Below are 121667 nucleotides of genomic sequence, written 5' to 3'. Positions count from 1 at the left end.
GTTGTGCGAAGCGTTTTCACACACGGCGGATTGACTTGTCGAACGAACACGAGATACATTAGACATTCAAAATGTACTCACTGTTTATCATTGCGGACACTTCATTGAGAGCTTCGTAGGATCGGATATTCTCTGCTACCATCTATTCCCTCGTTAGGAACCGCATCGAAATAATATATGTATGAAGTGCATTAATTAAGCGAAAATAATTAACCTTAGTAATAATAATTACTTATTAAAATAATAAAATTACATCAAATTTCCATTCCAAAAACATTCCGCTATGTTCATCCATTGATGGAATGATTGATGTTTGACGATACGAATAGGATTACGATTTTGCACTTGGATGTTGGATTGATGTTTGTAAGTTTGTATGTAAAAAAGGAACGAGTTTGAGCGTGAATAAGAGATAAGGTTGCTAACTGTATGTGAGAATAACAAACCCCGTTTTCAGCTTTCAGCTTTGACTATACATATAGAAATAGATATATATCTATCTGCATAGTCAATGGTTTTCAGTGAAAATTGCAACGCAAATATTTGGCTGAAAATACAAACAAAACTTTCCGTTTAGACTCGGTCCCTTCTCAGGGATCGCGGAGGGGGGGGGTCTAGTGCCTCCACCTCCAGCTCCGGCTCCCAAAATTTTTAAAAAAATACCTCCGGCTCCGGAGATTTTTCATGAGTACCTCCACCTCCACCTCCGGCTCCACTTGAAAAATTTCAAGTACCTCTTGCTCCATCTCCGGCTCCCGGAGCAAGGCCCAAAAAGGGTACTCTCCGGGGGGCTCCTGCCCTCCAGCTCCGCCTACGGAGGTGAAGGAGGGGGGGTTTTGAGCCTTCCCCTCCGGCTATTTGAAAAAAAATACCTCCGGCGGCTCCGGCTCCGGTTTTTTTTTGTAAGTACCTCCGCCTCCACCTCCGGCTCCAGTAAAAAAATTTCAAGTACCTCTTGCTCCGGCTCCTGCTCCCGGAGCAAGGCAAAAAAAGGGTACCCTCCGGGGGCCTCCGGGCCTCCACCTCCGCTCCGCTCCGCGATCCCTGTCCCTTCTTTTGGTGAACAGACTATAGATCCCATAGATAAACCAACTTATATATATTGTAATAGATTGGCAAGTCAAAAAAATTTGAAAAACTTGTTTTTTGTTTTTGAATAGTGGCTGCACTGAGCAGTTAGTTCATACTCTCATCACTGCAGTGAATAGCGTTGCTGTCGTACACACTTTTTCTGTTTCCTTTTTCAATCGAAATCAGTGTTGCAACTTTGCAAGAGTGGAGTAAGAGTAGGAGTAAGGAGTGCAAGGAGTGAGATTTTTTGAGGAGTATATGCTTGGAGTAGGAGCACTCCATGCTGTAGTGTGGAGCCATACTCCTATGCTGGAGTACTCCCACAGTTTCAAAAAGGAGTAGGAGTGGAGTTGGAGTGTTGCCAAATCAAAACTCCTTACTCCTCCTTTTTTCCCCAATTTTGTGACTAATTACATTAAAATATTGCTGTTACTCGCGTGTTTTTAATTCTTTTATTTGTTTATTTTATTATTTTACTGTTTTTCTCATTTGTTATCGCCAATGATACTATTTTATCAATTATTGATATACTTTTACCAACACTGATCGAAATATTTCCTTTAAATGATGGTAATACAAATAGATGTAAGTTCTACATATATTTGTACTACTTCATTATGCTTTAATTTCTCCCATCCTAACTTTTGATATAGAATAATAACAATCATGCAATGGTGAATTTGCATAAAATTGTCATGTTATCAAACAAAACAAAATGATTTCCTTCATTAATCAGCATTTTTGGCAACCAGAGATTACTGTCATTGAAATTTGGAGGAAATATTTTGAAAATAGCGCTACGCGTGATGAGAGTATGAACTAAAACGAGTTTTTTACTCTAATTGGCATCGACCTTTTATTCCCTATCTGGACAGCGATTCCAATCGGAATTCAAGCAAATATCTGATGCAAACCTCCCAATTTGAGTTTGTAAAGAATGCCTCTGCGCATTGCGCGAACTCGTCTCTTACCTTACCCCACTTACCACACGTATGATCCTAATCCATCATGATCGCGTGTGGAAGGAGATAACCACCTTCCACACGCGATTATGATCGTACGCTTGGTAAGTGGGGTAAGGTAAGAGACGAGTTCGCGCAATGCGCAGAGGCATTCTTTACAAACTCAAATTGGGAGGTTTGCATCAAAATGAACCCTTCGAATCGCGGTCCTGGGCGGCTATTACCGAAATATTTTTGCCTCCGCAATCGACGTAATCGAACGCAATGAACGTTACAAGATTGCGTCCTTTGCGTCGATGAAAACCAACCGTGTTGAGCGTAATGTGCGTTATTTGGAAATGACTGAAGGCAGGATGGCTCTGATTGTTTTTTCTCATACGTATGTACGCGTATACGTGCGCGCGCGTGGGGGGGTAGTTTTCGTCCATGTTTCACAACTTGTAAACGGTTAAAAAACGCAAACCGGCAAGCTGCCTCTGTGGCGGCATAGCTATGGTAACGGATTGCTGTGCAAGAGGTCTTGGGTTCGATTCCCGCGTCCGGCACAAATTTTTTCAAAAATTTTTTTCGCGATTTTTATTTTTACGAGTTGAATTTTTATAGAAAATGTAATTAAATTATTTTTTTTTGCTTTCAAACAATGAATAAATTTATTAATATTATTTTTCGAATTGTATGCCGAATTAGGCGAGGCGAAGCCGAGCCGTTTAAAATTTACATTTCATTCGATGAGCATTACTCCCCTTGGTAAGTTCAGACGGAGGCTAGACATTACCGTGTATGAAGCACTGCGGTTGTTTATAAAAAAATTGTACTCACCGAGGCCGAAGGCCGAGGGAAGTAAACGGACATAGTATGAACAACAAAGCGACCCGCGCAACCGAGGCGAAACCGAGGTGAGCGGACACAACGCCCCCCAACACTGAAAACAAGCTTTATGTTAAAGCAGGATCGGCTCTATATTTATGACGTCATTATATCTTTGTTTACATAATGTTTATATGAATACACGCGATTAGCGATCTGTATTGCGTTGAAATGGGTGGTTCGGCAAGCTGCCCTCGTGGCGTACTGCTCGATGCGATGGATTGTAGTGCTGAAGATCGTGGGTTCGATTCCCGGTGAGGCCAAAAATTTTTTTATGATGAATCGATGTTTTTTTGGTTAAGTTTGGTTAAGGTTTGGTGAATTTTTTTTAAATATTATAAAATGCGATTAATGAAACAGAGGGAGGATTGCAGTGGCCTGTCGGCCGGTTTTTTTTTTTTATAAACTGACATTTGTTTCTTTTCTGTTTTCTGTTATTAATTTTCATTTTTCAACTGAATGCTTCACCAAGGAGTGATTATATTAAATGGGGGTCTGGGGGCGAAGCCCCCAGCAATACCTCTGTCCGATATATTGAATAAAATAGCAGAATTGAAGCAAAAATTAATTTAATAAACCTGCAATGTAACATTCACACCGCGGACGAGTGTAAAACGGTGACATCATAACCAGAGCCAATCCTGCCTTCACGTGAAGCTTGAAAACAGCTTTCAAAAGCAATGACAGTGACGTCATCGATGAAAAAAAAACCAGAGCCATCCTGCCTTCAGTCAATGCTGTTATTTTAATATTTGAGTAACAATTATGTTTATAAAAGCCCAATCAACAATTAAAATTTCTTTTTTTTTTCAAGATAACGCCAATAATTTGCAACGTTCATTACGTCGATTGCGGAGATTGCGGAGGCAAAAATATTTCGGTAATAGCCGCCCAGATGAGGAGAATAAGGGCCGAATTCATAGACGTTACTTAAGGGACACTTGGCTAAGTGGTGAATTTTGATGCAATTTTTCTCACGAACGAATAAAAATTTTATATTTTTAAAATGATAAATCAACACTTCGGAGTCCAATCTATCAATTTATTTTTATTCAGAAACAAAATTTCAAAAATTCAATCACGCCTGGAAAAATTGCTTCAAAATTCACCACTTAGCCAAGTGTCCCTTAAGTAACGTCTATGAATATGGCCTTGGGCTTTTCTACAATCCGCGGGTTGCATACTCTCTGCCTGATTCTTATCACTCTCGGAGGCAAAACATTCCTCTGTGCTATTAAAAATACACGGATTTCGAAGTTTTTATGTAGAAAGTCCAACTTTTTCGATTGTTCGCGGATGCTGGTGAACTTGAATGTGGTCTCAAATTAAAGACAGTGAAATTCCCTATCGATTGATGTATAATTTTTATCATTTCGCGTAAAAATAACGGTTTTATGAATACTTTTATCCACCGTTTCTTCGTAATGTCAACTTTGAACTAAAAATACTCGAAATTTCGATCGAACACATAGGTATTTTATTATATCAAAATGTTCGTAGTTTTATTCTCTTTAAAATGGGTGCTCACCCAAAGCTCTACCTTTTACCGTTCAAAAGTTTTCGAAGTTTAAAGTTGCGGAAACAAGCTTCAAGCGGTAAGTATTGAACTTTGAACTAAAAATACTCGAAATTTTGATCGAACACATAGGTATTTTATTATTGCAAAATGTTCGTTATTTTATTCTCTTCAAAATGGTTCTTCACCCAAAGCTCTAGCTTTTACCGTTCAAAAGCTCTCGTAGTTTAATGCTGCGGAAAGTGGTTAGTGATCAACAGTTCAACACTAACGGCCAGTAATGGCGGATGGATTAACATACTGAATTAACCACTTTCCGCAACTTTAAACTACGAGAGCTTTTGAACGGTAAAAGCTAGAGCTTTGGGTGAAGAACCATTTTGAAGAGAATAAAATAACGAACATTTTGCAATAATAAAATACCTATGTGTTCGATCAAAATTTCGAGTATTTTTAGTTCAAAGTTCAATACTTACCGCTTGAAGCTTGTTTCCGCAACTTTAAACTTCGAAAACTTTTGAACGGTAAAAGGTAGAGCTTTGGGTGAGCACCCATTTTAAAGAGAATAAAACTACGAACATTTTGATATAATAAAATACCTATGTGTTCGATCGAAATTTCGAGTATTTTTAGTTCAAAGTTGACATTACGAAGAAACGGTGGATAAAAGTATTCATAAAACCGTTATTTTTACGCGAAATGATAAAAATTATACATCAATCGATAGGGAATTTCACTGTCTTTAATTTGAGACCACATTCAAGTTCACCAGCATCCGCGAACAATCGAAAAAGTTGGACTTTCTACATAAAAACTTCGAAATCCGTGTATTTTTAATAGCACAGAGGAATGTTTTGCCTCCGAGAGTGATAAGAATCAGGCAGAGAGTATGCAACCCGCGGATTGTAGAAAAGCCCAATAGTGTAATATCGATGAAGTGCCCTCCCCCTGATAGATCCCCACCACAAACTTAGAAGTATGAAGAAAATTGATAAGAAAATGAAAAATTGAAAATGAAAAGTAGTTGAAATTGAAAATTAAAATAACGAGATGACGATGAACTGAAAAGAGTACATTGTCCTGAAATGAGTGATTCTGTCTGGATTTCATTGAACGCTGTTTCAGTTTTATCCAAATAATTTATTCTTTTACGAGTAATGCTTTGAAATCTCCCCGGAAAAATGTTGTCAGTTGATGAAATCTTCAAAAGCCGGGGATATAATGTCCCTACGTTTGTGTTGGACGCAGATGGTAAACAAGTCAAGGTATGTACTACGTACATAGTGTTCTACTATATAATTATATGAACGATTACACTTTACTAAAATTTTCAAATGTAGATTGAAACCAGAGAAGATGAAGAGCAACAGTTGAAGTACGAATACATCGTTAGAGATCTAATTTCTGCTGGATATTATAGAGCCATAATCAAGCAGATTTCCCCTTTCGACGTTGTATGTGATGAACGAACTTTACACCTTCGTTTCCTGTATGGTTATTTCATACGTGTTTCGTTATCTTTCAGATCGTAGGAGGAATGACATGGTGCATTGATTCGCCAGAAATTGATATCGAAGCTGATCTATTATTCAAAGATAGTTTAAGTTTAGGACAGAAAATGTCGGTGTCGATTTTAACAAAATTACTTAATAATTATAGGTGTGTTGAGTACTTATATGAATTTTATCATTTTTCAATAGATCGTTGACAGAAAAAGTTGTTGTCGTATTACCGAAAATCAAATGTCCACATTTCATCGAACCGCATCAAATTCAAGGATTAGATTTTATACACATTTACCCAGTTATTGAAGTAAGATTTCAATACACAAGTCTAACCCGATGACCAAGACATTTCATTGAAATTCGATGTGATTTCAGTGGCTTATACAATGGTCCGATGAAAACAGAAAGAAAAAGAAAGACTATCTATTGGCGTATGCTTTGAATCAGTACTACAAAAGGTTCACTCATCCTCAAGGAGAACGTTTAAGAAATCTGAAGCTTAAAACCTTAAGACACATTGACCAAATATCTGTAAATATAAACGTATTCTTGAATATCAGAATAACCCTTTTTTGATTTTTAAATCAGCACATTTTTCATTTCGTAGGAAAAATATAGCCCTCGTCGTGTTGCTAAGCAGTCCAACAAATCCATCCAAGATCTGCTGTCAAAGGTTGAAAGTACTTTATCCGAATATGGATTATCGGCTTCCGGAGAAGTATGTTATTCTTATTATTACAACCTATTCTTTGGAAATATTTTCTCTATTTTTGTATTCGAATGTTGCGATGTACGTAGAACCAAAAGTTCGTGGTTGGAATGAAAGGAACTAAAGCTTTGTCTCAAGTACGTATCGTTCTTCGTTTAATTTGTATCGAGCTTTCAACGCAAGTGCATAAGTGTTGAAGTATGTATGTACGATAATCAAAATTGAAATTTAATTTTGCAGAATCAAATTAAAGAACTGTACCATGGACTGGCGAAAGAAAAATGTAGTGAGGTAGGATAATTGATCACCTTTGTTCCGCGACATGAAATTCATATTTTCGTTACCGGTATATTAAACGGGTTGATTTTTGAATTACAGGAAAAACTGAATTTTGAAAACGTAGAGCAATTCTTTGAAGACTTACAGTTGAAGGTAAAAATTATCTTGATGCATACTAATTGAAAAATACATTTATTGTTTCTATGATAAGGCGTAATAAATTGACGTGTTTTTTTTTTTGTTGATTTCATAGGACACGGAAAAGAAACATAAACGACTTGAAATGAAACGTTTAGAACTTCAACAAGAAAAGGACCGTTTAGAAAAAGATATAAAAGAAGCGATCGTGGAGTCGGAAAGCATCACCAATGCAATTAAAAATAAAAATATATCATTGAGTAATCTGGCTGAGGAAGAAAAAAAGTAATTGTTCTCTGTGTAAATTAAATTACAAAAATTTATACTCAAAATTAAAATATGATTGATTTGTAGAATTGTGCAAGAAATCCAAGAACTAATTCAAGAACACGAAAAATTAAAAGAAACTGAAAAAACTTCCAAAGAATTTTACAAAACTAATTTAAATGCATTAGAATTCGAAATTCAGTGAGTTCAACTTCGTTATATATTTTTACTGAAGAAAGCGAATATTGAATTACATTATCCCTATCATTTCAGAGAATTGGAGAGTAATCATCAAGGAGAAGAAGATGTAGAAGATGTGAAAAACCAAATCGTTCATTTACAAGGAAAGCTTGAAAAGAAGAAACAAGAATTGGGTATAAGGACTCGAGAAGTCTCAGCTAAAGAGAGAAACGTTGACCAGATACCCTCTCGAGCTGAACTGTCGCAATATCAAAAACGATTTTTAGAATTGTATAAGCAAGGTATTTAAATATTTTCAAAATGCTTTAGCTGCACTCTGATATTCCACGAGTTAAATTGAAATATTTTCGTTGCAGTGGCCTTAAAACACACGGAAACCAAACGTTTCGTTATATTGTACAATGCTCTTAACGATAAATTCACTTACATGGAGAGAGAGTTCAACTTACTGAATTCGGTGCATGAAAATTTCCCTACGTACGTTTCAAATTCTACAATCGCTGGATTCCTTATTTTATGGTACTATTTGTTCTAATGCAATATATTTTTATCAGAGCCCTCTCATCGGCTGGAAGTAGAGATGAATTTTTACATCAACTTCAAAACAGGGTTTCTGCCATTCAAGATGTCAAAAAGAAGGTAAGATGTGGCAAAAACCACAAAAAACGAAAATTTTCTAACCACTATTGTGATTATTTATACGTATTTTTCCACTTTCGCAGGCTGTTCAAAAGAGAAATGATAATTTGAGAACGAAAGAGATGTTGAAAAATCGTCTTTTAGATCTCCATGAGCAAAAAAGGGAATACATATCTGCTGTGAAAGAATTATCAGAAGTGTACAAAAGACATAAAAAACTGACCATTCAACTAGAAAAAATGAAAGCGATGAAAGCAAATGAAAATTGAGTTCTCATTTTCTACGTAATTCATCTCGTGGTATGATTTTTTCTTTTTAGGCAAGCATTTATTCATTCCCATATTGCGAGATATCTACATTCCTACGTGATATTTTTTTTACGTGATTTATTTATTTTATTAGTTAATATTTTATATGTAGTTGAATTTAAAGGGTGCTAAGTACCTACATTATTAGTATACTGATGATATCAAAAATAATTTCGAATCAAAATTTTATTGTCTTTCGGGGAAAAGCTAATATTTTTTTTAAGAGAAAGTACTGCTTTAATTAAGAAAGTTTTTATTATTATTATCAGTAACATTTTGTAAAAATTAATAGAAAAACAAAAGAATAACAAATTCATATTTACATAAAATGTAACTAGTTTTAACATTTTTATAAACTCGAATACAAGTATATAAATAAAAAAGGAATGTAAAATCATATTGAAAAGTCCATGTAAAAAAATAGTTGAAATTTAAAAATTATGAAACCCAAGAAAATTATGAATAATGCTTGATTAATTCAGCCTTTTTTTTCATTACTTGCTACGAATTAATTTTTTCCCGAAACCGTCCTATTGCGCTGATATGTTATAATCCATCTACTATTTTGTTTTATTCGTTGCTCATGTCCAGTAAATTTGAAAGAAATACGTAAATTTTTAAATTTTGAATACCACATGACGTGGTAACTACATTTTCTTGTCATTTGGTTTACTGCGAACGTTAATGCGTTTTCCCCCTCTTTTTTTCTCGATACTCGTAACAAATTTTTTTTAAATAACAATAATTTAAAAAAATTATTTCACTAGATATTACAGGAAGTAATCATACAAAATATCATGCATATATTTTTCATGGTAACCAACGAAATTTTTTTCATACGGCTATAGAATAATCCGTATGATCTCCTCTCCTCGCTGATGGCCTTGACCAAAGACTCGATCGAGCACCAAATTTCATTTTTTTAACCGTATCTAAATCACATTCAGCTTCGCTAAGCTCCGATCTGCCATGAAATGAAGTTTCCGCTACCGAAATAGATCGAAATGTTTTATTTGGAACTATCCATTTGCTGAAAAATCGTAACGTTTCGAATTTGGAATTTAATTTAATTCTGGTTGACAGCAGGCTACGTGATTATTTATATAATTTGATATTGTACTTTGGTTTTACTCCACGATGTGATAAGGATTTATGATCAGATCGCGGCGACATGTCGGACGATGTACATGATTGAGCTCCGTGATAGATATAATCTGTAAATTGTTAAAATAGTTTTGTTATTTATTATCTATTTCTACGTTTTGTTAAATTATTCATTATAGTTTGAAAGTTTTACTTTGTTTATTTTTTAAAGTTGAATCCAACTGATTGGAAGACTCTGTTCGACTAGAAGTCGGTTGATCCATATCGGAATCAGACTCATCTGTTTCCAATGCTGTCTCAGCTCTTCGGCTGCTTCTTCTGCGTATTCTTCTTGTTTTACAAATCTATTGATCAAATGAATGTATGTAGTTAGAAATACATATGAACCAGTCACGGAAGGAAGGGTAAACTGTGATGTGAAGAAAATGTGCACTTACAGTTGTTTGAGGCGTTGGAGCTCCTTCCATTAATTCGTGGTCTTGATACATCATGTTATGTAAAAGTGTATTGCTAGCGTCACCCAACTGAAATGTGGCATAAGGTGAAATATCTGATGCTGATTCTGAAAATGACAAATATTTAGGTATTAGTTATGATATAGGCGAACAAAAAAATAATTAGAATGAAATAAGTGAACCTGGTATTTTATCAGGCACTTCCTCTTGTACTTTCTGAAGAGTCGCATAAAATCTTTCTCTTTGAGCGACTAAATTATGATCATTGTCAATAGAATCTTTTCTGATATCTCTGGATTCTGTACCAAAAAAAAGTTACTTTTATTAGTAAATATTTTTAATAAATCAATTAAGTCTGAGTAAATTGCTTACTACTTCTCCAACAAAAGAACACCAGAATCATGCCAACAGTGGTAACAAATGCAATAGTAATTAAAATTGGAATCACGAAGCTGGTACTCATAAAAAAAGGTCTTGAGAGTTCGCCTTTTTTAACAGATTCTGGGGGCGGAATTTCTGTAATAAAAATAAAAAAAAAATAGCCTTTATGTAAATTCTACATTCAAAAAAGTTACATCCTAGTTTCTAGTATGTACATACAATCATGAACAGGATTTTACGACTGATTTTGAGTACCTATTAGAAACCTACCTCCATTTTTAGTTAGAGTGAAAAAGTAAAAATCTCCAGCCGAAGATCCGGCTGTATTATATCCTTCAACTTGAATATGATACTCGGTAGCAGGAAGTAACCCAGGAATAACTGCTTTTCGCTGCGGTTTCATTGAATTTGAAACTGGAAAATGCAACGCTTCATAAATACAAAGTCAATCAAAATAAAAAAGAAAGGTACCTATACGATCATTAGGGAGGAATTTTTTTCTTACCTATAATCCAATCGATATCATTCTGTTGACGATATTTTATTACAAAATATAAAATTGGACAGCCATTATCAGGCCAAACGTGTAAATTCAGCAAAACGAAAGTAGAATTGGGAGAAATAAAAATCGATCTTTGAGGTATGCCTGGTTTTTGACCCTGAGTTCTTACGGTTAAAGTATTACTGGGTTTTGACGAGCCTAATTTGTTAGTCGCTATCATATGTACTTGATATGTACTGCCGCATGTTAATCCCTGTGAAAAATGAAAGTCGTAAAATTGTTCCACGAAAGATCATTTTTTACCTCGAGTTATTTACCCACCTTTAATTCGTGCGAGGTTATTTTTCTCGGCAATGTAATTTGGTTTAAAGTTTCAGTAGCTTTTTTATATTTCATAGTATACGAAGTAATGGGCGAATCTCCATTATCGGTGAGTTTCCAATGGAATAAAATACTATTTGAGGTAGAACTGGATATGTATAGTAATGGAGCACTTGGAGGAACTAAACAGAGATCAAAATAAAATTGTAAGTGGTAATTCATGGCACAGGAACTGAATTCATTAAAATTGCACGAAGACCTACCTTGAACAATGAGTTGATAGGTGATAGAATCTGAGCCCAATTTATTCTGAGCGGAGCAAGTATAATTATTGGTATCAGTTCGCATTAGATTAGAGAGCGAAATTTCGCCATTTTCTTTTAAAATCAAATTTCGAGAATTTTGAACCGGATATTCTCCTTTCAGCCATTGTATTCTTGGAGGCGGGGAACCAAACATCGAACAAGTCATTGTAACCGAGGAATGCCACTGTCTGAGTATTCTTGTTCCAAAAGAAGATATCCTAGCGGGAACTGCGGACACAAAATAAAATCAAATGTAAAAAAAAATTGAGAATCCCTCAACAGAACTGAAATTAAAAACAAAATTGCAGCTCACTTTTTGAACTTGCAGTCTGTGAAACTACAGAAGAACTTTGCCCTTCACCAACTCGAGTCACAGCAGTGATCCAAAATTGATATTCTACTTGTTGTTGGGCGTTTTTCATTTCGTACGTGGTATGACTTCCTGGTAAGTTGAGCTTACGATGATTTATTTCTTCAGTGCCTTCTACAATTCTGTGAAATGGAATCATTTATATAAATGAGTTTCATAAACCAGGATTATTGAAAAATTAAATTATACCTCGTGTACAAATTGTATTTTGTTATTACGCCGTTTGGCTCAGCAGGCGGCAACCATGAAATCAGCAGTGATTGAGAAGTTGTTGGAAAAGCTTTTATATCTTCAGGAGGCCCGGGAGCTGCAATATAAAAATTTTCTTGTTTTAGATGAAGAATTGGAATGTTCTGAGAATTTTTTTCAAGTGCGTCAATTACACGAGATTTTGAGAATTTTTTCGATAGGAAATTTTTTTTTCATTTCTTTTATCTTTTTTCAAAACGTTACACGAATGAAAGGAAAGATTGCAATCGTTAGAATCACAGAATCACACAGGCAAACATTTTTTTATCAAGTTTTAAAAATCGATTTCAATTTTTACAAAGTTTTTTTCTCTAATTTTATTTATTCCAATAATTTTTACTCTTTAAATTTAATGAATAAATACCTAGGTACCTATGTATATTTATTTAATTACCTACTAAAACATTTTTTTTTTTTTTAATGGCTATTAGATACCTATTAGTGACTAATTTAGTGAGTGCCAAAGGGCAAATCTTTCTGGGATCTTAAGACTAAAAATTCAACCAAAAAATTCTAAAAAAAATGTCGACTCAACTCTCAAAAATTGACTCTTGAACATCTTTAAATGTGACCAATTGAATTTATGATTCCCTTACCATCTTCATCTGTGAGACAATAAATCGGTTTACTGTAAACACCATCTCCAACTTTCGTATACGCCAATATTTCGATACTATAATTAGTAAATCTGTGTAAATTAGTGAGAACAATTGTCAACGCAGTAGTTTTGCGAACACCATAATCATCAACGCCTGTAATGTAAATCAAAAGTTGAACTTTTTAGAATCATTTGCTCTCGATTACACAATCGAATGTTAATGCTTGGACCCACCTTGACTCAAAGAATCGTATTGGATTTTATAACCCTGCAAAACACCGTTACATGACTGGAGTGAAGGTGAAAGCCATGTGATTTGTAGTGATTGGGAACTCAAAGCTGTACACAGCACATTTGTAGGAGGCAAACTGGGAACTGAAAATGAGCGCAATATCGATAGGTATTAAATTATTATGATTCGAACTCGCAACTTATACGATATAAAATAATTTTGCAAAGCTCACCATCCTCCAAAGTTTGAGCAGTGACAGGCTCAGAGAAAGGACCTTCGCCAACTTGATTGAAAGCTTGAACGATGACCAAATACCTGGTATATTTCAGTAGATTTTTCAAAAGGATCTCTTCGTAAGTTTCTCCCTCGCTCATAACTTTTGTTGTATTGAAATTCGAAGACTGAGCGCTGCATAGGAAAGAAAATTTCTCAATAAGGAAGAAACATCGTGTGCCATTGACGAATCCAATGAAAACTAACCTTTCCTCTCGAAAACCAACGTTGTATCCTAGAATCTCTCCATTGCGCAAATCGGTTTGAGGAGCAGACCAAGTCACAACTAATTCAGTGGATGAAACCGATTGTATTTGGATATTAAGCGGAGGACCTGATGGTTTTTGAGGTTCGGTTGTAACCACAATTTCCTCACTGGGTTTACTCTGCCCAGCTGTACCCTCAGCTACGACTCGAAATCTGTATTGGGTAGCCGGGCGAAGCTCCTCAATTAAAGTTCCTCTCAGCTGACTGCTCACTTCAGCGAATTGCCAAGAGTCTAAGATGAAAAAAAATCCTATTACTTGGACGAATTATATTATTAGATGCGAACAACGAATTAAAAATTTTACCATCTGATCGTCTGTATTGGACAACATATTTTGATACTTCTCCTTCGTGTCCGGAATGATGTTGCCATTGTATATTAACGGCTTGACTGTTTACCATGACAGCTTTCAAATCTGTTGGACTTTCTGGAGGTTCTATCAGGGGGAAAAAAAGTAGGTAGGTAAGGTATTTATTAATAAGTAGATATCAATATTTTGCTATTAAATTACTTTAAATTAATTAGGTAGGTACGTAAAAATCATTGGATACCTACCTTGAACATGCAAATTCACTAATTGTTGCTCTTTCCCATACAGATTACTAGCCTGACAAAAATATGCTCCAGCATCACTACTTTCCGTTCCTAAAATTTGCATTTCGGCTAAAACACCATCAGTTGTGGAATCTTGTCGGATAGAAATTCTAAAATTCACACGATAAATCCAATTAAATCCAAAAAAAACCTCGAAAATTTTGAAAAACGTTTAGCTTTATGAATAAACTAAACAAATACGTAGGTAGGTAAGTAAGTACGTAAAATTTTAAACATTTTTTTACCTGTAATTATTAGTGGATGAAATTTCGGATTTTCCATGTCGAATCCATTTCACCGTAATAGGCTTATCTCCGTTAACGTTACATTGTAAAGTAGCTGTATCCCCTCTTTTAACAGATACCGTTCTTGAAGGAGCAGCAAAAAAGGGTGAAGCTGGTAAAAAAAAAAGAGAAAGATTCATATAGGCTCCCTTTCGTAATTCAATAAAGATATAGTGCTTATAATAAGCCTCGAACGTAAAAAATATCTCGCCTAAGCTAAACATCTTTTTTCTTTATCGTAATCGAACTTACATCTGACTTTTACTTGAACAACTTTTCCAATCGCATTTCCAATACCATTTGAAGCCTGACATAAATAAAATCCTTCCATATTTTCTTTAACGTTTTGTAACATGAGAGAACCATTGCTCAAAATTCTCATAGTGGAGCTTTCGCGAATTTCACTATAATCACCCGACTTATCACCTGTAACCCAAATTTAATTAGCATTTACTGAGAAAACAAAAAAAACAACAACAAAAAAATAGTTTAATTTATGCTAATACTTATGGCTTTTTTCCATAGCAATGTAGGCGTTGGGACACCATCCGCTTGGCAATCGATTACCGCATGTTTGTTTCTTTCCACATTAACGTCAGTTGGCTCAACAATCCACTTAGGTGGAACTGCACAAAACAAAAATATTTACGTTATTCTTCGCGAAAGTTTTTGCTTTTTCGATTTTACATAATTATAAGTAGGTACCTAACTAACAATAACGTTGACAAATACGCGAAATTTCACAGAATTGTTTTCATACAAGCAATCATGCAAGAATTTTTAAGTATACATACAAAAAATACACGAAAGAAAAAATCGAAATGAAAACAAAAAAACATTGCTCGGTATTATTATTCTTTCAGGCTAAAATTATAATAATTTAAAAAAAAAAGGAACTAATTCTTCCAGAAAACGTTGACTAAGATAATCAGAGAAATAAAGGAAAAATAAAAACAGCATCATGCTTTGAAATACACGTAATAAAAATGCTTTTTATTCATCGAGCAAAATCATAAATAGGTAAGTATAATACCATAAGTACCCATGGCTCAAGTTTTAGAAAAATTGAAAAATGAATGACTACGTAGATACGTAAAAAAAAAAAACAAAAAATAATTGGAAAAATACAATCACATTCGCTAGAGTTTAGAGTTCTAGTTTTGATTATTTTAAAATTTTGTTCATGTTTTATTTTGACAAATCTGACATCCGGTTGTTTCAACTGCAATGATGTTTCAAAGTCTATTATAGGGTTATTTGGATGAGGTCCAAAATTTTCAAAAACTGAGTTAAAGAATTTTTTTTTTAAATTTAAAATTCCATGAATTTCAAAAAAGTTGAGTGGGCTGTTACAGTTGAATACCTAACAAGGAAGGTACCTATCCCAGTTGACAGGGACAGAATTTAAAAACCATGCAAAAGTACATCAACAAAAAATCCGTTTTGGGACCTCACGAGTCCAAATCCATCAATATGGATACCCAAATTTTTGAAAGAGGATAGAGAGGAGTGGAAAAAAACAAAAAAAGTCAAACTAAGAGCCCATCGATAGGAAATCAAAAGTGTAGGTATAACATAGGTATTCGAAAAAAAGCATCGCTAAATAATTTTATTTTCATAAAAGAATCAGGTAGGTAGGTACGTAATTAAAATTTTTAGAATTGAATGATGGAGCAAAATTCCTTTCCAAACATTATGTAGGTATTACATGCATATTACTGTTCTTTTTCGTATTTTTATTTTTCATTAGGGAAATTTTCAGCCCATTATTTTGATGAATTTGTACGAAAATTGGACGAAACGAAAATTCACTCGAGTTTTATTCCACTCATTCAATTATTGTGTTAGAAATACTGCTTTATTCCAATTAAAATCGAAATAATTATCCATTATTCTGTTTCAAACGTATTCAATATACCTAGGTACATACATTAATATACATATGAAATACAATCTACGTTAAAATATATACCCATTTCTACAATAAGCAACTATGTATGTGCTGATGCGTGAAAAATTGAAAGCACGTATACTCGCCACAAAAGAAAATATCACTTTTCATGCACGAACAAAAATACTCATAACTAACTAAGTACTCTTGAAAAATTAAATTCAACTAGTAAAGGTATACCTACGTCAATTTTCATTGACTAGAAATTCTACTTCACAAAAAAAAAAAAAAAAAAAAATGCTTCATCATTCACTCGCATTCAAAATTCTCAAAAAAGCAGTTTCCAACTCTACACAGGGGAGGAAAAAAACATGCAAAGCGTTAGAAATTCGAAATAATTTACAGAATAAATCCCAACTATACCACTTCATGGGAAAATTTAGTAAGTGCCGTAGATAAAACGAAAATAATATAGCCTTCTCATTTGCCGATGTAGGAAAACTACTCAACGTAGCTTTCCATCTACGTATATTGCAAAATAAAATCCGACTCGCGAATTTCTCAAATTACCTAATTTGAAACAACGTGAAAACGAAATCGAAACTTTTTTTTTTAATTCGGAAGAGATATTCATCAGCTTGTTTTTATTTGCATCTTCAATTCCGTGCAATTACTCGTTTAAATGTGTAGCAGGGATACAAATTCACTCGAGAGGCTGATTATTTTGACCTACTACAGAATGATAGGTACCTATATTGTGTAAGAAGTAGGTAAACGAGATGGAAAAAATATAAAAAACATCAGGTTTATCTACGGCACTATTAGATACATCGGGGTGAACAAATCATCGACGAAGTGTGGGCACCATTTCAAGGAGATAAATAATAAAGTCGTAGTGTACGTGAGAAACGAAATAAAAAAAACACAACCAAAAAGTGCAGCAATTACCTTCGTGAAAGAAACGACGGATTCCTTTATTAAGTAGTTTATTCTGCGGGTGTATGTGCCAAAAGCATTGGAAAGATAAACACACTTATTGGGCTCTAAATTGCTCGTGTTTTTAATTTAGAGAGTTACCTTTAACCTGAAGTTTTGAGGAGTACCTCACTTGTGCAGCGGGATTGACCGCTACGCAAGTATATTCACCGGAATGTGACGCCGTTAGGCTAGAAATGCTGAGCAGACTAGAATACGGGTCAAGAGTAGATATGTTGACTCCGTTTTTTGAAGAAACGGCCGAACCGTCTTTAAGCCAACTAATTTCAAGGGGAGGATCTCCTCGACTTATGCCGCACACAACTCTTGTTCTAGAGCCTTCTTGTAAACCATCCGTCGGAAAATAAAAAGGCTCAATACTAGGAGGAACTGGAATACATTAAAATAAAAAAAAAAATTAAATATATTAGTAAGAAAATCGTAAATTAAGTTACCGTTAACCATCAGATGTTGTGTAATTATCTCTTCGGCGACTGGATTTCGAGCTACACAAGAATAATTGCCGCTGTGTTGCGGGGTAACGCTTTCGACAACCAGTAAACTATTGTACTGGTCTACCTGTGTGATGGTGGCCTGATGTTTAGATTTAAAAGGATGGCCATCTTTGCTCCATGCTATAGTTAGCGGCAAGTCTCCTTTAATGACCGAACATGTTAGACTAGCTCTTTCGCCAACATTCAGCACTCTATGTGAGGCAATTGGGTTTAATTTAGGAGGTACTGAAAAGTACAGAAAAAGTACACGTTACGCAGTCGAGATAATATTTTTTCCCTGCCTGTTCAAGTATCACTACCGTAATAGGTACCCCACAAATCATTTTCATTTTATTCTATTACTGAAATCTTAAGGCATTAAAAATTCAGTTCAAAAAATTCGTGACATGAATGAAGTATAGGTACCTACTTTTTGATATTATTTATATTATAACATAACCCATTAACCACCGAATCTTAAACTGAATGAAATGATGAAATACCATTTAAATTCTCACCTATAGCGGATACTTGAAGATCTTTTAAAGTGGCATTCGTTTTATTTATTCTTGTATTTTTTTTTCTACTTGAGAAAAAAGTAATCAATCATCGAAAATTGAACAATACTTGAACTGAAATAGTACCTAAGCTAGGTAGGTACTTTTATACGGGGAAGAAAATGAATTAATATTGTCACATAAATAAATTATTCGTCCAAACACTATCAGATGAAAATTAACTTTCACTCGTCACTTTTTCATTTACTTTTTTCGTTCTCCCTGAAAGATTTTATTTCTTGATCGAATTTCTTCTTTCTACGAAGAAAAATAGCGACGACACTATTTAATTCGATTCAATTTCTTTTACCATTCGAATATAATGTTTTTATGAAATAATGGCAGATATTCCTAATAACTAGGGCAACCCAAAATATGCTCTCATTCAAGGTAAAATATTCAATATATATTCGATTTTTTGAGGTGAAATATTCGACAAAAATATTCGATTACCCCTAAAATATTCGAAAATATTTGAAATCAAATTTGGTATCGTTTCACTCGCCTTTACAAGCACATTACAAAAATGGCTACATCGTTGGGTTTTGTTTCCTAAATCACATGAACTATTCGCAATTTCGCAAAATGGAACAAAATTGTTGAATTAAAATTCTATTTTGATCGTCAAATAAAGAAAAAAAATCTAAGCTTGATTTAAAATTCAATGTTCATCATCATTTCATCAATCATCAATATCATCATCATTAAAAAGAACCATTTTTTTCATCTTCAACATTCTGTGAAAATGACGTTTCCTGTGTTGCGATTCTCAAAATGCAAAAATTTCCAAAATATTCAAAAGTATTCAAAAATATTCGATAAATTGCAAAATATGTGGTAATTTTAGACAAAAATATTCAAATAGCAATCAAATATGCGAAAATATTCATTTTAAGGCAAAATATTCGAAAATATTCGAAATGAAGTAGGTCTTAAATGAAAGGCAATTTTCTGAAACTTAAAATGATTTTGTTACATTTGTAAACGGAGTGCAACAAAAAAAGATTTAAAAAAATATATTGGGTTGCCCTACTAATAACTTTTCAACTGCAGTTTCTCTCTACCTTATGAATGATATAGTGAACCAGCTTACAAAAACGTAAATAAATTTGCAGATTTTGAGGTTTGAAGGGGAAAATAATTCGGCACAGGGAAAGACCATCAGGAATATTGAGTAAATTAGATAATCAGATAGGTGCCTACCGCCAAGTAAAAATGTTAAGAGACAAAAAAAAACCATATAGATGAAGACGAAGTCTGCAGTAGATTAAAGATAGGCAGACCTACTGGTTTTCATCTAAAAGCAAAATTCTAATTTTTCATTGGCGACTTTCTTTTACCACTTCCCATCTTTGTGAGTTTTTTATGTGGCTCACTGAAAGAGTATGTCATCCAAACCTTGGAACCAGATTTTGAGCTACCGAAATCGATTTATGGAAAATTTTCGGAAATGACAGAAATAGCTAATTTGGTAAAAGACATAAATTTTCTACAAAAAGAGTAAATTCAGAGGTAAAAATGTAAAAATCGGTTTATGGGTTGAAATTGGCCCCAAAAATCGATTCCTGCCATTTCTGAGACGATTTGGAGCCTCTAGCAAAAGTTGTCTTCTCTTCAGCAACTCCAAATCGCTTCAGAAGGTATTGTAATCAACTTTAGCTGAAAATTCGAGATGATGAGTTTGAAAGGTATTTTTTAAGTAATTTTAATTTGTTGGAAAAAAATAAAATTTTTCTGGAGGCTCCGGATTGGCTCGAAAATAGTGGCAATCGATTCTTAAGGCTGATTTTAGTCTGTAAACTGAGTTTTAGATTTACAACACTTTATTTACATTTTCTGTATAGAATTAATAGTTTCAATACTTAAGCTACATATTTCTGTCATTTCCAAAAATTTGTCAAAGCTAGAAAAATCTACTTCGGAAGCTCAAAATTTGGTTTTGAAGTCTGAATAAAATGTTGCTTCATTGAGTCATGTTAGAATTTAAAAAAAAAAAAAAAAAACATTTTATTGCACAATGTAGGTACCTACCCATTAACTTTTTTATTTACGAGCGAACTTTTCGACTTGAAACAAACCAGTTTTAAGGAGACCAAGCTGAATTGAAAGAGCGCATTTTAAATCCCTTATAACCAAAATTTCGAACACAAAATTCATTTTGAATTTTTGATTTTCGTCGACTTTATTTTTTTTTTAATTTGAAAAGCTGCTGTTAAATTTACAGCTTTTTCATATTTTAAACTTTTCTCCCCTGAACGAAGCAATTATGATTAAAAAAAAATCATGCTATGTTTTGAGTTCAACTTTTTCCGGGAATTTTAAAATTGCTGTAAAAATACGAAAAATGATCTTCCTTCAGCACGTACAGTTTTGATTGCGGCGTTTATTGAGAACCAGGTTGGGGAATTTTTTGAGGAGGAGGAGAAAGAGGTCAGTTGGAGAGGAGGAAGAATTCAACTTGGATTTTAAATGAGCAGATAATGACGTCGATTAAATTAAAATTAATTTCACATCACACGTTACCCCTTCACCAAGTTGATATATCTACTAATATCACGAACAACATTTTAAAATAATTAGTTAAACAAAGAAAAATGATTTAAACAACACCACCGAATTATTTAACAAAATAAATTTCAAATTTTCTCAAGTTGATTTAATTTAATATTTTCTAGCACGTTTTTTTTTCAATTTGTAAGCCCTCCCAAGTAGCCACAAAATTCAGATTATAACACCACCATTCAAAATCAGATGTTCCCAAACACCCATAAATTATTATTTAAAAAATTCATACCTATGACAAAAATCTCTCCGCTTCTTCTGGCACTTTGACCCTGTTTATTGCGAGCGTTACATGTGTAAGTTCCTGAATCTGTAGCTTTTTGAACAGGTTCGATGTACAGAACTCCATTCATTATTTTCTGTCTTAAATCTATTGGTAATTCACGTCTATCTGAAAATATGATTTTTACAATTTTTGTAAGCATACATTTTGCAAATTGAAAAAAAAAATAGTTTCGATTATCAGGTTAAAAGAAATGCCTAAGTATTTACCTTTTTCCCACGTTATCTGTTCAATTGGGTAACCGGATACTGGACATTTCAGTTGCAAAACTTCACCTGCCACAGCTGTTATTTTTGGAATTGGTCTAATATAAGGTAAACCTGTAAGTACGTGAAAATTTTTTAGTTTTAAGCACCTTCTAAGTATTTCTAATACGTGCTTGTTATTTTTCAAGGCAAAGACATTTCATACATATCATTAAGCGTTGAGAATATGTGTAACGTAATTCTATTCAAATTCGCAATGTTCTTCGTGAAATATATATTTTTTTCAAATTCCTCGGAGAAAAATATCTGAATACCTAATTTTTTCAATAAAAAAATTGAATTCGAAAAATATTCAATCGCTATAGTTACCAATTGAATTCTTGAAATCGAATAATTTTATTCAAAAATATCAACGATGTATAGGTTACGCGCATATTTTATGAATTTCAGACGATAAAATATGTTTCTTGTAGGTAGCTTTTTTGCCATATCCAACAACACCCACCGGTAAAAAAAATTGTATACAATTTTTTAATATGCCTGCCTTGTTGCATTAAAAATACGAGGAATTTGTAAATGATAGTACACATCATTCGAATAGATAATATAAAATGCATTTTGTTACACAAAACGAAGCGCAAGTTGCTTTTAATTTGAAAGTAGAATCATAAATTAAACGTCCAGTTCAGCTACCCCTTACCATATATATTCAGTCTGGCAGAATGCGTCGTTTTTCCAGCTCTATTCTCAGCTATGCATGAATATTCACCTCCATCTTCTGCGGTTACGTGGCTAATGTTTGTATGACTAACCACATCCCCTTGAACGGTACCATACTGACCAATTCGAAATCTGCGGTGTGCAATTACATAAGAAGAATGCAACGCAAATAGGTATAGGTACGTTTATTTGACTGCTTCGTGCAGACAAATGAAATAAATTGACGAAATTAAATTCGAAATTGGTTTGGTATAATAGCGAAAAATAATTATTTCATAATTTATATAATTTTTGGATTCGATTTGAGACGACATAAAGGATCGAGAATCGATAAAAGGTCAAATTGATTAATTATGGAATCAAAATGGGTTAGGTAATAATTAATCATAATAAATAAATATGATCTAATTGTTCTCAAATTGCAACCACAATTATTTCATTTTTTTCAAATTCACCTACTCTGTCTAAAAATAAGGCCGGGGGGGAGACTGTTTTAAATGTCAAAATGAGTTTCTTACCGGTCTGTCACATAAAGTAGGTATCTCGTTTTTCGTACCTGGTCAAACCTAAAGATAAAATACGACAGACCTTTGACGAGACACCCTGTACAATATCTCATAAAACAACATTCACAATAGATTTCCGAAAACATAAAACCTAACCCTATCGTACATTAGCTGGAAAGTATCAAGTATTAAATTTTTCACCTTTCGTTATCTGGTAAACTAAACCCATCCAATGTCCATTTTATATTCGGTGTAGGATTTCCGGTGGCACTGCATTTTAAAGAAATTTCCGGCCCTGGTTGTAAAGTTTGTTCTATAAACGTATACGTGAGCACAGGAGCAGCATCTGAAACGCAAAGAGAAGACGAAAAAACTCCAATAAAACGTCACAGAATAAACTTCTAATTAATTTTTTACGTATTCCGGCACAATACGCCGAAATCCCTAAAGAAAACTCTTCGTTCAAAACACAGCACAGGTAAAAGCGGAAAACCCTTTTTTGATTGCTACGAGTGCCCTGTATTATAGTACGAGGTACACGGTGTAAGCGAAGTTCACCGGTATGCGAAGAGAGGTGATATATATTGAATATAATGGAGGCGACCGACGTCATGGCTCAAATTATCGCGCCCTAGTTAATTACAAAACTGTGGCTACCATCTCCGCTAATTTGTCGGATATAATTCCCGTTCATACCCCCTCGGGAGGGATGTTACGCTCGCTCCTGGACTCCACATTCCCTCCTTCGCCTTTCGTCAACCGTACATAAATCTATTACTGCTTATCATCGTGCTTTAAGTAACAATATCCCGTTAAATGTTCTTTATTTTGAGTAATTACCCGATATTTGTTAAACACACCTCGTGTCACTTCGCGTTCCGTGAATAATGTCTATCGAACATCGCGATTTAGCACTTGATAGCGTATATCTTACGTTACCTACCTACTGTTTCGATAAATATGCACGATTTATGATGCCATTTATTGATTGGCTATTTCTCATTATAATATAGGTACGCGTATACAGAAGGTGTACTGTACTAGAAATGTAGGCAGGTATTCGCTATCGCTAGGTGCATACGGAATTCGTAATTAGTCAAAATGTTATTCCTTTATACGTATAGTAGCCTATGTCATTTTCAGTTACCTACGTTTTGTGTTTGCATTGCCTGATTCATCGATCTGTTCTTTGTCCAAGTTGTTTTGAATTTTGGATGAAATATGTACCAATAAATGGCAAATTAGGTACCTCTACCTATGTCATGTTAGGTCAAAAGCGCATTTTTTTTAAACCAATGAGGCTTCAGGCTTACTCGTATTTTGAGTCGATTCGAACAGAAATGAAGTGGTTGAAGTTTTCCCCATCCACGCTCATGAACAATAAACACTGTAATTTTTGTGCGGAGGGGAAAGGGGAGTGCTTTGAAGGTCAAGAGAAAGCTAAATTGAAAAATACACATAACTTTTCGGATATTGAGATTTATTCGTGCGTGCTTCTTTCTACACGAGATAGGTATAAATAAACCTAATAACAAAAATACATCATTTTACAGAAGTATAGCCCACCAAAGAAGCCCCGCTCAGTTTAAATCAAACAGGACGTTTTGGTGAGTATGTCGATTAAGATGGTACTCTTGACCACCACACTAAGAACCGCTTCGATGCTTCGAAGGGATTTCTTCTCGTACTTACCTAATCATTTACACATGTATGCATCATCAGTGTTAATAAAATTGCATAACTAGTTTGCCGTAAAAACGATATTGAATGTAGGTAATGGTCGACGTCGCCATCTGGTGCCTCATGTAGCCTGTAGAGCGCATTAAATGATAAGGAGCTTGAAAAAGGTACAATAAGTCAGTAACCGGTTTTTTGAGTTGTACATATGATTTCATTAAAATTGATCTGGAGGCGGGGAAAAATGAAATCGAGGAAAATTGTAGAGAATTAAATTTCCAATCGTCAAAATGTCGTTAGTTTTTTTCTAAAATGCTTAGTTTTTGAGGTTTTTCTCAAAAAACTGAAATTGTGGCGATCGTATTCTTAAATTCATCGAAAAACGTTTTTTAAAGTGTATTGAGGTCATTGGTGACCATTTAGAGCACTTCCAGTAAGAATTTTCGCATTATAATTCAATAAAAGTTAAACTTTGGAAACTTGTTTTTTTTTCTTTTTTTTTCAATTTTGCAAATTTGTCAGCTAACTTTTGCCCTTCCCATGGAGACGTGCCTGTTTGTGACCCTAATATTGGTTCAGATAAATTTTAGACTGCAGAATTGGATTTTACGCAAAAAAATTACCCCAGAAAACGAGTCGTTTCGTGTTATTGTGCGATGAAAAAAAAAATACTAAAAATTATTTTTCCATAAAAAGTGCTAGGTATAAGAAACTTTAAATTAAGCTTATTTTTCTCAAAATGAACTTTTCCAATACGTTATTCAAATTTAGATATTAAAATTTAAATATTCATCCAAAGTTAATATTATCTATAGGCCTAATAAATCAATTTTAAAAAACTTAAAAAGGATTATTTCAAATTAAGTAAGGTAAAGTACCAGTTTTGGATCGCCTTTTTAAAAAAATTCTGTAGGGCGTAAATTTCAACATTTTTCAAATTTTATCATCTGTGCTTGTAAAGGGAACCTTCCTCCACAAAATATTTAAAAAAAAATTGTTTCGTTTGAAATTGGAGTCTGGGGAGAGGCAGTTTTCGCAACCCTCTGAAATAACCGCAACCGGACCAGAAAGTCTTATATGTACCTCAAGGGGTTTTTGGTCAATTTAAACGAGATAGCAGTCTAATGATGTACTTAGATGTAGAATCAAGCCCTATTCGTGCCCGAGCAATTTCAAGAGAAATTTTGGTGATTGAGTGCAGAAAGAGTCTAAGTCCCATTTGTTTAGGCAGCAACAGCGCCGGCGCACGTGAATATTTTTTTTTCTAAGCAGTGCTAAAAATTGTGTCTTGGGGTCCTCTTTCAATGACTTTAAGCATGTTTACCAACAATTCTTGATTTTCAAATAAATCAGTTTTTTGTCATTCCTGAAAAATCCGAAAATGGACTTAGCCCCTTTCTGTTCTCACTGATTCAATTATACTCATACATCGATAGAAGGTAGCTTCCATAACAACCTATCACTGGGAAAAATTTCAATGTTTCACTGATAAAAAGTTACAGGGAAAAAATCTAAGACCCAAAAAGTAGGTACCACCAATTGTGGATCAAAAATTCCCGATCCACAAAGGGGCAATTATAAATCAAGGATGCATTTTAATAGCAATTTTTTTGAAATTTTTCCTACTCAAGGTTATATTTGTTCAAACTTACGTTTAGCTTCACCAATTTTTATATTCTTACCTATTGTATTTTATTTGGAATTTGTGAGAGCAGCTAAAAATTCAATGAAAAAAATGAGTACCACTTGCGGATCAAAAATTTTAGGCCAGTTTGCAGATCAAAAATAAATTCACAAAATTCCAATCAAATGCGAATGATTATCATTGCACATCATCAAACGATAAGTTATAGCCTGGGTTTGGTATGCATTGACATAAATTTGGCAAATTATTCATAAATTTGATCATTTTTGGAACAAATGCCTATCAAATTGCTCACTCACATTCTCCACTCATGAATCATTGAAATTTTCAAAGAAGGCACTGCTCACTTCCCATTGAATCACTTCTTCAGAAAAAAATAGCACATTTTATATTTTAAAAAAATTTTTGAAATTACATATCAAAATTTTTCACACAATTATCAATTATTATTTTTTCCACGCCCAAAAAACTTTTTTTTGTTCAACTTGTTGCTTTTGAGCTATACGGATGTCAAAGAAAAAGATATCACTTTGTATTTTCATTTTTCACAATTTGGAAGGCTACAAAATGAAGATCCATAACTGGGTACGGGATACGCAACTGGTACTATACCTTATCTAATTGAAGTTTCAGCGAAATTGAAACTCATCGATATTTATTCAAACCTACTCATTTTCATCAGACGTGAACTGATTATTCTTTTATTGGGAAAAATGTAGGTACCTATAGTAGGTCTAGGTGCTGTATCAATAAAAAGAAGGGAAAAATCAAAGATTTTTAATTTTGCTGAGATTGCAATACATAGCCTAAGAATGTAACGTATTTCGAGTAAAGTCAATTTGGAAAGTTTTTATGACACTCTTTGAAAATCTGGAATATCCAAAATATGACCGGAGGCTCCAGAACAGCTTAAAACCATCTCCAATAAATTCAGTACCTATAACGTTGAAAGTTAAGGTAGGTATAATTTTAATTTCAGCCTCTCACTTTCATTCGGTAAAGTTTGTTGAAATTTCAACTTTCAAAAGTCTGCTGATTCAATCGAAGCCGTTTCCAATCGATTGAGGGTGGAGGGGAGGAGTCGACAATAAGGTATAAATACCTACCGAATTTCAGCTCTCTGAATGAGTTTGGCGAGCTATTTGATTTTTTTCAATTCTTCGCTCGGATTGGATTTTCAAAAATTCACCAAAAATTAAAAACTGTATTTCAGCACCTGGAATTTTGGTCGGTGATGTACCTATTTTTGCATGCTTTTTCAATTCAACATTGTCCGATTCAAAAAAAATTGTCATTTACCTTGTATAAGTAAAATGCTCCAACAAACATCTTTTTAAACAAATCGATGCACCGCGATAAATCATTAGCGCTTGATTTATGTTTCATATAATAAATTAAATTATTGTGTTGGTAGCACCAGCGCCAGCGCCACCTAATCACGTCATTATTTTGTAATGTAAACTTTAAACAGGTACTTAAGGCGAAAATTTATCTACGTTCGAATACGAATTTATTTTTTTCAATTTATGACCACGACGACGGTCACCGTGATTCCCTTCGGATGCGCAGACTGAAGAAATGAATTTTCTGCAATGCTTTAAGTTTTACTATACGCTGGAGAATTGACGCGGTACATTTTAATGACTTCGAAAGATAATGAAAGTTGGAAAGAAAGCCCGTTTTATGGCACACCGGGGGCAATTAACGATCTTATGTTTTTTCTGCAATTGAATTATCTTCTTAGGCATGTCTTTTCTTCGTACAAATATATGTTTATAAAAAGAAATGAGATTGCTTCTTAAAGAAAATTGCTTCTGGTCTTATACTTACTTACATTGAGGAAGTAAAGTAAAGGGTGGTAATGCGGATCGTATCAAATGTTTTAACAAAAATTAACTTCTACGTTAAAAATAACAAATGTGTGTAACGTTTAAACGTTTACTACTCGTTAAGTGTTTTATTCAGGTGTAATTTTTCTCACTGTACTTATAATTTTCCACTCCGCATCTTTCACCGATTTCCGATCTAATGAAATTTTCATTTAAAAAATAACCAAGTAAAAAAGATTTTTCCATCGGTATCCATTTTTTCATCTTAATTTTTAATACTGCACCGAAAGCGTGAGAGATGTGTTCCATTGCTGTATTTTTTTTTTAAGCACTTCAGCATGCAGCCATGCAAGTTGGTATATTTATCCATTTACAGTGTTTTTTTCATACTTCCATTGTTTATACTCGTACGTATAGGTATTTGTACGTTTTTTCGCAGTACTAATGCATTTGCTGGGTTGTATTTTTCTCAGTCTTTGCGTCGAAAAACAAAAGGTCGTCGAACCTTGAAGTTTTCGAAAAAAATGAATCGCAATTCGTGCGATGTGTTTTTAGAGGAGGAAAAAAAATTACTGACGAAGGTTTCAACTTTTGTTCGTTGTAATATTCATAACTCACTCTACTTTTATTACTACTCACGCTAAGCGTTTTCGCGTCGATATAAAGGCTAACACTTTTTCTCATCAGCTGCTAAATGTAATTAACATTACACGCGTATTTCGTAGTAATTAATATAGGAACTGTTCATTAAGGTTAATGTTTTGTCTTCCTTGTTATACCTTTAGCTTGTTCGTATGAAATTTCGCAACATTAGGAAAAAGCCACAGGTGTAATTGCTTGGGATGCATTACACTTAAGTATTATTAAATAGGTACCTCGTTCGAGACAAAAGCTGTTACCGGCGCGAAGACGAGCTACTTTTAAAATTTATACCACGAATAAAGATCCTAGAAAATATTCCACGCCAAAATTTGATCCTTATACAATAAAATACTCGTATCGCTATAGATTTACTCACCGCCTAGTTTGAGTTCGGCGACACTTTGAGCAGTTTCTCCTTCGGCTCTGCGAACCACACATTGATACATGCCTCGATCTTCTCGGGTCACGCTGGTAATTATCAAGGTGTCGCCATTCGGCCTTCCAGGAAATACTCGACCGTTTTTGTACCACGAAAGTAAATGTAATCCGGAACCGTGAAATGAGGGTACGGTACATCGGAATTCTGCCATTCCGCCCATATTTACTGTTTGTACGGATGGCGTTACTTCCACTTGAAGTGGTGTCGTTACGATTAATTGCACTTCAGCGTTCGCATCTCCGCCACTATTGCTGGCTGTGCATTTGTACATGCCCGAGTCGTCGGGAGATGCCGCCTCCACCGCTAATACAGGTCCTAGAACTCTGGTACGAGGACCTGGTAACACGAATACTGCTTCGGAGCCGTGTTGGACGTGGTACCACCTGAAAAATGCACCAAACAAAATGTTATTATAACTATATTATACTTGCTGCCATTTTGAGTAAATTTATCGACTTCAATCTGTATTTAAATGTGGACGGAAAGTTCCACTATTTACAACGCAGTAGGCTATACTCGAATAATCTGAAATATCTAATTTAATTTAGGTACATCGTGATATGGTTAATAAAATTTTTAGAATTTTTCATCTTTTTTGAAACCTTTTGCAAATAGTCGCCCTGAGACTTTTCAGTAGTACTTATTAAAAGGCGCATATCTTTGAGCGAAATCTTCAACTTTCCTTCTTTTAGTTTCAACACGACAATCTACTTTCCTTTATACACCGATCACATTATGAAAATTTTCCCTTTGAGGTACTCACCAGAAAGTTTTCTGATTTTAGGAGTCGACAGCAAATTATAAACCGCTTTTGTTCTCAACTTTTTCAAATTTGAATATTTCATCAAAAATGAACTTTAATATTGACATATAATAAACTATGTAAAACATATTCCATATTTTTCGATGTAAATACAAAGGTAAGTACCGAGCACAGGCTTGGTTATAATAATTTAACTCATTATAGCAATTTATAGCAAGTGGTCGATTTTTTTAGAAATAAAAACCACGAGTTTTCTATCTTAAGAGGAAATCTTTCAATTCACGAGTGTTTTCAAGTTTGGGTTTCTGCAGATAAGGGACATTTTATCGAATTATCCTTGTCAAGTCCTATTGCTGAATTTTGATGACTTGAACGGGACGAGAGAAATTTTGGAGAGAGCACGATCTGAAACCCTCGTAACTAAAATTTCAACTGCCCAAATTGATTTTTGGCAAATTTTTGAAGATCTAAAATTGACAATTTTTTGGTGGTTATTTATGCTCTTTAAAAAAAGTAATTATTCAGCAAAAGCGGTAAAAATTAACCCAAAAAACTATCAACTTCTCTTAATTTAAATTCATTATTTTCAGCTATTCTAAAGCTAACAGCGTAATTTTCAACTTTTGAAAATTTTTTGAATTTCTTCAGAAGGGTGGAAATCAACTTCGGCACCTGAAAATCGAGCTGTGACTCATCTTTTCCAGATCTGTAAAATGAGTTTATAGTATCTGAGTGGATTAATTTTAAAAAAACACAGACACACTCGAATGTGTCCGCCTGGACATTGGTTCAAATGTGAATAAACTCATTAAATAGGCCAAAAATGCACCACAACTTGATTTTTAGCTGTACAAAACTCCAAACTAATTTCAACGTTTTCTAGAAAAATTAAAAAATTCTTGAAAAATCAAAAACTGCCCTGCAGAATGGCTTGAAATCATGAAATTAAGATTTAGGGGGTTGGTTTTACACAACAAATTGCCATCCGTGCCAATTTCAAAAATTTTCTTGGAAACACAAAATTTTTGATTTTTTTTCCTGAAAATTTTCAATTAAAAAAAACACTCTCGAGATGTCTACCCTTGGTCAGAAATCGATTTATAGCTGTTTAAATTATTACAACTCTTTCTGGAGAAATTCAAAAATTCTGGAGAAATCCACTTCGGGAGAGTTGATACTAGTTTTTGAATTAATTTTCATCATTTTTACAAACTAAATACGCAGGTAAACTACGTTTAAAAAAATTTTAATCGTTGAAAATTACCATTTTGGATACTCAAAAAATGCTGAAAAATCAATTTGAATATCTGAAATTTTGGTTATGACGTTTCAGACAATGCTCTTTCAAGAATCGAGGTCCCGTTCAAATCGTAGGCGAACACCTCCCTCTCCTTGATGATGTGGTCTCGACTGGGTTTTATAGCAGATCTGGAGCCTCCATAAAATGTTTGGAAATCACAATTCTCACAAAATATACTTATCGTAAGACCTATAATAAGTTTAAAAAACTGAAATTTGACATGCATCACACTTTTTTGACCCCGAAAATTAATTGGAGGCGATTTCCAGTCATGGAGCCTCCAGCGTATTTTCATATAATATGTAGTTTTCTGAAAAACAGCCCCCCCTCCCATCCAAAACATTATAAATACATCATTGCTTAAAATATTTATCTACCTATCTGAGCTAAAAATTATTGCCAAAAAAAAATGAAGACAATAAATGACTTAATTTACCTATATTCTGGCGTAGGACACCCTTGAGCAATACAAACTAAAACTGCACCTTCATCTTGAGGAACTTGAACCGATGAAGTATGACTTACTATAGCCGGAGGTGCAATGCCACGATTTTCTGAAACGATTACAAACATAACAAATTGTGAAATGAAATCCGGTAACAAAAAAAAACAAAGGGCTTGACCCGAAATGGTCAAGCTGCTGTAACGAAAATCGAATAAAATTTAAAATTAGTCATATCACCGATAAACTTGTGAAGAAAAACTATCAGTAATGAAACGAGAACTTTACACATGTTCGCTGCGAACCCATCAATTAGGGTACCTATCTAGTCAGCTACCTGGATTATTCAACAAATCGAAATTGCGGAAGGTCAAAATAACCTCCGGCAGTAAATATACTGCAAACACGCAGACTAGGTACAGCTGCTACATCAAAGTAGCAATAGCTTTAAATTACCTTCCTCAATTTTTCATTAATTTCCGCGTATTCACAGGTCTGTAATATTTATCTACAGTGATTCGCCACTTTACTCGTTGCAGAAAATATATTCTTCGCTTTGTATCGCATGCTATATATTTAATTTTTATACAAGAAAATAATTAATTTATAGTATAACGATAATAGCGAAAAATTTTCTCTTACTTGAGTTGAGCAACATAAATCTCAATTAATGCTCGCCTATACGATTCTTTTTCCCTATTAAAGGTATCATTAGAGTAGTCATTTAGAACAAAACATCTCTCTTTCTCTATAAAAAAAAAATTGTTGAAAAGTATGTACAAGGAGCAACTGTAGGTACCTATCTTTGCTCATTCACATCTCATTTTTTTCCCAACAAAGAAAAGCTGTTTTTAAAAATTGTCGTTAAATTCGTTAGATAAAAAAAACTTTTCAAGATATTATTGAAAATAAATACTTCTCTTTTAAAGATAAAAAGCGTTATTGAATTTTTTAAAGCAGTTTTAACAATTTTCGAACGAAAACCTTACGTTTTTAAGGCTTATACGAAAAATAACGAAATAAAAAACGAACCTAAAGAATGAAAAACATTTTCCAAACGTACGAGAAAAAGCTTAGTAAACAGTATCGAAGTTACAAATAAGAAGAAATCTAAAAACTCTTTCAAATTTTTCAAAAAACATAACGAACGAGAAACCGAATAGTTGAATTATTGTTCGAGGAAGTTTTTTAACCCGAAAATAAGGGAAAATCCTACAAACTAAGCCGTCTAAGAAAAGCCTGGTAAACAGAATGACTGTCAAAGCATATGTACTTACGAATGTAGCTAGAGCTACATCACCTAAACACGTGCAATTTTCATTTTATTTTTTTAATGATGGAGAGTAAAATGGATATTTCTCACCAATCCTTACTTTCATTCAAATTCTCAGTCAGGCATCTAGGTCCTATATTTTATTTTGTTTTTGTTTTTCCAAGAGCGTACCTATCATAAATATGTACTTGTACAATGCTTCAGGAAAAATTATAGGTAAGTACTAGATACTTTTGGTGAGTAAAAAAGTTCTAAATTTAATTGAAGAAACTGAAGTACGTAGGAAGCTACTTTTTATTAAATACAAAAAGTCGATATTTTGATATAATCGCTATCAAATTTTGCTCCCAACAACGTGACGTTAAGATTCCATTTTGAAAATTTATCATGCTACAAACAATAAGTAGGTAAATGTGTTTTTGATAGAATTTTTTCAAAATTTGCAATAGAATCGTTCGACTATTATGGTCATCATGAAAAGTTGAGCTTTTACTTTGGAAGCTCAAATTTGAGCTTTTCAAACCTTAATGGCTGATTTTGACTTTTTAAATTTATTTTCTTTAAAACTACAAACGGATTTGTTCTAAGTTTATTTTGGTTCGGATTGATCTTCATAATGAAAGTTTGATGACCGATTTTTTTCAATGTTGTTTTTACGGCAAACTGGGTATGCAATTTTATTAACATCAATGTTAAGGAAATGGATACCTACAGATATTTGTAGGGTTTGAAAATATGTACTATGCGAACGACATACACGTGGTTTCTACTTTCTGGGCAACAAACAAAATTCCTAAAAATGTCCAAATTCATAAAAGTATGGCTTGAAAAAGTCTTTATAAAATAGTGAAAAATGTAAAATTTATCCATTTGAGAACCAAACAGTCTTAAAATTTTTTCATTTGTGTACTTTAGTGATAAAAAAAATTTGACAAAAATATTATTCTTTGTACGAGTACTTAATGTTTTTCTCGCACTTGAAATTACCTATTTTCTGATTGAATTTATACGATGTGTTTTTCAAATTATTACAAGTTGAATTTGAAACAATTAGCTTTTAAGTGAAATTACTTAGATTGAGCTCGCAAACTTCTTCCATAAATTAAAATTGGTTTCACTTAACTACGTTGTAAATACATGATACCTACTCTAATTCTCTTACGAGAAGCTATATATTTTGTAAAGTTTTACTCATATTTACCTACCACTTCATACTTGAACCTTTCGGTATCTATTTATTTGATATCTGCCATCTTAACGAGGATAATTTACACTTTAATATCACAATTAATCAAATGCCTACGAACATTCAATCAGCGCGTATTCGTTCATTATTGAATTTCGTTCTCATTCTCTTTCCAAAATAAATTAAATTTTCATCCAACTTTCAGAAAGAAAAAAAACGCGTTAAAATGAAATAGCCTAATCTAAAAAAGAAGGGTATCAAATATCGACAAACTTTTCGATCTGATTTTGAATATTAAAGCGTTACGTTTTTAATTTACTGGGTGAAATTTGTCAAAAATTAATTAGCGTTATAATGAATTCAATTCAATAGCTTTTCCAGCGAAAATCAATACCTACTTCTCATTATGAGGGAAATTTGTACGGAATTTTTTCCGGTATCTATTCAAGCTTATCTGAAATAACGTCGCATGTTTCTTTGAATTTTTATTTTAATTAAATATACTTATATTTTTTATTCACTTACCTAATAATCTCAAGTTCACTCCGGAACTTGATACAACTTCTTTCGTCAGACGATTAATGGTTCTACATCTGTACGTTTGGTATTTATCATTATAATCTACATTGTGTACGAGTAACTCCCCAGTTGGTAATGCGTGAAATTTTCCATCTGAAATAAATATCAATTATATAAAAGCGAGAACACAAATTACTGCGTAACCAAAGCGACGCCAAAAGAGTGTCGGCGTAATTCATAGTGAAAAATCTTTTTGACATTAATTTTTTTAAATATTAAAAGTAGTCTACCGTCACAATGATAGCGTCCATTAACGAAAAAGTAAATCGTCTTGGAAAGTTCGGTAGGCTGCCTATCTCGTCAACTATCCTATCCTTTCCTTAATTACCTACCTATCTAATTTCAAAAAAAGAGAGGAATTTTCAACGGTATAAGCCGAATCAAGGGCTGTAACCTTTTTTTCAAACTGTGTTACTGTGTATCGACATGCATTTCAGGGCGCATAAACGCGGCCACGAGGGCAGCCGATTTAATTAAAAGCTTTTATTATATCGTACTCGACTGCGTTTCATTACAAAGCGAACGTTAAAGTTGGCAAACGAAAACGAATTCTCTATATTGTTCGAAAATGACAAAGATAGCAATACTGTATCAGAGTGAATGTAATTTGCATCTTTATCCCGCTGGGATCGCTATATTCGACACAGATAATGGGTAACAAAAGGCTTTCCGAATATGCCTTGCAACGAGCGTCAGTAAAACGATTTCGAAATCGTTCCAATTATTAACGAAAGGTTTATTTGATCGTTTATAATTTACACGGATTACATTATTGTAATGATGGTGCGAATTATTCGCTTTATTGTTAAATTTTCTCCAACCAACGGAAAATCAATGTTTTTGGTATGTCCAGCCTACGAAACTCCATTTGTACAGGGTGTACGAAAAGATCGAGTGACTTTTTGGCATTTTCTACTTCTCGTGCCTACAAATCGACATTTTTTTCACGTAAAAAAACATCAGGATCTTGTATTGAATACGTTTGATCAAAATTACTGCTTCCAATATCACGACTCATTTTTTAATCTCTAATGTTTTCGTATTTATAACGGATAGGTAGGTAGGTATACAGATGATGATGGTAGGTACTCGATGTTTCTGCACACCCTGTACACAATGCTACACATTCGAGTTGCGGAATAATTTTCATAATTTCAAAGTAGGTACCTACGAGTACAATTGCCTGGTGTTTCAGTTTGTCAAAATTAGATTTAACTCGGTAGGTAGGTACCTACGAATTTAAAACCGTATGTTTTTCGTACTCAAATCCCAAAAGGTTTCAATTTTTTCTTTCACGTTAATTTCGTAAGTAATATTGTTCCGTGATCAAAATATTCGAACGGAGTCTAGCCTACCGCGTTGCAATACGCTCTCAACGTGAAATACAGAGCGGGCTCATCGACCTGGAAATATTTTCTGCACAAGTAACGCAATCCTAGCCATGTTTTAACACTATGGTACTCATTTGTATACTCGTAACAACGAGATTTTCAATATCTACCATCAAAATTTTATCTATACTTACTCTCTAAATTTGAAACAGTCCAATATTTCACTACCTAACAGTAGGATTTGACGACTTTTTGACTTCTTAAAAACAGTAGTTTATGACTGGAGTTTCAGTAAAAATAATTTATTGAACTGACCAGTCAAAGGTGAATTATTTACAGAATTAATCAGTTAAAAATGAATTAAGTACTTACTGTATCGATCAGTCAAAAACTACGGTGGTCAGCAGTAAAAAATTTTAAATAACGTATTTTTCACTATTTATCCCAGTGACGAAATTTTCCTTTCTTGAAACAGTGAAATTTGACTGTTCAGATTTAGAGAGTAGGTGAATATTAATAATTTCGTATTTACAACATAGGTAAGTAGGTAAGTAATTTGAGCGAAATATTGTATGTGTACATATAATTGACCAAAATTATTCTTGCTTAAATATAATTATTTATAATTACCTACGGTAATGGAAAAAAGCCTAATACTTATGAGCTAAATATTTTTTCAGTGATGCTTCTTATAAAAGGAGATGGACAGAAAAAGAGGAATTCAAAATTTAACGGTTATAAAACATCGTCCGAAAAATATAAGTTTGGATAACACGATGAGTATACAAACTAAAAACGAAAAATAAATTTTCAATTTTGTTAAAATTTTTTCATTGAAAAAAAAATCGCATTTGCAATGCTCTTCCCCTTATCCACTAACTTATTCCAAAATGGAGAACTGGAGAAAACACTCAAAGGGTAGAATCAAAGAAATTCGTAAATACTTGAGATATTTAGGTACTAATTCAGCAATCTTGATGTCATACCACACCATATTTTGAAAATTTTCAATTTTTTCAACGACCCCCCCGCCCGAATCAATTTTGATTATTTTAGAGTCCATCTAAATAAGCCTCTGGCAAAAGTTGAATTTATTCCAGCATACTGGGATCGCTCCAGAAAGCGCTGTAATCGATTTCGGTAGCTAAAAATTTAGTTCTGAGGTCTCTCATACCAGAACAGTGGAGATTGATTAAGAATATCAAACTTATGATAAGATTAATTTTCTAGCTTCCGAAGTTGATTAACAGCACTTTCTGAGGAGATCCCAGTAGTTGCGCTGAAAAGAAAACAACTCTAGCTGGAGGTTACAAAAGGAACACAATCGATTTGAGGAGAGTATTCTAACCGAATTTCAGAATTTTATCTCGTGATTTACCTTTTTATGAAAACATACCAGTAGACAGACAATTTCGGCCATTCCCAGGTAATTTCAAAAATTCGCGAAAAATCAACTTTGTAAGCTGAAAATTCGGTTCTGAGTCGGGTGGCGAGATTTTTAAGGACTCAAATTTCAGCTAAATCGGAGATGGTTGACATTTTGGGGGACCAATGGAGGGAGACGCGTACACGGGATTCTTGGAGACTTTTAGTAGATATGTTGTTCAGGACACTGTGAGAAATGTCTATACCAAATTTCAGCTTGTCCCGAAACTTTGCAAGCAAAAATGTTAATTCTCCTGGAATCTCAATACTCTGAGTCCTGAGGAACACAGTGCTCTCAATTTTGACCAAACTTTGAACAAAAATTGAAAATTAAATGGCACACCTATTGATTGTTGCTTACCAATTTTAGGAATGAGAACGCCAAGTTTGAATATGGGCTTATTTTTTCGAATCGATCCCTCTGAACATCTTTTCTCGATACCCTCAAACTTGTTCAAAACAGTTATTTCGATTCTTAAAGGCATGTTTTTTTTTGTTTTTTTTTAAGTAGAATGTCGATTTCAAGATTTAAAAAAACAATTTCCTTATGTTTCTTAATCAAATTTAATTTTTTTTTAAAGAGCATTTTAATTTTCTCTGTCTGCTGATAGGCTATCAAATCGCACCTTGGGAGTAATAAGGTTACATCTCAAAAAAGTGAAATTTTACAGGAGAGTGATTTTCTTTTTTTTAAAAACTTGATTCATTATTTTCATGAACTTATAATTAATTGTGAGGAATGAATAGCACCTCATTTTGAAGAACTGGTATCCTACCTTCATTTAGCATAAGAACCATTTGAAAAATTAAATCTTGAAGAGGAAATATTTCAACGTTTGGAAAACATTTTGAGTTATAACCTTTCATTAAAGTTGATGTGGAGGCTAAAGGAAGCATCCAAAAAAATTTCACGTAAACAAAGTTGTAGAGAATTAAATTTCCAATCGACATAATGTCGTTAGTTTTTTTCTAGGGTACTTAGTTTTTGAGTTTTTCTCAAAAAACTAAAATTTCTTTAAGTATATGTGCAGATTCATTTTACTGAAAAGTGATCAATTTAAAAAAAATTTTCCAATTGATACAAGCCAATAAAAAATACACTTCTTGTGATTATTTCTATCTGACAAACATTCAAAACAATCAAAACTGTTTGTTAGCTTTTTGTATGTACGAAATTTGCTCATAAAAGGTGGAGTTTTTTGAGATGTACCCTTATAACTCCAAACAACTTGCAATGTTGTTGGGATTTTGAGTTAGGCCATTTGCGTTTTTTACAAGATCTAGATAATGTACCCAACTCAAAGTGTTATTTTTGGTTGAGGGAGGTCATACAACCCCCAAAAATGCAAAAATGTCAAAATCAAATTTTTTTGAGATGTAACCTTATTACTCCCGAGGTGCGAAATGAACTTGAAAATGACTTGGCTCTTCTCAAATTACTCTGCATGTCTGCAAAGTGTATCCGTATAGGATGTGATTAAATAAATACTTTAGGTCTCTTCAAATCTCAGAGCCAAGGAACTTATTTAAACCTGCGTAATTTAAGTCGTCGTGCCTTTGAATGTAATACAGAAAACTACAACCGGAACAGTCGGTATAATTTGCTTTTAAAGTTGTCTGCTGTTTTGCATTTAATTTGTTGGCGCTTTGTATCAAAGGAAAGCAACACTGAGTTGAAATTAGGCTTCCCAAATGATATCATCAACGACCTTATACAATCTGATGGCCAATTCGAAGATATGCCAACGCCAAGTAAATGATATGCGTAGATATCTATCTATACAAAACACTAGCAAGAAAAAGATAGGTGAGCAAGAGAATTATTATTTTAAAAAGCTAGCAGAGGAGAAAGCAAATGAAACGGAAAAGAAAATATCTTGCATCAAAACCTATGCAAGTACGTACACCGTAGCATAATGTGCGACAAAAAAAAAACCATCTTAATGTATTCGCATTACTATATTGTCAAAGGGATAGGTTATAGGTATCTCTAACTTGTAGAAATAATCACTTAGCATATTCACTTCTGGCGAAATGAAGCGATCTTATAGCATTAGTTTCTATTTCAGTAATTAAGTTGGCGTAGGTATCACTTTATCAAATTTGTCCCTAGTGTAATAAATAGGTAGGTATCTAGTACCTAGCATAAAATTTCCATATTCATTGTAAACTTTAAATTAGTGTATTTTAGAGGACATATTTCATGGACAATATAATGCAGCGTGTATTTCCGGTATAAAGACGAGAACCAAGTTCAGGTCGGTCTGCTATCATTTTTCAGTACAACCTACTACACCATGTTGGTTTAAGAAATGGATTTTGTGGCAAGGAAACTTTAATCACAAGATACATTTATCATTTCGTATGACTTTAAGTTAAGCTAAGTTATTCGTTCGCCCTTTCTACCTTTATTTATATCCACTTGAACTTTTACTTTTAACGCAGAAGCGTGCCTCATCGTTGATTTGCACGTAATAGTGTTGCGAAACTTTTTAACAATATAGCAAGAAATAAGTAAACATTGGAAGGGCCATCCGAAACAAATTAAAAGATTATTATTTTATGAAGTTGAATCTAAAATTAACTACGGATCCGTTTAATGGCTTTTATAAAATTTACACAGCAGAAAACTGTTGAAAGTTTCAGCAAAGAAAATTTAAGAAGTTTTGATGGCTTGGGAGCAGCTCTATCTTAATAAGGCTGTCAAAGTTGCGCAATTTTTTTCTTTCCGTAATGAGAGTGTGATTTTGTGTCACAGTTTTATGATACCAAAAAAAAAAAAAGACTTTGGTAAATTTCCAGAGAATTTAACAAAAAAATGTTGAAAAATTAAATAAGTCGCTCTATACGTGTACTTAGTATATATAGCTATAGCTTACTATAGGTACTTATGAGCAGTATGTATATATTTTTACTTCCAAATAACAATAATGTACTTCCGTTATATCGAATTACTGAAAATGTTTCCATGGTAACTACACCACCTTCCATGCTCTCAAGCAATCATGTCAACAAGAACCTGTCATCTGTAGTCATTGGAACGATAATGATGTTCATGTCGATTTTCTCAAACACGCTTATTAAAAGAAACTCAACCTATGTGCTACACATAGATAGACAAGAGTGTATACGAACCCATATGAATCAAAATTAATTTTTTAAGAGAAAATTTTCAGCTTTGATATTTTTTTGTAGCCGAGATGAGATATAACTTTTTGAAATTACAATTGGGAAGAAAAAACCATACAATAACCAGCCACGCAGGCCATAATTGTATACAGTTATATTCTAATGAGGAAAATATTTCAAACGATGACTTTAACGTCATACTTTTGGCTGAAATCCAAACGATTCTGGTTTTATTCATTTTGCTTTTTATAGGGAACCTCAACAATAAAAGATAGCGGCAATGTTCTGCCACAGAATTTTAAATTATGAAGTATGAATCGTAAATCAGTGTTGCCTCCGGAAATTTACCTACACTTTTTATTAGGTAACATTAAAATTACCTATACATACTTCTTGAAAGAAATTCTTTCCCTTAGATCTGTAGTTAGAGAAATGAAGCTTCGACAGTTCATGGAATTAATTTGAGAAATTAATTCAATTTTGTGCTTCCACGAGGGCAATAAAATCAAATAACCAATTGCATAACAGGACTCCATGTCTCAAATCGCATTTTCCCGTCAGTTTGATGTTCACAAATAGGTAATAAGAGTTCTAACGTTTTAAACTCTGAAAATTGTTTCTTTTTTTTCAGAAATGAGGAACTTTGGCGTAGCATAATTTACTCCTCCGAAAGTTCGGACCATAAAGGAAGGTTTGATTCTTTCTCACAGAAAATTCAGCGTCGAACGTGATTATTTTTGTTGTAAAGTATTTTCTCCGCGAAATAAATGTCGCGAAAAAGATACCATTTTTCGAAGACCTCCCCCCCCTCCCCTCAGACCACACTCACCCCAGACTCACTGTAGAGGACTTTCAATTATAGAGGATCTGATAATAGATCATTTGAAGGTAGTTTTTTCGGGTACCTGGTGATGCAATTTTATTTGCCACCAATTCTTCCGATTTTTATCACATTTTTTTTTTTTTACAAATTCTCTTTGATGATTTAGTGAGGTGCAAATTTAATTTTAAAAGCTGTGGATTGAATTCCAAGATGAAAGCTCAACTTTTCAGCCCAAATTTCAGTTTTCTAGATAAATTCGTAAAATTTCAATTTTTTCACATTTTTGGCTCAAATTTAATTTTTAAAAATTCAAGAAAAATCAAAAAATGCATTTTACCATCTGCAATTTTGGATGGTGATGTATTACTTATTGTATAGTGTATTGTATACCTACCCATTTATACTCTTTTAATTTAGCTTGCCTCGATCAAAAACATTTTCTACCGATTGGAAATATTTTGTCAATTGGTAGGTATAAAATACCGGAATGCAGGTCAATGTTCCCAAAAAAATAATTTCTTAAAAAATGTAACAGCATTCGTTTTCCCAAGGAAAAAAATTTAAAAGACAACAACCGATGAGAAATTTTCTTGCGAATTTTACATTCTAAAACCCTCCAAAGAAATTCACCAAGATCATGATAATCGCGTAGAAACATCCTCCCAGGTGGTAATATCTCCCGCGATGCATAAAAACAGAGTCGAAATTATTAATGGCTCAAGTTATGTTTTGTGATTGAAAAATTGCGTTCGCTTTAATAAAAACCGTACGACGAATATGTTAATAAATAGAAAGGAAAGTAATAAAACTAAAAAGTGTTTTGAATTGTCTAGCGTTAAACTATAAAGTTATGTCTACAGCAGATGGCGTTAAAATAAAAATAAAAAATAAAAGTTTAAAAGCTGGCAGTAAAGAACTTTTTGCTTGTACATAAACGTTGACTGTGACAAATATGATGGGTAATTTTTTGCAACGACTTGTGTGAAAAGCTTCCTTTTATTACTTATCGGAAGTAATGAGGCAGCAAGAAGCGCATCGGGTACACTGTCATAATTTATAGGTAGTCAACTTTCATTTTACAATACTTTAATTTCACATCATCTGCGAATACTCTCACATCGAGATAAATTTAATTAGCTACAGGTATTGAAATTTAACGACTGCAACGCGACATTTCTATTAAACAAATTCCGACGTTTCTTTTCTCGTCGAAATTATTTCTATACTTTGGATATTAATCGAAGAACTTTTTATACTCGTACCATGAAAAACCCTAAAATTAATCTTTTAAAAAGAATCGTGGTAGCAATAACTGCAGGAAATGATATTCCAATAATAGCGATCCTAATCAGAAAGAAACATTTCTCAAAAAGGATTTCGTATTATTAAACTTATGAGAAATTAAAATCTTCTCGTTATGCTTCGAATAATAAGCCATGTTAACATCGCATCATTTATTAATATTATATCTGCGAAAATAATGTTTTACTTATCATTTATTATAACTTTGAACCGAAAAGCTTAGGTTGCGTTATCTTTCTAGTTTCTACTATATTCAAGTAAGAAAATAATATATTAAATTTACTTACTCTCGAAAAACAGATTTTTATTCAAAAATACGAACTTTTTAGCTGTCATTTTTGGAAAGAAATTCAAAACCAAAAAAAAATCATACGTGCGTGTGGTAAAGTCTTATAAGGTATTGTCTAAAAACGCACACTCGTAAATATGAAGGAATTAGGTAGGTACCACGAAAGTTTTTGGATATACATTTTAAAAGTGAATTCAAGCAGTAGAAAAACATTTTAACAACAGTTTTTGAAACTATAAGCCTTTCAGATAGATTTGACCTACAGCCCATCACCGATGTTCAGTGAATTTCTCACCATAACGTTACTTATTTCGTTGAAAATGTGTTCAAATAACTGCCTATCGACTACCTATTGTAGACCATGTCATTCGTATTCAGTACGCTCCAACAATCTTCAGAAAGTAATGCAGATTATTTGTTCAGTTTTCCAAAGTACAAAATAAGCTTGATGTGTGCCTAATCGTGAAAACTCCTGTTGCTACTCAAGTTAGTTTCTCGATGTAAAACTAAAGACTGTAATTTAGAAACGAATCGATACAATTGGAGTAGGGTTTTCATTTCATGATGTAGGTAATGCTTCGTCGGCAAATCACTACTTTTCGTTTTATCTAAAAGTTGAACAAGAAACGACCAGTAAAATAAGACAAAATTCTCCAATTACTAAAAAAAAAAATAGATTTTCGATCGAGTGAACAAATTAGGACATTACGATCAAGGTCATCGACATCCAAAATGAGGCCGAAGTAAACGTCATTTTTAGCCCAATTACAAACTTTCAATTTATTTTTGACGGAAGTAAAATTTGAAAATTTTATAAGGAATTTTTAAGTTGAATTTTTGTATGATTCATAATCATAATTAATTATCTGCTTCCGGATAATTTATTCTTCAGAATATTTACCCGTGGAAAATGAAATCTGGGGTAAGTCTCCTAAATCGTATCCCTTCTCTCAACCGTATATTGATTGAAGTTTTCTTAAGAAAAAATATTCTCCTTGAAAGCCTCAAGTAAATGCTACCAATTTTTGACTAGGAGGACCTGCAAATTATCTGGATTCATTTTCATTTCATGGGTGTTAATAAAATTGCATAACCACTTAGCCGTAAATACGATATCAAAAAATCTTGCATCAGATCTCCGAATCACATGAAATCAAAAATGTGCCTACTGTTGAATTCTAAAAAAAAAACCAAAAATTAGTGGAATATCGAGTGACATAATTTGATAGAGCTGAATTTGAATATCGACTCATTTTTTTCAATTCAGTCACTCTGAATTTGAGTCCCACTCCAGTGATAACAAAAATTGAAAACAATGTGTCACGCGTCGTGTTTTGAATTTTTTTTGGGAATGTCAAGTTCAAACATTCGTTTCTACGTGTTTCGTAAACCATCTCAATGCTTCCATTCATAAGTTTTATTTAAATTTATTTTTTATACATGAATATTGTAAGTACACAGGCACTTGAAATTATGACCCAGGAACATTGAAATGATTTCATGATTTGAAAAGTTTCCCATGCCCTCCTCTCTCTCTCCCTCTCTGGGGAATATTCAGGTACCTAGGTTAATACATATGTAAATATTTGGGAACCTCATGATTTCCAGAATTTCAGAGATCAAAACTTCATGAAATTCAAAACTGTGAATTTCATCTCAGGAACATCTAACCAAACGCCACGTTAAAAAATTTAATAAACCGACCAATTGGCTAGTTTACCATTTGTACAGGTATTCTTGTCCATTCAAATTCAAGGAACGAAGACTATCTGTAGAGTGTAGGAGTAGGTATAGGTAGCAAGAAAATGTACTTATCAAAAGATTGATAGATAATACGTGCAAATAGGTAACCATATAATTTGATATCTAACGAAACTCCTTCGCCTTGAACAGCCTTGAACGTATTTTTGCTTTGAAGACATCAAAGCTTGAAAAAATTACTTTTCTGAAATTTCCCGTCAAGACGACCGCAACGGTCATTCAACCAATACGTAAAGAAATTCGACTAATAAACCGATACAGAAAAGTAATCTTTTTGAAAGAAAATTCGTAAAGGTGCAAGTAAGTATATTCAATTGCAAATATTTCAACATTTATGAATGATCATTTTGAAGATTAATACAGCATTTTGTGAAAATTGTATATCATAGCAAACTAATAATAAATGAAGATGGTACCTAGGTATGCGGAACCGCGGAATTGAAAAAAAAAACATACTTATCTGGCCTCAATGAATATAAAATAAATCGACAAAAACCAAACATAAAATATTATTTGAAACCAATTTAAGAAAGTAAAAAGTATACGGGTAAAAAGTACCTAAGAAGTTTAACTCGATAGATGAAACCCACAGTGAAAACAAACTTAATGGATACAAAGTTTTACAAATGAAAAAATATCGAAAGTTGTTCACGAGAACCTCGTAAACTAATTTTCGTTCATTCGTTGCGCACTAGACGTCTCCTTACGAATTGCCGGTATTCGCGTACCATACCAAACTGAAATCTAATATTATTGTTCGAATATCAAAGGAACCTTTGACCCATAGAAAATTGTATTGTATTAATGGTTCTATGTAGTTCAACAGCACGTTTGTATTTTTCATGTTATTCGTTTTTTATACACATATTTCTACGTGTACGTTTCGCTATAAAATGAACGAGTTGTTTGAATAATGCTAAAAAAAAAAATGCTAATGTAACGAATATATATTCTGCATATCATTGAATTTTTTCTATGCATATAAGTATATTATGCCTACCACAAACATGGTGAAAAAACCACGTAAACCGAAATTGTTTTAAAATTAGAAGTTTTTTTTTAGAGAGAGAATTTAGATAAAAAGAGGGAGAACAGTTTTGTTTGAAAAAGTGTGGTTTAGTCGATATCATTTTTTACAAAATTTTGAAACCTCTGAAAGACAAAAAAATATATGAGTTTTTATAACCTTTAATCCAATATCCACTTAAAAAATATTGCTCTTAAAAAGGGTATACTTTTTGACAACAGAAAAATAACTAAAACCATACACAGGGCTACTTATGACAATTTTAATTAAAGGAGTAAAACTTTTTTGCACGAGAAAAAGGTTCCGACCCTATAGAAAAAATACAACAATGAGGCAGAAAAAGTCTGAGCATACATTTTAAACATTCTTCACTCTTGAAAAAAAACTAATGACTGTAGTAGATCCCTTTAATTACCAACCTTAATGTCACTGACTTGGAAAGTGCTGAAAAATCTTCCCATTGAATTGAAATTCGTCTTTGTTTCACAGAAGGTAATTTAAAGTAAGTAGAGTACTTTGGGCACAAGATAAAAGGATTATATGTTTATCGCGAATAAAGATTTAAATCGCGGCGAAAAATTGTTTAAATAAAGCGCGAGAAGATCTTATCCCTAAATATGTTCTTTGTAGACCATTCTGTTTGATATTATAAAAATAAATGTTCAAGTAGGTACTTCAACTTATTTATTAGAAAATATTCTATAAAAATATCAACACCTTGAAATCACAATAATCGTACATGGCGAGTTCGATACCTCGTATGTGACCTTTTTTTTTCTTCAAAAATGACATTTTCACATCATTGGATTCCTCTTGCTGAGACAAATCCATGGGAAAAAGTCATATGTATTTTGAACTTATTGCCTCAACATTATACTAGATCTATACAGACACGACAGCCCCCCTCCCTTCTTGACTCTTCAAACTCCTACCACTGAAAACGAGAACGATATCTCGCACTCTGCAATAATTCTGTTACAAATTATAACGCCAAAATTTGACTTTTTATCACCCAATGTCTGTGTTTGAGTGTAAAACTTTCCACGAAACTCGCACACCATAGAGATGTTCGTTTTAACTGAAAGTTTTAACGTTTAAAACGCCACATTAACGATCATAAATGCATAACAAAAACTTTTAAATTATTAGGAACTTTTACAAAACAGAAATAAAACCACTAGAAAAACGCTGTGATAATTTAATGGCATAATTTAGTAAAATTTAGGAAAGAAAAATATCTTTAGTTCGCAAGTGGTGTAATTTATTTGCCGAAAATTACTTTAACACGTATCCATCTTCTCTCGTTTCCAGCTTTCGAAATCAAATTTGAAGTGTAATAAAAATTGATATTTAAAGAAAAAATAAGCATGTGATTCGTGTGCAAATCATTCGAGCTACGATACGAAAAAGTATTTGTATAAAGTTTTCAAATACGTACAACTTTGGTTCATCTAGCCTACATTTCAAATACGTAGTAAAACATTGAGCAGGTAATCATCTTGGAAATGTATTTGTATCACCTCTTTTCAAAATTCCAGTAGGTACACATTAATTCAGGTTCTACAGAGAATATAAAAGTTTTTCATCATTGAAATCCTATGCGTACTTTTTTCACGCTGTGCTGTCAGATATTAATTATTTCTTTTTTAAAGAGAAATATCTGCCCCTTAAGCGTGAAATTTCAATTCACAAAGGAACATTTGTTATTCCCCGTCGCTTTTAATCCTTTCTTTATTAGCGTTTATCCTATGCCATTCCTTTACTTCTCGCGTTACTTTTTTTTGACGTTTTTTAAACGTAGTATTTTCTACGAATACGAAATTTCGACGAAATTTTAAGAATGAATTACGCAAAAATGCTGCTCGTCAAGACGGAAAAGACCATTTTCATTATCGAATATTTCGCTGAATTGTATCAAAAAAAAAAAAAAAATCGAAAATGGATTATACAGGGTGTCCTATTTTTTAAAAGAAAATGGTTACGAAGGTGTCATTGAGATGGAGTTCTAAAAAGTTTCATATCCGTAGCATAAAGGAGTTGGTTCCATGCTCATTGAACCAAAGTTTATGAAAAACGGTTCGCGCAACAAAATTTTGAAGTCGCGCTTCCTCCAATTTCGAGTAAAAATGAAATGTTGTAGAATTACTCAAAATTAACTTTTCAAACTAATAAAAATGCGCTGAAATTTCATAAAAATTTTAATATTTCAACGAAAGATTTTTTGGCAATTTTTGAAGAATTTTGAGCCTAAAATATGGGTCATGAGTGACAGGATTTTTGAAAAATGCCTCAGGTGACCTATCAAAATGGGTTAAAACCACCACATAAAATCAAGAATCTTTGTCAAAACTTTTTCAAAAACATTTTTGATGAATTTTAAGCCAGAAATTAGGACATGATTTTCGGGATTTTTGGAAAAGGTCTCTTGTGATCCATTTTTAAGGGCATTTTTAGATTGCACAGACTGTTGTTATTACCGTCATTTCAATTAGGTGAAGTGTTTCTTTACTTTTAGATAGGTAATACAAACACATTTTGGTGAACAAAATTTCGTTACCTACAGTCAACAAAAAAATGCAAAAAAGATCCTAAAAAAAAAAAAAAATAATAAAAAATAAAATAAAATTCAAAAATCTTTACAATTACCCGTATAGACTTTAAACAAATTCTTTACAGCCTACATTTACTCGTACATAAAAGAATAAAACACCTTGAAAAAATTGGTTTATCAAGTACCTACTTGGCTTTGTTGGAATTTGGGTAAAATTCGACACAATCATTCAATAATGAGATTAACGTGTAAGTAAGTATTAAAACCTCCGCATTGTAAAAAACCCATTCAACCAAACCGAAAAACAATTCACATAAATTGAAGGATTACACAACGTGAAAATCGATTCATTTCGAAAGCTGATCTAACAGTTAAAATCGACCCACAAAAAAACATTAAAAATGATATCTCCCTTCGTTATTATCGCGTTACCCATCATAATTAATTACATAAATATAAAAAAAATTTGAAATTATAATATATGTATTATCAACGTTGCAGATTTTATCTTGGACGGACGCGTTAAGCGGAAAATTAATGAAGCCGAGCTTATGTAGTGCAATGGCAGCTTTTTGTTATAACAAACAAATCATTTGTTAGTATGGAACAGATGTTGGAATTCTTTGCTATAGCGTCGAGCTTTGAAAAGGTATTCGAATAAAATTCCGTCGGACGTGAAAGTATTCCATCAATTTTTGCGAATCATCTCATTTATACGAGCAATACATTTAAAATACCAAGTTTATAATGCTTATTTTAATTCTATCGGGATGTGATACTGCATAAACGCGTGTCATTTACGTAAACGAATACGAAACGAAACCCTTGTACAGGAAAATGCCGCGATTGTCGAGCTTATGCTTTTATTTCATTACCTACATAGTTCGTCTTGTATGAGCAGAATTCCTTGTATGGGTAAATGCATATTATCGAACAAAGCTAAATTATTTCGCTGCAATGATTTTCTACGTACGAGTACGATTCAGTAAGCTATAGGTACAAGATGAATTTCTTTTCAGAGAAAGAAGTCATTGTTCTATATCCAAGTAGGTAAAAGGTACTTCTTTACTGACTAAAATTGTCAATTTACTTGTAAAAATTTTGCCTGAAATGTTGATGAGAATTATTTGAAAACAAAGACAATTCAAGATTTTCTGAAAGGTGCTTCAACAATGTAAGTAGGTAGGTAAGGTACCTATACTGATTTTAATATGTGATGTTGGAAGGAAGGCTAAAAAGGCAGCAATCTTACACTTGTCTTTTGTGTGATATGAACATAATAAACAGTGAAATTGATTTTCCTCTTACTCACCTCCTTGTAGCGATGGATAGATATGAAACGATGGTTCTTGCGACCACGATACCACTTTTACAAAATCTTTTATGAAAATAGGAATTGAACATTGTAAGACGGCAGTGCAACCTCGGGCAGCATTTAAAATATTTGCGATCACTTTGTACGCTTGATTTACCACTGGAACAAAATACAAAAAAATGTATAAGTAAATTATCAAAAATTAAAAAAAAAAAAATTAAGAAGAAGCTCAAATCAATATACATTTGGTTTATGAAACAATTATCGCAATAAACAATCAATTAATAGGAAGGTATTTACAACCGCAAAAATTATCAATCAAAATGGTTCCTTATCGACATAGACGACAGCTTTTTATAAAAATGTTTATTTGCCCTACCTGAAAATTATTTTTTTTTAAAAAAACGGGTAGGTATATCCATCTAATTTTCTTCAAACTCTAATTAAAATTGAAAAACTGGTTTAAAATTTAGAATTTTGTCCTTTTCGCGTAGTCTTTTTCAACAGTTCTCACTCAATGATTTTTTTTCTTTCTCAGACGAAAAATTATGAGGCAAAAAGCTTCCGTTGAAAAAAAACAGCACTGAAAAGTTGATACAAAAGCTCCTAAATTTTTTTTAAAAAGTTTAATTTGGACCGTTTATACTCGTAAATTTTTTGGCTTTTAGCCGAAGTGAAGCCTCTTTACTTTTCAGTGTCTGATTGCGTACACATGAATCCTCAGTATCGACGTGTAATGTGCAACATTTGTTTAATATCATCGTTGTAGGTTCAGTTTGGGAGGCAAAACTCCACCGCGAAGGGGGGGGGGTCAAAATTGAAAATGATTACGATTTTTGAGTTCAGCGCGAAATTTTATACCATTTTGATGGGTCGCATCGATATTATCGAATAGACAATGCATTATTGAATTCTGGGGGTGGGGGAGTGGTAATAAGCCTATTAGCGCACATAAAATCGCGTTGTGACCGTATTTTTTCGCCATTTTTGCGCAGTTGGGCTTCAAATAGCCCCGTTTAACAAACATCCAAGAATCGTTCGGTCCTGAGCCATATCCTGGACATTAGAGCCATTTTATCATCAAAAATGGCCAAAAATGCATAAAAACCCAATTCAAAGTGCCATAGAATGCAGTTGTGCAGGGTTTCACAGAAAAAAATGACATATTCGGCAACGGAAGAAATCCCCCAACACAACCCCGTCGAATTTTTTCGGTCCCGACCATGTCCCCAAATCACCTTTTTAAGGGTCATCCCCCTCCCCCGTTGTGCGGGATAAAAATTTCAAAATTGCACTTTTCTGAATGGGGCAGGTAGTACCTTCATTTTGGCAGCGCATTTTTTTTGGTCCCCGAAAAAAAAAATACAAAATCAACTTCTAGAGCACTTTTTCGTGTATGGATTATAGTCTAATATTTTTATCGTTCATTTGACGAAGCTAAAAATATTTAGAAGTGCCTCTCATAAAAAAACACCTTAAATTAGAGAAAAATCTAAGAATTTTCCAAAAAATAATGAAATTTTAACGATTTAAAAAGATTGTAATTTAACGTTATTTTATACCGTTTCAAAAAGAAAGTTTTAGGTATATAATAATGTACATAGTATACTTTCTCAAAATTGAACGATTTCATGGGATGGGAGGGGGGCACAGGGAATGACCTTTTTGAAAATAAAAACCGCACCTTGTCGAGAACACTTGATAATTATGAATTCGTATCGCTTATACCTATGCATATTTTAAGTAAGTATTCGTTGACATATTTTAACCAAGAAATTAATTTTGTTTAATTTCGAGATCTCTATTAAGTTCAACTTGGTAGCGAAGTTTAATTAAAAACGCAAAAAATTGAATTTAAATTAAGTGCATATTAAAGCAACATCGACAAAGTTGACAAATCCTTAAATAAACTGCGACCAAAGTGAAACTGAATTTGACGAAACGAAACTACACGAGCGTGACTCGTTGAAGGAATATTAAATGAAAATTCATAGATAGCCATCATTTATATCGCATCAAAACATAAAAGCGAAAGAATTTCCTTCCAAGTGAGGTACTTAGGTAAAACAGCCAGTAAACCACAATGAACACCTTTTTTACCATTGTATAAAAAAGTACCTAAGTCGAATCATACGTGCTTTAAAATTATTTTTTTCAAAGTTAGAAATGGTCCGTTACGTTATAGTAATTCGCTTTTCATTGAGTTTAAAAGTTGAACCGCTTTCAAAGTTTCAACTTAAAAAACAGAAAACGTGGTTTGTCTTTGAAGGACACGTAATGATACTTGGGAGCATGGAGAAATTCTTTGTATTTGTGGTAAACCTACCTAAAACTTTTTCAACAACAGAAGACTGCAAAGGGTGCAGGAAAAATATACCACAAGGCAGGTAATGCTGTTCATATTCACTGCACCTACCTATAATTATTAAAATATTATGTGTTCTGTAAAAACCGCCAACTACCTGCCAACATGTTCACAAGTACACGTAGGTGCCTACTTTTAAAAAGTCGTTGCTGAAAATGTTAACGTTTTATTACTTTTTTATTTCGGAGTTCGGGCCAGAGAAGTGAAGTTTAATTTACACGTTAGTGGAAAATTTTCATTCAAATGGAAACATCGCTGGAAAATTAATCAATTCATCTCACCGCTTCAAAATTAATCACTAAAAAAATTTTCAAAAGAAATGATTACCTACCTAATATTGACTACTTGCTGATATCTTAAAAAACAAATGAATAAAGATAGGTACCTATTTCATTACTTTCCATTACTTTGATTTGAAAATTTTTCCATTCGTATATATTTTGCAATAAAATTACCCAGTTCATTAAAATATTTACAGTAGGTAAGCCTCTTCGGTTTTGAAAATTTATTACACTTTGGCCACTCTGTAAATATTTTCTTGAAGAAATCTCATTTGAAACAAAATCAAAAAAAGAGGTAAGATCACGTAGAGTCTCTTTTTCACCAAACTCAACGCTTTGATATAGCAAAAGAAAAAAAAAGGAACCGAGGAAAGCTCTCGCGGCTACGAAGATTTAGTGTAACGTGAAACGCTTCAAGCTGGCGAATATACCCTTGTAACTCGATTATTTCGCACTTTCACGCACTATCAACCAAGCAAAAATTTTATGCGTACCATGGACATGCTACGAATGATGCAAGTTCTCCTTATATCACACAAATCATACACTTCCATTATAACTCGAAAAATTTAAATTATTCGGCTGAAAATGAAAAATTTCTTTTCAAGTCGTGCGTGAGATGAAATTGGTCAAAAATGATGAAACTTCATTGGAAAAAAATCGCCGGTAAAGTACGGTTAAATTCATCTTATGAACCCTCTGGAGAAGTGGTCGTAAATAATTAAATGATAAGATAAAATGGTTACTACACTGGATACGGATTGAAATTTTTTATCTAAATAAACTCGTGTACGTATCTTGAGTGAAGTGGTTTCCTGTTCCTTGGTCAATTTCACGATACACAATGTGTAATCAATAATTCACCCTAACTTCGAGTATTTAACAATGTAAGTACCTACTTCTGCTGCTGCTGAAGTTTTTTCTCCATAGAAAATCTTTTCAGAAATACCTAAGGTAAATTACTGGCAAACAAGACACTAGACAGCTATAAATTTTCTTTCAAACTGAACTGATTATGAAACGTCCAATTTTGAGGAAAATTCGATAAATCTAGAGATTATAGAACGAAAAAAAAATGTACACATGCACCTATTACGTAAATAGACATGTGTATTAAACATTACTATTTAGAAGATGAAAAGGTTTAGTTCCATCGATGTGCTATCAAAATAATGTACCTATACAATTTTTAGATAGGAAGATATGCCAAAGGTCGCCAACTCATTTGGATGCAATGAGATATAGTATGTACATCTAACATTCTTGGCGCAGAACTTTCTCACATGCAAAGACTTTATTATAACCCGTTTCTGCGGGCATCAATGGTGCTTGCTTCAAGAGTATTATTCGTAAATGGTTTCAAGTGAAGAGTACACGAAGGGAACCGAACAAGTCACTTTTTTAAACTTTTGTGTTAGGGCGTTTTAAAGTACATATCAAAATCCTCTAATTTTGTATTGAATTTGAACTTCATAAAAATAATGACTGGAAATATATCAAACAACATCCCACAAATACAACTCGAGGCATAATAGAAAAAAAATGAAGAGATACGCAACTTACAAGTTGAAAAGTCACTCTTTTCGTGAAAAAATCAAGCAAACAACCGAAAAATTAGTGTTTTGCAACAACTTGAATTCGATAAAAATCAATTATCATGATGACATAATGAAAAATTTTCACAATCTAAATACTTATTAATGTTGAAATTTTCTTCCTTTTGTCTCACATTTGGTCTCGGCTCATTTCTCTCCCCTCCTATATTTTTTAATCAAAATCCAAATGGGCTATATTTTTTACGCTTCAATGTGAATTTTACATTTCCGATTGCTTTGAAACAAATTGGAGAAAGTTTCAAAATCCAAACAGTTTTAATCATTGTTTCAATATGAAATTTTAAAATGGCACCTATTAAAATTTTCGGATATTTTTCAAATTTCTATTTATGAAATCGATGTGGAGGAAAATTTGGAAAAATGGTGGGTAATCAGTCAAATAGGTCACTTACAAGCACCAATCGCGTTTTTACACAATAAAGTTAATTTGTACAATTTTTATGGCATTTTTTTTTGAAAATTTAGAATTTTCAAAATACAACTGGAGGGTATCAAGTAAATTTTAGTTTTCCAACTTCAATTGGTAAAATTTTATGGAAATTTCAACTTTCAAGAATCCTCTGGAGGCTTTAGAACAATCGTTTTCAATCGATTTCAGACATCGAAAATAGAATACAAATACATACCAAATTTCAACTTTTTAGATTTTGGTAAAATTGTGATTTTTTAACATTTCTTACCCAAATTTGATTTTTGAAAACTTACTCACCAAAAATCAAGAAATGCACTCTAACACATGAATTTTTGGCTGGTGAAGTATTTTTGTATGCTCTATCGATTCAAATGAGCCCGGTTTGAAAATTTCTCATCCGGTTGTGGTAAGAAATTTCAAGTTCCTGAACTTCATCCCCTTTTTTCTAAACTGTCACCCCCTCCCCTTTGAAATAGCAGTATGTAGTAAAATTGGTGCTTCGCTCAAATCTTTTAAGCCACATTTTTAAATGTTTCAAAAAAAATATGTCCAAAGTACCTATTTCAAAAGAAGAAAAACATTTTTTCGAATTTAATTGAAAAAATTGGAAGATTCTGTTTCTCACTTTTCTAGATACCTACTTGAACAAATAGACGCTCCAATAAGCTCATCAGGCAAAACAATAACTTTTTCCATTCATTTGAAAATTTTGAAACTCAATTCTTTGGGTCCATCAACATTTAACATACTCGTAAGTCGTAACATGCATGGGAAAGATAAGTATAGGTACATATCGTTGATTAAAACTGAGCGTTTCAACACACAAGTCGACTTCAATATTTTGGAAAATCAAAAATTTGTATTCTAATTCCACCAATTTTGTATTTTTAAGTAATTTTATTCCTTCATCTGTACGTCATAGAAATATTTTCATCGTTCATTCTTGGGTCACTCAGTACCTATTCATTTTCAACATCTCCGAGTTCCTTCGCATATTAGGCGATTTATGGAAAAATATTCCGTTCGACTTCATCCTCATTTAGTCATTTCTCTTCTCGATGTAAGGTCGTATCTTCGATTGGCTACACGTTCGTTTTAGCCCAGTACATCGAATATTTTCTGACTTGTAAAAAAAAAATGCCCTCGTTTGATAAATATTTCGCAATTTTGAAAAGGCAAATGGCAAATACGAATTTACCGATGCTTCGAACAACGAAATTCATTCGCGTAAAAAAATGGCGTTACACCTTTTTTACAATACAAAAATTGAGGAAATTTCGTAGGGATAAAGTTTATGTACATTGTAATGGTCACTTACCTCCACGTACTTGAACATCACGACTTATAATAGAGCCGACGCTATTCGTAGCTACACATCGATAAATGGCAGAATGAACATCTTGCCTATATTCTTCAGCCGAAAAAGGCGGAAACACAAGAGTACCATTTCTCAGTACGTTTCTAATCCCAGCAATATCCACAGCTGGTGTACCATCGGTGGTTGTCCACTCTATTTTAGGGCTAGGATGACCATCTGCGGTACAGTCTATCCAACTACCGCTACTATTTGAAAATTCTATTCTAACCGGAGGTTCCATTAAAAACGACGGAGCCCTGGAGTGGTCTTCGTTATATCTAAGCATACATATCGAATGATCTGAAAGCAAACGTGAAAATTCGCCAACTTTAGTTTGAAAAATACAATCGAAGGAATAAAAACACACAGGAAGTACAGCGTATATAAAAAACAATTCTGACACGAGACGTTATATTGGCAAAGCGTCGCGGTTATTTTATGAAGTAATTTTACAGTCTAAAATGTGCACTGTGTATTTCGCTGGAAAATATTTAGCTCAATCTTCGGGGACTTCAAAAGTCGACGAATGCTGTGGTAAAGTTCTCCAAACGTTGCTGTTAAAGTGCGGCACCTTGCGGTGACATAGCAGTAATTTACGGTCCAGTGCCCGATTTAACAACAGTATTGCCGCTGTTCTGGAATAGGGATTTTCCAAATTCTGCCATATATTTTTTAAGCACCGCAATACAGATTTGTAGCAAATACAAGATGATACTCAACTTAAGGTGGTTAGAGAAGTTTTCAAAGCATGTCTTTTTACTTAATACATCCTCACATCTAAATCATTTTTAAGCTTTTGGTGAATTTATTCGCGTAATTTCTTCACGTCTTTATTTTCATTCAATTTCTCAATGAAATACAATCCTTCCAAGTTTATTATACCTATTTGCCGTAGCTATACATATTAGTCAGTTACATCTACGTATATCTAGCTATCTACCTACTTTGTTTACAAAACGTCGTTTTGTATTACCGTAGTAATTAATCCACGTCGTAATAAATGAAATTTAATTTCATAATGGTAACAGACGATTTCTTTATCCCTAGGATAAAATTTTTTAATCTCGACGTAGACTTTATTTCTACACAATTTTATGTAAATCAACCCCCACAGATACCTATAGTTCATATTTTGTTACTTGTAAAGTTGCACGTTTCAAAGAGACGTAATAAAAAATTTCGTTTTTTAATCCGTCGCGTTTTTTGATCTCAACGCGAAACAAGAAAAGAATCTCGCATTCCTACCTTTTTTTCTTGTTTTCTTTCTTCTTTTTTTTTTCGCCAACTACAAAATTCTGTAAAACGTGAAATTCAAGCTGTGTACCCGGTTTCAAATGACGTTGGAAAATATTTTTGTCGCAATGCCTCTTTAATTTGATGAGCAAAAAGATACCTCGAAGAATGTTAAGTATTTACATAAAAACAAAGGTGAAAAGAGCGCGAAAACCTCGGTTCATTGGATTTAATACGTCTAAAAAATATAATTCACGTAAAACACATTTCAGTAGCAGACAATGCTACTTTCCAGTACCCTCATAATAACCGCACATGGTCCAACTGGCAGGAAATTTAATTTGATTCATGGCTGTGTTTTCAGTTAGGTAAGTATACCCAAATTTTGGACATTTTGCACGCCGGAGATATGAGATTAAATTATTTTTCGTCCAACTTATGTGTATAATATAGTTTACATAGTAGTGAAATATTGAACAAATATTACCGCTGAAAAACGCGAATAGAAAAACACGCAGAAGAAATAAAACTACCGTAGTAATATTTCTGGAATATTTTGCAAAATATTGAAAATTGGAAAATATTTCGCTGACGCTCATTTCTCCATTTAGTTTTGAATACGTGCAATTATTTTCAAGCATATATGACATAGAGTGATGAATTGGTATAGTCGATTGTAGCATGTATATTGTATATACATAGAACAGATTTAGTTTTTCAATATATCTGTTACAATTTCACAGTCGCGAGCGTTTGAAGCTCATTTATTTTCGTTTCTCCGAGTACCATCATCGTTATTATACCCATTCGAATTGAAACAACCCCCAATAGTTTGGTTTTCATGTGTTATCGAAGCAATAGCGGTAGGTTGAAGTTCATTGATCAATTTTAAATTCAAATAAAACCAATTAAAACTTCCAATTTTTGATTACATCAAAAATTATCTAGCGAAAATGGCGAATAGATACGTACATTAAATAGGGATGGTAATTAATGAAGATTAGTATCACAGCATCAGTTTCTATCGCTCTAATTTCATGCAAAGCAGCTTTCAAAAAGGCAGGTACCCTTTTTTCAACATTCAAAACCTAATATTTGGATTTTAATAATGGAAATTTTGTCAAGTGTACTTCCTTGTTGCCCTGTACCAATAAAAGGAGAATAAACAACCTTTCCGTATACCTATGTATTACAAGCTGCATAATATATTTTTAATTTACCTCGCTCACTGAACTACCTACCTATTAAATATCAGCTCATTTTCCTCTTCCTTGCCATAGACTACACTCAAACTGACAAAATTGATTTTGCAAATGAAAAAATAGAGGTTTAGTGGAGCACATCATTTTCATAATTTTCGACTGTTTTTCAAAAATGATCAGAGAAAAAAATTTAGAATTTTCGATTTTTTTTTTTACTTATTCTCATCGTCAAAGTAGGTTTTTTTTATCTGTTTTGAAAAAAATAAACTCATCCATCATGGGTAAAAAAATCAAAGATTTTTGATTTTCTGAAATTTAAATTAGAAGGTATACCTACGAATGAGGTAGAAATATTTTCGAGTTTATATCAGTCCAGACATAAATCTTGGCAGGGTAGATGCCCTGGATGGGATTTCAAGGGTTCTCCAAATGGCGCGATTCAATTTCTTTGAATAAAAAGGTTATAAAATATGAAAAAATTGACGAATTTGGTGCAAATTTGGGCTAATATGGTATGAATAGTTGGGCTTCCTTTATGGTACATATTATTCATTTTTTTTGTGAACAATGCATAGGAATTGTTTATTAGCTCTCATCTATTATCTACGAGTTACATTCTAAGTGTACGTATAAGAAAGTTTGTTTAACTTGAAATAAAGACTATGTGGCGTTCATTAAAGCTGATTCTTTACGCCACTAAAGATATGCAATTTTATTAACTTGGCTATCATCCTGAATCCTGATAAACAGCATCAGCTTAAAAATTATTTATTAACGTCGTAAGTAATTTAATACCCGCATCCGAAATCCGTATATCTTTTAAACTCGCGTTGATGGTGTATAAATTTCATACTAAAGCCTGAATTTTGTCACCGCGTTGATGACGTATTACCAGCGGAAGTCAAAACTTATGAATTACATTTTGTCGCCTACGAAATCATACGTATAATACCTTCAAGTTGAACTTTTCAGATATTATTTCTCTATCTTTACTTCACCAACTTTTCTATAAGTTACACGCGTACTCTCGACTATTAGTAAGTAATAATTACACAGGAGGAGTTATTTTATTTTATTTTATTTTTTTCGTAGGATTGTGAGTTGCTTTGCTTTGTTTGGTTCTGAAAGCGGAATTCAAATTACACATATATTACTTTTACGTATGCCTACATCGCTGTTAGGTACTTTTTTTTTGCTACAGACGATTTCTCCGGTTCTATGCGACTAGATTTCGTCATTAATTTTGTAGAAAGTTTGCTTTTACATGTTTCACTGAATAGGAATGTTTTGCTAAGAAGTTGTATTTCTGGTCTAAACTTCATTTTCCTTTAACAAAAACCCGAATACTATAGGCTACGGTTTGATCTCAATGTTGATTTTATGCTCGACGTTGAAATAATATCAGTTACAATTTACGAGTGCCGCTTTTCTTCGTTCGCATATTGGAGGTCTATACAGTATACAGTAATTCAATTATAATCACATTTATTCTATTTTAGCATATCTTTTTAAAAAAAACTCGCTATGCTTTCTCAACCAAATTTCCTGAATATTACAGCGTTCAATAGAGAAAACTTGAAAACATATCAAATGCTTCTTTTTATCAGAAATTTAAAATTGAATTCGAGAAAAATACAAAATGTCCAATTGGAGTTTCCAAAATACGAACCAGAAGTTGCCTGCAAAGAAACTGTCGTTAATCGTTTTCTTCGATTATAGGCTCAAAGGTTCACTGGAAAAGTTCATTATCCACACCTCAGAATCAATTGTGCTGTTGAAGTTGATTTTTCGGTTTTTGAAAGTGATCCAGGTGTTTTGTTTAAGACATTACATATTAACTATTTTTTTTAAAACATAAATTTATGACCCTAGTGACTGTTTAGAAGGCAGGGAAGAATAAAATTGTGGGTTTTCAAATTTGAGGATCATAAAACAGCTGGTAAACACATTTTTAATCTCATTAGAGACGTCAACTGAGGGCACTGGTTCTAGGGAAAGATGACCAGAAGGAGCCGGATCTAAAACCTAAAATCATATTCTCGCTCATATCAAAGCATTGGCCCTAATGAAAGATCACTAGGGTTGGTAGTATAGGTCGAATCTGAAAAAAGTAAAGTAGGCACCAGACACATTTGTGTTCAGTGTCGTTGATAGAAAGTATTCGATATATTTCATGATTTTGGAATTTTTTCCTGTTTTGCCCCAATAAAATCGTGGAGGAGACCACTAATGTGGATACGACAACGATAAAAAGTAGCATATTTTGATCGAAACCCGACTCGGCCAATGTAACAGTGCGGTTTCGTTTTGCCTTCAAATCTCTACTACACGTAAACCATAATTCCAAAGATGTTAATAAAATTGCATAACCAGTTTGCCGTAAATATGCAACTGTATTATATCTATCCGACCCCGTTTTGACCGTTTTACGTTTTTACCCTTCCGAATCATCCAAGTGGCCAAAATTCAAAATTCATGTCTAGACTAATATCAACTCGAAATACATACATACCAATTACAATTTGAGAGAGATTAAAAACCTGTTTTTTTCACTCATTTTTGTCAAAGTCAGGTTTTTATAATTTGGAAAAATATGCACGCAACTCGCAAGTAAAAAAAAAATCGAAGATTTTCAATCTCTGAAATTGCTACTGTGATGTACTTCGAGTTGATATTGGTCTACACACAAATTTCGGTCAGTTGGGTGACCCTGAAGAGGGTTCAAGGATTCCCAAAATCATGCAATTCAAATTTCTTTTGTAAAAATAATTCAACATAGAAAAAATTGACAAATTTGGTCCATTACCTATTTGGGTTTATAGTGTGGTTGGCCGTTTTTAATGATAGATTTCAAGAAAAATTTTCGGTCGAAATTGATCAATTTATGCGGGAAAAATCGTGAAAAAGCAGTTTCATGCATTTTTGAAGATCTTACACCTGGTATAAAAAATTCTGAAAAAATCTTATGTTGTGCATTCAGGTGAGATTGATAAGACTACAATATTTATCTCAAGCATTTATAAAAAAGAACACTGAGAAAAATTAAAACGTATGGGGTGAAATGGATATTGAAAGTATCAAAATAACAAAAAAACAGTGTTTTACTATAGGGGCACCAACTTTAACCAGCTAAACATGAATTCAGCCTTAATTTTTTGAGAAAAATTCTTATGGTGTAAAATCGCTATAAAGTTGATGAGAAATCGTAAATTTGCTGATAGAGGACTAAATATATGGAATCAAATTATTTCAAGTCAATGAGTCAGGGAGGTTGAGAAACTCAATTCAAAACTTTTCAGGAAAAAGACCGAAGTTATTACTACGAGTCAAAAGTAGCAAAAACCCACGTTTTCCTCAAAAATGGCCCAATTTTTGTCTTGGGGGGGGGAGAGGCTAAAAGTTTTTCTAGGTTGTCTCCTACTAAAAGTGAACTTTTCTACAAATTTTCCTCGCAATCCATGAAATCTTTTTTTTTTGTCATTCCACTCTACCGTCATGAATAAAGTAGGAAAACTTAGTTCGTGATCATTTGGACACAACTCAGAGTAAAGAACCTTCCTGTTGAATTGTGCGTAGGTAAGTATTATTCAAAGCTCGAAACATAGCAAGTACCTATAATTCATTAAACAAAACATCGCTGTTGGCGTTTTCTTTGTACACAAATAATCGAAGTTTTTTGTAGAAAAATTTCCAATTTATTGAAACAATAAAAACGAATTTAATGAAACGAAACGTTTTACCTTCGCAGTTCGCTTAAGCAAATGGGTACTGAATAGGTATTGAAAACTGGACCGAATTTCGCAGTATTGTTTTTATAAAACGTTTAGTTCCGATAAGTTCAAAAAGAAAGGGAAAGGTTATAAACATAAAGTGAGAAAAAAAGTATATTCTCGGTGCTTTAATGAGCGAGCGGTAATTCTGGGCGTGGCTTTTATATTTAGTTAGAACTTTGTTCAGACTCCGCAAAAGATGCAGAAAATTTTCTTACGGCGACGACGAAGAGTTCATACCCTCTTAAACCTTTCGATACTCGTTGTCACCGCCGCCACGCTATAACTTCCTGGCGAAAGTTCTGCACTAAGTAATTTAACGTTGATATAATTACTTTTGCGCAATTAACAAAACCAGCTTAGAATCCATTAAAGAGTCGGACTACACCGCACGGAGACGAGAGTGGGAAAAAATGATTATTTATGAAAATGATTATAATAACGGGCAAATGGAAAAGAAAAATTAAAACGAATAATTAATTTCTTTCATTGTGCTAGAGATTTCCATCCACGAAGATTTACCAACGAGAAAAAAAACACACCGAGTATTCGATTTTCAAACCAAATTAAATAAATAAATTTTTTTCAAAAAAAAAAAAAAACGTTATAGGCTACGTGCTGAATGGTAACGAGATTGCCTTGCCATTATAACCCCATTTTAAGATTTCATATTTTATTGCGTGAATATGTTTTTAATTAAAAACTTGAAAAAAAAACTCTATTTGACTTAGGTTTAATTAGATGAATACGAGGTAATAATTTTTCGCGTTTTTCTTTTCATTAATCGTGTATGTTTATGAATGAAGGATTAATAAAACGCCGTGTAGTTGACATGTTCGCACCGGTTACATGACCTGGATTTGAAAACTATACGCCCTGATGGTGGACATTATTTGTGACAATGCTATCGCATTTATCTACCTTTCTCGTATTAGCTATGGAAATTAAATTCGCTGCGATTTGTATTATAACTCTTTAACCCTTCGGGTTTTGTCATGAAATTGACATGTCATAAAAGATGGTATACGTCGGTGAGCGAAAAACTATGCTATATAACTATATGCTACAGTAGAATATACAGTATACAACTCGGTTCTGCGAACGATTAAATTCATATCGCAGGTTTCAAATTACCGTGCTATATTACGTTGTATACAAATATCCTATTTTAGCTTATATACACTAACCTACCATCGCCACATACGTTACAATCAAATTTTGTATAGCCGGCAATTATAATTACCTGCAAACGGTATTACCTACCTTGGGACCTTTTCGATGCCGACTACCGCTTAAGGCTAGGTCTACATACCCATACGAACGGAAAATTATTTTATACACGGTAGGTAGCGGAATTTCACCAAGCGAAAAACTCGCAAAATTTGTTTCCAAACTGAGTTAATATACCTACAATATACATCATACCATACCATTTTTCCAATCATATTAAGTAAACCTTTAATAAGGCGGTGATAAAAACTAAATCAAATTTTCAATTAAAGCCCTTCATTTTCTTAATACAAAAAAAAAGGAATAAATTAAATGATGCTCTAAGCGTTTTGCGTATAATTTTATTGAATGAGGTGAATCCTCGCCTTGCAAACAAGTTTAAATGAAAAAATTATGTTAAAAGGGAAAGTTCAAAATGTTTTAGAACTTTTGTCAGGTAGTTGGTTGTAGATAGCAGCTTTTAAAATGCAGAAAAATTCTTCGATTCGGCTTTTCGCTCCGTTTATTCGCGTTATTTATTCAAATTGAATTAAAATCTTTTTTAAGGAAAGGAGCGAAACACTTATGAAAAAATCAATCACCTTTGCGCGCGATAATAATTTTATTAAAAGATATCGTCGGCGTCGTGTAATTTTTTACTCGCTGGGAAGACGTTTTGAAAATCTTTTCTGTGTTGTTTCGAAGCGTCGGGGTCGTAAAATAAAAAATTGATATTGTTCGAGATGAATACGCTAAAAAACACGAAGGTATTTTTCTTGCGAGGATTTAATAAAATTTGGTGCTGGCAATTTCTGCTTTTGATGGTGCTGTGATAATTAATTTTTAACAGAGCGTAGAAATATGGTTACGTACGGGTTACAAGGAGTTGTTTTTCAAAAGTGTGAGGAATATTTCAAGCTTTACAATTTTGATTATTTATACTGCGCGTCTTCACCTGCACTTTTTCAATATCTTATCAACCAGAAACAAAAATGCAGTCAAACCTGCTCATGACCAACTCACTCTTTTTTAATGAGTTAGGTATATGCTTACGTATCTTTGATGGTGTGGTAAAATATTATTGTCATTAATTCGAAAAAATGTAATTTGGACATTTAAATGGCAAATTTTTATCCAAGTGCATATTTTATCCTCCCTGAAATGATTGAAACATTAAAACCTGAAAATTTTGACTCCATCTCCATTTCTCAAAAAATGAAATATTTGAAAAATAGTCCTTTTAAAAGTTCTGGGTTTGCACAACTTTTTTATACTACCCTGCTGGTTTGATACCAGGATGCGTCATTTGTCAACTTCTTTCGAATTTCAATGGAGCCTGGCAAAAAATCATGGTCAAATGATTTCAATAAGACGCCGGAAAATTTTTTTTGGTCAACGTTTGACCCTAGTCTCTCTCCGGCTCGAATTCAAAGTTTTCAAAATTTAAAAAAATTCAATTTTTTCAATTTTTTCAATTTTTTTTTTTTAGTTCACGCGGTGTCTTGCCATCTTTAGTACTTGTACATGATTGCTATTAGGCCGTTAGAAAAGTTCAAAGTTCATTTTTTACCAAATACAGGAGTTCTCAAAATTTTCATTTTTTCTTTCAGAGTACGTATGATAATTTTGTAATAATCTCCGGGCGATAGTAAAATTAGAATTGAACAACTGACATTTGTATGTGATAGTACACCACACATTAACACGAGTACATTAGGGTACTACAAAATTTTTTAAAACTTTGAGCTCAAGGCGGGGGGGGGGGTAAGGGAGGTCAAATGTTGACCAAAATAAAAAACCACCTTATTTGATACTTTGCGCTTTTTTCTCCATTTTTTAGCCATTAAAATTTTATAAGTAGGTATAATCTCTGTTTTTGGATTTTTTTTTTGGGGGGGGGGGTGTTTATAATTACAAGATTATTACACCCGTATTGGGGGGGGGGTAGATTTGGTTTGTGAGGTTGATGTTTTTTATTAGGGAGATGAATTTTTGTATTTCAGAGGGTTCGTCAGGGATAGTAGGTGGGTTTTCTTTTATCTGTAGAGTGAGTCTATTTTGTTTCAGTTGGGGATAGTTGAAAAGTATGTGTTGAATGGATGTGGGTTTGTTACTGCAAAATTGGCATGGAGGTTTTGGTTCTTTTTGGTATAAGTGGTTATGAGTAGGTAATTTTTGTGTGGCCTATTCTTAGTCTACTGATGAGAATTTCTTCTTTTCTGTTCAAGTGGCCTAGATTTTTCCAGGGGAGGGTGGTTTTCTTATGTTGGAAGAGTTTGTTTGAAGTTTGTTGTGACCAAAAGTTCTGCCAGTTGGTAAATGTGTTACGAGTGATTAGAGATTTAATATCATCAGGAGTGAGAGAGGAAAGAGGGGAGGGGGCAGCGGCTGTTTTTGCTAGTCTATCAACAGTTCCGTTTCCAGTGATACCTATGTGGCTGGGAACATACATTATAAGCTAATTGAGTAATCATAATTTTGGAGGTTAAAAAGAAACTTAGATATGTATGTCTTGGACTATGGGATGGTCAGAAAAAATGTTTTGAATGGATAGTAGTGAACTTAGTGAGTCGCTTTGGATTAATAATTTTTTATTTCCTGATTGAATGGAAATTATATCTACATATTAGGCAATGTTTTATGGCAGTGAGTTCAGCAGTAAAAATTGAGGCACAGTTGTGAATTTTGAAACTGAGAACTTTGTCATCAATTGAGTAAGCATAACCAGTATGAATGTTAGAAATTTTTGAACCATCTGTGAAGTATAAGTTATATTCTGTATAGTTTGATAAAAGTTCTAAGTAATGACTCTTGATTAATAATGGGAAGTGATCATGTTTTGGGTAGTTTTTTAAATAGAATTTCATCTGTATAGGTTTGAGAGACCAAGGGGAATAAGATATTGGTTTATGGATAAGGTTTTCTAGGTCAATTTGTACGTTGTTCATATTTTCGATAAATTCTGGGATTAGACCTGACGTATAAAGGAAATGCTGAGAGCTGTAGACATTGAGTAATTTTTGAAGAGGGTGAGATGGATTATTAGCAACAGTAGTTGAGAATTTGTTTGTCATGAGAATTTTCTTAAAATCAGGAGGAAGCTCTGCAGCTTCACAATAAATTCTATTAATTGGAGAAGAATAGAGAGCACCTATGCAGATGCGCAAGGATGAATTTTTAACAGTTTTGAGAATGTTATTTGATTTTCGGATAAATTTTTCTCGAGTGATGTAAGTAGAATTAAAAGAAACAAATCTGAAAAAATCTTGACATTTTTATTCTCTTTCCTTAAAAATTAATAAATAGGTATGAGAAAAAATTCTCTTTTTCCATTTTCCAATTCAACTTTGAAATTATCCATTTAGGTACTTTTCATTCTTTTGGAAATTTGATTTTTTTCTTTGGCGATACTTATATAGAATTTAAAGAAAACGATTGTCAAAAGTTTTGAATCTCGCCCCTTTCCCGCCACCCCCGTGAAAGATATTGAAGTTTCTCCTCCAAATGAATTCAAAACTGAAATGTTATACTTATTCATGCTCTCTATCTAACCCCCTCCTGTTCTCCCGTCTCAATACATTTGAAACCATTTTGAATCACTTTGGGCAGTTTTGGAGCCTCCCGAAAATCGACGACAATTACCTACAGTTTTCACAAAATTTTAGGAATTGGGCTAGGTGAAATTTGAAGGGTACCTAATACTGTTATTTTGACGTGCTAAGTCGATTGAAAATATTTTCAAATCATTCTGGAACCTCCAACCGTATTTTGGAAATTACAAATTTTCAAAAAAATGCCATAAACATTGCCCAAATCAACTTTAGTACATAGATAATAATGTATAAAAGTAAGAATTTTACGGTTTTTTGAAAATTAAAGTCTGTATTCTTCTGTGGCGTGACCGAAAATGAGCCCTGTGCTAGCGGAATGTCACAAATAGGTATCTAATGGGAATTTCTAGTAGGTGAAGGTAGGTACAAAAACAATGTACCTACTTAATACATATTTCTAATATTCTGAAAAAAGAATTTTTGGAATTGTCGATACCTACTTCATGCAACTACGTTGTACATATTTTATGTTCAAGGAAACTCTCACATCGCATCGCCTCGGTTACAAATGTTAATAAATCCTTCACAAATCCGGACACCTGTCAAGACGTTCAAATGTTTTTCAATAAGCATGATAAAAACGAATCGTGAGTAAGTAAAAAAAGTACCTACTCCCATTTCATAAGTAGGTATGGTACCCACTCAAATTCATATGATACATTTCATATATTTAATTCGAAACAATTTTCCTAACAGACTACAAGTTTCCACATCATGCTTATTCGTAACTACATACGTACCTTAACCTATACCAAATAAAAATATCATCCATATGGGTATAACTAGATAGGTAGGTAGGCTCCAAGAATTTAGGATATCAACACAACGCATAAATACCATTTGACATATTATACTCGTATATAAAGTTTATGAAACGCACATTACAAAAACATTATTTATTTATCTCATTGAAAGAATAGCCATAGTGCCTCGGAAAAGAAAACATTCGCAGTTGGGTTTTCCAGCAGCGAACATATGTCGTATTTTTCAAATATACGTACCTTTTACCTCGGCGAAATTACTTTCCAATAAAAGAAAATCCAGACAAGCTACGCAGTAATAATATTATAAAACGCTATTAGATGTTCTGAGTATCACTGAGCAAAATTTCACGTTATCTAGTGTAGGGAGATTTCCCGAAGGAACCTAGCCAAGCCACAACTTATTTGCTTTTTTTCTTCTAAGACTTTCTATTACGACGGATATCTGAAATTCTAAAGAAACTGATTTGTCCTTACAAAACCCACTAGATGAGCGCTGCTGAGACGTTCTTTTTTCTCTCCTCGCTGTAACACTTTAATAACTACTTTCTTCGAGTTCTCATACACCAAGTCGTTTTGAAAGAAACATATCCTTTTTGCTTTTGTTGCGAAAGATTTTATAATGTCTACGAATACATAAAGTGCTCTTCAAACTATGTGTTTTATTCTTCATTCTATTCAATACGGTACATTATTTTACGTAAGATTTTTAGATACTGTACTATAAGTATGTCTTCGCTAGCAGTGTTTTATTTTTGAAATACGAGCGTATATTACACAGCCAAATTAATATCGATAACCAACGTTAGATTCTCACGAAACAACGCGATAAATATTAGCCACCTTGAAAAATACATAGCAGTTCTTATCGATGTCAGATTCAGTTTCCACTCCATAACTATTCAGTCGAAGCTATTCCGGTGAAAAAAAAGTATAGGTTTAGATACCATACGAACAGCTGGAAAAAGTGTAAGTTGGTATCGATACCTCATAAATAAATAAATACATCAATTTGTGACACCACTTTAACGAAAAAAAAAAAAGAATCTGTATATTTTTCTGGATAAACGTAAACGAAGATGATTTACGCTTATGATTTCAAGTAGAAAATGTGTTGGATCTTTACTACTTTCGAGGGTGTTTTAAAACATCACCGACGTCAGCGTGTACTTTGAAAGATGGTCGATAAAGGTTTACATTGATAAAGAATTGTATGTATCGTAACCAACCGTTTATTGGAAAACGAAAAGGTGACGAATTGTTGATTGATGAAGACGAAATGATTAATGAATGAGACGAATAAACCCTAAGTTGAGTAAATTACATGGCTAAAAGCTCAAATACGAAAGTATTCGAAACGTAGGAAAGAACAGCATTTTATATTGAATCATCATTATTGAAAACATATCAACTGTAGTGATGCATGTATCTCTACCTACCTAGCACCTACCACCTACTATGTAATTTTTACCTATCTATTTCACTGCATTCTATTAATTAATTAGTATGGTATTCATTTCCATCGAAATGGGCTATACCTATCTTTTAAAATAAGAATAATGATAGGTAATTTAGGTAGGTACCTATTCCCAAAATGAAAATAAAAACTTGAGCAAAATGAACAAAAGACTCGTGATAAAATAATTAAAAAACAATAGATAAATAAACATGAGATACCTACCCTCCTATAAATTACATTGGTTTGATGATTCTTTTGTCATTTTATTCGCCCTTATTGTTCTTTACTCGCGTACACACCTATACGGTATTAAGCAATATTCCGCAAAATAGCGACAACGTAATAAAAAATGAGAAGAACATATATGGAAATTTTAATTTCCACATTAACTCTTCACAGCGAACGATTAATTATGTCGCTTTCATTAAATTTTTACGAGGAAGAAAAAAAAGGAACGCATAAAGCACAAGTAGTAGAAAATGCAAGTAAAACGTAAGTACTATAGGTACCTTCTCTATAGGGGGATGTTTTATTTATCATTTAACGTTAACATTCTGAAGAATTCTTTATCAGTAAACGCTGAATTGAGATTTCGAGCATCTGTCGTTTTATAAAAAAAAAGCCTGCGCTTCTTCGTTCTATTATAAAAAAGGCGCTCTTTCTTTTTTTAGCCGAATTTCCTCGGGATATTGATGTCTATGCATGGTGAATTTATGCTGAATACAAATGATGTGCCAGGAGTAAATTCAAGGGGTGGGTAAAGTGTACAAAATATTCATTTTCATGACGACTGAACGTGTATTTATTTTGAAAAATGATTGATTTTTTTATGATGCTAAAAATAGTGAGGTGAAGGTAGATTATCAAGAGATTTGTAGTTTAATTGGGAAGGTAAAATTCAAAAATTATGTTTAAAACTGTGCACTTATAAATAGGTACCGGCTTGCCCCAATTTTTATCAGATTTTGGCATTTTTCGTAAATCTTTGAATTTTTAAAAATTTGTCAACATTTGAAAAATTGAATTAAATTTTTCAAATTTTTGTATGAGGCATATTTTTGAATACCATACTTACCATTTCAATTTTTTCTCTATCATGGGCTAAAAATGTTTTGATAAGTTTGGATAGGTACCTTCTCTAGAAATGAATGGAAATTGAAATTGGAAAAATTAAAGTCCGATATAAATTAGCATAATTCAAGGGCCATTTCAAAATCACAATATCGTCAATAAAAGTTTCCTTCTCGTAAAAAGAAACAGGCATCAATTTAACAATTCGGCTTTTTCAGGCTACACCGAAGGGGTGAAATTTGCGGGTGTTTTTTTCACATTGACTTTTACTCCAAGTACGTCGCTAAAAGAATTTCTGCTATTATTTCAACGATACGATGGGAGTTGGGTGATACTCACCCACTACACAATGGCGGCTCAAAAAACCGAACGATTTGAAAGATATGCAGTTTTTTAAGGAGTTTTTATCGCAGCTCGTACCCACCAAATTACTGTACGACAATTTTTACAAAGAATGGAAAAACACATTAAAGACTTTTATAAAAGTTCCTTTTATAACCGAAAACTGCATTATTTGGTGAAAGTATTCAGAAGGGATGAAGGGCTATTACGAATTGAGTGTTGTTTACTTTACTTATTCGACGTCGCGATTTTTTTATTTGCTTTATAGATTATGACGTCTATGAAACGGCCTCCTCGCAAATAATGGCGATGTCGAGATACTTGTGGACTGCATTTTTTGAAAATTATTCGATGTGTTGAATCGAAACGAGCGTAAATTTCTCATTCGGATACCTTTTACTGCGTTTGATTCGTCATTTTTCAAATTCAAGATTGAAAACACGCTTTGTCATTTCTTAAAATGAAAATATAATTCCACAATAAACAATCTTCGCGAAAATTTTAAGATTTTTTGCGATATTTTATCATAAGCAGATTATCATTGTGTTGGAGAAACGACAGTTTTTCATTAATTATGAAACGCAGTTAGACAGATGAGACGTTTACCTACCTTCGTATTTAATGCATAAAATCTTGATTAATAGGCATAGCCATTTTCTTATTTTTTTTTACACCAGAATTTCACATTAATTTGAGGTGTAGCTTCATTCTGTCAATCTAAAAATCCAAAACTCATATTCTTGCCTAATTTTTTTCAATTTTTTGATATAAAATTATTAAATTTATTTTGAGAGAACGACACAAGGAATACATCTCGGAGTCAGATCTAAATTTTGGGTATTCGAATCAACTGGAAAAACAGCAAAGAGTGTCCAAAAATGAAATCACTTACTAAAGAATACCCACATTTAGCATAAGTATATCTACCTCAAATATTTTGATTTTTAAAATTTTAAATACTTTTTTACGTGAATTCATCTCCATTCGCTTGAAAATTTATCGCCTAAGAGTGAGTGTAATTTTATACAACAAAACTGATCGAAAGCTCAATCTAGCAACTTTCGCAAGTTAGTCCCTTATTATAATCACACTCAACAAAAACTTCACTCCAGACGTTATACCTACTTGCATAAAAAAAATAATAGCGAGCATTTTCCATACTACACAGTACACTTAGAACGTGAAAAAGTTCAATATCACAATAGTCTGGCGCGAGAGTACGTCCTACTGCGTTGTAAGCTCGAAACTGCTGGTGCGTTTTTTAACCATATTATTTTTATTCAAAACCATTACAGGAATCAGTCTAGCATAATTTATATCACGGTCTTCTCGAAACCGTCCATATCTTTGCATCGACCAACTCGAGCTCATTCATTTGGCACTTTAATGTAGATGATATCTAAACCACTTGCCCTTTTTTTTTTTTTTTTTTTTTATGACGAAACCCTATGTTTGAAAATGCATGCCTCGGCATACTACAAGGAGTTCGAAAAATGTCGCGGTACGAACCAAAAGCTTCTATACCTGCTCAGATCTGTCAATTTATTTAGCTACTCGAAAATTTTCCATCTAGAAAACACTCATCTCCAATAATTTGATATTTTGATGTGATTTGAAAGGCGACAACTGGAAAAAATGGGAAAAATTACCCTCAGATTTCTATAACATGGCGATGAAAACCCCTATACCTTGAGTTTTTCGCGTGTTACGTACGAATAATAAATAAAGACTCGCGTCAAAAGTTGCTTTGTTAGGGAAAAAGAAAAATTGGGCAAATGAAAATTCTCAACTGTCATAATGCTTCTTTGTTCTTTTTCCACTTGATAAAAAAAAAAACCTATATCTATCGCTATTCACTAACAAGCCCGAGTAAGTTTGCCCAAATTATTTGTTTTTGTGAAGAATAAAAAGAATACGCTTCTATCTTCGCAACAAATCATTCTCGTTATTGTTTTTATTCGGAAAAGTTGAAAATTAAATTTTTTAAAAAAATACATCGCATCGTAGGTACTTGTATAAACAGTGAATCAGCACGCCAAGTTCAGTCAAAATGGGTAGAAAACATAAAAAGGTTATACGAAAGCCTACCTACATAGACCATTAGAGTTTTTAATCAATTAAGTAATTAAAACGACGAAATGAAATTAATAGCACGAAACCAAACTCAATTTTAAATTTATACCGTTAATTTAAAATTCAAATAAACACAGCTGTGGAGTTTTTACGATTACAGTACACCCGAGTATAAGTTCAGGCCATATTTTAGAAAATCTGAGATGTGAAAAATAACGTAGGGTAGGTCGTGATGTAGCTCGAAGGTCTGAACAATAAAACAAAGAAATTGATTTGACAGAAACAATGGACTGGAAAACAGCGCCATGTTGCCAAGTTAAATACAGAAATAAATTTTACACATAAGTTTTCTAATCTGTATTTTTTTCCCCCAAAAAGTGGAACATGTAGGGTAGATATTACGTATTATCATTTATACAGTAAATTTGCACTTCTATTTATCAATAGTTTCTCATCTTCGAATGATTCTTAGGCTTATTCAATGTATTACGCAATTTTCAAAAGCCATAAGACCCTGTTGAAATAAATATCAAGTGTATATTATTTGTGAATTCTATCGAGCTTCCCCCCATGAATGTCTTCATAGGCCATAAAGTGCAATGCAATAAGGTTTCAAGGTGTTTTGCTACGACGAAGTTTCACAGTTTCAACATTTATATAAGTAGGTAGTTATGATACCTACCTACCCATTCACTTATTTAATTCGGCAATGTGATGGTCGTGCTCCTTTTCAATAATTTTTTTTTCTGTCAAACCATTCAGACTGTTTTGATTATTACGGACATTTGAGTTGAGAATATAAATTTCAGGCGTTTTTATATTTACATAATTTAGACAGGTACTTGTACCTTTTTTTTGTTTTGTCGTTGTTGTTTTTGTTAGGTTTGTTTAGCGTTTCTGACGTTTGGGCATACATCGACGTCAAAAAACCAAGAATTTTGTTTTCAGTGGCGAGAAAAATAATATAGCAACCAAATTCTATTATTTTCCAGCTCAGTGACTAGAAAACTCAACTAAATTTTATCAACTTTCGGAACAATAGGTATTCATATGTAAGTTTCGTGTACCTAATCTTTTCATACCTACTTACATTCGTATAGTAGGAAAAAAGGGAAAATTGGTCATGTTGTTGCAGGTTGTTTCCAAAATTGAGTTCAAGCTATTTTACAAAAAAATGAGATTGTTGTTAACTACAAAAATTTTTGAATGTGTGATAATTTCCTGTTTTACAGATTGAAATCAGCATTTAAAAATTCAAAACATTCATCTACCAGCGTAGGTCTTTTTTTTAAAAAAAACTGAGAATGATCACACTAAATGCACCTGAAGTAATTTCTCCATCTTCATGTTTCAGAGACCTCAAAGCCACGAAGTTGCTCAATGATTGATCTCAACGGCATAAATTCTCGATATTTTGAAGTACATATATCTATAATGAATCAAGTTTTGACTTTCTGAAAATATTTATTGAGGCACTAATATAAAGTCCATTTTATTGAACTCGCGCAAATTTTTCAAAATTTGAACAAGGGGACGATGCATATTTGAGTCTTTTACTTTGGGGTACGATTTGGAAACCCCTAAAAATATACAGCTTCTTCAAACAACGACGTTTTTATGTTCAAAAAATTGCAATTAAATTCAAACACCTACCTATTCCATATTTTCGTTTGAAAATTTTTCCAGATTTTTGGATTATGATTTATCAGAAAAAAGAAAATACATCCCCCACCTGATATTTTATTAAATTCAGGAATAAAGTACCTACTTCAGTATAGGTATTGATAATGACGACAGAACAATTTTTTGAGCTATGAGGGCAAATTTGCCTCATGCACCAATTTCCCGGAGAGCACGAAAAACGAAGGGTTCGAAATGAATAATAAATTACCTTATCCATTAATTGTAAGTGTTTTCTAAATTATGTACCTACTTGTGATTTTAAAAAAACACTTGGCTATTTAATAGAATGTACCATACTAATTTTTGAATTTTATGGAGGGGTTCCGGAGATGTTACACAATTGTTTACCATTATCTACTATATGTACTCAAGTTTAACTCCCCACCTGAAAGCCAATCACAGGAGTACATACGTACAAAATATAAAATGGCATAATAAAACTAAAGATGAAATTATGTCCTGAACTCTATAAAAATTCAGAGAAAATTCAACAAAAAAATTCCATTTAAAAAATATAATAATACCTACATAGCGCACACCTAATAGATTCGAGACTTTTTTCCAAACGTCTTTTAATTTCGGCAAAAAAGAAAAAAAAGAAGTGAAAAAGATTCTATCGACAATATAACGACACTGGAATGCATTACACGAAAAAAAAAGGTCAAAAGAATGCTATAAATTCTGGACCAACATTCCATTAACTTTTCCACCATCGCACAAATAGAAAATCAAAACTCGAAAAAGCATGAAGTCGAGAATCACAACCGCTAATTGATAATTTACAGCTGATATCAACGTAGTTAAGAACATGTTTAACAAGACGTAGAATTTACGCCATTTGACGTGAATGTATCTGTAAATTTCTTTGAAATTTTACGAACACCTAGTATCTGTCGAATTATATGAAGTTTTGTCGGGTGGCGGTATAGAGTTCGTTAGCCGTAGCGTGTTGAAAGCTCTTGATTTCCCTAGAGACTATTCATGTCCTGGGCATATCCTTCAGTTGAAGTACTTCCCATCCTTGATCTCCTCCAGCCATCACTTTTATCTCAATCTTCAAACCCTTTTCCGTCTTTTTTTATCCCGTTGTCTATTCGTTAATGACGCTATTTTCTGTTCCTTTCGGCAGATCGGTTCTATTTTTTATTTCGTCTTTCTTTTCTCCCTTCTCTCGACGTACAACTTTTTCTCGAGTGTCTTATTACCATGCGTATGGTTATGACGACGATGGTGGTGGTAGAAAAATGTGGATTCCACAATGTGGCGTGCACTGGTAGTAGACTTTTACCCAAATATACGCCAAATTGTGGAAACAAAGGAGAGATTTTTTTGTTTTATTTTTGTCGACGAATTTAAAAAAGGGCAATGGTTTTAGATAGCAAAAAAACCAGCGTCTATAAATGAATTTAACTGAAATAATACATTCACATAACATACGAGTATGTATTATGCGTACTTATATCATCATGAATGTTTATTTAATATAATTTAACGTGGTCTCAACTTATTTTTATTAATAATAAACCTGTGCTTGTTTTTTCTTCTTCTATGTTTGAAAAAATCTTTCCATTTGCTCAAGCTTTTATTTCACTTATACAAACCACCATCAACTTATTGCATTCTTTATAATTTTTCAATCAAAAACTTGGTTTAAAAAGCGTAAAATATTTGAAAAACTTTCATAATGGTATTCAAACTCAATAAAATAATAATTATTTAAATAAACAATAGGAAATATTAAAGTGCATCTAAAATGCACATCTCGAGGGACTTTTGTTTCGTTTTTGTTTACAGCGAACATTATTATTACACGGAGATATAATTATTTGCGAAGAAATTACTTTCCGTTTTATTCCATTATCCATTCGCTATTAGGATGGAAAAAGAGATTGAGAAAGAAGATTCCTACAGGACGAGATGGAAAACACAATGAGTAAAATTTCATATTTTTATCAAAAACCATCTTATACATATACTTCCACCGGTTCGTTGTTTTATTTTGAATTGCACTGCATTGGCTCTTTATACTTACACAGTATGTATTCCTACATACGTATAGTGTATTTTTATTGTTTCCGCATTATGAACTTGAATTCAACTTTACGTTATTGACATTTGTTTTTTATCTTCATTGTTGTTGTGTAAGTGTAAGTATATTGAACTCGAGATGATCCCAAGACAAATATAATTCTGATACGAGCAAATGTCGTATGTATTTTTTCACAATATTCGTACTTATTTACTAAGTAGATACCTATGTTTTTGTACCTCTCGGGTTTTCGCAGAACTCTGCAATTACTGAGTATATTTTTATCATTACTCGCCTATTGATTCTGCAAGAAGAAATTCCAGTGCCGTTAATACAAATAAATTTTCATTTCAGAAAAAATTCAGTGCCACTGACAATATTTTTAGAAAGAAAATGCAAACTTCATTTTTGAGCAGAAAATACCTACACACAATCCTGAGTTTTGAAGAAAAACTGGAAACTTCATTTTTTAAGGAAAAATGGGAAAACTCATGAAACAAAAGCTATTAAACTATGCTTTTAAAAAAGTCTCTTGTGAAAAACTTTCAAAAAAAACGAAGAACAAGACAAGGTTGGTTTCAAGTGGGTACGGGAGATGGGGAAAACATGCCCCAGATCAGCTTTTTTTTGAAAAAAAATTTTGATGGTAAAAAAATGGTAAGCATTTTTGCTCTTTTGTTTTACTAAGATGGGGTGGGATTCAATTACCCCCCCCCCCCCCCCCGAAAAATACTAGAACCGGCACTAACTGGTACCTACAAGAGAACGACTTTCTCTCCAAAAATTGTTTGTTGCGAAACAAAATTTCTTCTTGTAATAAACTTTGAAGGAAATTTCTTATTTGAGAAGATTTCTTCATCAAGATACTTGAATTATTTTCGAACATTTTTTCAAAATACATAATAAACTGCTTCAATAATTTTTTTTTTGAGAAAACGAAATTATCATGGGGGGGGGTCTTCTTCATGGAAGAAAACTCATGGAAAACCTCTTGTTTTGTAAACAACGCATTTTTGTCCTCATATAGTCAAAGGTGAGAAGGGGGAGGGAAAGAAAACTTTGTTAGTCATTATGTACGAAAAGTAATTTGATGTCTTTGATTTGGTTTTGTAGGTAAAAGAGTTGATGGAAAAATAGTTTTAAAATTTTCAGAAATGAAAATTTTTAATCCAATGATGAACTTACATCATGAGGGCGAAAAAAATTCTTCTACAAAGACTAAACAGTCAATCTTCACAATAGGAAGAGCTATAGGGCTTTTTTCTTAATGGAAAAAAATTTCTGTTTGTCTTCAAAAATAACCCAGAAATTGACGTTTACAATTTTGAAAATTAAAATTCAAAATTGTTTGCAAACTTCAAGATTGAAAAAAATTTTTAATCATTATACAGTTTTAAATTTTGGAAATGGGCTAGTTTGATAAACAACTTTCCTTTGTTTTGAGTAGAAAGTCGTGTCAGAATTATTCATCTTAGTTAAAATTTGATTCACTGAAAGAACATGTCACCAAGAAAACAGAACCAAATTTTAAGCTGCTAAAATTTATTTTTCGTTTTTTTTTTTGCGGAAATTTTTAAAAATGGCAAAAATATAGCCTATTGGTGTGATTTTCTACAAAAAATAAATAAATAAATAAATAAATAAATAAATAAAGTAAATGCGGTGATAGGCTAAAAATATGAAAATTGACTACCAATAACAACATATTTTGCATCTTAATTTCTGCTTCTTCAAAACAGCCATCGGGCAAAAAATTGCACTCACAATAAGAAAAATCAGCATACCGCCAAGTATGAAGAAAGGAACTAAAAAATGTTTAAAATTAGCAGATTACTGAATTAAAGAGATAAGAAGTTTGATAATAAGTGCCTGCCAAGCTATCTTGTGAAGGTGGGGGGAGGGGGAGAAAAGCTAGTTTGTACCAGTACAACTGAGCGATCAGCGCACGAGATGTAATGTAGCAGATTCTTTCCTTTATGCGACGAAAATACGATTTAATACGGTTTTGGTCAAGATGTGAAAGAAGACATGATTTACTTACCTACCCAATTTCATATATTCTCAAAAATCCAATAATATGAAAATTCGTAGGTACTCACCTGAAACAAAAAAACAAAAATAAAATGACGAATTAGCAGATGATTGTGTTTACAAATTGACTAATACACATAAAAGATTCCCAGAACACAAATTGATTTGAAAAAAATCCAAAGAAAAAAGTTAAACCATCATCAATAAAAGAAAAACTTGGTATACTCTTCGAATATGAGAAAAAAGTAGAGAAAAAAATACAATATTGCGTTTGTTGGAACAACAAAATCGGATTCTTTCTCAGTAAGTATTTTCCACACATACTTAAGTGGTACCAAGCACGCATTTAAGGAAGGGACGCACATCTCTTTGGTCGGTTTGTGAAATAAGCTCTATACTATTTTGTCTATTTTTCGAGTTCGTTTCATTGTTCAATACTCTAGCCGAAGTTTAATCTACAAAAGAAAGATTTTATCGTTACAAACATGGATGTTTACTGAAATTCTTTCAACAACGAAAGACATTATTGTCGAGCTGGGAGAAAAAGTCAAAAACATCATCAAAGCGTTAATTCATCTAAACTTTTAATCTCACGAAATGCGTTCGAAGTAGATTCACCCTTTAACAATCAAATTCATGGTACAGGAGGAAAATACGGTGGATGGAGAAGGCCGTTGATTCAAATGAGGGTAAGTCAATATTTACTCTCGCAAGTAGATGCTTCGAGCAGCGGATATGTCACGTACAACCACTATAGTTCCCCTGAACACGACATTACACCGTCCCAGCGCAAATTCATTTTCTCTCTCATTTTCACGTCGTCGTCGATGGCTGGTCGATCATCTTAAAAATTTTATATACTTTTATACCTTATTTTTGTTCATCACTTGTTACGAAAAACCAACGCCAACGAACGCGGTTATTTACAAAAAGATTTTTATTATTTTCTTTACTCTTAATTGAAGTTTAAAATTTACGCAGTTTTAAATGAAAATATTTAAGAAGTTTATTTTTATGCAGACGCGTCGACGAATTTTTTACATATTTCAAGGAAACTACGAAAAGCTTTTTAGGCGTAGTTTGCCTTGATATAAGAGGACAAAATTATCTTGAAAATTTTTAATGAGTACGCCCAACTTGGTATTATGCTAAAAAGCTTTTACGAATAAAATATCGTTATTTCTCCCCACTCTTTATTTTTTTTTCTTTGCGAATACAACTCATTTGTTGAAATAAAATGCGCAATTTTCAAATAAAATTTTCAATTTAGTATCTTAAATTTTAAACAGACTTCAATTTTCTTTTCACTGTTAAAGAGGCACCTACACTTACGTTAGATATAGCGACATCTCGCAGCTCTTTTTGGTTTTGTAATAATAAAACTCTTTCAACGATGACAAATTTTTATATTAAAGTCATTTTTCTATCTAAGAGTCTTCGTTAAATTAGAAATCTTAAAAGAGAGTAAAAAAGGATATAATTTTTCTTATATAACAATTCCATTAAAGAGAACGTAGTATAATGGAGCACTACAGGAGAAGGAAAAAACTGGTTATATGAGAAAGGTATAGCGCACGGGGTAAAGTAATCGCCAAGTGTGATAGATTTTTTATTTATACACCTTTCTTTGCCTTTGCGTTTGATCGACTTTACCCTAAATTCAATTTTCTGTGTGGATAGACTTTTCATCAACGAGTCGAGCTTTTTGCGACTATAAATTGAGAATTTCGAAGGTCTAGATTTTTACGAGAAATCCTTCAGAAATCATAATAGAAAGTAAATATTACGGGAGCTTTTTTTTATAAAATGAGTCGTGATATAGTATTCTTCATTCGCGAGAATATAGTGTCATGTTAGTTTTGTAAAAGTGAGAATAGATATCTATTCTATACATACATAGAGCGCTCTAAAAGGAAATTTTACTTTTCGACGTTCTATATTTTGCCTCGTTTTCCGACTCTCAAAATCGCAAAAAAAATATTTACGACTTTTTTATTTATTATATTTTTTTCCTCGTGTATCGCGTATTACGACATACGTGGATCATTTATTTCATTTTGGTTTTTTATTGTCCAATTGAGTTCTCATTTTATATGAATAAAAATCAAATAGGCCGACGCAAACCTAAAATATCTTACCTATTAAAATGTTTCGATAAATTATTAGGTACCATATTCGACTCGGTATTCGAGAAGAATTTTCGTCTAAATAGAATTAAAATAAGGAAAGGGAGAAAATGTCATCTGAGTGGTTTTCTAAATATACCAGTGACATGACTACGGAGTCTTTTGCCCCGAATGTGGCTTTCATTCTGCGTATCCCTCGAATATTGATTTTATACAGCGAAAAACAGACCAATTAAAATTTAATCTTGCCACGTTGAATTTTCTGTCAAATCAACCATTTAGGATTTTCTCAACACCGAAAGAGATGGATCCAATTAGGTAGTAAAGGTTTGTCAAAAAATTTCCTTTCAAAATATTTCCCTGTTTTTTTATTAGGTTACCTATTTAGAATTTTCAGAAGGATTTTTGGTAATGAAAGATACGTCGATATTTGACGTGTATTAAAAATCAGAGACAAAAATTGTCGATAGGAATTCTAGAACTGAGATATTTCGTTTAAGCTGAATGCGTGTCAAAAGTACAAGTATCAAGATCATCAATTTTTTAATGACAGGCCAGATAATAATTGTTATTAACAAATTTTTCATCGTAAAATCGCATTAAACTGGAGCCCTACATTATATTTCTCACATAAGAAAGATTATGCTCCCGGGAGGGCAAATAAAGGAGCAGAAAAGAAAACGCACATTTTTTTCAATTTTTTCAAACTGAACATGTTTTTATTTTTAGAAAAAAATAGTCCATTTAAAATCAGGTAAATCTACATCATTTTAAACAATTGTCGAGCTTCATTTTCGGTAAATTTGAGGGTTTCAAATTGCTTCCAACTTACCTATTCTACTTTTTGGACATTTTTGTCCCATTTTAATTATATTACAGATCTTTTTTCTTTCACGTTGATTTTGATATATATTTTCTGTCACTATAAGGTAATTTAGTCAAGATTCAGAGTCACCTGTTCAATTTTTAATATTAAGGAGTAGTGAGTAAGTCTATTTTTAAGGAGCAATTTCTCATTGAATATACTTTGGGGAAGAAGACGATTTTTATCATAATTTTTTTGGCACTTTCATAAGATAGGTACCTATCACAAAAAAATCTCTGAGAATCAATAATTATCAACTAGAGGTGGGTAAAAATAATTAAGAAGATTGAAGTTCCAATGACGACAAAAATCACTTACTACATATCTATACGTACACGTAGGCACGATCAAGTTTCGATTCAACGGAATACGACGTGTTTTCTTCGCGATGGAAAAATAATAAGTCTGACATGAGGGCAGAGGGCAGCTCAGCTCAGCACGTGCTAGCGAATCCAGCCTCTTTGTTCTTTTGTTTTATGCTAATACGTGTTACTTTCAATGCAAAGTTTTTATTAATAAAACTTCTATGTACAGAGGTTATGACACTTATCATGGCGCGACGTGTTCAACAATTCAGTGGCTCGTATTATGGTTCACAGTGCATTATCCCAAATAATATATAAAAGACTGGAAAAGATTGCTGCAGGTCTAATATGTAGTTCAAATATGATTCAAAATTCATACAATTGACTGTAATCAAGCCACCCCCAACATTTGAGTAATTTTCTTCAACATTGTTCAACGTCTAATTCGCAGTTAGAGAAATAGCACATCCGGAGTAATAATGTTACATTTCAAAAAAGCAAATTTTTCGTAATCAACAAAATAAGAAACTTGTGTTTTTTTAACATCTTTCAGCAAAAAAACAAAAAACTTCTTTTTTTAGATATAACATTATTAGTTCGGATGTGCGAAATGTTTTATGTAGGTACGAAGAAATTTTGAAACAAAAATTTAAACAGGTCGTATACCTAGTGATAATGAATGTCTAAAGCGTAGCTAGAGCTTAAACTAATATAGTTCAGTGGCGTCATTAATGTTAGGTACGAACGAAGTACTCTTTACATTAGGAAAATTTTACGCTGACTAACTCCACCATTTTATCGTAAAATTTACCACCAAATTGATATCAAAGTACTTAGCGATCACGCTTTTCACACAATATCAAGTAGTACATGCGACATTAAGGTTTAAAATTTAAATTAATCGAATTATGTATTCAGTAGAGATTGCCGCTTTTCGTAATTAGAACGTAAAACACGCTGGCGTGAAAATCTTTTAATAAGTACAACTACCTACCAAACAAATTCTCTCCTGCAAAATGTACTATGTACGAGTTGGAACATCGAAGAAAAAAACTAATGTAGGTATCTCTAAAGAAGTATTTAAAAAAGTTAGGTACTTTATTCGTAGGGCTTAGATATTTTGTAGACTACTATAAGTATTATAGGTAGGTGCTTGTACTCGTATTTATACAAGCAGTACATTATTGAGAACGGTATTTCGATTCCATAAACTTGATATATCAATGAACTTTCGCATGAACAATTCTATTCGATTTGTTTACATCGCAGATGTGAACGTGTCATAGACAACAATGTAAAATTTTTTTCTTTCAAACATACGAATTGATTTTAGTTCAGCATGCTTTGTGAAGATAAAATACCGGAAAACGTCAAGTGTATTTTACAAAATACTCGCTTACAAATGCTTCTTTTCGTATTACCGGGTGTGATAAACATCAAAATTGCGTCCATGATATCTCCGGTATAAGTCAAACAATTTCAGAGACAGAATAATTTTATCGAGTCAATTTTGGGTATACCCATATTTGTAATTTTATTCTCGTTTATAGTTGTGGGTTATTATTGACTCTGTAATCATAAATTGAACAATGCTATCGAATTTATTGATAGTACTACGTACATAACCTTCAGTGTCTAGAAATCAATTGATGGGTCACTACCAGGACATTTAATACGAATTTGCAAAGAGTTAAATTTCATCTGAGCCCTGTTTATACGCAAGTTTGGATTTCTAGAGTTAATTTGGAGGAAGCTGACGACTGCCCTGAAGATGAAAAACTCAAAAAATGATATCAAAATTGCCTTTTTCAAGAGTGACGAAAGGTCAAACGAGCCTAACAGTGATCTTGGATTTTAACGGCAATGACCTAGGTCAACCCAGAGCTCAGATATTAGGTATCTTTTGAAATTGGTTAATTTCTCTCAAAACAGGTTGGGTAGAGGCTAAATCAAAAAAACCACTATTTTTTCGAAAGTTCCCTCTCTTTGAAGACCCATATCTCCCCTCGAGGGGCAAATCAATAATTTTTCTGAATGACTTTCAACTCGCAATAAACATCTCCACTGAATTCGGTTTAAAACCTCCAGCATTTTTCGTTTTGCGAGCCACGCTGAAGTAGGTATAAGCAAATCTGTAACCAGGAGATCAATTTCTTAACCTGAATATTTTTTCTTGAAAAATCTGCTCAGCATGAAGCACGTAAAAAAATTCCTCGAAGCTAATTTGTTTATTCCGAGTTGGGGCGTTTTTTTCAATACAAAACTCAGCACAAAATGCAGCAAACAAATTTGAATCTTGTAGACAGATCTGTTTACTTTATACTTGAGTCTTTTTTTTTTCATTCTAAAAAAATTGATCGAAAATTTTCAACTTGAAGAGTGATATTCCAAAACTCGCTTTGTCCATTTTCACAACTTTTCAGGAGAGAGGAAAAACAGTTTCCCTTTAAACGGGTAAATTGGCTTTTTAGGCGAGTTTAGCACCTTATTTGGGTTGATTTATGATGTAGGAGTGTAGGTATACATTTCATCCACTAAATACTGCTGAAAAAAATTTCAATAAAAATGGACAAAACGCGTTTTGGAACATTATTTTTTTTTAATTTTTAGTGAATTGGCTATTTAGGTGAGTTTAACACCTCATTTTGGTAGGTTGATGATGTAGGGATGTGAGTTAATACTTCATTTACCAGGTACCACTGAAAACCCAACTTTGATAAAAATGGACAAAGCGAGTTTTGGAATATCACTCTTCACTTGTAAACAGATTTGTTTTCTTCGATTTGAGATGCTTCCCGCCCCCAGAAAATCGGCTCAAAATGACCGTAAACGAATCTGTACAACCAAAAGATAAATCTGATCACTTTATTTATTCATCTTTTAAAATAAAATTTGGCTTAAAATTAGGTTTAAAAATCTGCAATCTTTAGATAGATTTGTATCTACTCTTCAAATGAAATATTTTTCTTTCTCAAAAAATAATAATAATAATATTATATAGGCTATACCTATGCTCAAAATGTAGCCAAACGAATTTTTAACCTGGAGAGAGGTTTGTTTATTTCCATTAATTTTCTATTTTTAAAGAATTTGCTCAAAATGAAGTAAGCAAATCTGTAACCTGAAAACAGATTGGTTTATTTCGAACTGAGTTAAGTATTTTTTTTGTTTTTTAAAATGAAAAATCTGTTCAAAAATCTCTATAACTTGTAAATAGATTTGTTTAATTCCATTTATTTTATTTTGTTATAAAATTTGCTCAAAATGAAGTAGGAAAACCAATCGGTAACTGAGAACACAGATTGGTTCAATTGAGTTAGGTTTTTCTTTCGTTTTTTTTTATTTTTTTTAAATGAAAAATCTGCTCAAAATGAAGTATACTTAAACAAATCTATAACTTGGAGATAGATCTGTTTATTTAATCGATTTGTGTTATTTTTTTTCCATCGCAATATCTGCTCACAGAAGCAAACAAATCTGTAATCTGGAGACAAATCTATTTACTTGAAATTGAGTTTTGGGTAAGTGTAGGTACGTATATGCAAGACTAGTGCACTTTCCTCGCATGCCATTGCGCATTCCTTGGATAATTTTTCTGTTAGAAATTTATAAAAACAAAATCTTGGGAAATTTAAGAAAAATGGGTAATTTAATTGAAAATACTACAATGTATAATAGGTGTTCGATGATGATTGTATTTTTCACAACGTAATCGAAAATTTTCTCATTTAGGAACATTTTTATCTCACAAAACCATCCTTCGAATCGATTCTTCATTAACTTGGACGACTGCGAAGAAAAAACATCGATTTGATTGTTGATTCGAGCATTAACGAGGAGCTATACAATTTGAGAATATTCGCCGAAAAACGACATCGTTCGATGGAAAACTTCGCTATTTAAATTTTCGCATTCACGCCAAAACCGAAAAATTAAAGAAACCGTCATGATTTCCGCGATAACTTTTCACATATCAACGTGTTCGAAAGTTGGAATAGAAATTGCGAGTTCATATAAGTCGTATTTAATTTCTCGTGGACGTCGTACATTCACCTAACGAAATATGTTTCAACAAACAAGAAAAAACTTTTTTCCTTTTCTGGCTCGAGACGAGTGTTGAAGAAAAAAATATTTTATTCATTTTGCGTGAGCTGAGAAATATATTTCTCGGTGCGACTCGTTTATATTTTGAAATTCACCCTTGCATTTCTTCCGCCATTTTCAAAGATAAATTAAATTTATTTGTACGAAAGTTACCTACGATAGTTTTACACAACTAGGCATGTATTCAACTCAAGCAGTTGTAATCTTTGAAAACTACACACAATGAGAATAGCTATATACCGTTCTGTCTAACATTCCATATGTGTTACGAAGAAAAAAATTGCATTTCCTTTCACGTTATACCGGTTAGAATTTTGACTCTCAACACCTAGTAGTATATATTTCGAATAAAAATGAAACCCGGCACAATGAAATTTTACGTTATGTCGAGGTGCTCTTTATCACCAGGGTCTGGATGCTGGAGACTTGGAAAAAAAACTTGAATAGAAATTTTACAGAAGATGTAATTTTGTCTCTATTCATTCTGCTTTGGTTGTGAACAATAAAAGGCGGCCGTCCCTCGTTGAAATATAAAATGTTGAAAGGTACGACATAAAAAGGGGAAACGAATTCGCCCGGCGAAGTTTAATTACAACTCGTTGGCATTACTAGAAATCCGCCGATGTAACGAAATAGCACACTTTTCGTTTTATTTACACTATATATTCACCCGTGCTTCCACAGACTAATTCCTAGCATTTCCTCGTACACTTCAAAAATGTTATTACCTATTTTGTGAGCAATGGTATACGCGCTGTGTACGATTCCCTGTGGAGTGCTCTTCTGTACGCGATTTTATACACTGCTCAGACATCCTTTAAATGCATCTTGTTCATTTTCGTTTTACGACCAAAAACGAAATTTCACGTTTATTAAAATCGAATGAATGCTAAAAGATGATACAATAACATATTTATTCGGGTTTTCAATGAAATTCGGAAATTATACGCTCAAATATAGGCATTTGCTGCTGAGTGTTAGAGTCTACTTCGCTTAGTAGGTACCTTACAGACCTACATATATTTATCCTTCAATTAACTAAACATAAAGTTGAATTTCCCTTAAACATTTCAGTGTTTTAAGAGGCGTGTAAATTATTTTGTCGCGAGTCATTCTCATTTTCCGTCAATTTTGGATAGGTAATCATTTTTATATGTCGTCTTAGTTTCCTTTTATAAGAGTATTTTAAAACTCGTCCCGTTTGAAATACGCCGCAGCGCCGACGCAAAGTTTCCAAAAGTATTCTCAACTGTTAGGTAATCAAAACTTTGCGCAAGAATACCATAATTACTATCGTCACCCTGTCATTTTGCATCATACAAGACGTGTTGTGTTGTCTTGCCATTTAGTGCCTCGCATGTCGCATCTGATAATGTGGGCAACAACCAATGGGTAGATTATGACTTATGAGATTCTAAATTACATTGCTTACGTATGTATTTACCTGTGTTTTGAATTGTCAATTTTTACAATACAAAACAACGTTTTTTGTTAGATTTCATTGCAATTGCACTAAAAACATTATTTTTACACTAAAATTAGATTTTAAAAAATGAACTTTTGCATCGATCACTCAATCAAGTACTGATTTTTTTTCATTTTTTGAATTTAAGGAGCTCAAACAAGAAATTCATTCTTACAAAAATTTCAATTTTTCAAAATGGTCTCAAAAATAACACGAGGAGTACAGCCGTCCAAGAAGGATGAGAAGCCTCTCCTCTCATTGTCAGATTTTGAAACTAGGTACCTACTTGGTGAAAATCGACCATCAGGTCTACAGGAGCTGATGTAAGGAACTTTTTGAGCAAAACAAATTTTTGTTTGTAGGTTCTATTGTATGTAGTAATTAGTGTCACTTTCATCAAGTACGTGGCGTAGCCAGGGTTTTTCCAAGGTAAGATGAGAACAAAAATGATTATTAAGCATAAGAAAGTCAAAATTTCAGATAGTCCATTTTCTAAAAAACTTTCTAAAAAATTCCCATGTTGTACGATAATTCTTTAGAAAATGAAGATGCTTCAAAAAGCAGAAAAACGCACATTTTTGTATGTTCTAAGAACCTTTTTCAACCTCGAAGAGAAAAGGAATTTATTCCTTTATCGCACTTGACTCATGACTGCACCATGGCCTTAAAAAATTTTGGATTAGTTAGAAAAGAGAAAAAAGCATTTAAAAAAACACAAACTAAAATATTTTCCTCAAGAACTAAACCAAACACAATTTTTTTGGAACACGAATGATCTATTTCTATTAGAATCTCTGAATTTTTTCAAACTTTGCCAGATTTAAGTGATCTAGCTGATGACGAAATTTAATTTCTCAACTTGTCACCGACATCAACGTGTACCTAAAAACCCTCCCCCTCCCCTCCAATGGAAATTCAACTTTTTCAATAAAATTGCTTTTTATTTGTATGCATAACCTTTTTTGGCTTCATTTGAACATCATCTTTTTTCATTAATCACACTTATGAGGTGGTCAGCATGTACGTGTTATGTATGTGGGTAATTCTCAAAAAAAGGTAAAAATCGTGTACATGGCAAATTTCTCAAAGGTTTTAGCATGCATTTTTTTATTTTTTTTTTTGGTCCATTCAAGGATCATCCCCCACACATTTCACATGTGGCATTGAGATTTTTAGCCCCTCCTTTCATTGGTGTACATTCGATTTTATACCCCAAATGTCCTTCGACTTGGCTGTCACACACCATGTTTTTGAAAATGAATGTTATAAAGTGTCATGAACTTCATTTTTTGGGGGAAAAATTGACACATACTCATTATCATAGAACACGAAGGTCCATTATTGTGCAAATTGCAATTGGAATTAGTCCATAGGAAGCTCACATTTCACATTTGAAAACTGTCACACACTTTTTGCGCAAATTTTAGAGCAATTTTCAATTATTTTTGGAAGCTTCCCAATCCAACATTTTTTTCTGGCGAGTGGCTGCACTGGTTCACTGTCCTCATAAAAATGTTATCCCGCAATGTTATTTTCAAAACCTACGCAATGGCTCGTTCTGATCGTACTTGTCTCTGAAAATATGATATTTCGCAAAATCGGTGTCCTTGGCTTGCCTTTTTATTTGCCCTGATGAACCCGCCAAAAACGATAATTAAGAAAGGGAAGTTATTCTACATGATTTGAAAATTTTTTTTACGATTTTTATTTTTACAAGTTGAATTTTGACAGAAAATGTAATTTAATCATTTTTTTCTGCTTTTGAACAGAGTAATTAATTTTTATGTGAAATTGTAATTCATTAAATCATTGTTTTTCAGGCTTAAACATGAAAAGATTGCGTAAAAAAATCGCTATTGCAGGTGGGTAGTAATATTTGACATCAGAAACAATAATCTTCAATTTTAGGTATGAAGGTTTTGGGATTATATGAAATTTCAGCTTTTTTCAGAATAAAAACTTTGAAGGCGATTTTCTCAAAAATTGAGTTTTTCAAATTTTTAGTTCTGGATTTTTTTGGAGGTTTTTTTTATAAAAGAATATTTTTTAAGGCGATTTAATAGAATTAAATTCTTATTGAATTCAATGAACTGATCAACTAGCTTTATCATGGGTAATGATATTTCCGGAAAATGGGTTAAGGAGGGGGAGGGGGGGGGGGTCAAGAAACAATTTTTCAAAAATTTAAACAAAAAAACGAAGGACTCCTGATTTTACGTTTGAAAGCTGAATATTTTTTTGGAGGGAAAACCTCTCATAGATCTTCACATGCTGATGCTACGGCATAAACTACGAGAGAAAAATCGGTGCGTGATGAGTGACCAAAAAGAACATTTTTTGCCTCGATATAATTTTCATTTCTGTAGGTACTCAGCAACAAAAAACTGCAAACTGCAGCTAGTAGAACACACTGAACATATCTATCTCAAGATCATTTTATTAAATCGTCAGTAGGTACCTCTAACTTACCCACAACACTTTGAATGGAGAAACCACAGATACCTGCATTATCACTGAAGAGATTAAAAAAGAAAGGACGGAAGAAATAAAAGAAAAAATGCATTCTAATTACCTAACTCCTGAAATGAAACCGTGTTCAAGAGCGGTAGTTAGCATATAGGGTGGATTCGAATGAATAAAACATTTTTCCTGTTAACATGTAGGTACGTATAGCTAATGTAGGTAGATGGCTGGGTAGCTAGGTAGGCACATAGTAGCCAGAAAAGATCAAGGAAAGGAAATTGAGAGAGAAAAAAGTCAACAACCTACACGGCTGCATATGAAATACTGAAACACTCTTACTCTGAAGCACATATAAAAATGTTATTTTACGTAGTTTGGCGAAATTATGTAAAAACAGTGAACTTTTAGAGAAAAAAAAATGTTTCAAAAACGAAACGTGTACAATTACAATATAAATTTATCATATAACGTTCAACTTTCATCAACTACAAAGTTCACCCACCAGTCGCGGTTGAAATAATGGCAAAGCGACATTCGCCAGTTTCACTAAAAACCATAAATACGCTTCCATCTCATTAAAACTAGTATAGTTTCGGAGTTGACTTATAAAATAACCAGCTTTTACATCAATCTATGTGGCTGAAGTATACGATGCCAATTTATATCATAGAGTTTTTCATCAGCATGTTGATTTTGTTCATTTTAAAATAAGGGGTAGGTAAATTTATCGGGCTGTACTGTTATTGAAAATGAAAAAGAACCAATAGGTTTAGAAAGTCGAAATTATTGCATTTAGTTAAGTCGAATCTCGTCAAGACAAAATAGATAGGATTTAGATGGTGTGATTTAAAAAATCGTAGAATTCTTTTTTTTTTACCAAGAAATTGTGTATTTTTTCATCACACATCTTCCAAATCTTATTATTCTTTGAGGAGAGTCTAGAAATTATTTCTATCTCGCGAAATTTGTAAAACGTGTCAATAAAAAAGAATTAGGTAAATTCAGTTCTGCTTCTAAACTTTCTCCTGAGCCACCCCGTACCTGAGAAAACTTCTCTAAAACCTTCCCATCCTTCCTTCCTTTCTGAAGTTTTCCCTATGCCTTTCTTGAAATCAAATTCGAAGAAAAACTATACCTAATTCGTCGATTTGTAAACCAAAATTCAGGACTATAACGCCACCATTGGCGCTAGCAATCAACATTACGAATGACTAATGAAGTTTAAATTTAACACTTGAATTAGGAATTCTTGGTGGCTGAAATGGAAGGGTTTTAGCGTGAATTTGTACGTAAATGGAACTAACAATATGAATAATTAACGAAACCAAATGCTGCTTATAAATGATAAGGATTAGGCATATGTTTAAAGATGTAAATCACTTCCATATAACACATCCTATACCTTAGTGTAAACGTACAGTTTAGTCTACGTTTAAAATTAATGATTAGGTATAAAATTAACGAATGAGTAATATTTTACTAATAAAATACTGCGCTACACGTTAATGTAAAATAAAATTTCGCGAATACCGTCTTTAATTTTAGAAGACACCATCGAGCTTTATCAGGTTAACCGCAAATTACGAGATACTGCGGATGATTTTGAGTGGATGGTGGTATATTTTACTAAAACAACATCCAACACAAATATTATCAAGTTTTATACCGAATTCATCTCGTATAAAAAATTACTGTTGCTTGGAAAAGAGCTCATTTCGGTGAATTTAATTAAATACATTTGCAAATTATCAATACATAGTCTGGTGTTTCGTATCTCTAGTACCTACTAACTACATAAGCATAGCTTTATCGTATTAAAAAGCGTTTTCGAATTAAACGAATTTAGCCGCGTAGAATAAATACCCGAACGATAGGTTTTTTTTCTCGACATAGCATAGTATTAGGTAGGTTAGGTACCTTACCCTAAGTATATCGTAACGAAGAATTCACTTTTGCCGAGGGTATTTAATATTTACCGTGTTAATATCAAACCGTTTAAAATTTCCCGTTTTCATTAAAAATTTCATAAACTAATAAAGAATTTTCTTAGTTTTTTGATTATAAGCAGATAAATATTAATACCGAGGGACTTGGCACCGCGAAAAGTTCAACCCTCCAAAGGTGAATATTTTATGAAATAAATTGGAGCCGCAATTATTTTCTCGACAGAATATTCCGGTGTACCTAATTAGAAGCGAGAAGACAATCTGCATCCCCATTTGTCGAATTAGTTGGCATGAAAATTGAAGCTAGGTTTTGTAAACGAGGCGACACGAACACGTAGTCTCGGCTAAATGTAGAGAACGAGCATCGCGTAAAATGTACCCGCAAGTTTACCTTCGAAAGTAAGTAGGTGTATTTTCACCCTTTGCAGTAGCATTCTCTCTGTCTCATCGTGCTGTAAAGAATGATGAAATCTTAATTACAACAATTTCTCTTAAATCTATTTCGAAGCCGGTAACCCAGATCAAACAAAACCTTCGAAATGAGACACCACTTAAATGAAAATCTAGGACATTTTAGAATAAGTTGTATACGAAAGCATTTCAACACAAACAAATCGTACGGCGCGAATGAATTCATCAGTAAAACTGATCAAAAGAAGTGTAAAAGAATGAAAACAAAAACTAATGACACGAAAGAAAATGGAAAAATTTTTACGATGACCTAGTAACGGAGCAGGATTTTTGTTAAAATGTAATCTCGCAAAGCTTTTGTATTGCGGGAAATTATTTTGAAAAAAAAACTCTAAATTACAAAAATATTGTTTTAGAAATTTTTCACAATGGAGATGGAAAATGAATTGAAAAGTCGTTTTATAAAATAAATAAAAAGTATTTTTTCAATTTAGTTTACTTTTATGTTGAAATATGTAAGAGAGTAAGTATTCGGTCATCTTAAAACAAAATATTATTGTAAAAATACGCATCACAAATAAAATAAAAATTACTCCCAAGTCAGCAGTCATTAAGTACCACTTCACGAGATCACTAACATATGAGTTCATATACATTTGCTTATGCAGTTTAAATTTTAAATTTTCTTAATGTTAATATAGTCAATTTTCTAAAGAGACAAATTTTTTTCAGGGTGAAATTGACACTTTTCACTTCTCTTTGTTTCATTAAAGGTTTTATTATTCATTCAGAAAAATCATATTAATTCTGGCGAAAAAAAAGTGCTTAGAAAGGTACCATAGCTTTTTCCATTTTTGAGCGTAATTTCGGCAGTTTTATAATGCTATAAAATCTTTCCAAACTTCACTCCTCCAGTTTTCCATTTACCTGCTCTTATTTTTCAAAAGTATTCATTTTTATAAGAAAAAATTACTCTTAGAGGAAGTGTTACTTTTAGATCCTAGAGCAAAGCAACATTGACAGCTGCAAGGCACATGATTTTACAGGGAAGCTAAATTTTCAGTCTATTAATTAAAATGCTCTTGAGGGATTTCTTACCTATAAATTTTTATGGTCTAGTTTGTGAAAGAAGATGTACAACAATTTTCAAAAATTCTTATGCTACCATAATTTTTATTGTAAGTTATTTAATTCTCTTTCAAGTACACAGAACCTTGCATTTCAATTTTTCAAGCTGATATCTTTCAAATTTTTCCAAATTTAATGTGCAAGATTTTCTAAATGTTTAAAATGTTATTTTCTGGAGAATTTTCCTAATAGAAGTTCAAATCTCCCTCCTTCCGAAGAGCTCAGTTTGAAAATTTTTAACGCTTGTAAGGCCATTCAATCAACATTTTCCAATTGATTGATGAGAGGAGAGGAAAAATTCTATCACCACTGTAAAGTGGAGGTTTGAAGTTACCTCTGTGAAATTTGTGAAAATTTCAACGAATATTAAATAAGTATAGCCTAATTCTTTTTGCTTATTTTCTGGTTATTTGGCTACAATTTTTTTTATTAAGCTTAATCATCAAAAAAATGTTTTATTTTTAAGAAACTGATTTTCAAAATAAGATTTCAAAATATGTGGAAGACAGGAATAGAAAAGCCTTATTGAGAATTTTTTTTTCAATTTCAAAATATTATTTTGTTATTAATTTGAAGGCACTGAGTTCAAACATTGACTTTCTAATTTGATCGACTGCTTCATATTATTCCCTCCAATGTTGAAAAATTGAAAAATGCATCTGATAGGTATACGTTATTTGTCAGGTTTTTGAAGAGACTTGAGTTCGAATAATCACTTAATTTTTTAATTGATTCCTTCAGTATCCCTTCAGGCCCCTCCTAATAAAAAAAAATTCCTAGAAAATTTTGAAAATGTGATAGATGATATTCGAATTCTTTTTAAGCACCTACTTACCTAGGGAATTCAAGGCTATTGAGTTTGAACTTTCATGAATTTGATCCTTCTTTTTCAATGAGTATTTACTATTTGAATTTCAACCAGAATTTCCAACGCTTACGAAAAATTTATTCAATTTCCCATCCCTCAGATAGACGAGATTCCTAATGTAAAAGACGTATCATGCTACCTAGATCCCCCACAATTCCATATACATACAGGGTATCTAACGGATTATTTTTTGAAAAAATCACTACTTTTTCACTACTTTTTTCACTACCTTTTCTCAACCAAATTTTCAGAATGCCATCCACTCGGCCACCTCCCCCCCCCCACACACAAAAAATTAACAAAGTCAAATTTTTCACATGGAAATTTAAAAAAAAAAAGTTGATACTGGAAGAAAATTTGTAATTTCAATCAAAATTATTGAAAAAAACAACACAAATAAACGAGTTTATTACATTCGTTATAAGACAAGGTGTCAAACAAAATTTCAAAATAAAAAATCAGGACTTTAGCAGGACATTTTTTAAACACTAGAGATTTTATAAAAAAGGAGCCGGCAGGAGGCTAAATTTTAAATTAAGAATTTTTCGCTTTTAGTTTTCCAATGTCTTCAACATCCCACGATTTTTTTCAAGCAAGCCGATGTCGAAAATTTTTGATTTTTTTCACGCTAAAGGTTCGTGCTGATGTAATGAAACTGAGCGAATAAAAAACTTTTTTTTAACAAACCAAATTTTTAATTTTGAGAAGGAGGTAGCCTACATACGTGTAAAAAAACGATGATTTTTAGTGTGACGAATTGGTTAATTATAAAAAGTTTATTACTTTGCTTCAAAATTTTAAAATTCAAATAATTTTTTCTTTGAAAAATTCAAAATTGAAAAAAAAGCAAACGAGCCCGAGCGAAGCGAGGGCAGAAGCTTTCAAAAATGCATGTTTCGAGAAGTGAAAAAAAATTTCTTCGTGCAGGGAGAAGTTTATTTTCCTGATTAAAACTTTGAACTTTTCTTGAATTTGAACAAAAGTTGTCCACGAGGAAAAAGAGTAAACAGCCCGAGCGAAGCGAGGGCAAAAGCTCTCAAAAATGTGTAATTCAAGCTCTAAAAAAGTCGACAAATGAGCTCTTTTCTACGGAATAAATATCGAGAAAAAGGAACGAATTTGAACTTTTTCATTTTTTCACTACCTTTTAAACAAAATTCACTACTTTTTCACTACTTTCACTACCCATTTTAAAAATCACTACTTTTACACTACTTTCACTACTTGCACTACCTGTTAGATACCTTGGACATATAACTTACTCGTACCTACACAGAAAATTAATACGCGTGCATCAACAAAAAAAATACGTGCGTATGCTTAGACTGAAATAAAAATCCAGGGGAAAAGAGAGTAAGATAAATTTTATTCAACTTTTCACCATTTTCTCATTCTCTGCGAGGATTAAGTTGAACATTACGCGTCGATGAATTCGCTATTGCGAAAATTAGATTAAGGAAGGAAAAGGCGCGCCAAGTAAATTGATGTTTAATGGTTTAAGTTTTCTTTGCCTGTTCTTCAGATTTGGGAATAATTGAGAAGCGCCAGTGGTTTCTCCATCCTGCGCTCTCTAGTCTCTATATTTATGTCGAATAAAATTCCATCTTCGAGTAATTCACGCGAGCGTGGTTGCTCGCTAAATAGCGGTTGATCGAGCGTAATAATTTAATTTTCGTATTGAAATGAATTCGCGAGTATCGATAATGATATTCTTTGAAATTTCTCCATCTTCATCATGTAGGTTCCATTGAGATCGAAAAAATATGTCGAAATTTACACCATTTTTATACCCGAATGGTTTTCCTTCCTCAATAAACTACAGACCTACCTACCTAAATACCTATACATGGTTTTTTGTGCAATTTAATTGATTTTTTTGTACGAGATTTCTGGCAGTAAGTAGATAGCCTATTTTTCAATTAATCGATATGAGATTAAACTGAGAATTAATATGTAGTAAACTGGACTACAAAAATATCCAGAGGCATGCTCTTGACCCAAACCCTTCTCTCCCAATACATCGATACCTAGACCTACGAGTAGCGACTAACATATTTATCATTAGGTACCATGGATGGGGTTTTCAAATCAAATAAAGCACATTGCCGCAATTTACTTATAGCATCAATTTTTGCGTACACATAAAAAATATAGTTAATAAAATTTTATTTTCATTTAGAAATACGTCGAATGATGTTTTAATTTATTTTGTATTAATAATGCATGATTTTGTTTCAAAAACTACAATTTGCATATTCGTTTGATTATAATCAAAGAACAAAAGAGCGACCCTTGTTAAAATTAAATTATATCGCTTACGATGCAAAAAGTACTTCATTTACATTTTCGAGCCCAGTTTCCTTTTTTTTGCATTTTTATCAATATTATTCTACTATCTCACATTTCTCTAGACTGGCTTTCCATTCACCAGAAAACAAATCGCTTTACACCCAACAAAAAGTCACACCGTTCGACTTCTTCCGCCGAATTCGTCGAGTCCATAACAAACAAACGAAATATATTTACGGACCACAACACCTAATATCCACAGTTGCGCTGGTAATTCGAAACAATTTTTAGGTACAACGCGAAATTTTTGTATATAATTTCACCCCAGCTCGCAATGATGACAATGAAAAACGTATATTTCAATTTTCTAAATGGTTTTAGTTTTCGCTCCTATTTATAAAATACTTCTTTTTTTTCACTGTTTATAATTTTACTACTATTCTTTTTGATATTTTCACAATCTTCTTAAAACGGGCAAAATATTTCAACGTATAACTAGACCGCGTTAAATACGAAGCGACGAGTTTGTTTTAAACAGCATTTCTTTCTCTTCAACTTACAAAGATGTACCGAGTTAAAAAGGAGCATTTTGAAAAAAAAATCCGTCATATTCCGTATTTTTTTCTGAAACTTTTGCCATTTGTAATCATAACATAGTATGATACATAATATTTGTATATCGCGGTCTCACTTCTGGAATATCTGAGTACGGTTATGAAGAGAATTTTAAAAAGAATAACAGCACAGACGTTATTTGAATAATAGGCTGACGTTTCAATATCATTTTTACGTTTCAAGATTATTTCACATGGAAAACTGCAACCATTTTTTTCCCTGTGTAAGCATCATATACACAAATATGTATTCTTATGCATAGGTAGGTAGCTAGCTACGTGTTTCTTCGGCACTTTTTATCAATTCGTTATAAATTTCCGGGGTAAAGAATTTATATATTCTTATTTAGAATGGTTTTGATGGACAGGAAAAAAAGGGGGATTTAATATTTCAATGATGCAATATATTTTATTTTGTTTAGGCTTTTGTTCATAAATATAGGTGAGTAGGTAATTCGTTTCACGAATTAGCACAGTTTTATTAGCATATCAGTTCGACTTATAGAAATTAAAAGCAATTTCATGAAATGTTTTCGTTGCAGACAACTGAACAAGAAAATTCAGCAAAGATGTCGTCTTTTTTCATTTTTCTTTTATTAAAGGGTTTTCACGCCAATTGGAAAAAAAAAACAGAAAACAGCTTCTTGTTAGAGTTCTACCAGAAAAGTTTCTGGGGAAAATACTCGGATCTGACGATCAAAACATTGATCAATTATTAGATGATCCGAATTGATCAATTTTCTCCAGATAGGTAGACATGATTTCACAGGTGTCTGGTGAGTGGATGTCAAAACTTCAGATTAGGATGTAACCGGGTGCCTACGACTTGAAAAAAACCTTATATGGACAAGTTGCCTATCTTTGAAATTTAAGGGGCAACTGATCTTCGGAAATGATTGAGAAAAACGTATTTTTGACCTTGGGAATGGATAGTACTTTGGAAAATACATACTTAAACAAATTTTGTCCTTATGAATTTTAGCCCAACTTTGAAATTGAAGGGGCTAGAAATATTTTTTTTTTCAATTGAGAAAAACGTATTTTTGACTTTGGGAATGGGTAGGTAGTACGTACTTTAGAAAATGAACAAATTATGTCATTATGAATTTTGCCCTTTGAAATTAAAGAGACCAGAAATACCTATTTGTTTCTTTTAAAATGTTTTTTTTTTTTTTTTTAGATATTTCTGACCCCCTTTAATTTCTAAGTTGAGAAAAAATTCATGACAAAATTTGTTTATTTTCTAAAGTAATACCCATTCCCATGTATAGTTTCAAATTGTTCAAACCTAACTAGCGATTTTTAAAATGTCTAAATTTAAATTTCCAAAACAAAAATGAGTCTTCAAATTGCATAGACAGCTCAATTAAGTAAATTTTTCTGTTGCAATAATTGAGGCACTAGTCTTTGCGCTAAACGTTTTACACATATGGGTGAAAATGGAAATCGCATTCGAAATTATCCTCAAAAGGTTGCGCTTACTTCCAATCATGTAAAAATCCCACCCAAAGAGTAATTAATACTGGCGCTATAATACACCACATTTGGCATTCTATACGAATAATATCATCAGCATTTTTTCCTCCCTGGTGAATTACGATCAAAGACGACAACGATGAGAAACATTAAACTAAATTATAATTAATCGGGGCGAATCTAGTCGACATTTCTCGCGTAATTTTGTAGCAAAAATCATATTTCATGATACTTGGTTACAATAAATTAAAATATCGCGTTTTACCGGCTGCGCGAAATTTTCACATCGCACTCGTCGCAGCGAACTAAAATTTAATGAGAAAAAAATTAAAATTCTCGTCGGACACATTGTTATAATATGTGGGACCGCTTTGAAAAAAAGAAAAAAAATTCCCACCACTTCGTTCGTGAAAAATTAATCAGCAAATGTCAATTCCACAATGCGGTCATTAAATCGTAGTGTCTGAAGTCGTAGCTTTATCACACGTAACGTGAAACCTATATAAAAAATGAACGCGAAATAATTTTTGAGTAAATTCCCAAAGGCACCGAAGGGTACGTTTTATTCAACAATGCCTTAGAAATAATGCAAGATAAAAACGTCGATTCGAAAGGATTCGTTGAAAGTATGCCCAACAGTATTCGCATTGCTTCAAAAATCAAATTTTTATGACAATTTCGAGGTTTTTTCTTTCACTTCATCGAGAAGGTAGCGACTAGGAATGTATGTTTGGTGATTTTTTTGGGGAATGTTTTCTTAAATTTGGTTTCGTAGCTGGGTTGCTGCGAGTATAATTTTCGAGTCTGGGGAATCTAGACGTATTTTTGTGATCTATAGCGAAGATACTCTTTCAAAAAGGTGAGATGAAAAACAAATTAAGTCTTAACAGAGTTCTCAGAATCTCTCATTTATCTTGAATTTATTTTCAACGTTCTCTTCATCACTTCTTTTAGTAAAAAGTTAACAGGTCTGAAATTATTTAACATGATGAACTCAATTTATTCCAATTTAGCTTAACATGTTTTTCATTCGGTTTATGTAGGGTGACTACCAAAAAAAAAGAGCAAAAAAATACCTAAAAGGTAAAAAAAATGCTACAGCTGCCAAACCAATTTACAATTAGGTACGTGGTGGTTTCAGTAGCTACTCACTTAATCAACTGCAAAGTTGAAAAATGCGACCAAATAGCTGGTAGAATGTACATATTATTTAAAACAAAAACGAGGTACAATGAATAGCTCGCTGTAAATAAACATGAAGTCCTTTTCCAACAATATGAGAAAGAACACACCACTTTGAGTACAATTAAGGATGGATAATATTTGAAATTTTTCTTTCAAACAAAACAAACATTCGACAAAATGGTCGGTACGATGAAAGCAAATTTAGGAAACCCTATTTTTTTCAGATAATAACACCGTTTATAAGGCCGTTTACAATAAATTTGCAAATAACCTATTAACCGATATTGGCATACGAACTACATCCGCCCAATATTTCCCTAAAGGGATAAAGCGATACTGAATTATGGCGCTGAACTTTTCAGTCGTAAACATAAAAGTAATATTAAAAGCTGAATTTGTTAGCCCTGTTTCGTACCCTTAAAATATTATTATAACGAGGCCAAAGATTCGAGAGATAAACAAGCGACTCGACTGATAAAATAAAATATGTTTTTGATTAGAAAAGCTCACAACTTATTTTACACGCCAGTAAATTTGAAAATTTAGATTTTCAATTCTCTATGAAGTTTTTGGGGTATTTGGGGTATCATATTTTGAAAATTCTTCCCTACGGGAAAACAATGGACGAACAAAAGATCTATTTAATAAACCACAAAATTGATTCTCTCCGTGTACCTGAATTATACCTACCTATAAGTACCTATAAATAAAATTACCCAAGTCATTGGATTAGATTTTTTTCAAAAGTTCCAGTGATTTGCCTTATTTTTGTTCAAACACAATACCAATTGTAATACTAAGTCTTCAGAATTTAAAAAAAAGTGCAAGTAAAACTGGTGTATTCTATATTATTTCTGTTGAAACTTTGAAAAATTTTAGAAAAATAATGGAAAATTATTGTACCTATTGCTTATTTAGAAACTTACCAACGCCATCAAGGTATTATTGACTATAGTCATCCACATACTCAAAAACTTACGATGGAGTAAAAATCTCAACATTTCACTTTTCTCTTCCTCTAATAAAATAATAGTTGGATAAAGATATACCATTATCTATCACGTTTTTCTCTTATGTACCAATATAATTTAGAATTTCAGTCAATTTAGCACTTTCACACGAGAAAAATAAACATACAAAGCTATCTTACACAATAAAACTATCGAACGCAAGTGCGTATAAAAAGTAAAAACCTGAAGAAAAAAGAAAGTAAAGCCGCGTCTATACAGTTAAGTAAAAGAGATTGCACACTAGGGATTGAACAGGGACTATACTACTTTAAATCTAAAATAACCTGCCAGTGCCGTTAAAAAGCTTCAGATCATTCAGGCACTTCAGAATGATATTTGAAAACGTGACTACGGCGTTGTACACGATAAAAGCTACGTTATAAATAGCGAATCGATCCTGCCAGGACATTAGAAAGCAACTATACCGCACAAAATTTACACAAAGATATGAAAATTTATGCAAATCGTTAATTGAAACAGAGTTACGAGATTGTTATGCTTTATAAAGAAAAAGTGCAAATCGTTCATTATTATGTAAAATTGAAAGAGTCGCTAAGTAAGACAAAGATTTATTAGTAATTTTGTATAAACCTATATACTGCATGCTGAGAAGCTGGGCAATAGAAAAGAAAATCACGTACCGGCTTAGTCCATTGTATAGAGCAAACGATGCAAGCGGTGCGATTTTCGTAAGTAAAGGATTTTCTTAATGCTTTTTTATTCACCCTTTTCTTTAAAAGAGAATTTTCTTTATTCTTTTAGTCAGCAAAGAAATATCGAATTGAATTATGTAATACGTCAGATGATTGAGAACATTTTAGTGAATATTTATTTATACCTATTCAATTTTTTTTAAAAATTATTTCAAAAATGGCACACTCGTGACTAAGGAGTTCAGCCTGCTTAAGAAATTTTTGCTCAAAAAAATAAGCACTCGTAGGTATATGGCTCGCTGATTTTTTATTTTCACTTTGAAATTATTTGGAGCAACTTATGCCAAAATCAGATTCAACGTAGGTACTTGCAATTTTTTTGCGGTTATGCAACTTCGATGAATCAATACTAGGTGAATGTCTCATAAAATTGTCCCTTCAGTTCTCCAGGTCAACAATCTAATCAACACTTTTTGAGTTGCTGCATTACTATCACCAGACAAATTATTTGACACCAGTTATAGAACACTCGGTACAAATTTTTCAAATAATCGATCGTGTTCTCGAAAATTATTTTTCAGAAAACTTCAAGCTCACAATCATTAAAAGAGAGAAGTAAATGAAGAGTGATATTCCAAAACTAGCTTTGTCCATTTTTATCAAAGTTGAGTTTTCAGTGGTACCTGGTAGATGAAGTATTAACTCACATTCCTACATCATCAACCTACCAAAATGAGGTGTTAAACTCACCTAAATAGCCAATTCACTAAAAATTTAAAAAAAAAATAATGTTCCAAAACGCGCTTTGTCCATTTTTATTGAAATTTTTTTCAGCAGTATTCAGTGGATGAAATGTATACCTACACTCCTACATCATAAATCCACCCGAATAAAGTGCTAAACTCGCCTAAAAAGCCAATTTACCCGTTTAAAGGGAAACTGTTTTTCCTCTCTCCTGAAAAGTTGTGAAAATGGACAAAGCGAGTTTTGGAATATCACTCTTCAAATACGAAAAATTATCCGGATATTGCCAACAGAGGCAAAAAATATAAACACACTGTTTTTTAAAAATTTGGGATTTTATATTTTTTTTCCAAATTGATGTGCATTTGACTTATTTTTCGAATTTCAATGAAAATTTTTTTTTTTTAGTATACTTCGGTAGGATATCTAACTACAAAAATATGAATTTTTTGAAAATGTTGATAAAAATAAAAAATTGTACATAAAATAAATATGAAAAATAAAAATTCAAATTTCTAGAGCTCTATTAAGCAATTTTTTTTACAAATTTATCAAAAATAGAGTTTTTTTGAGAATTTGAAAAAAAAAACATTCCAGTAGGTACATATTTTAAGTTGATTGAAAAACACCAAAGCTTGAATCTTTATATGTATACTTGAAGGCTATACATATGTACCTATACACGTTTGCAGATAAGCTCGCTTTAGCTTCCCAGTTGTTTTTTTATATCATTGCTCATTTTTTGGATGAAAATTAAAATGATTTTTTTAAACAAACAAGAGGTTTTCACGAATTAAAAAAAAATGAAAAATTGTGGAAAAAATATAAAATTTTTTAACCGGAAGAGGTAAAGAAGAAGAAGAAGAAGAATGCATGCATTCCTCACACTATGCGGCAATGTGTTTTTTTGAGGTTAAAGGAGGACTCTGTCCTGCAGCACCCCTCTTGGGATTCGTTCAACACCCTGCTTCCGGTGTTCTTTTTGCATAGTCCCACCGCGAAAAATTTTTTTTGCCCTGGAAAAAAGTCAAATGGGGTTGGAAGGTCGAAACCAGTAAAAAGGACTGAAGTGGCACCATCCCATTTTATGCTGGACATTGGGGCTCCCTAGGTCACTTTTAGGGGTGGGCGGGGTCAAAAATCGGGTAAAACAAGGCTAAAAAAGGGGGTTTCCACCTTAATTGGGGCGAGGATGACCTAGGAATCTGAAATTTGGATATGTTGATCGCAATGGCGGTACTCACCAATGGTATGATTTTGGACTCTTTTCATTTATTTGGGGCCAAATTATGCTTCTCCAAAAAAATTACCTTTCTGTTATTTTCAACTTTGACCCTCCTAACTCCAGGGGTCAAATATACCTCGCGAGAAAACCTTATTTCCCAAGTTTGACTTTATTTGATCAATAAGAACAGGTTCCAGGTCATAAAATGTGGAGCTTAAACGTATAAATTTATACCTGTCTGGCCTGCCACAATAGCCATCATTTTTTACAAAAATTTGGCTAAAAACGGGGAAAATTACCTTAGGAAAATCGTATCAGAATCATCTGTTGAAATTTAAGCAGCATTTTCTAAATCAATCAGTGATCACTTACGTTCGGTCCTTGGAATAGCCCAAGCATAAGAGTGTTGCTATTCAATATTCTCCTTCTAATCGTTGGCTCAAGAAAAAATGAAGTCGTCAAGCTGAACTTTCAAAAAATTTACTTACCAAAAAAGAAATACGAATATATTAAATGAGGAGCTGAGAATCAAAACTCACATTTGCCACCATAAACGATTTTGAGAAAAACGCGAAAAACTGAGTTAGTAGTGTTGCCAGTTGAAAAAACTTATAATACCAAAATGAATCATTAGATAGCGCTACTAGAACACGATTCCCTGTGTTGACTGATTTTCACCTAGCTCCCTTCTGCTTTAATATCCAGACAAAGAATGGCAAATGTGAGTTTTGACTCCAAGATTCGCAATCAAATTTTTTTTCACTGTTTTAATTACGACGATAGGGAAAAGTTTGATAACAAGCTGAATTTTGGTACACGGGGGTTTTTTGATACGCTGAACACGAATTTGGGGTGTCCAGGTGAATCCGGTGTACGCTTCCCCCTTTTTTGTGGACCTTAAGCCCCCAAATTTGTTTTTTTGCGTTCAAGTCCGAAAATATGCAATTTTATGCAAGATTTATGTTTTTTGGGTCGCAGAATACGAATTTGACAATATTTTTTTTGTAGGGGTGGGGGATGAGGGGGTTAGGGAGGCGAAAAATTCAAAATTTGACTATAATGTGTGATATGTCGAAATGTATGTTTTTGAGGGTGTAGATCACGAATTTGACAATATTTTTTTTCGTAGGGGTCAATGGTGCGGGCTGAGGGGTGAAAATGGTTAAAAATTCAAGATTTGACTATAATGATGTGTGACATGTCGAAATGTATGTTTTCGTGGTTGTAGATCACGAATTTGACAATATTTTTTTCGTAAGGGTTGATGGTGGGGGATGAAGGGGGTGAAAAATTCAAAATTTGACCATAATGATGTGTGATATGTCGAAATGTATGTTTTTGAGGGTGTAGATCACGAATTTGACAATATTTTTTTCGTAGGGGTGAATTGTGGGGGATGAAGGGGGTGAAAACGGTGAAAAATTCAAAATTTGACCATAATGATGTGTGATATGTCAAAATGTATGTTTTTGAAGGTGTAGAAAAGGTGAAGGGTGGGGGATGGAGAATTTGCTATTGGAGAGCCGTCAAAGTCCCTGGAAGAAAAAATTTGTAACATTTAAACAAAATTCATCATGATTTTTCACTATAATTGACTGTTGTCGTCGCCGGGGCATTCGGGGCCTCGGGGGCAAAAATGGCAAATGACATCTTGAAATACACTATCTGAAATACTAGCCCCTGGGATTTCCCGTGCATCTACGTGCAAAAATTTGTTCTATTCCTATTTATGTAGCAGAATAGGCAAAACACAGAGTTTTAACATAAATTAAACCTCTATAATGACTTTGTAACAAACTGAAATCGAGTAAATTGATGAAAATTACTCACTTTCAGTTGAATTATTCATACTTGGTACATTTCGACATATTACACATCATTATGGTCAAATTTTGAATTTTTCACCGTTTTCACCCCCTTCATCCCCCACAATTAACCCCTACGAAAAAAATATTGTCAAATTCGTGATCTACACCCTCAAAAACATACATTTCGACATATCACACATCATTATGGTCAAATTTTGAATTTTTCACCCCCTTCATCCCCCACCATCAACCCTTACGAAAAAAATATTGTCAAATTCGTGATCTACAACCACGAAAACATACATTTCGACATGTCACACATCATTATAGTCAAATCTTGAATTTTTAACCATTTTCACCCCTCAGCCCGCACCATTGACCCCTACGAAAAAAAATATTGTCAAATTCGTGATCTACCCCTCATAGAAAATCACTACTAGCGACTTAGAAAAATTACTAGCGTTTCTGAAAAAGTTACTAGTGATACCAAAAACGTTACTAGCGCTTGTACTGACGCTACTAGCGTTTGTACTGACACTACTAGCAACCAACTCAACACTACTAGCGACCAGCTCGACGCTACTAGCGACCAGCTCGACGCTACTAGCGACTGTCTCAACATTACTAGTGAATGATTTAACGCTACTAATGACCAAGCCGACACTAGTAACGATTATGGCAGGTACCTATACAATTAGTGAAAAATAAAAATTAAAGAATTCGCAAAAACCATAAAGTTTCCGCTTGGGCCAGATCATTTTCCTTTTTTTTTCTCCGACCAAAATTAGATAGTAGCAAAATTGACTTCTCACATCACAAATAATGCGATTTTTTCACTTGAATTTTTTTTAAAAAGGGTCCTCTGCTGCATTTCAGTCAAACTACCAGAAATCCTCAATCTAAAACTCCCTTTTTTTCACCAAATATCTGGAAATAATCATTTAACATTTCAATTTTTTGCATGAAGAAATTATATCCTGAAAAAAATGAAGAATTGTCAATTGTCAAGAGCTTTTGTCGTGGTTTGCTCAGTTGCTCGGGCCCCATTTATATTTTTAAAATTCGGAGAGGGAGGGGAGGGGAGAGGAACGGAAAAAAGTCCATGATTTTTGCGAATAAAGCCTAAATTCCAGTCGAAAAATGAAAAAAAAATTCTAGGTACCAGCCCCCTCGGAGGGGGAAAGGAGGGGAGAGGAACGGAAAAAAGTCCATTTTTGAGAATAAAGCCTAAATTCCAGTCGAAAAATGAAAAAAAAATTCGCGGTACCAGCCCCCTCGGAGGGGGGAACGAGGGTAAGGGGACGAGGAAGGGTCCATTTTCGCAAAGAAATATCGAATACGAGTGCATGATATCCATTTAATTTTTATCTAGAAATATTAACACATCAAAAACTCAGTTTTAATTTTGTAAAAAATCATCAAACTTGAAATTTTTTAAAGTCCAGAGTGCTACAAAGTGCATATAAATGTTTCAAACACCTCATCTTCCAACTTCCTCAGTGGCCTAGTTGGTTAGGCAGGTGACTAGAGAGTGAGGGATTGCAGGTTCAAACCCCACCCCAGGCATGAAATTTTTTTTGATTTTCAAAATTTTTTTGGGGAGAATTCGTTGTTCTAGGAGGGTCTACGAGTAAATAGCTGCCATTAACATGTTTTTGCCATGATTTTCAGTGCAAAATGCGCAAATTTGCGCGTGTCACTACTAGTGACAAACGTTACTAGTCATTAGTAACGTCTGTCAGTAGTAGTAACGCTACTTGCCGAAAAAGTTACTAGCGTTTTTTTTTTTAGTAATGACGCTAGTAGTGATTTTCTATGAGGGACACCCTCAAAAACATACATTTCGACATATCACACATCATTATAGTCAAATTTTGAATTTCTCGCCTCCCTAACCCCCTCATCCCCCACCCCTACAAAAAAAATATTGTCAAATTCGTATTCTGCGACCCAAAAAACATAAATCTTGCATAAAATTGCATATTTTCGGACTTGAACGCAAAAAAACAAATTTGGGGGCTTAAGGTCCACAAAAAAGGGGGAAGCGTACACCGGATTCACCTGGACACCCCAAATTCGTGTTCAGCGTATCAAAAAACCCCCGTGTACCAAAATTCAGCTTGTTATCAAACTTTTCCCTATGGAATTTTGCAAACAAAACTAAGTTTTCATCAAAACTCACATTTGCCAATGGCAAATGTGAGTTTTGATTCTAACCCTTGGTTTTGAAGGTGAATTTCACACCAAAATGACTTTGATCCAAAAAAACCGAATATGTCACATTATGGAGTGTAAAACGGTATATCCAAATCTGCCATAAAACGGTATTTTTTTTTTTGGCAAATGTGAGTTTTGATTCTCAGCTCCTCAAATATTGAGCAGTTTTTCGCAAAGAAAATAACCCTACCTGGAAAGAGGGAGTAATGTCAGAAAACATATTTTACAATCAAACATCTCTTACGTATAGGAAGGCATTTTCCTTCCCATATTGCTTAAAGCAAAATACAAATCAACACATAGAATAAAATAATGTCCATTAGAAAAATAAAAAACTTGAAATTAATTTTCCAGCCATTAAAAAAATGACCATAATTGTTTTTCGTTTCTTCGCCCAAGTAGTAAGTACACACAGCGTAGAAAAAAAATCGGATTCTAGATCTGGAAAAAGTTACGCAGAGTGTTGTTACTAATCATTACAGGTTAAATTTAGTTAAAAGATTTTCCGAATGATATGTTTGTTGAAAAGTTAGTTGCACTGCGACGACGATAAGTACGCGAAAACAAAGTTTCAAAGAATCTCTAACAAGTAAATTTTTCTCGTGACTTTTCTCGATATAGAAAAAGTTTCCAAGTTTCCAAGAGCAGGTGAGAATTAGAAAATTTTACTCTCACTAGCCGCCCTCAAAGTCGGCATTATTTACATTTCACCCTTTTGTAAAACCAGCCATTTTAACAATGGTGGAAGAATTTCGTTAATGCTGCCAGCGCTACTGCGTGTGAATTTGTATTCGAATTATTTACATAAAAATATATTATTGATAAAATATATGGTCAAAAAATGCGCATCTCTTTGGATACACTCCAATTGACTGTAACTCGTACTTGGCTTTTTGCTGATGCATTGTTATCAAGAATCATTAAATTTGCAACATATACGAGTATTATTTAATTTTGAAACCGCGAATATTTATGTTTTGTTTACTACTTGTGCGCGCTTGTTTATAAATCGTAAGTTATTTTCAACACCGAGAAGGGTAAGTCATCCCCGAAGACGACGACGACGACGACAACGACGACGCCGTTCAACATGAAAAAAAAACGCTGAAAGTTGATTTTTTTAAAAGGATACATAATCATTTTACGCATTCTCGCGTCGCATAAACGATTTCTTGTTTAAAGTTAAAAATGCTAATTCCCACTTCATGAGCATTTTTCGCTCAGTTACACCGCAACAAGACCGCGAGGGGGTTTCTTTTAAACACTATATTTGCGACTTGATATCGCGCTGAAATTTATCGGTTATTATAATTTATGCGTAGCTCTGCGTTATACGACACTTGAAATCATGCTCTATGATTTTTTTATGCCATTTTTACGCCTATTTTGTGGTATTATATAAAACACAGCGTTTTGCAATCAAGAGTCTGCACTCTGCAGCGACTCGATTTGCTGATAAGTCGTTTTTTCCCGCCTTCGAAAACGTCCCCTGTATATTCTTTATCACTTTCAACTGCTCGTATATGGTATATACGATGCAAACTACACGCCAGACATAGTATGATGCGAATGCTTAAAAGCTTTTATATACTATGGTGTATGAATTTTGTCAACTGTACGGTATATATAACGTTCTATAATCTTTTATGGCTGTTCTCTGATGTTATAATTTACGCGAACTAGGGGAAGAAAGATTAACGCGAGGGGATAATAATTAGAAACACGAAACCCTTTAGCTGAAAATAGTGGCAAGAGATGACGGCTGATCATAATTAGAAGACGTGAAATAACCGAGGACACAAGACGATGTTATTTTGATATTAGGTTCTGGGTAGAGTAACTTATTGTTTCATTACTATACGTTATCAACACTAAGCAAACAACAACAATGATGTGTACTCGTATATGGCTGCTAGAGAGATGTGTGATGTGACAATGTGACGAGCAAAACCTTATATTTTGCCATATGCTACAGAAACAGTATTGTATTTTTATCATTACTCGAATTTCTTATTGTGTGTGATATACGTATTATTATATTAATGGATTTTATAGGTTTTTATATATTACGTATTACATAGAACGAGTGTAATGAAGGTACCTATAAAGTATAATGGAGTTGATCTATTTTTTCCCTTCCAAACTCTTTCATCAAACATTAAATTTCAATTTCATCCTTTGAAAAAAAAAAAAAAAAAAGGAAAAAATAAAATAAGTAGGTACTCGAGCAAATAAAATTTTACCTGGAAAATTTGTTAAAGCAGTAGGCATTCATTTACAGTATTTGCGAAGGAGTGATAACCTTTTTAGCATTAACGATACGAGTCTTTCTCTATCACATATTTTACGGTTTGTTTGCTTTCTGACACAAAACTTTGGGTTGAAATACGTATTTCATCGATTGAGATCACATCCCAAGCGTAGGTTTGTACAGAATATGTCTACAAAATTTCGAAAATTCAAATTCAATTTTCCATATTTTTCTTAACCTTTTCGAGAATGTGCAAAAACATAAAATTTATTCAATGGATCGTAGGAGGAAATTGCAAACACAATAAAAAAATAGGTGTACTTCTTCTCGCATACAGCACGCCAAATAAAAATAATACGTGAATGTGCAGTGGATTGTAAGGACAAATTTTCATACCTTTTTCGTGATTATTTTAATGTTTTCGAGCTGCTATTTAGCATTGTCTACGAAAACGTCTCCTTTCCTCTTTTTATTCATATTTTGGTGCATGCCGCGTGTTCCAAAAAAAGTTCCGAATGATATTCGTATTTTGCTTGGCAATAAGACAACTCAAACCGGCAAGGAAACCCTACATTGGGTAGTCTCATATGTAGTTGAATTAAAATCCTTTGTACTTAGCTGAGGATCCAAAAAGACCAACATTAAATAGGATGGTCCATAATCAACATTTTGGAAACTTTATCGTCAAATTTAAGAGCCTATACAAATTCTTGAAGTGGACAAAATTTGAATTTTTAAGAAATGTTTTCAAAAAAAAAAAGAAAAAAAAGAATTTGAAGAATCTCGTTTGGTAGCCAAAGGAAGGTTCACTTTCGGCATGAAGTACCAAAAAGATATTCATAAGGTCCTTTTTATAAATTAAAAAAAAATATGCTTAGGTGTTCCGGTTTTGGATTTGGGTCCTCCAACTTATTTAAATTTTTTTGTAGGTTCCTGAACAACTACAACTGAGCAAATTTCTCCATTTCGAAAAGTGTACCTATTCAAAAAATATGAAACGCACTAAAAATAATTCTCTCAGAAAATTAGTCTCAGAACACTAAGAAAAATTTAAAATAAGTATGACAAAAACACACGCTTACTAAAGTCATGAATCATTTAATCGAATTTGTCTCAATTTTTTTTTACCTATTTTTGGTTACCTATTTAAATTGGAAACGTATTTCAGATTGGAAATATATTGTGCTTTAATAATTTTTATCCTAGGAATTTCAAGTTGTAAGACCATGAATTTTTCAGTGAGGTAACTGAATTTTTTATTGTTCGCCAGTGACCACTTTATGATAAATTTAAAAAAAAAATACAAATTTTAATACGGGCTTGTGAAAAGCCTCCTTGAAAACAAATAAGTAAACCTCTTCATTTTAACCCCTTTCATAAAGAATTATAGAGCTGAATTATGCTGCCAGTTCACAATTTTTTACACATTTAAAGAAAATAAAACAAAATTCATGGAATGTTGTCATTTTAATACCCGTATGAGTAATAATTCATTATCAATCTCAGACGCTTCATTTTTCAGGCCTTTCAGGAAGTCAATGTCTGATTGGCTGAAGCAAATTGCTCCTCTTTATCGCTTTCTCTATTAATATGGTTGTAAATAGCATTTCTTCAAAAGGTTTTCATATATTTCAAAAATACAATAGGTACCCACCTATCTTTGATAAATGCAATCTTGAAAGATAAATTTGAAAGAATAAGAAACAATTTTCAGAAAAATGAGATTTTTTGATATTGATGTAAGAAAAGTACCAAAGTACTTCTGTCAAATGTTTTTTGATTTTTGCATAAAAATTGAATTCTTAGACGTTTCTTTCTCAACCTATCCATCAAGTAAGAAATCTTTTTTTGGATCATCAATTAAAGCATACGTTTCCAAAACGCACTAAGTCCAAAACAATATTGATAAGAAATTCATGGTACTTAGTACAATTTGGACACGTAGAAATGACCCAAAATTGGCTGATTTTTCGATATGTTGTAGTCAAGACACTTGGGCACAACATATCAAAAAATTAGCCATTTTGGGACGCAAACTTTATGCTAAATGGCCTTGTAAACCTCAGAATCTTTGAAAATGGACTTAGTGCGTTTTGGAAACGCATGCTTCAATTATTTAGGGCTCACTGAACTCATAGGAGCCTAATTTCTAGAGTTCAATAGCAGCTAGAAAATTTTTTTTCATAATTAAATAAATTTTTAAAGATGATTTTGTATGAAAATAATGATATTTTTCAAATCTTGGCCATCAGTTTATGCTCTTCAATTGAAATTGATGAATAGGTAATTTTTTCACCAAAAAGCTCTACAGGTAATTGAGAGATCAAGTAAGTAATTCTGGTAACGTCGTATGTATGAAAGATTCCAAAAATTTAATCAAAACTTGCGAGTAATGTGAATAACCTTCGTAGGTTAGAAACAAGAATACCTAATGGTAGGTATTTAAAAAAATCTAGAGTGAAAATTTATGAATTCATACAAAATAATGTTGAATTTCCATGAAGATATCTTCATTAAGCACACAGGGCAAAAAAACGTCATCTAGATATTCTAAAATGGTCAAAATATAAAACAACATGATTAAGTTTTTCACGTTTGTAAAATAGTTAGGTACCTGTTGTAAGTATGTAGACAGATACTCAAGTATTTTAGACTTTAGACGATGAAACCATACCAAGAGGATAATCGATTTCCCCTATTCATCTAGCAGAAAAAGGGTAAGTAAGAGGGAGAATAAAAAACCCCAAAATACACATTTTCAATTCCAAAGCTTTAAAAAGGGGGAAAATTCTGTTCGTGAAAATTTATCCGAAAAATTTCACTTAAATCCACAGCTCTCGAAATCACTCGAAGGCAACGACAGACGCCGATATCTTATACTCTGTCTTAATGTTCTTTCAGTGCAAGCCGGCCAGAAGAAACTATTTCGTTTATTTTTTACTTCACAAGAAACGTTCTCGCTTTTTTTCGATCGATTATTAAGAGAAAAAAATTGATAAGGACGAAGTTTTATGGTATATTTCGAGTGTTCATTTATATCGAAAACCATCATACTCTGTCACAATAAAGCAGCAACGCTTACGAGTATAAGAAGTTGAAACTTTTCACATACTTTTCACAAAACTCGGCATCTTTCTCAGGGTTTACAATTCCAAGTTCAAATACCGTAAATACGATCCTTGTTTATTACTTCGTCGAGTTATTTATTCAACGCACATACTTAAAAAAATAATACTAAATCTTCTTCACTATTGGAATTTTACTCAGGAATACACGTCTATCCATCCTCACTCGGTATTCTGTGTCTGAAAAAGTATTTTACAAGTTTCTTCACTCCGATTTTATGGCGCTGTAGAGTTTTACTCTCATCACAAAAAGCCCAGGTTCAAAAGAAACTTCACATTAACGTATGTAGGTAGGTAATGTGGCACTCGTTCATATACGTACATTTATACGAATGTTCATCACGTAGGAGTAGGTATAGGAGTCTATTATGGAAAAATTATTCCTTTTGATAAATACCTACACGAGTAAGAAGGGTTGGCATGTTTTTAAAAATCCAAAATACCTACCTCAAAAATAGAATTTTCTCCATACTTTGATAACTCTAATGTTTCGAATAAGCACACCTGCTGTGCAGAAAAAATATTACGTACTAAAGAAAAAGTTTGCAGTCTTGGAAAAAAAATGATAACAATAACAACAACAGCAAAAAACACAATCGAATAACAAAGTTTTTACATCAATGTGTGAAAAAATTCTGCATTCGATACAAAGTAAGTAAGTAAATTCTCTATATACGACACGACGGTCAGAAAAAGATGTAAGATAGTACAGGAAGAAAAACGAAGAAGCTTTAGTGAAAAAAGTTGTAAGCGGTCAACGAGATCGGATAACAAATTCTTCAAGGAAGTTCATTTCCTTTAATAACATGGGCGTAATTTAAATCAAATTTTCGCAATAGCGAATCTACTATCGAAGTTTTCCTTGCATCGAAGACGAGAGGGAAAAAAAAGAAACTCTAAAAGACGTTAAAGTGTAATAAAAATCGTATTTTTTTCTTAATTTATTATGCGACCTTTACAACTTTTTCCGCGGATGGATTAGTTCAGTAATTACTTTTCTGGAGAAGCTCTACGCATATTGTATCATAAAAAAGAAAAACTTCGTGACGAAAATAAAATGACTAATCGTTATAATCTCCTTTTTTAAAACTTGCTGGTGTATTTAAACGACAAAAAAAAGACCTATTGATTAAACTGTATTATGTAAATAGTGCAATTTTCTTATCTCGATTCTTTAAAAGTTAATGAATTTTGACGAAATTACGTTGGGAATATTTTAACCGCGTCGTTGAGAATTTATCGAACATGGAAAAAATTACGTTTAACCAAAAACATCTCCCAAGAGAATCTTTACCTACCCTTTAGTTTAATTTGGTCAGTGAATTATTAACACGCTACCTACATTTGTACGTATATGTATAAAGCTAGGTACTCGTATTACCAGCGAGCTACGTACCTACCTATTCTATGTGTGTAGTGTATATACTACGCTCTCGTAGGTTTAGGTATATTATGGCATAATTATACATTGCTTTGAATTCGATTGTGCAGCTCTTTGCTTATTGTGTTTAACAGAGTTAATTCATCAAACGTTAATTATATCGCTTATACACGTTGTTTTCAGCTCAAAAGCTATACCACTACGGGATAAGTTCAAAGCCAAAAGCGCAGTGTCAAAAAAACACGTACACGTAGGTAGCATTATTAGCTAGATAGAGGTACCTATAATCATGTTCTATCTCACTCTATCGCTCTGTATAAAACTTAAAATCCCAAAACACATCGTGAATTTCAAACCAAATCGAGAACAAAAAATTTTAATGCATGAGCGAAAAACACAGAAATGGTATAAAATTACTCCGATAGGTACAGATTTTATCTCATTCCAGTCGAACGTGTACCACTACGAAAGAATAGAAAGGTTTCAATTAACACTTTCTGGTTTTTAGCAACAAAAAAATCAGAATACCGAAAGATAGCGCTTTAGTAAGGGTCGAAAATTCAATCAATCGATTCTGATAATATCGAATAACACTCTTTGACGTATATTTTCGCGAGAAGAAGAGAAATTATATCCACAGCTGGGGAAAGCGGAAGGAAAAGTGGCAAGATGGTATTTGTATAAAAAATTTAATGCTCGTATGTTTCGCTATAAAAATGTACCTATACTCTCAGGATATTATTTTCGAGGCATGTTTTTTAAAGAAATTTTTATACAATTTTCAAAATAGAGGGGTTTGAAGCAGATTTTTGTAAAGAAATTTGATTCAATGGCCTAAAAATACTCGTACCTACTTCGATATTTTACAAATATGAAACTACCTAAACGTTTTGACAAAAAAGGAACTACCTAATATTTTATTGTAATTTTATAAAATATTGCCAAACTGTAGGCTTTCCTTCGGGTATTTTTGGATAAATGAAAGTTGTAAATAACTTTCTCAGCTTCTCCTAATGGGTTCCAATTTGTCGAGACTTCTCAATTAATTTATATCAACAGGAAATAATCACGAGCAAAAAATAATACGCCAAAATTAAAATACATTTTTCACCACGCAAAATGTCACGGAAAGTTAGCCACAACATTTATCTAACTTCTTTTGAAAGATGGTTGGTTTTCTTTCAGCACATTCGAAATAGTTTTTAGTCAAATCAATACGTACCTAGTACTTACAGATTAAGTGCTCTTACTTGGTAGGGTTCGCAGTAACTTTGCCAATTCCAAAATAATATCTAATATGAAGAAAAATGGCCAAAAATTCATCAATTTTTGTTTGAGTTTTTTGAAATTGCAATATCTAATGATTAATAAATTGGCATATTTGTTTTCCAAAATACTCGTATTCTCCTAGTTTCAGACATCTATGATGGAAAATATTTATTAAACACGAATTTGCCCAAAAATTAGCGATTTGCGAATTTTCAACCGCTTTTGGTCTTCTATTTTGACAACAATGACCCATTGGCCTATACGTTGTATCTTTAGAAACCGAACAATTTTTCCTGAATCAGGTGAGGCAGGGGCTGGGGCGGAAAACCCCTATTTTTTCGAAAATAATGTCTCCTGTTTGAGAGTCTATATCTCTCTTCCAGAAGCACCTCCAGAGCTGAAACTTTTACTGAGTAACTTTTAACTCAAAATGAAAGTCTTCTTTGAATTTGATCAACATTTTTGGATTTTTTTGCAACGCATCTTAATACTTACCTACCTACCCTTTTGTCATGTAACATAAGGTGATAAAAATGAGCTCAACAATTTTTTGAAATTGTCAATTCGCCAAAATCCAAAAAATTAAAAAATTGCAATTCTGAAACTAGAATGTCGAAAAAGTCAAAATGTTCTCAATTTATAAAAAGTACAGGTATTTTTTAACCAACATTAGTCTTGTACGAATACCACAAAAAACATTTTAAATTCAAAACCACATTTTAAAACTTATTTTACCACAAAGTGTGATAAAATTGCCATTTGTCATATTAGGTTGCATTAGTTTTGGCATAATTCTATGTTTACTGACGAGCTAAGAAGTTTGAGGGATGAGTTCTCTATGCATATTAGGGACTACTAAAGGGAACTTGAATGAAACAAATTATTTCATATTTTATTTTTTTATGAATTTGAGTATTTAGCAGTATTTATAATATTTCAATAAAAGAGAGAAGAGGAATTAAAAATAATTCATTTTCTGCCAATTTTTAGAAAAACAATTTCTTTTGTTTTTAATTTTACAAAAAGAATTTTGTTTAAAAAGAAAATGGCGAGGTCAAAAATTACCGTTTTAGAAAATATTGCCTAGCTTTAGAGATACACATACTTAATTACTTAAGTCATAATTATGTATCCATAATAAAAATGTACGTACTTTGTTACATAATGAGAAATATCGCCAATCCAATTTTATATGATTAGGTAATTAGGTGCATAGTAGTATGTACTTTGAAATAGCTACTCTAGTACTACAAAGTAGGCATGTAGAGAGAATGAAAATTTTCCAATAATTATTCCATACGAAATAGAATGACTCATTGAAATCTGTTTTTCACTTATGCAAAAAAAAATTCTCAAAAAGAATAAAAGTTGAAACACTTTGCTAGACAGGGGCCAATGACACTGTTTCAGACGGTTATGGTGAACAATGAACATTCTACTGATATTGAGAAAATTGACGCATATTTTCATAAGTTTTCTCTCTGAAGAACTGAAAATCTGAGAAAAAAACTTCAAACAAGTATAAAATATTTGAGGATGCAGAAAAGAAAATTTCCCAAAGGAAAAACGAACAAATTACTGATTTCGAATCACAAAAAAGACACTTTATCAGGTTCTGACTCATTCAAAAAAACGAGATCTACGTATAGTTCCTTCCCAGTTAAAATGCAGAAAAATTGTTTTCTACAGCAAAAAAGTATTCCCTCACACAATCAAACCTGGGCAGAAATTTTGGTGTAGGTAGGTACCAGGTAAAAATAATCCTACGTTTCAGAACCTTAATAGGTACCTATTTGCGCAAGGACTTCCATGTATGTAAATGGCTACCTCCTTCCAGAAAAAGAAGTCAGCTCTGAAAAAAAAAATTGAAAAACATAACAATGAGAATTCACTCAAAATTTCAGTCGAATTACTTCAAACCATCGGTTTTCTTTGCTCAAACAATTTTAGATGCACTAAATGGTCTATAACAGAAAAACAGCTACCCGGGTGCTAGGGTATGTCAAAATGTTGACCAGTTCCATAATTGATAACCCCCTCTTCTCCCTTCCACTTATTCACCTCACACTGAATAGACTATGCTGCTGCAATTTTTTTTAATTTCTTTAAAATATCATTATTTGCAAATTTTAGTTCCTCTAGTCCTTCATGCGGTATTGTTTCTTATTCAAATGATAATTTTATAAAACTGAACTTGTTCGCGATATTTGTAACATACTCCATTGATGAAGACGTTGAGTCCGAATAGCTAAATTTCCAATTTGACCTCCATTCTATTAATTAATGCATCGTATAATTCAAATAGAAAATTTGAATATTTCATTGTACGCGAATTCAATATAAATACCTAATTGAAAACATTTGATCGAAAATAATAATGGAATTTTCTCGTTTGTAGAGAAAATGCATTTGAAAAATTTTAGCTAGGTATTTAAAATGTTTCAAATTCTTGAAGTATAAAATGGGAAATAACGTTCATCTAAGCCGGTAGGTAAATATACCGAGTGCGGACTAAAATACACAGCGAGCATGCTACAACACGTTATGCCGGTTCAGTTTAGCACATTTATGAGGAAAAAAAAGAAACAAAACTCACCTATAGTTAAAACAAAAATAGGAAGAAAAAGTCTGTACATCATGCTGCAAGATGAATGTATATTTATAAAAAAAATAAAATAAAATAAAAAAAAATGTGGTTCACGGAACGACAAACGACAAAATTAACAACGCGCGACCTTTGACACTCATGCCACGCGACGGCACCGTTCAACGGCTTCAACCGAAAATGAAGCCTAATACTGGAGATGTTACGATGAGACGTGTATAAAAACGCTCTGGAGTTGAAAAGGAGCATGCGTTAGCCTATGCGATACTATCTAACAACTTGCTGGAGTGTCCCTCGTGCACCTCCAATTCGACTACGATTTCGGCCCCCTTCGAAAATATCAGCGTGCAACCCTTCATATCTATTATTCTATTACAGTAACTTCGGCGGAATTTAAAAGCGTGGCCAATTCGATTGCGAAAGTCGTGCTTCGAATGTCTTAATATTATAAGAATACGTCTCGATACCGGTATCGTAACTTTCATAATGTACTTCTGAAAACACTTTATTATTATGGTAAACAATCTGTAAAAATATTCCGCCGAATTGAGTACCTATCTCAGTAATGTTATCTGGGCTGGGTGCTAGAATGCGTATTTGGGGTTTTCCTCTTTATTTATTATGCGTATTTAATTAGGTACTTATCAATGTATGTACTTACCGCAATTATTTATAGATATAATAATGATGTTATTTAAAGCAGATCAGTCAGTACGAATGATTGTGATAAAATCATTTTTAGGGAAATACATTGGCAATGTCACCCATAGTTTGACGAAATTCATTATGGAATTTACACTCAAATGCCCCTTTTCGCTACCTCTTCCACCGACCAATACAAAATCTATAATCATAACCAGGATCCTTTACTGTACTACTATTGACCACATTTGTGGATGATTCTACCCTTCCAATTTCCGACAAAAAAAAAAAAAAAATACATCCTGACATTTTGGAAAAGAATTATCAAAACTCATAGAAGCACTAAAGTGAAACCTTTCTTTTTAGCAGATTTATTGCACATATCTCTGAGTCTATGAGGCGATCTTGACTATAGCTTAAATACACCGGATCTACTTTTAATGTTGTTACACAATAAGGTGGTGTTTGGCAACATCGCAATAGTGTGTTGAAGGTAAAAAAGATTTTTGTTTAAAATTGAAATTAGATTTTTTTTGAAAAATTTGTTGCATTGCGAAAAAATATTAAACATGGTACCTGACGAACCATCCGAAATACAAAAATTCATCACCCTAATAAAGAACACCAACCTCACAAACCAAATCTAAAATCCTCATATGTACTACCGGGTGTAATAATCTTGTAATTATAAATACCCTCCAAAAAAAAAATTAAAATTAAAAACAAACTTCTCAAAGTACAGGTATCATTTTTGGGCGTTTAAACGTATTTTCGTACTAAAAATAGACGATTTTCAAACAAAAAAAATTTTAACTTGAAAAACTGATTTACAAAATACATATCCTTATAGTTTCTGCGACTTGTTCTGGTATTTTCAATCGGGATAACCGGCAAAGTGATGTGATGATAGATTGCAAGAATAAGTTCTAATCGAGTTCGAGCGAAAATAAGAGAAATTTTTGGTGATTGAGAATAGAAAGGAGCATAAGTTAGAAGAGCAATTCTCAAAAAAGAGTAAAATTTGTGTACACGGCATGTTTCTCACAGGTTTTACCATAAACTTTCACTTTTTGAAATTTTTCCAAAAAGTGATTTTGTTTTTCAAAATTTTGCATACCAAAATTTGCCTTTTTTTGAGAATTACCCAGGTACATTTTTTTTAATCTGCCTTTTTTTCGCGATTGCGCTAAAAGTTGTGTTTTGGGGTCCTGTTTCAACAATCAAAAGCGTTTTTTCCCGAAACTGTTGGTTTTTGAATAAATCTGCAGTTTTTTTGAGTTTCCTGAAAACTTGAAAAAATTGGACTTAGTTCTTTTCTATTCTCACGGATATACATGCCTGAATTCAAGTCTTTAATTTTGTATTTAAGAAAGGAAAAATCCTAGTACCTATTTGAGGACCTTGGGCAATAGGGATACCTAGATCTTCAATCCAAAACACATTTTTACCAAATATTGCTCAATTCCCAAGTCACTAATGCAACATTTCTTTTAAACTGCAAAAGGTATGGGTATGTAAAATTTGAAGTTTCCACACATCGTAACAATTAAATGCAGTTTGTTCAAACCAACGCTGTTTTTACCCAGCACTTAAAAATTCGTACCCCATATTGCAGAAAGCCCGGTACAGCTTGAAGCTTGCTTCATTTGCGTACAAAAAAATATGTACGCTCGAAATATCTAAAGTTTTATACTCGTTGAAGAACATTTCCTAGATGCGAGCTCGGTTCCGCTTTACAAATTGAGATTTTCAGCCTGAGAGTTGTTTTAAAACAATCGAAAAGTTAAGTGGTTGCATTTTAGCAGCGAAACATATAAATGAGCGACGCGACGTTCGTCGCGAATAAACTTAAATAAATGTGATGGTCTGAAAGGATAGATACGAAATAACACGTTTACAAATTCATCGCTTGGTTAAAATGAAATAACCTCCAGCAGATAAATATACTCACCTACTTGTTAAATTTAACCAAAAGATTATCGTATTCAACTAGTATAGGTAAGTATAAGGAGATTGATGAAGATAAAATAAACTCGGTTAAATAATTGGAAAATTTAATGTGAACAAAAGTACTTAACAAATCCCAATTTTTTCATGCCTACGTCGATTTCCAAAAACTTATTTACAAAAAAAAAGAAAATATGAGGAAACTTTTCACAACATCGGAAGGGTCTATTTTTTTTCTGTTTAAAATTCGAAACTACGATTGAACTGCCTATTTCAGCAAATAGGTATCCTTATTAACAAATCGCGTAGAGTTGAAAAAATTCACCATCAATGTTTCACGCTTTCTATAACACATCAAAAGTACAAAATGCACTTGTTTTTCGCTATTTTTTTATTTCAAATCGACGATGCGGGAATAATGTAAACGTAACATTACGCGAGAAACGCAATCATTTTCCCATTTATTTTAGCTTTTCCAAAGTTTCTATCATTTCTTTCAAAATTGAACCCATGGGAACATATGTGTGTCTGTGTACAATATTTAATGTAAAATTCGATCTACAACTGCCATTTTGTACTGATCGTTTTGCGAAATATTACTTTTTATTCCTTTTTACACAACAGAATCATTGAGCTGGAATAAAACAACGCGGTAAAAATTTATACGAGTACGTACATAGGTACCTTTTATACGAAGCTGATACGACGATCATAGGTCACAAATGAATGTTAAAGAAGTAGGTGAGTATTCGATACAGAATTATTATAGCTAGAAAAAATTTTTCACATGCTGTCGTGAGAGACAGTTAAGTATCTACTTATTTTTTATATGCATATGTGATCGAGAAAAAAAAATACCCACCAGATAAATTTTTAAAGAGAAACGAGGACAAGTTCAGCCATTTAGGCTTCACCATACGATACTTGCTGTTTTTCATTCAATTAGAATTATTTCAAAACGATCAACGAATAAGAATAAGAAACAATTTTCCCCAATAAGCATGGAATACCGGAATGTAAATTCCTAGAACATGAAGAATAAGTAGGTAGGGTACCTATCAGTGTAAAACAATAACCAGCACCAAGTAAAAAAAAATTACGTTGAGACTGAAATGTGCATCGTTTCTAGTTTATACGGTATTTTATTGCACAATTCTAAACATTTGCAAAAGATACTTTTTTGCTGCATTTTTTTTTGTTCTGTAATAGAGTTTAAGATACACGTAATTGCTTAGAAAGTATAGGAACTACTCGTAAGAATAGCAATGCAATATTTTCAGTTTGTTCAGTTGTAGAAAGACGCAGAATAAGGAGTGTTAATCGATTTTTAAAAATTCTGATACTGTTAGTAGCTTTCTTCATCTATCCTCCAAAAAGGATAGAGCATAATGATCCAGTAAGTGGATAGCAATACTTCTCAGAATAAAACTGTTGTATAGGCAAAGGTGTTGCCTATGTTTAGAATTTAAGGGACAAATTGACGATATATTTAAGAAGTGAAAACTTATTTTTTTTTACCAAGAGAGCAGGCAATTCAAGAAACCAGCAATATTTCCTCACACGAATTTTTTTTCCAATTAACATACTAAATTTAGAGAAAGAAAATTTCAACTTATAAAATTACAAACAAAATTTTCGCCAAGTATGTACCTACTCAAAAATTGGAAACAAACGATAAAAAATTGAATTACGTAGATAAGTACCTGCATTGGTTAATTTT

General features: G+C 32.8%; 2 protein-coding genes across 2 annotated transcripts; one reads left to right on the top strand and one right to left on the bottom strand.

The window, feature by feature from the left end:
* The first annotated feature begins 5091 nt into the window (after positions 1-5091).
* fidipidine lies at positions 5092-9758 on the top strand. Its single transcript, XM_065354067.1, has 15 exons — positions 5092-5681; positions 5757-5870; positions 5942-6036; positions 6117-6228; positions 6297-6452; positions 6529-6639; positions 6720-6767; positions 6871-6921; positions 7009-7062; positions 7163-7332; positions 7402-7515; positions 7588-7796; positions 7872-7992; positions 8070-8154; positions 8238-9758. Exons 1-15 carry the CDS (start codon positions 5598-5600, stop codon positions 8421-8423), a joined length of 1710 nt encoding a protein of 569 aa, XP_065210139.1. The 5' UTR covers positions 5092-5597; the 3' UTR covers positions 8424-9758.
* On the bottom strand, positions 8991-117551 carry Dscam2 (Down syndrome cell adhesion molecule 2). The gene is made up of 31 exons (XM_065354065.1): positions 117350-117551; positions 55313-55651; positions 49318-49479; positions 34314-34460; positions 31324-31441; positions 28762-29207; positions 22794-22938; positions 22067-22218; positions 21370-21480; positions 21110-21268; positions 17367-17654; positions 14905-15024; positions 14651-14824; positions 14360-14510; positions 14076-14224; positions 13825-13956; positions 13212-13751; positions 12982-13122; positions 12746-12901; positions 12090-12207; positions 11844-12022; positions 11489-11758; positions 11226-11407; positions 10908-11157; positions 10673-10816; positions 10394-10537; positions 10204-10320; positions 10004-10128; positions 9760-9910; positions 9583-9676; positions 8991-9492 (listed from the first exon to the last, which is right to left on the bottom strand). Exons 1-31 carry the CDS (start codon positions 117390-117392, stop codon positions 9297-9299), a joined length of 5643 nt encoding a protein of 1880 aa, XP_065210137.1. The 5' UTR covers positions 117393-117551; the 3' UTR covers positions 8991-9296.
* Positions 117552-121667: the final 4116 nt, after the last annotated feature.

Source organism: Planococcus citri, chromosome 3 (genome assembly GCF_950023065.1).
Source record: "Planococcus citri chromosome 3, ihPlaCitr1.1, whole genome shotgun sequence".
Lineage (NCBI taxonomy): Eukaryota > Metazoa > Arthropoda > Insecta > Hemiptera > Pseudococcidae > Planococcus > Planococcus citri.
The sequence above is the reverse complement of the archived record's forward strand: the minus strand, read 5'-3'. Positions and strand labels throughout refer to the sequence as shown.

What these genes read in the sequence shown, in the direction of transcription:
- Dscam2 (XM_065354065.1), bottom strand. Translation starts at nt 117,392, where the DNA reads ATGATGTACAGACTTTTTCTTCCTATTTTTGTTTTAACTATAG. An exon ending in CTATCAACTCATTGTTCAAG is followed by an intron (nt 11,408 to 11,488) that starts GTAGGTCTTCGT and finishes ATCTCTGTTTAG; the next exon opens with TTCCTCCAAGTGCTCCATTA. An exon ending in AACTTTAAAAAATAAACAAA is followed by an intron (nt 9,677 to 9,759) that starts GTAAAACTTTCA and finishes AACAATTTACAG; the next exon opens with ATTATATCTATCACGGAGCT.
- fidipidine (XM_065354067.1), top strand. Translation starts at nt 5,598, where the DNA reads ATGTTGTCAGTTGATGAAATCTTCAAAAGCCGGGGATATAATGTCCCT. An exon ending in GACACATTGACCAAATATCT is followed by an intron (nt 6,453 to 6,528) that starts GTAAATATAAAC and finishes TTCATTTCGTAG; the next exon opens with GAAAAATATAGCCCTCGTCG. An exon ending in TTGAAGACTTACAGTTGAAG is followed by an intron (nt 7,063 to 7,162) that starts GTAAAAATTATC and finishes TTGATTTCATAG; the next exon opens with GACACGGAAAAGAAACATAA.